Consider the following 144179-nt stretch of genomic DNA (forward strand, 5'->3'; position numbering starts at 1 on the left):
TATTGCTAACCAGCACAGCGTTGGAATGGCATCCGGGACTACTCGTACCGCCCTCTGAGCTGACCTACTTGTTCATGAAATGAAGCTGCAGGCTGGAAGTCTTAGGATGAAATAAATAAATGGCTCTGTACCAGAGCTAGGTGGGCAACAGAAGAGAAACAATGTTTGAAAGGTGTAGCATCCGAACTTAGTTTACGGTAAAAATTTCCCAGGAATCAGACATCTAAAATTGTAAGCAGAAGATTCACCCCTCATCAACACTTGGTAAAGACAGAAATCCACTCTTGTAAGAAGTATACTTGATTTTTCTGCAGAATGTACTATTATAAAATACCATAGAATTTATGTTTTTGTTGGACACGAACCTGTAGCAGTATGATAAACAGTGTATATATGTGTCCATGGGTGAGGTTGTGTTTTACCACTAATAATGAAAATCAAATTTTGATCAATCATGTTGAAGAAAATAATGAATTGTCTTTTTATTCTCTATTTAGAAAATATTACAAAAATTGCTTTCATATAAAAAGATGATCAAAGAGTTTAGAGTAAATATCTTTAAGGAAGAATTATTGTGACATGTATAGAGATTAACTGAGCTAATTGATAAAAATGTTACTTTTATGCATTTTATTATGTTTGTGGTATTTTAATTTATTATGATTTCTTTTCTTATTGTAAATATTCACTTTTATATCTAAGGTTGTATTCATAATTTTGCATCATTTTTCTTCAACAGGGTCCCCTAAATTTTATATGCCATAAAACCTGGGGAATCATCAAGTTATCATATATTGTTAGGGTCAGTACAATTGTTAAGTAGCTAAGAACTCATGCTCTGAAGCTGGATAAACTTGAGTTCAAATCCAGATTCTACAGCTTACCACCTCTGTGTCCCAAAGAGTTTGCCCAAATGCTTACAGCCTTGTTCCATCATCTGTAAAACTAGACTATTTTTGTTGAGGATTAAACTATAGGGTATGTCAAACACTTACTACTCTGCCTAGTATATGGGATGCACTCAGTAAATGTGTTTGAGAGAGAAAGAGACATGTGTATGCAATACACAGACACATATTTCTTAGTGAGATCATCATTAACAAATACACAGAAAGTACCTACCATATGAAGCCATTAAACGGGACCAGAAACCAAAATGTCTAAAACGTAGCCTTGCCCACAGGAAGCATTCTACCTAGGTGATAGTATTAAAGATAGTAACCTACTCCCTGGACCTGAACTATCCTTTTTTTTTTTTTTTTTTTTAAATGCTAAACAAGTAGTAATTCATTGCAGGTCTAGTTTATTTTCCTCCATGTGTACTTACAAGGGTCAGGGTAGGTTGCGCAAGTTGATATATTGTGTTTATTTATTGGCAGGACTACACCAAATAACATGCAAATGATATGCAAAATGACATAGACATTCACATCAACGACTCAGCCACTTATGGTAATAGCACTCCAACCCCGCTCTGCCTCTGATTGCGGCATTATTGTTGTTTCATAAGTATCGATTGCTCTCAACTTCTGCTGATGCAGCCAGACAGTTTGTCAGGACATAGGCCAAAGAGACCCATCCCTTCAGTTTAATCTGTCCTTCATTCACCTCCTACATTTATGCTAGGACTTGCACCTTTGGGTTTGGGGTCCATCTACATTATATCATTGATTGCAGTATGGGTAATACAGATAATTCTTGCTCTCCAATGTAGAGTGTATGCTACGTAGGTTGCCTTTGTTAAATAACAGTTTTATTTGGGACCCCCAAACCTAACAATATAGGCTGTAGGGTATAGCCAGATCATTTCTTATTACCCCCAGGAGGACCTATAATGAACTCATATTCTTGCTGGCATCCGGCAGTCAACAGCAAGTCTTCCCTCTGAGCACTCGTCATGTGAGGTGGCAGTGTTCTCCCGGGAAGTAGATGGGCCCTGATCAGCCTCTCTCTCCATGATAAACATGTCTGGATGTGACAATCATTTCTTTCCCTGGGAATGCAATGATGATGTGATTTCCAAGGCCCTGCTCTGTATGTATGAGTAACAAACCCATGATCCATCATCCACAATAAACTGTCTTCGTGTAGGTATTAATTTAGTCTTATGTAATATATAGAAGTGATTTGTTGGCTGGCAAGCAGAAAGCATGTGTTTAAGCAGGCCAAAGATATTTGGATCTCTCCTGCACATCTCTCTAACTTGATCCTATATACCATGCATATTGATTGCTGCTTCATATTGGAGGCTATTTTCTGAAATGCTTTTTCATGGTCTTCATTACAACACAATGCTATTGTGCAGAAGAAATGGAGGATGGCTATGGCTAAACACACTGGGGTTTTTGGACATCTTAATTCATTAAGCAATCATGAGAATAAAAACAATGCAAATGGAAAGGTTTATTTTTTCTCTTTAATGGTTTTGGAATAGATGCTAATTTTCATGGGCTATTTATTAATCTGAATTTGGGCTCTTAAAGATATTCTCAAATTTTATGAAGGCCAAAGAATTTAATTTGTGCTTTAAGGAAGAAAACTGGAAATAAAACAAATCAGGCTGCTTTTTTAAGTCATAGTACCTTCTAGTCAACTCAAGCCAACAAAAATATAGTAGAGCCATGTATATAATTTTAACTTGTCTAGTAACTTCATTAAAAATATTTTAAAAGATAAAATAAATTTAATAATATTTTATTTAACTAAATATACTAAAAATATTTTATTTCAATATGTAGTCAATATTAAAATGTATTATTTTATTTTTTTGACCATTTCAATTGTGCATTTTGAAATGTATTTTAATGCACATTGATGTAACGAGATAGTTAACATTTTTTATACTAAGTCTAAAAAACCCAGTGTGTGTTTTATTGTGTACATCAAAGCCCAAATCAGATTAGCCACGTTTTAAGTGCTCAATAGCTACCAGTGGCTAGTGGCCGCCATATTGGACAGCTTGGCTCCATATAGCCACAGGTAGGTCCCCTAACCTACACTAACCTAAGGTTTCAACTTCCTCTTTTAATCAGAGAAGGATAAAAGACATACTCTACTGATGCTTTACGGATTTACTAATAAATGTCAGTAAAATTGTTGAAAATAAGTAGAACAATAGTTCTATAGACTATTTGAGTATTTGATGGACTAGATCAATAGGTTCTATTCCTGACCCCATCACTATTTAGACACGTGATAGAATTAAACTCTCTCCTCTATAAAACGGGTCCCTAGTCTAGATAACTTACGAGCTTCCTTACAGATGTAAAATTATATATTTCATTTTTTGAGTTATTAGCCTATCTTATCTTTCAGAGCAAGAACAGAATGGTTCCTCAACCCCATTGTTATGACTGGCTGAGTTTTATTATTTTAAGTGTTGGCTTTCTCACTTCTTCATTGGAGATCCTGTTTCTCAGACTGATTCAAGAACTTTTCCCTATACTGAACTTAATTTATGTTTTCTTTTCCTGCATTTAATTCTTTGATCTCTCATCATGATCTCTTGGACCTCTCTGAGCACTTTTTTCCCTTCCTTGATGATCTCTGTGGGCAATTAATACGTCACTCCCTTTTCAGCCTTCCCCTGTCATGTTCTCAATGTACACTCATTTCCTGTCAGCTCCCCTAATCAGCCAGTTCCTTGCTCATTTTTCATGGCTGTCCTTTGTGTCCCTAGTCAAGGGAGGAGGCACTGAAGTTTGGACCAAAATCTAACCCCCTCCCTACCTTATTTCCCTCATTTTATATTTTATGGGGAGAAGACAGCTTGACTAGTGAAGGAGACTGGACATGAACTATTGTTGGTTCCTGCCTTCTGTTCCCAGGGCCTCCATGGAGAATTGCAATGTTTCTGGATCCTTTTTTATAGACTCTGTCTTTCCCAATCTCACTGTCTTCTAGAGGACCCCTCTGTTTTCATGTCCCATCAAGACTGTGGGGAGGTCTCCCAGATCCTGCTGATGTGGTGTTAAAGGAAGATGCCCTTTCTAGGCCTGTGTTGTCCAATATGGTGGGCCCTAGCCAGAGATAGCTCCTGAGCTCTTGAAATGCGGATAGTGGGACTGAGGAAATGAATTCTCAATTTTAATTAATGTGCATTTAAAAACTGACAGGGGCTTCCCTGGTGGCGCAGTGGTTGGGAGTCCGCCTGCCAATGCAGGGGACATGGGTTCCAGCCCTGGTCCAGGAGGATCCCACATACCGCGGAGCAACTAAGCCCGAATGCCTAGAGCTGGTGTTCCGCAACAGGAGAGACCACTGCAATGCGAAACCCACGCACCGCGGGGAGGAGTGGCCCCTGCTCACGGCAACTAGAGGAGGCCCGCGTGCAAAAACAAAGACCCAACGTGGCCAAAAAATAAATTAATTAATTAAAAAAAACAACCTGACAGTTAATTCAGGTATTGGAAAACATTCAAAAATATCTGTAACAGCTTGGGTATATGAAGCTGCTTTTTCACCTGTAAATTTTATGAAATCTAAATAGAGATCAAGTATTTCTAGTAAAATGTAGCATTCTTACTGAGATGTTTGTAGACATAAAATACTCACAGGATTTCAAATACTTTGTATAAATAAAAGTAAAATATCTCATTGTTTATATGTATTATATGTCAAAATGATTACATTTGGACATGTTTAGTTAAATATTATTGAAATGAATTATACTTGTTTCTTTTAATTTTTTTTTGACTTGGCTACTAGAAAAATTTAAATCATATATATGACTCTTCTATGTTTCTACTGGACATTTGTGCTATAGGCAAAACTTCTCTGTATTCCTGAATATTCTTAATTTAAATTATTAAACATGTTTAATACTCTGAATATGTTATTTCATGTAATCCCCACAACAACTATATTTAAATCAGATGTTATCCACCTTCTACTGATTAGAAAGAGGCTCAGAAGTTTGCCAAAAATTTTTCAAAGTCACATAGTTATACTTAATAAGTGACAGCGTTGGATCTGAATTTAGGCAAGTTTGGTTCACTCTACAGCCCATATTCTTTTCATTTCACTGTGCTGCCTCAGACCCTGACATTCAGATTCTGATACTTGTCTCACTTGAGCCTACCAGATGCCCATATCTGATGCCTGTATCTGAGTGCATCAGATGCCCACTTCTGACAACTATAATGATAACAATCTCTTATTTTTACAGCTTAAAAAGTTTTTCACATTTATAATCTCACTTGGTCTACCTTTATTTTATGGATGAAGAAGCTGGGTGACAGAGTCTAGATCAGAATGCAGGACTCCTTTCGTTTTCCTTTTAATAAGAATTAATGGATAAACATGGCGTACGTAAAGGGAGAGAAGGTTGAACATATCAAGAAAGCCAGATTTAAGGCAGAAGAAGGAAAAGAGAGATTACTAACAGAGTTGGAAAGACTTTCTATCTGGTGTTTCAGAACCCAGAAGTAAGGAGGTAAGAGCATCAATCTTTCCTTGTTTCTCTTCTGATACTTCACAGGTGACTATTGGCAGATATTTTAAATGGACTTTGTATATGCTAGCATTTTCAACCTGCAGGTCAAGACCCATTAATGGGTTGTGAAATCATATCAATGGCTCACAATGAGTATTTTCAAAAGTAAAATTGAATACAATAGCGTCTATCAGAGTGTATCTCATGTAATAAGGGTAAATATTGTTTTATGACATTCTATCTTCATTTATGTGTGTATAAGTGCATGTGTTGCAACAGAAATTGTATTTATTACTCTGAGTGACAGTAAAAATAAAAAGCAAGTTGGAAAACACAGCTGTATGCCACCAGAACCATCACAGCCATACATTATGCTGCACTAACTCTGTACCAGCACTGCCGTAGCTGTTTCTTCCAGTAAACCTTCTGACTCTACTGGATCAATCAAGCTGGCTGTCTCAGCCAGTTTCACAAGGCATAGAATTGTCTCAATTGGTCCAAGAAGATGTCAGTCAGGATGATATACACTCAGTTATATAAGTCCACACCTTAATTTAACATTTCAATATATGGCCTCCTCTACTCCCCCAGATTACTTCATCATCATTATTTTTTACCTTCTGAAACTCAAAAAAATTAAACTCTTATAGCAACAGTTTCCTGTATTGGCCATAGTAGTGGATGAATAGCAAGAAGGATTTTAGATGGCAAAAGATGTGCATGCATTTATTCATCTGGTACTTATTGAGTACTTTCTATGGGTAAAAGTTAACTTGTTATGTTTTGATATGATAAAGAGAAATCAATTGTGCTAGTGTATGCAGAATTCTCACATACACACAGAACTCAACTAAGTACGGAGATGACTTGGTTTCTCTGAGAAAGAGATCTTTAAGCAAAGAGCAGAGGTAACCTTACCAAGAGCCGTGTTACTAAAGAGATAGGACGAAGCTCCAATGGATTGGGTTAAAGAAGTGGGTAAGAAGAGAGAGCATAGACCCAGAGGGTGTAGGCAGCTCTGGAGAAGTTTGGTTTTGAAGAGAAGAAAAGAGAACAGGCAATAGTTAGACAGAGAAGTTTGGTCAAAAGAGAAATTATTTTTTTTTGTTTTGCGTTTTTAGATGGAAAAGACTTGACCTTTTTTAAAGGCTATTGGGAAATCTCTAGAAGAGAGGATATGTCTCCTCATTTTCACTTCTTTAAATTTTACTTATTATTTTAAGGCCTAAGATGCATATCATCTCTTGTGTGAAATCCACTTGCTCCCTCAGCCCTCTCCCACCCTTCCCCTTCCCCAACTGATAATTAATTTGTTCCCCTGAGAGTTCCCAGGTCTTATTTACAGTATTAGAATATTTATTCACTATAGCAGTGATGACTTTCTTGTGTGAGTATTTTCCTCAGCTTATTTTCTGTCTTCTTAATTGGGCTTTGAGTTTCTTGAGAGAAAGGACTGCATCTTGGTCAGCTGTGTCACTCACTATGAGTGAAATATAGTATGCACTCAGTAAATGTTTGTTGATTGACTATGCAGGAAGGATTCTGAAAGCTAAGGAAAATTGCAGAACCAGAAGCAGAGAAGATAAGTGCTATTATCCATTGCACCTCTTGTCCCCCTTGCACTCACAAACATCACTGTCCCTATTCCTTTAATGACCTAAAATCTCTGTCCCAATTCCTTTAAGAACTTTAATGATTAAAATCAACAAAAAACCCCAGAAGCTGTCTGGTGGTCCAGGGGCAATATTAATCCCTCAAAACTATGCTATTTGGCTTGCATAATGATTTCTAAACTTGTGAATTAGTTGTCAACATTTAAATACAGGGGATTTCACCTAAGATTTAGATACCTAGCTTCTTTTGAAAAAATCAGAACACTCAGCAGTACTGGGACCAATTTCCTGGCTGGCAACAACTTGCATAAGCTGATAGGTGCTGCTCATTTTAAACAGTGCCTGATATCTAAACTGGCGACAGCCTTCATCACACTTATTTTACTCCTGTGAGATATTTGCCTGGCCCGTGAAGATTTTTCAGCTTGTGACACTTGAATTCTAACCGACTAATCTACTACCTCTCTTGATTATCATGGGAGGAGTAAGTACCCTATTGGCATTTTTTTTTTTTTTTTTTTTGGCGGTACGCGGGCCTCTCACTGTTGTGGCCTCTCCTGTTGAGGAGCACAGGCTCTGGACGCGCAGGCCAAGCGGCCATGGCTCACGGGCCCAGCCGCTCCGCGGCATGTGGGATCCTCCCGGACCGGGCACGAACCCGTGCCGGCTGCATCGGCAGGCGGGCTCTCAACCACTGCGCCACCAGGGAAGCCCCCTATTGGCATTTTTGAAAAAAATGATTTTTTTATTATGTATGCCTGTCCATTCACTGCAGGACTTTCCACACTCATTTGAAAGACCAAACTCTCTCTATCTAGCTGGATCGTGGTGTCCCAAAATAAGATCGAATCCTAACTAGGAAAACACAAGGGAAGCTCATTTGATATCTGCTACATTAGGTCCTGGCCACTTCTTTCTCCCCATCCCCAACAGACCTGCTGCTAAGGCCCTAGCATGCACAATAGCCAAGTCCTTTCCCAAACCAATGTCAGACCCGCCTGTCACTTTACCCTTCAACATGTCATACGAAGGGAACATATCAGTGCTGGGCAAGGGCAGGGGCTACCCCTGAGGAGAGTAGAGGGAAATACAGGAGAAGATAGAAAGAGCTGTTGACATCACAACTCTTGTATAAGCTGAGAAGGATGCAAAGTTTTGTAGATACTAAAAGATGGAATCTCAGGGGTAGAAGGAGCATCTACTCAGATGTGAGCATTCTCTCTACAGCGATTGTATCCCACCAAGTGACAGTAACCCCGCCAAGTTGTTGTCCAGCCTATGAGGGCCCAATCTCAGGGACAGAGACATCTTATGTGGTAGCTAATGCTATCTGTAGACAGTTATGATGACTGTTTCTTCATCTGGAGCTGAAAGGCCCTTTACTCATTGGAATCATACTCTCATTTTCTTAAGAAGTAGGGGGAAAACAACATAATAATATGAGAACATCAATACTCCAACTACTCCTTATTGAATGCTCACTAAGTGTTCAAAAGGAGCTAAATACTTCACAGACATGATCTCAAAAGAAAAAGAGTAATCCTTGTTCCTTAGCTGTGATAGGCAGAATAATGGCCCCCAAACATGTCCACATTCTTTTTTTTTTTTAACATCTTTATTGGGGTATAATTGCTTTACAATGGTGTGTTAGTTTCTGCTTTATAACAAAGTGAATCAGTTATACATATACATATGTTCTCATATCTCTTCCCTCTTGCGTCTCCCTCCCTCCCACCCTCCCTATCTCACCCCTCCAGGCGGTCACAAAGCACCGAGCCTATATCCCTGTGCCAAAACATGTCCACATTCTAATGCTTAGAACCTGTGAATGCTGTTATATGGCAAGGGGTGGGGGGATTAAGGTAGCCGCACTGCTACTTTAAAATAAGGCCATTACTCTGGATTATCTGGTGGGCTCAATGTAATCACTATACTCCTTAAAATTGGGAAGAGGGAGAAAAGCCAATGTCAGAGTGATGCAGTGTAAGATTCGACTGGCCATTGCTGGCTTTGGCCTTGCAGTTGGAAGGAGGCCATAAGGAAAGGGATTCAGGCAGCCTCTAGAGGCTGGAAAAGGTAAAGAAACAGATTCTCCTCTACAATTTCCAGAAGCAATACAGCCCTGCTAACACCTTGATTTCAGCACAACAATGTCAGACTTTTACAGAGCAATAAGATAATAACTTTGTGTTGTTTTAAACCGCTGAGTTTGTGGTAATTTGTTACAGCACCCATAGGAAACTAATACAACATCGAAATTCCTTGCAAAGGCGAATCATACCTTACTTAGTATTTTGTCCCCAGGCTGAGCATCCCCAGCTCTCACCAGCTAAGCCTGGCTTACACACAAAGTAAAAACAAAGTAATAAAGTTGTTTGGCTTGATTTAGCTTAATTGGTATTAAACATCACATTTGAAATAGGATAACTGTTTTGCAAAATGGCCACTTTAGGAATAATGATATATTCCTCCTTAATTCTGTCATTGTGTTCAGTATTTTGAAACTTGCCTTCAGAGTACTGCAAAAACTGCTATGATTTTACAACTATGCATTTTTGTTGCTTTTTAAAACCTCATTTTGAGACAGAGAAATATTACTTAACAATAATAACTTACTGTCTCACCTTAGTATGTAAAGAATTGTGACTATTTGCAAAAATTAAATAGAGCCCTCAACAGGTTGACCACCAAGACTACACTCAACAACGTGTTCAGAATATTCCGTAGGCAGTGCCCCCCAAAGAGATCTCAAAACACTTTTGAACAAGGGCGGTATCTTTGAATAAGGGTGGCACAGAACCTGCTATCAAAGGGAGAACCTAATGTGCATAGTTCTTTTGTGTTTCTTAAAAACAAAGCATATCAATTTGAAACCAAACACATACACTTCTGTACTAGCCATGGGAACATTTGTTTTTCTTCAATACTTAAAAGAGAAGGGAGACAGAAGAGGCCATTTGTACTCTCATATCTCCTCTTCATTCTATCATGAAGCTAAAGATAAAATCTCTCCCTCATTCCCCAGCCTCCACCCATGCAAGCAAAAAGAAATGGGTCAGTACATTACTTAAACAATCCTGCTGTAATTATATATGGTCTAGGTGTGGCACTGAGAGTCTGGGGAGACAGCTAGAGGACAGCTAGAGGACTCTCACTGCCTGGGTTGCAGTTTTGTTTGTGTGGTTTTTAAAATGTTGATCCCCAAACAGTAACCAGCTTAATAACACTCGACACTCCATCACTAATAAACTTGGTAATGGATTTCTTCTCTCTCTCAACATTTCATAGGTTTTGCCCAAGCTGCCAATGAAAGTGAAATGTGCTCTGTGTTTCTCTCTCTCTCTCTCTTTTTTTTTTTTTTTTACCCTATTCCTTTTTAAGTTATAGTCACTGGAGAGGCTTGGTAAGTTTCTCTCTTATCTCACTGAGACATCTGAGACTGATCCGTAGTAACTGAATAATCAATTAATTCTCCTGCAGAGTTCCATTTACATAATGAAAATGCAACATGCTGATATTTTATACAAGTCGTTTTTGGTCGTTTAGACTGATAATATATTATGTATTGATTGAGAAGGAAAGCCTAATGGATCTTCTGTTGTTAAATTTGCAAAATTACAATTAAAGTAAAATGACAGAAGCAAACATCTATTGGATTTATACCTATACATCTCTCTTTAATATAGGATTCTAAATGTCTGGGCCTGATTAAGGCTTTGCTCTCATTTGAGCAAAAAGGGCATATAATGTGTGGCTGTCCGTGTTCTCATTGCTAGGGCCAAAATCAATATTGTACTGTTTGCAAACATTACCAATGTACAAAGCTGAGTCCTGTGTGCTCTGTCTGATCAGGGCACCTATGACTTAAATCATCCCTTCACTGTTGATTCAGTGGTCTCTTAACCTGGGAAGAGAAGGAATTTGAGTAGAGATTAGATTAAAAAAAATGAAAATTAAGGCTCCTGTGGTCTGTATAGTCCTGTGTGGAAAATGAGACTTGGTTCTTAGTCTCAGTTCTTCTGCCTTGATGTGTTTACAGAATCAGATCATCATCAATAATTTTTATGGCATCTCTAACAGAGAAGGCAGTAAAGTGTAATGGTTAGGCTCATGGGTTCTGAAGCCAGGCTTCTCTGAGTCACAATCCTACCTCCATCACTTAATAACTGTGAGATGCAGTATTAGTTATTTGACTTCTTTGAGCCTCAGTTTTCTCATCTATAATCAGACATAACATTAAAGCTCATTCTACAGTGATGTTGTCAAAATTAAATGAACTCATACTTCTTAGGTCCCCAGAATAAGATCTGTCATATAGCAAATGCTCAATAAAATTAGCTATGATTACTAACGAATCTACAATGAAAAGCATCATGGTCCTGGCCCTCCAGGTCAGGAACTTTTTACTTCATTGGGGAGAATGGATGCAGATGCATACCTGAAAAGGGAATGGAAAAGAATAAAGTTGAAGCACAAGGAATTGGTAGCTATTTATTTAAACATAGGTGGTAGGATTACATTTACTATTTTCCTTCATTTAATTTTCTCTGTATGTTCTAATATTGCCACAATGGACATGAATTACTATCTCTTAAAAAATAAAATCATTTCTACTTTGAAGAGGAGAGGAGCACCATCAACCCAGAAAGAGGCAATAGCATCTGAAGCTCAGATGCTGTAGTTCTCTATTTTGTTCCCACCACATCTTATAGTAGTTCTTTCTGAAATGGTATCCATGTTTACTCTCTGACTTCTCTAAAGAGCAACTCTCACCATATTTTGGGACACCTTCAGAGCAGGAACCCTTTCACAAATCAGGGTTAAGTCTAGCTATTGCATCTTTATTTGTATTCATATATTTTTCATTTGCCCATAGAACCTTTCCCTTCTCATCACAAAACAAAACAAAACAAAACAAATAAAAAAACCAAACCCTCACAGTCTGGAAACAACAAGTGACACATGTTTTAATTTACCATTTTTTATGGGCAAGCCCCAAAGCCATCCCTGAGGTGGGAGGAAGCCCCGAGATGCTAATAAAGATGCTTAAGAATTCATCATCCCCTCTTCGTCCTGTAACAGGACAAGGCATCCTTGGAGCTTATTCAGTCCTGGGAATCCCTTTGAAGAGCAGATATGGAGTAGCACTGACTAGGAAATGAAAACTGAGTTTTCCAGGAAGTTCAACACAGCAACCAACAGCAAAGATAGAAACATCCACCTCCTATAAATCCACTTTAGCATGTGCCTGGACTCAGCTCTGGACTCTGCTTTCAAGAAAGAATTGTTTGACATGTGAAAAGGAAGAGGAAGCTATACAACTTTTGTGTTTTGATGGTTCATTAATTACCCTTTCCGACAATGGAGTATGAACTCAAGTTATTCAGAGTTGAGTTAAAATTAGCATTGATGGCAGGCATAATCGCATTCTCATCCCAAGGAAAGGAATTCTCCCATAAAGCCCAGAATAAACTATATACCTTTACAACTCGGTAAAAATGTACACAGATTCTTAAAACACGCAGGGTAAAGATAAGTTAGAGTCTATTATTTGATATTTACTATTTATTATTGGCTTTGTGCCCTAATTAGTCACCAGGAATAACACTTCATACACATATCCCGTCTTCCTTCTACATGTGGTCTTAATTCTCTAATGTCTTAAGTGTTATAACGTCTCTAGTCTTTATATTAATATCGTGGTGTGAGAAAAAAATAAACAAAATAGACTCATAACTTTTCTTGATTGCCTAACAATGCATCCCAATAAAATCCCTGTGAAGGAAGGATATAATTGTATACAATGGGAAACTGAGATGCAACGAAAGCCAGTGGTAGATTTAGGATTCTAGGTCACCTGAATAATCTTTAGAAGTCAGGATCCAACTCAGAGGCCATGAGGATGAAGGGACCATGTCAGAGGGTCCAGGCTATCTCAAGACACCTTGTATCTGCTCCAGAGTGATGTCCCAGGGAGATGGTCCCAAGAGTAGACATGATGTTTGAATGGATTTAGTTACAGTTCTTCCCAGCATTCAACGAAGACACGTTTTTCCAGAAACCTAAAAAAAAAATTATCTGAGCTTATAGAGATTAAATGTAAAAGAACATTAAATGAGATATTTCCTTTTGCCCTGGAATTAGGGAATAGACTCCAAACCAAGTGGCAAAGAAGTGCTTAATGACCCATTTCTAAAGAAACCTGCCAATAACTGGGATAAACATCACTCCCAGGGCTTCTTAAGAATCAATAATCAGCATCAAAAGTTGTGAGCCTGGTGGGAAGATATATGGCTACTTTTCTGCCCTTTCCTTGAGGAGGGCAAGGAAGGGGTATTTTCCCCTACCAAGATCCGAACGAAGCAGGCTTCAAATATTAGCCATGTGTACAAGAAAGAGGATGTTTGGATGGCTGTGTGCTCAAGCACTGGGTTTGTTAGCTGTGACCTGCTCCTACTTGAACAGAGGGAAAGGGGATTGAGAGAAAGCACGAAGGAGCAGGTATCTCTAGCTTCCCCATGACCAGATGAAGCCCACCAAAGGAACCTGCTGAGTTCTCTTGCCAGCCCCCTACTCAGCAGGCTCATCACCAGTGGAGGGCAGCCCAGAGCTGTGAAGTGTACCACTGTGTGCCATTGTTGAGGGGTTGGAAGAAGTCAGACCAGAGACAGTTCTCTCACCTCAGGGAACTCTGCAGGGGGAGCCCTCTCCGCCTGGGTCCCACCCAAGAGCTCACACAAGAGTTTGTACTCTCACTATTAGGATGCCAGCTCCACAAAAATGCTGTATCTGGTAATCTGGGGGGGAATCAATGACAACCAATAGAGAGGTTTAATCAAAAAATATTTGTCCGTTCCACACTATTCCTCCACTAGGTCCCTAAACCAGAGAAAGTGAGCCATGCTAAGGAAGAGCAAGAAGGGTTCCCAGAAACAGGCAACACACCAAAGTGAGGGAGAAGATGAAGACGTCACAGAGCAGATTGCATGCTGCCTACTTCCTGCCACTCAAGCCCCAAACTGGCTGGTTCTAGGGGCCCAGGAAGGGAAGAAGATGGGATTTAAATTACTGTGAAATGTAAGTGTTTAAATTGACTAAACAGAACTTTTAAAAATCCTAAAAGAGGGGCTTCCCTGGTGGCGCAGTGGTTGAGAGTCCGCCTGCTGATGCAGGAGACATGGGTTCGTGCCCCGGTCCGGGAGGATCCCACATGCCGCGGGGCGGCTGGGCCTGTGAGCCATGGCCGCTGGGTCTGCGCGTCCGGAGCCTGTGCTCCGCAACGGGGGAGGCCACAACAGTGAGAGGCCCACGTACCGCAAAAAAAAAAAAAAAAAAAAAAATCCTAAAACAGATGAAAAAAACTCAATAGGATCTCCCTGAGATAATAAAAGCTTAACATTATAAAGACTATAAAAATGTTCAATAGTTGTACCAGTCATGGGTTAAAACAGCTCAATAAATTGGTTACATAGATGATTTGTACATAGTGCCTTAAATGGAAACTGGGACTTAAACAGACACCATCTGACTTCAAACCTTGAGTGTGTTCTTCTCTAATGAACCGTTTTCTCCCCTCAATACCAAATAATTCATCCCATCTTTTGCAAAGAAAGAAATGAAAAGAGTGGGAAAAAAATTAGTAAACTTTGTAATGCTTTTATTTCCAAAACCTCTTTAAAATCACCACCTCCTCCAACTTGTTTCTTAAATAATCAGATTTTAAACCACGTACTTGCAGGGACTCAATAAGATTACAAACAAATGGAGGTGGGGGTGGAGGCACTATACCATTGTACCTATCAACTTAATAAATGCAGTTATACTCATCACTCAGGCCCAGAGGCCAGCGAGGCACTGCAGTTTGCTGAGTCAGACCCAGCACATTTAATAAAAGGGATTGAAAAATAATGCTTGATGCTGCTCTAGTTCACATGAGTAAATTGTGAGGACACCCCATACATTAAGTGGAACTATTCATTTCCATAATGTGATAGGATCATCTCCATTGATCCCACTGAGCTCTGAGGACAGAAACTTGCTTTGAAAGGCTTATCAGGGGCTCAGAGGAGTTGACAGGAGGCAATACACTAAACCCTGTACCCAAACCCCAACAAATTTTCTGCTAACTTATGTCTCTGAATTTTCTGTTGTTTTTTTTTGTTTGTTTACGTCCATGAGATTAATAGTGATTGAGGGAGATTCCACTCTCTTGTGCACATCATATACTCAGAGTATGTGGTTTCCATTTCTAAATTTCCCTATAGTTCACGGCTCTTCAGTAGTGAGTTCATGCTTACTAGCGAGGTCTAATCCCAGCATAACAGTCTGATGGGTGTAACTGAGTGAACTGACAATGGGTTTTCTTTCCTATGGCTCTTCAAAGTCTTTTCATTCTCCCAAGCATAGTCTCAGTCACTCAGACTAGAAACTATATCCTGTCACCCAATCCTGTATTGTTAGTTGTATATGTTGCCTATTTTTTGCTCCATAGACACTGAGCTATTTCACATTTCACACCTTTGCTTCTCTAACCTAGACTCTTGCTAGAGCCTCCTAACTCATTCTAATTTCATTCAACAACATTCAAGAAATGTACTTGTTGAACATGATAAGCTCTGGACATACTGACGTGACCCAACCCCTGTCCTCAAGTAGCTTTCAATCTAATAGAATAGAGTCAAGGAGAAAAGGTCCTTGGAGGGTCAATTCAAACAAGAAGGTCATTACTTAATTGTTCCCTGATAGTTACTCGAGAGAGAAAAATCAATCTGATTATCAAAGGGAGATAAGATTCTATGCCCAATTCAAAGAACGAGGTAAGAACGGAACTGAAATAAAGGAAAATAAATGAGATTGGTGGCTTCAACAGTTGAGAGCAGAAGTGGTGAGGTGTTTAGATCAGGTGAAAGTGGGTCCCTCAGGATTGATTCCATGGACAGCAAGAATCTATAGCCAGACCATGTGATACCCTCCTGGACCAGGACAGGAACAGGAATAGTGACTTTAAAAAGTATTTCCAGGCTGGACAGTGTTAGCAGGCTATAATCATTAAATTTTTGTGCAGACAAAGTTTTCATAAAGCTTGAAAATGATTAGTAGCCAGCATTATTTTAAAAATAGAACCATTAGAAGGGAATATTTAATAAGCATAACAGTTCTTTTAATTGGGATATCACTTTACCAAGGATTTGGCTATACTTGGTAGATTAAGCACTGAATAATATACTTCAAATAAAGTAATTTTTCTTCATGATTAAGTCAAAAGCTTATTAAGTAGGTATTCTTGTTGTTCTCCCAACATATGTCCTGGTATAAAATCTTGTTGGACAAAGTGAGTTTACATCACTTCCTACCTCAAAGATTTAGAGGATACGCTATACCATGGCTTTTAGAGATTGCTTCACAATTTCTAAAAGCCAAGGTTCGCAGGAGCCAGGCTCATAGGCAGAGCCTCCCCATACAGTGCTACATCTCAGGAGGGAGAGCTCACACACTAGACATCACAGATCTGCATATTTATCATGGCAGCTCTCTGGGGGATGCTGGTAATTCTTCCTGTTCCAACCACAATCAGTATACCTGAACAGGGAAGGGATGCCGATTTCTAACGTACCTAAAGGCCATCTGGACTAGTGGGCCCTGCTCATGGGTCACATTAAATCACAGAGAGATCAAGGTCCCCAATATTTTTTAGCTGAGAACAATGAAACTTAGCTCTGCTTTGCCTGTCACAGTTCACATTCCTCGATGCCATCATGGGTGGTGGTGTTCGTTATTCTTATTGGTAATTGATAAGAAGAACTTTGTCCATGAGAAAATTCATTAGCCCACTGACTGATTGGCATCTAAATTATGTGTTTAATAATGATAGTTAACATTTATTAAACACTTATGTGCCAGACACCATTCAAAACACCTTACAATTATTATCTCATTTTATCTTCACAATAACTCCATGAGGTCAAGTTATATTATCATCCTCAGTTTACAAATGAGGAAACTGAGACTTGGGTAATTAACTTGTTGCAGATCAAAACTCGAGAGCAGCCTATCAAGCATGTGTGGTTGGAGAACATATACAATTGTCACCTGGATGGAATTACAAAACAAGTCAATGGGGCTACCACATAGTTGATTCAATCTCATGTATATTAAGGTTTGAACTAATAGACATTAACAGTTACCAGGGTTATCATATAGTAGAATTAGCGGGAAATTTGAGTTTTGGAGTCTAACCACCCAGGGTTTGACACCTGATTGGGTGGGGTACTCTCATTATCAGGACCAAAATAATTAAACTGCTTCATTTTTTAATCATCTGATTACTTTGTACGTTAATAAAGACAATAAGCAGTGTTAAAAAAACAATGTCTTTGAATAGGACTGATAATATTGTTTTGAGAACTTCTTTGAATATCTTTTTATTCTGTAAAATTGTTTCCTACAGTGAGAAAGATGGGCAGCATCATCAAATATTCACAGCATAAAAACACATCTTGTAACTTTTGTAACTATAAGCCTGTGAAACAGTGTAATATGGTTAAAAAAAATTAAGCAACATTTAGGATCTGGAACTTCGTTGAAAAGATAAGATCAGGGGCTTCCCTGGTGGTACAGTGGTTGAGAGTCCGCCTGCCGATGCAGGGAACACGGGTTCGTGCCCCGATCCGGGAGGATCCCACATGCCGCGGGGTGGCTGGGCCCGTGAGCCATGGCCGCTGGGTCTGCGCGTCCGGAGCCTGTGCTCCACAACGGGAGAGGCCACAACAGTGAGAGGCCCGCGAACTGCAAAAAAATAATAATAATAAAAAAAGATAAGGTCAGTCTAACACTAAAAATCTCTTAGTATTTAAGTAGTTTGCCATATTAATGGACTCCACCATAATCTCAGGTCTGACACTTTCTTGAATCCTGCAGAAGCGTTTAGACGGCAGTTAAGCAGATAGGATAAAGTTCATTGTTTGTTTTAAACCAATGAGAAGGGATTACAGATAGACATTTGCCCAATATATACAAAATGCATACAAATTCATTTTACCTTTTATTCAAGTGTACTCTTCAAAACAGTATTTATGGGCTTTTTTTTTTCTATATAAAATCATTTGTTTTATACCATTTACAAGGTTCTAGCTACCATGTGCAGGGCACCAGAGACTGGAAGTTGAGTAAGATGTGGTGTCTGCCCCTAAGATTTTAATCCAGGGGATGATTCAGAGCTATTGCATCAGCAAATAATGCTGATTGGTAGCTCTTGTGGGGAGCAAAGTTCTGATCCATGCTTTGTCATTCCCCTATTATTTGACCAGAAATAAATCAGTTCAACCACACATCTCAGATCTTTAGATTCCTTGTTTAAAATGAAGGGCTTGATCAAAATCAGTGTTTTGCTTTTACTCTTCACAATGTTTCTTGGGGGGAAAAATCGAACAATATATAAAAGCATAACGAAGAGATAAAACACACTTGAAAAACCACCACTAGTGATAATTTTGGTGACTATCTTTCTATATTACTCTCTGAGTGTATACATGACAGACACGCAGTTTTGCATAAATCATAGTATGTGTTTATAGTACAGACTATTTTTGAAATAGTGTTTTTCCTTTTATCTTCTTTTTCTCCCTGTTTGACCAGACACGCTAATCAACATTAACATAATTAACAACCCTCCGACTTTAACCATGCTCATAGAGCAATATATATACACAATAAAATATATCTCTATGGAGGACTTGCATGACATTGTAAAAGTTTGTGTTGTTAAAATCTACCTGTTCTCATATAAAAACACATCCTGATAATCACTCTAAGCTAACTGGTACAGAGCTACCTTCATCGTTTTAATGGTTGCTTAACCTGTAATCATATGGGTAGGCTACAATTTCATTTCCCAATCGATCGATGGGCATTTATTTGTTTTCAATTTTTAGCAACAGAAAGCACTGTCCAGTAAACATCTTTGTAATATTCTAGTGTTTTTATTTCTGTGGGATAAACCTCCAAGAATGGGATTGCTGCATCAAAGAATAAGTATATTTTTTAACACATATTGTGAGAACTTTCTAGAAATAGGGTAATAATTTATTTCCACCAATATTCAAGAACACTCTGGTAGCTGCCTGGTAGTCTAGCCAACTCATTTAAATTTTTGCCAATGTGAAGCTTATAGAGTTGTTTTAATTAGCATTCCATAGTGAATGCTAATGAACGAGCATTTTTCCCATTGTTTATTGGTTGTTTTAATTTGTTCTCAATAATTATTTTTCCAGTGGAAACACGAGGTCCCTCTGGTTCCTGGAGGCCACCATAGGAAGAAAGAGAGTGACCAAGATACCAGGGCTTCAGGTCCCCTTGTTCTTTTTGACTATCACAGTTTATTTATTGGGCTTCTTATGGGATTTGACATATAAAAATTGTTTGAGAAGTATTAGACCCAATGCTTTTAAATATTCCTTTCCTAAGATTTAAAATAATCTTATTTGTTAATTTTATTTTTGTTATTATCATCATCATTATCATCCCATCTAGATTTTAAGTTAACTATACCCAGAATCTCCTTCTTAAACTCCTTTTCTATCATTGAATCTTACTAAGACTGTAATTCTTACACTTTAATATGAACAAGAATCACCTGGAGAACTTGCTAAAAATGTGGATACTTAAATGACAATGCCAGAGACTGATTCAGAAGGTACTGGGGTAGGGTTTAAGGATCTTTATCTTAACAAAAACTTTAGGAGATTGTTACAGAGATGGTCCAATAAGCATAATTTAAGTGTTGATGAGGGTGTGGAGAAAAGGGAACACTTGTGCGCTGCTGGTGGGATTGTAAACTGGTTCAGCCACTATGGAGAACAGTATGGAGCTTCTTCAAAAGATTAAAATGGAACTACCATATGATCCAGCAATCCCATTTCTGGGTGTATATCCAAAGGAAATAAAAACAGGATATCGAAGAGATATCTTCACTTCCATGTTTATTGCATCATTATTCACAATAGCCAAGATATGGAAACAACCTAAGTGTCTGTCGATGGATGAATGGATAAAGATGATGCCATATGTGTGTGTATGTGTGTGTGTATATATAGCATCCATTGTGTGTGTGTGTGTATATATATATATATATATATACATACAATAGAAAACTAGTCAGCCATGAGGTAAAAGGAAATTCTGCCATTTGTAACAACATAGATGGATGTTGAGGATGTTATGCTAAGTGAGGTAAGCCAGAAAGAGAAAGACAAATGCTGTGCATTATCTCTTATATGTGGAATCTTAAAAAAAAAAAAAAAAGAACTGAACTCATAAAAATAGAGAGTACCAGGGGCTGGCGGGGGGAGGTGAGGAAATGTGAGAGATGTTATTTAAGGGTACCAACTTACAACTAGTAGATAAGCCCTGGAGATCTAATACACAGTTTCCAACACTAGAAGAAATGATAATTATGTGATGAGATAGAGGTGTTAGCTAACACTACCATGACAACCATATTGCAATATATAAATGTATCACATCAATATGTTGTACACCTTAAACTTATACAATGTTGTATGTCAAATATAGCTCAATTTAAAAAAAGAAGATAACCCTGGCATTTGGTACTTAGTGAGTTTTCAACACATATTTGTTGATTAACAGATGCCTCTTAGCTAGCATCAGGGTCTCCTTAAGTCTGTGTGCTTTGGTGAAGCTACATAAGTACAGCACTAAAAAGTTTGTATAAAAGTTTCACAATCCAGTACAATGCGGTCTTTGGAGTCCAGCTAGCCTCTTCAGATATAGGAGAAAATTTTCACTTTTTACAGGCAACTGGGAGGTCAGAGAGAATAAATTCAGGTTCTCCTGGTCTATCAGGAGTTGCCCCAGAGCACCTGTAATGTGGTACTGGTTTCTTCCCAAAAGAATTCCTCATTCTGACCCTATTCTGTACTTGGCCATCATTAGCCAGAGGATGGGCTTATACAAAAAGAATTCAAGTTCCAGGTCCAGAAAGCTAAAATTCATTTCAGTAAAATCATCTCAGAGAAAAAGGAGTCATATAAAGCCTTATTTCTAAAGAGAAGTATATTAAAGAAAGAAACTTTCTCTGATAAGATGGGCCCTGTTCAATCTTGCAGTCTTGCCTCTAATCTTATCTGCATCCCAATCACCCTGATTTACTCTGTCACTGGGTGATGGTACAAAGGGAAAGACTGCAGATCTAATTAGCATAATATGGATAAGCAAATGAGGCCTAATCAATTATGGTTCACACTTGCTTTCATCACTCGTGCCAACAGTCGGCAAATTCACTGACAGTTCAAATGCGACATTTTTAGAAGCCATCAGTAAATCAATAACAAGTGACAGTAATTTAGATGCACACTTCGTTCTGCCTCCATTTCTGTCCAGGAGATGCAGCCTCACAATCCAGAGACACCTGAGCTCAGCAGTCAAAACCTTTCACCATTTAAATCATACATTTGGACCAAGTCTGCATCTTGACTCTTGGCATCACGGCCATCTAGGACAGCTTGCACGAAGCTGATGGTAAATGTGGTGAATGGAAGTTTTTCTTCGGTTTGTATTAAATTTTTGGAAGAAGCCTGATATACGTATTTGTGAGAGGCAATATGGTCTGGTAGTACATGCCACAGGGAAGCTGACCTGTATTCTTGTCCTCAGTCTACCACTCACCACTCGTATAACCTTGGGGAAAATCACTTAATCTGTCTATGTTGCAACTACACCGTCTGTTGAATGGGAGGGAGAGTGGTGCAGGGGGGGCGGGAGGAATGCCACTATGTACCAACCTCACAAGACTGGCTTGGGGATGAAACAAGATGTCAATGATGAACATACTTTTCACAAATATAAATCCATTGGTAGGGCTTCAAGAGAACAGTTTTAGCTTTCAGAGTAAAGAGAGATGATCTGTTCTCTTCTGACATTTATAGTCATTTTACTTTATTCCTATGATATTCATGTCAAAAATTCCCACCTTAATATGACTCTCATAAAAAGGCAGAATGGGAATTTTAAAGTTCAAATTCACTGTAGTGAAATAAAATCTGAGAAAGCCAGAGTTGGAAAGAACCTTAGTTGTCACCATCATCATCACTGTCATCATCACCAACCTCTTATATTTCTCCAGTGTTTACAGTTAACAAAGAGCCCTCACATAAGAATTTATCTCTGGGTTTCATGCTACAGGAAGAACACTGAACAACGGCAAATCAATCAGATTGGATATTTGTTGGGAAGAAAATTGGGGTCATTAATGTTAGTGCTATATATGGAAAAGTCTTGAGTCACTTTCTACAGGAAATAAAGTATAAGTGGAAAGAGGTTTTGCCATGTAGGACCTTATAATCTCATAGTGAATCCGAGAGCATTTCATATAAGGGAGAAATTTTATCTGGCTGTAGAATGAGGAAAGGCTATAAAGGTGTCATCTGAGATGGATTTCAATGAGCAAGTAGGATGTTAACAACCAAATGAAAAAAATAAGAGAATATTCTATGTGGTAGGCACTTCCTGGGAGATGGCACATGAAAAGAAAAGCATGGTTATATCCAGAAAACAATGAGAGGTCCTAGATGTCTGTAGATCAGGTATGCAAATTGTAGTAATTGATTAACAGAGCCAGAAAAGGTTATCTTATGATTCTTAAGGTCTCTATATCAATAGAGATCTCATTCTGCCAGTACATTGTCTATAACCAAATTCCAACCAAAGAAACAACACACACACACACACACACACACACACACATGTGTTTATGGACAAGAGATTTATTTATTACTTACTACCATGGGGCAAGCCTAAATAATGTTCTGGATGTTCCATTAGTTGAACACCTTCTTCAACTTTTTAAAGAAACATTTCATCTGAGACCATCTGCATCTGCCTGAAACATATTTTCCCAGTGTAGTATTTGACTTTAAGCTGACTAGAGATATCAAACTTTCTTTCACAGATTCTTTGACATACTTGAACATTATTGAACAAATGTCAGTTATGTCTATCTCTTGAATTGTGTCAAACTAAATTGAAAATGTGCTGACTTTTTTTTAGCATCATCATTCTCTGTGTTTCTATGCCAGCGGTGCAATTGGACATGACTGGAAATATTGGTCACTTCTATTCCTTGGAATGGTTAAGTTTGTTCTTGCATCTGCATTTCCAAGACTTGACCCTGAAACACAGAATCATACCTGAAAATACGGAGATAATTACAATTCTTTTGTGATTATGTAGATATAGTTGCTGATAGTATTGAGGCTAATAATGTCATTAATAGAATACAGTTTTGTAAGTGAAATGACAACTCTATGGGTTTAATGAAAATAATGTATCTTATTTCTTACAGTATTATTCAAATTCACTAATTCATCTTGGTTGAGGCAAGAGCCCTCTTAATTACTAATAATTAGAATTATAAGATACTTCTGAAAAATATTAAGATTATAATTTTTGAGGTACTATAATTCTTGATTTCTACCAAGTTAGCAAAATGTTTTAAAGTAAAAGATATGCTAAGAAGCAGATAGTAATAAATAAGAATAATATATGCCATTTATTAACTGTTTGCTACTCTTAATGTGCCGGACCAAGTGTTTGTATATATTACCCAATTTAGTACTCATAATTACTTGTGAGGGTGGTACTGTTGTCATTTCTATTTTATAGATGGTAAGACCGAGGCTAGATAGCTAACTTGCTCAAGACCACATAACTGATAAATAGTAAAAGATAAATCTGTTTGACTCGAAGATCCCACTTAGATATAGTCAATAAGGAATTTACTGCCCACTATATGCAAGATACTATTCTAGACTCTGGGAATATTTCAGTGAACAACACAAATAAAAATCCCTGTCCTCAAAGAACTTATTTTCCTCTCTATATTGTTACAAAAGTAGGATAAATACTCAGTATCTCACCATTGAGTTGATTATTTTTCTCTAGTATATTAACATATTAGTCTAATCTTCATAACTACATTATAAATTCTGTATAAGCTGGAATTATATTTTAGAGCTCTTTTTAATTTCCCTATAGCACAGAGTGAAGTGATGATAGATTGTGACATTCAATATGTACTTTTTAATTGATATATATTTTGAGTACCACATCATTAACAAACCCTTGAGAAATCACCCGTTCAGGGCTGTTTTATTGTTTGAAGTTGCTGCTGATTCATTGTAAGGGCAGCAAAGAAGGTGATTAATCCAAGTCCCCAGGGTGTCTATATAACTTTCATTTCCAGATGTTGTGCTGACTTGAATCACTAGTGTCCAAGACCAACATCTAGAGAAAAACTAAAAAAAGGAGGCTCTCTGGACATTTAGCACCATACTGAAACAGTCATTGTGGGGTGTCAACCAAATCCTTTATTCTCCCAGTGCTTGTTTCTCCTTGTATTGCACTTCAGAAGAGGGAGTGTTAGAAAGAAAAAAATAGGATGATACCTGACCTCTTTAACAGGAATTGTCTATTTATTCTTTTTACTATTATTATTATTTTTTATTCCAGGAGCTGCCCCCTCCTGCCTCTCTCCAGCTCCCTGATCTCCAGTTATCTCATTGCCTCTCCCCATGGCTCTTTCTCTGTTTATTATTTGCTCCTCCATCTCTCCTCTTTCATCTCCCCCATGCCCTTGCTCTATCCCTCTGCCTGTATCTATTGTAACTTGTCTCTCTCCATATGGCTGTCTCTGTCCATCTCTGCCTAGATGTGTGTCTCTAAGTTACTCTCTCTGAGTCTTTGTCTCTTTCTGAATTTTACACCCTCTCACAATGGCTTTCTCTCTTTCTTCTTGTGTGTGTGTCTATAACTGTGTCTTTGCATATTTGTGTGTTTTTCTATCCTTCAATCTGTTTCTGTATTTTTCTATTTTTTTCACTCTCTGGGTATTTCTTACTCTGTTGTTTTCTTCCTGTGTGAATCTGCTTTTTCCTCTTTCTTTCCTTCTCTCTCCTTTCTCTTTATACCTATTATCTCATCTCCACACCCCACCATAGCTCACTGCCTGTGTCTCTCGTTTCTTCTATGTGAATGTGAGTATGTGTGTCTATGTGTGTGTGTGTGTGGAAGGGGGTCGTGCACCTGGTGCCTGTGTGTTCATAAAGGCTGTCTTGATGCCTCTGTCTCTATTTTCAGTGAATCAATTAATTTTTCTCTCTCTCTTACCTGATATATATCTACAATGGAATATTACTCAACCATAAGAAAAAAAGTCCTGTCTTTTGCACAACATGTATGGAATTTGAAGGCATTATGTTAAGTGAAATAAGTCAGACAGAGAAAGACAAACACTGTATGTTTTCACTTATATGTGGAATCTCAAAAAGCCTAACTCATAGAAATAGGGAGTAGATTGATGGTTCCCAGGGGCAGGAGTGTGGGGGAAATGAGAAGATGTTGCTCAAAGGATACAAACTTCCAGGTATAAGATGAATAAATTCTAGGAATCTAACGTACAGCATGGTGACTATAATTAACAATAGTGTATTATATACTTGAAAGTTAACAGAGCAGATCTTAAATGCTATCACCACCACCACAACAAAGGTAATTATGTAAGAGAATGAAAGTGTCAACTAACCTTGTGGTAATCATTTTACAATATATATGTGTATCAAATAATGACACTGTGCATGTTAAACTTATATATGTTTATGTCAATAATATTTCAATAAATCTGGAGAAAAATATATGGAGGGAAGTGTCAAAGAAGAAATACAGAGAGAAAAATTAATCGCCCTGTTTATTTTTAACAGATTGTCAAAAGGAGCTGTGCCTTTATTTAATTATTTCATTCCTGGCATTTTGGCAAGCGTAATGAGAAACAAGGGATCCTCTTTGATTTAAAAATTCAGTTCCAACAATTTCTAATTAGAAGATTAAATAATCACTCCTGACCTGGTCCTTATAGAGAGGTTAAAAAGGACAAGTGATGACTTGAATTCCAGCAAGATGGTAGACTAAATATCTGGAGATACCATCTTAGTTCAGAAAATCTTTGGACTGAACACCAATTAAAAAGGCATATGTCAAATTTGGAAAATGCTGGAAGAGCAGGATGTGGAAGGAAATTTAAATTAATGGTTATAATTAAAAAATAAAGACTTAAAACTAATGTGTCAAACAAGAATTTAGAAAAAGAGTACAAACACAAAAAAGAAGAAAGTAGGATAAAAAGATAAGAGCTGAAATTAATGAAATAAGAAGCAAACATACAATAGAAAGGATCAAAAAATCAAAAAAATTGATTCCTTGTAAAGTCTAATAAACTGACAATTTGCAAAAAGTGATTACAGAGAAAGAACATGGGAAAGACAGAGACAGAAAGAGAAGTTCCCAAGCACAATGTTAGGAATAAAAGAGGAATAGGATCAGAGATGAACAAAAGATTAAATAAATATTATGATAATTTTACACCAATAAATTAGCCTAATTGTTAGAAATTATATTATAAAATAGGAATTATCCCCAAAAGTCAATTTAGAAAAATCTTCTTTTAGTAATTCAGCACACATTGTTTTAATGTAATGCATCATATACATTGTTAAATATTGAAACATCTACACCCTAGCTTTTAAAGCTCCTACCTTAATACCCAAGTACTAACTGGACCATTTTTGCTCCTCCCTTAGGTCCGCTTAAACCTCTCTATAATCCATCAACTGAAGGTTAATTCTGGGTCCAGTAGGCCTTCAGATCCAGTTTCAGGGCTATCTGTTGGCATCTATCCTGACTAGTTCAGTGCCTGATCCAAACCACTAGTAAAACATTCTACCTGTCACTCCTATCTATAACCATTAATTAAAATGAATAACTAATTAAAAATCTACTCATCAAAAACATATCTGGTGGTCCAGATGGTTTTATAGATGAGTTCTACTAAATATTTAAGAAATTGGTAAATTCACACAGTTTTTCACACATTCCTTCAAACACTATAAAAAGAGGAAATATTGTCTAATTAATTCCATAGGAATAATCTAGATACAAATTCAAAATGAGACAAGAAAATTATGAATATGTAAAAATCACAGGCCAATTTCATTCACAAATTTTGATGAAAAATTATTGAATACAATATCAGAAAACTAAATTCAGCAATGTATAAAAAGATGACACATCATTAACAAATTAGATTTATTCCAAGAATGCAACACAGTTTCAGTGTAAGAAAATGCACTAATGTGATTCACCATATTCAAAGAATAAAATAAAAAATAGTTATTTCAATAAATACAGAAAACTAATTTGATAAAATTTAGCTGATATTCATGATTTTTAAAAATAGAATCTTAGAAAACTTGGAATAGATGTGATTTCCTTCATCTGGTAAAAGGTATGTGCCAAAAACTATAGCAACTCCACATTTCACAGAGAATATTAAAAGCATTCTCTTTCAAATTATGAATAAGTTTTAAAAAGCCTACTGTCACCACTTCTAGTCAACATAGTATTGGAACCTAGACAGCACAATTTGACTACCAAAAAAAAAAAAAAACATAATAAATACAAGGATTGGAAAAAAGCAGCTGAACTGTCATTATTTTCAGATGATATGAGTGTCTATATGGAAAACCAAAACAAAAAGAAATAGAGGTTAATATTAGAATTAATAAAATAATTTAGCAGTGTTTCCAGCAAGAAGGTCAATCTATAAAAATCAATTGCATGGCTAGAAAGAATATGAAAGCATTAGAAAACATTGTGTGTGTGTATGTGTACTATTCATGATGATTAAAAATACAAGGAGCAAATGCACCAAAAGATATGAAGACCAAACCTTTATGGAGAAAATTACAAAGTATTATTGAAGTACATTAAATAAAGCTTAAGTAAATGGAAAGATACATCTTATCCACTCATGGATGTCAATTCTCTCCCAAATTATTTTTTGCATTCAATTCAGTTCCAAAGAAAATTGTACAGGTTTTTTGTGTCAAACTGATTCTAACATTTATACCTAAGAACAAAAATTCAAGAATAGTCAATACATTAATGCAGAAGAAGGACAAGATTGTGAATCTGGCTGTAAGCAAGAATTATACTAAAGTCTGGTAAAAGCAATGTAGTTTTGGGATAGGGTAAGATAAACAGACAAATGCAATCAAATGGAGATCCACAAACTTAGTATGTGACAGAACTGACTTTGCAAATCAGTGAATAAAGTAAACTCTATAGAATAAGTAATGTGGAGATCACTAGTTAGCCATATGGAAAAAAACAATATTTCCCACTCTTTGCAAATATCAGTTGCAGCTAGAATTATGACCTATATGTAAAAGACAAGACATAACTTTTAGAATAAAATGTAAGGAAAGACTTTTGTGACTTCAAAATAGAAAACATTTCTTAAATTAGACTCAAAAGTAAAAATCATAAAGAAAGAAACTGATAGATTCAACTATATTAAAATTAGAACTTATTTTCAACAAAAGGTACCATAAAGAAAGTTAAAGAGGCAAGACACAAGCTAGGAAAAAATATTCGCAGCACTTATAATAAAGGATTTGTATTCAGAAAAAAAAAGAGAAAAACTCTACATTTCAAAAAGAAAAAAACAAAATCCCAATAGGAAAATTGGCAAAAGTCATGAACATGCATTTTCCAGAAGAGGAAACATCAGTGGTCAATAAACATATGAAAAGTTCCTAATTTTATCAGTAATCAGTGAACTGTAAATTAAAATCCCAGTGATATACAACTACACAGTCAACAGATTAGCAAAAATTGAAATGTTATACAATACCTGAAGTTGGCAAGAATGTGCAATGAGAAGTTTTTTTGTTTTTTGTTTTTTTGCAGTACTCGGGCCTCCCACTGCCGCCGCTTCTCCCGCTGCGGAGCACAGGCCCCGGACGCGCAGGCTCAGCGGCCATGGCTCACGGGCGCAGGCGCTCCGCGGCACACGGGATCGTCCCGGACTGGGGCACGAACCCGCGCCCCCTGCACCGGCAGGCGGACCCCCAACCACCGCGCCACCAGGGAAGCCCAAGAAGTTTTATACTCTGCTAATTGGAGGATAAGTTGATCCAACTACTTTGGAAAATAATTTGGTAATAAACCCCTTGGAAAGTTGAAGATGTGTAGACCCTACCACCCATCAATTCTACTCCAGGAGATATACAAGGATGTTCAGAAAAGCAATGCTCACAATGGCAAAAAACTGAGAACAACACACAGGCTCAACAGTAAAAAGGGTAAACAAATTGTGTTATATGAAAAACAGGGAATACTATGCAGTAAAATGAATGATTATAGCTCTATGTAAAAGTGTAGAGGAGTCTCAAAAATACAGGATTGAGCAAAACATTCAAAACTGCAAAATGTATGCAGTATGATTTCACTTATATAAATAGTCAAAAACAGAAGAAGTAAATAATATATTGTGTAGGGAGACATACATGTGTGAAAGCAACAATAACACGAGTGATTAAGACCAAAACCAGCCCATGGTGAAACCAAGCAGGGAGAGAGGGATTGTTCTCTGGGAACACAAGATGTTAAGAGGTACTGGTATTGTTCTCTTTTGTATGCAGTCTGATGGGTACACATGAGTTCATGTCAATATTTTTCTTTAAATTCTAAATATATGTTATATAGACTCTTCTCTGTGGATGATGTATTTCATAATAAAAAAAATTTAATATCATGGAAATCCCATGTTGAAAATGTTTTAGAAGTCTCAAAAGAAAAGCCCTGTGGATTGCATATCAAGGTATAGTAATTCAGTGTAAAGAATGAACTCAGAGGCAATGTGCAGAAAATACAACTTATACAAAAGAACCCTGTTACACAGACTGGGCAACCAGGCACAGGAGTGAAATGCAATTTTAGAATAGCCTAAATCTTGGAATAAAAAAGGCAAAGAAAAAAATATTGGTTTCAGGCTTCCCTGGTGGTGCAGTGGTTGAGAGTCCGCCTGCCGATGCAGGGGACACGGGTTCGTGCCCCGGTCCAGGAAGATCCCACGTGCTGCGGAGCGGCTGGGCCCATGAGCCATGGCCGCTGAGCCTGCGCATCCGGAGCCTGTGCTCCGCAACGGGAGAGGCCACAACAGTGAGAGGCCCCTGTACCGCAAAAATAAATAAATAAATATTGGTTTCAGAGAGGAAATACAAATTTACATTTGAGTGAGAATCTTTTGTACAGTGAAACCACAAGGATGAAAACATTCATGGATCTGTCGGCAGATACTGGCAACACAACTGTGAACTTCTCCACAGGACTCAGCTCTTGCCCTAGAAGGAGAACTCTGGGACTCCTGGTCTGGGAGACAGGAACATTTGGCAATTAGAAGTCCAAGGGAGTGGGTTAACCCACAGCTGGTGGAAATCAACCAAACAACTAAGAAGACAAAGGAAAGCATAGGGGAGGTGCAGACATAGAGATCAAGAGAGGAAAAGAGCTGACTGAATTAAACCAGACATCCATATAAATTAAGCTTTATTAAAAAGGTGCCATGGTTCTGATTCTTTTAATACTAATTTACTGGTTAGATAGATTCTTATAACTGAGAAGAGTTTGAGGTACAGGAAGGCAGAATGTTCCTTGTGCTCTTGACAGAGAGAATACTGCGAGGCTTCCCCGTATTCTTTTCTTTTTTCCTTCCCGCAGTCCCTCATCCTCCAAGAAAAATCAGCCTGTTTGTCTCCACAGAGCCCCTGAAACCATGCACCCTGAAAAGCAAAGATCTGACACAGTGGCCTTAGAGGTGGAGTATAACCTACACTGATTCAGCTTTTAGGCCTGACCATTAAGAAAACATTTCTTACTGTCAAATGCAAAAGACTAAAATACCTTTTGCTAAAGAGTATATTTTACCACTAAAATTAAGTGGGCCACATTTCTGAAAGATCTATAAAGTTTAGGAGGAATTAAAGGAGGAATATATCAACATTTATGGAAGATTAATGAAAGACTGCAAAATGTAAAATGCAATGTCCTTAAATTAGTCTGGGAAAAGAGAAATGGAACAAAATGTTGAGGGAACTGGGATAAAATTCTGAAAGGAACCTCTTAGACTGGACAACAGAATGACAGACAAGGAGAAATCGACTATGATAAGGGGCTTTCCCAAGGAAAGGCAAGAAGTGGCCCGGAGGAGACAGATCATTCTGGGGGTCCTCTGTCAGGGCTGGGTGAATGAAATGATCTGTTTTGTACTGTATCTTCCATCTTTAATGCCTCATTCCTGTCTGACCAAAACAACTATCTATCTTACACCAGGACATTTCATCAAAGATGTGTCATTCTCAGGGTGAGGAAATTGACCTTAGGATAAAATGAAAATTCCAAAGTTACTTAAACAGCCAAACAGGAACCCCTTTCCCAAGGGGGCCTTCTTCATGCTCCCTGACCAATTCCTAAGTATTTTCTTAGTGGAGTGAGGGGGCAGAGAGGCAAGGTAGAGGATAAATTGTTTTGCTTTAAACAAAGATAAATATCATCTTGGATTTTGATATAACTATATATATATATATATATATTCATGGACTTATAAATTTAGAACCTCTGATAAATCAGAGTGGCCTATGAAGAAAACAAATTTAGAGCAGTTATGTAGGGTCTCCAATTTCTATCTTTATTTTTTTTTCCCAAATGTAGAAAAGAGTAATGCCTCTTAAGGATCTTGAAGAGCAATTGACAAATGGTAAGTGAAAGGGCTTTGTTAGTGTAAACAGTAGAATTTTGATAGTAAAGAACTCCTTTGGAAACCAGACAGCATATACTTTGTCATATCAATAGTTTACACTGTAAACCTCCTTCCTTAAACATGTTCATTGAGGTAATCAGGTTCCCCAGTGATCCAAAACAATACCACCACACGAGGAATGAATGCTTTCCGTATGTTACACAATGTCCTAAGCACTTATTCGTCAGGTGCAAAACCCCCATGGAATAGGCATAATTCCTATCTTCATTTTCCAGAGGAAACACATAAGCTCAGAGAGATTTGCTAATTTGCTCAATGTCAAATAGTGAACATAATGGTGAGGGGATTCCAGCCTAGTCCTGCCACTCAATAACTTTGTGACCTTGGGAAAGTTCCTGGTCAAAATATAATGGCACCCTTCTCTTGGGATGATTGGGGGCGGGCGATAACATGAGATAATAGTCATAGAGAATCTGGCACTAAGTAAATAGACCAAAAAATTGATTTTTATGTTCATTAGTTGTAGAAAACATTGATATCTAGAATTTGGCTCACATCAGTATTACGTATGGATGTTTTAGGAAAATGCATAGCCTTGAGCTCCACTCCAACTTGGTCCTACTGAGGCAGAATCTGCTGGAGTGGGTCTATGAACTAGTTTGTTTTTTTTTTTGGTGGTACGCGGGCCTCTCCCTGCTGTGGCCTCTCCTGTCGTGGAGCACAGGCTCCGGACGCGCAGGCTCAGCGGCCATGGCTCACGGGCCCAGCCGCTCCGCGGCATGTGGGATCCTCCCAGACCGGGGCACGAACCTGTGTCCCCTGCATCGGCAGGTGGACTCTCAACCACTGCGCCACCAGGGAAACCCCATGAACTAGTTTTTGATAAAGCTTCCTCTCAAGGGATTCTGTTGAAGTAGGTGCAGAGCCTGGTTTTAGAAACTGTTGGTATTTGGGCTAAAGAAGGTCAGTGAGAGAGAGACCATGAGGCCGTGGTGGGTGGAATGCACTTCCTGGGGACATAGGACAAATCTGTCCCTTTAAGGTGCATAAGATATAGACAGGTTGAACTGAGTCAACACACACCACCCAGGAACTAGCCACCTGATTATGAGTTCTGGCTCCTCTCACAAGGTTGGAGCCTCATCTGAATGTCCTGGGCAGCATTCAGGAGATAAAGATCTAACACACAGCTTCATCTCCCATGCATGCTGCAGTTGGGTTAGGATTCCTTGGGCTCAGGAAATTATCGTGGACAGGAGGTTGCTGTTACCTAATTCAAAGTGTTCATGGTCCTAAAAGCCCATCTCACCTTAAAACTAAGGTCAGGGCAAGGTGGAAAATCTCTGCTGGCCTCAGTGCTCCCATCCAGGAAATGAGAGGGGTCAAATCAAATGATGCTATGACCTTTCCTGCTCCAACATTCCATGAGTTTAAGACCTATGAACATTACTTAGACTTTCCAAGTATGTGTACACAGAGGGGTGGGGAGAGGCAGAGAGAGTGGGGATTCCTATCTGAAGCTCTTCTTCATGAAGCATCAGCAATGTCAGGAAGTACGGATTCCATCTGTCCAAAACAATTTCCTTTTCCCCTTCCCTGTGGATGCTGGTCCTCCTGCCTTTGTTTCTGGCTGAGACTTCTGTTAAAAACAGCAGGCCTAAATGGAGTCGCTTATGCCAAGCCCCAGGTCATCAAACCAAGACAATTACAGTTTGAGTCTCCCAGAAATAGAATCCTAATCCAGTCAATCAGGAATTGTCTGATAAACACTTAGGTAAACTGCCTAATAGACCCCTGTCATCCCCTAAAGGAAAAAAACTTTGCAATAACCTACCTGCTTTCTCGCCTAGGATAACTTCTTATTCCCGTTCCCTTCTGCCTATAAAAGTCTTTCATTTTGTGAAGCTTCTTGGAGCTCCTTTCTGTCTGCTAGATCAGCTGCTACCCAATTCTAATCGATTTTTGCTCACATGAACTCTTAAAATGTTTAATACGCCTCAGTTTATCTTTCAATACTTCCCATCAGGTCTCCCTCCTCCTTGTTGCCCCTGAATATCATTCAGCAAGGCCTCCTTGAGCACCTCATCTCCACCCTCCCACTGCACATTTTCTCTGCTGTACGTTTATCCTATTTAGAGCTGTGTAATGTTGTGCTTGAAATCTGACCCTCTCTTTTGATCGAAAAATCAGCAGTGCTTCCCCTGATCCATACGTCCATGCTGGTGGTAAATTGGGACTTTTGTTTTCTAGAGTCCTTTGGAGCTATGAGATTTGGAAATCCATTCTGCATCTGCATACGTATGTTAGTGAACATTCAAGCATCTCATCTACATAAGCAAAAGGAGAACATCTGTTTTCCTTTCCTAACTAGTATTGATCATAGATTTTTCAGGAGCTTTATTGCTGGGTGCTCCTTGATATCTGATCCCAGCATGTATTATAGAGCCACCTCCTGGCCAAAAGGAAGGAAGGAAGGAAGGGAGGAGGGAAGGGAGGGGGGAAGGGTGGAAGGAAGAGAGGGAGGGAGGGAAGGAGGGATGGTAGGTTACAGGAAATAAGGGAAGGGACACCTGTGGGAAGACAAGAATATTCCTAGGACTTGTGCAGCTGTAAACATTAACTGAGACTTCAAGGAAGTAGAAAACCCTTTCTTCTGAGGGTCTGGACCTCTGTCTTTAGCAGGAGTACACATCATGGGTTCAGGTGAAAAAGACCTGTTAGAATACATGATTTGGTCCTTAGTGATAAAGCAGTTCAGGGAAGTATGAGTGTCTGTCTTCCCAAAGGTCACAGAGATTATATTATTTTTAACCTCACATCCAGAAACTGTCACCTGCTGCTCTTGTAGGACCAAAATAAATCTTTTCACTCCTTTGTCAATGCATATTAACACATAACTACCCTGCTTGATGCAGAATTGTGAATTGGAGATATAATAATGCAATTGGAATAATTGGAGAGGAGAGATATATAGCTATTTGTAAAAGAATAAGAAAGTATACAGAGTGCACTGGACTAGGACTCTGAACAGTGTGCCCCCTTGCCTGGCTCTATTGCTCCAAAGATGAGGGAGCTTGGAGCCATTCTTCCTCCTCTGGACCTTAGTTTTCTCACACTGATAGTGAGTAATAATATCTCTAAGGTCCCCTCCATATTTTTAATGCTGAGTCCTCTGAGTAGTCAGTCTTCTTCGCCCATTTTTATGTGTTCATCTCATCCAACACACACACACACACACACACACACACACACACACACACACACACACTCCTTCTCAACAGTTCCCAATAATGACAAAATGTTTCCCTTCATTAACATGGGGTCTATGTAGCCAAGGAATTTCTGGCCTCAGTATCCTGTATTCTTCCAGGTAGAAGTGAATGCAAGAGATTTTCATCAAATACAGTAAGCCCCTACATATAAATGAGTTCCGTTCCAAGAGCACATTCGTAAGTCCAACAAAGTTAGCCTAGGTACCCAACTAACACAGTCGGCTATATAGTACTGTAGTGTAATAGATTTATAATACTTTTCACACAAATAATACATAAAAACAAACACAAAAAATAAAGAAAATGTTTTTAATCTTACAGTACAGTACCTTGAAAAGTACAGTAGTACAGGACAGCAGCTGGCATACAGGGGTTGGCATTGAGTGAACAGGCAAGAAGAGTTACTGACTGGAGGAGGGAGAGGGGGTGAGAGATGGTAGAGCTGAAGGCTTGTCAGCAATAGGAGACAGAGGGCAATCTGCAACTTCACTCACACTTGACTTTGCTGGCACATGTTCTGGTTCCTTGCTGGATTCAGGTCCATCAGTTCCATCCCTCTTGAAAAAAACGATCCAGTGATGTCTGGGTAGTAGCTCTTTTTTCTTAACATAGATGACACGGTGGCACTGGATTGCATTCTGAACTGCTGCTGCAACCTTCGTGTACCATTCTACATTCAGGTCCTGTGCCTCAAAAACTAGCAGTGCCTACTCAAATAAAGAAAATCCCCTTGCCATTTCCTGTTTCATGAATCTCTTCAGTTCTCCAGTTACTTCTTCCTCTTGTCTTTCTTCAACCTTTCTCTGGGAGTCCAATTCCATCTCTTCCCCTCAATTCACTCTCTGAATTATTTTCACTTTTGTTTCCATCGTATTGCTTGGTACTTCTTAGCAGTACCAGCTACATCACCACTACTTTTATGCTTCCTTCCGGACATCCTGGGCTTGAAATAAAGATACTGTACTACTGTACTCTATACAGTAAAGTACACAAAAGCACAACCACTTGTAGAGGATGCATACGTGTGACACTGTACACCAGACCCATGAACTAACTTACATGATTGGACATGTGAACATATCTTTAAAAGTCCGCAACTTGAAGGTTCATATGTAGGGGACTTACTGTAAATGAATTCCTGTGATGGGATAAAAATTAACTTCCCAGATCACAACAGATTAAGTCCTTCACTCTTTGAGAAAGCTTTTGAAAACTTAAGCTAAATATTAGACATTTTTGCCAGCAATGGAAGCTCATGTGGAAAATCGTTTTAAGACGGCAGAGGTGCTGCAGGATACATGGTACCACCTACTTGCAGAATTGGCCTAAATGCCATCTCCTATTCACTGTTATTTACAGGTTAGGGGGCTGAGAACCAGATGTGACACCACCAGCCAGAAGCTCATTCAGGACTGGAGGCCGTGTCTTCTAACTTCTGGGCTTTACTAGATAGTTTTTACTCCACACCTTCTCCCTTTGGGAGTCCTCCTGACATGGTGGTCATGTGGGTTCTGAGGTCATTGACCTGAGTTGGAAGGATGCGTCATCCCTTGTGTGATGTGTCCCTTCACCAGGAGCAAAGCACAGGCACAGTACAAACGGGACACGTGTGTAGCAGCCTAGAAAGTCAGGTCTTCTTAGGAGTAAAACTTTGAAACTTAACTACAAGAAAAGTGTCCTTTTAGTGTTTAAATTCCTCCTCTTTTGGTCTCAAGCACAGCACCTGCCACAGAGCAGGTTCAAGGAACACAAGCTGATGGAGCGAAGATAAAATGGAAGCAAGCCGCCTGTTCCTGGGGGGCCAAGCGAAGGCAGATTGTCTCCGTGCATTCTCCAAAAGGGTAGTGGGGCTAGAGCAGAGTTAGGCTGCCCATCATAAATTAATTATTCCTCCTTACATCCTTATTACCCAACTTACTCAGCATGGATTTCATAGTGTGACACCATGATCACTCGCTTTCTGTCAACCTTAAACTCTTTGCCTTTTTTAAAATTGAAGGATGGTTGATTTACAATGTTTGAGGAGTACAACAAAGTGACTCAGTTATAAAATATATATATATATTCTTTTTCAGATTCTTTTCCAGTATAGGTTCTTGCAATATATTGAATACAGTTCCCTGTGCTATACAGTGGGCACTTTTTAATCTATTGTATATAGTAGTGTGTAGTAGTAGTGGTAGATATAGAGTAGTACATATACAGCAGTGTGTATCTGTTAATCCCAAATGCCTAACTTATCCCTCTCCTCCTTTCCCCTTTGGTAACCAGAAGTTTGTTTTCTTTGTCTGTGAGTCTATTTCTATTTGGTAAATATGCTCATTTGTATCATTTTTTTTTAGATTCCACATGTAAGTGATATTATATAATATTTGTCTTTCTCTGTCTGACTTACTTCACTAAGTATGATAAGCTCTAGGTCCACCTATGTTGCTGTAAATGACACTATTTCATTCTTTTTTATGGCTGAATAATATTCCATTTATATATATATATCCCCCACGTCTTCTTTATCCATTAATTTGTCAATGGACATTTAGCTGCTTCCATGTCTCGGCTATTATAAATACTGCTGCAATGAACATTGGGGTGACTGTATTTTTCCTAATTAGAGTTTTCATCTTTTCCAGATATATGCCTAGGAGTGGGATCCTACCATCTAGGATCAGATGGTAACTTTATTTTTAGTTTTTTAAGGAACCTCCATACTGTTCTCCATAGCAGCTGTATCAATTTACATTCCCACCAGAAGTGTAGGAAGGTTCCCTCTTCTCCACACCCTCTCCAGCATTTATTATTTCTAGATGTTTTGATGATGGCCTTTCTAACTGGTGCTAAGTGATACCTCATTGTAGTTTTGATTTGCATTTATCTAATAATTAGTAATGTTGAGCATCTTTTCATGTGCCTGTTGGCCATCTGTATGTCTTCTTTGAAGAAATGCTTATTTAGTATGGGTTTACTTCTGCCCATTTTTTTTGATTGAGGTTTTTTTTTTTTAATATTGAGCTGTACAAGCTGTTGTATATTTTAGAAATTAATCCCTTATCAGTCACATCATTTGCAAATATTTTCTACCATTCCATAGGTTGTCTTTTCATTTTGTTTATGGTTTTCTCTGCTGCGCAAAAGCTTTTAAGTTTAATTAGGTTCCAATTGTTTATTTTTCCTTTTATTTCCATTACTCTAGGAGACAGATCTAAAGAAAAAATATACCTTAATAAACCTTAACATCATGGTTTAATATCACCTATCTGAGGAAAGAAAAACAAACTCTCCTTGACCCTGACTTCCCCAGCAGCTTTCATCTCATTTTTTTGCTCCTATTCATAACAAAATACCTCAAAAGAGTTGTACATACCTACTGACTCTTTTTCCTCAAATTCTATCTCCTTCTCAACCACTCCCATTGTGCTTTTGTCCCATCTCTGAGTCCTGAAATAGGACTCTTCAAGGTCACCAATAACTTCCATCTTACCAGAACACAATAGTCAGTTTGCTGTGCTCATCTCATTCAAATTCTCTCCAGCATTTGACTCAATTGATCACACCCTCCTTCTTGTAATACCTTCTTCTCTAAACATCCAAGGAAATGGCATTCATCCAATTTTCTCCTGACCTTCTCCTCAATCCCTTAATTGGCATCTCTTTCTCTGCAACATCCTTAAATGTTGTAGCACTCCAAGGATCTGAAGGATCTGCCCTTGGCCTTCTACACTTTCTCCTCAGATGATCTTCCTGAGTGCTGTGAATATTATATATATTATATGTATAATTATACATTATAATTATAAATATATATAATTATAAATTATATTATATATGTGTATATATATATGTGTGTGTGTGTATATATATATATATATATATATATAAAATTTAAGATTCCCAAAACCATATCTCCAGCCTGGACCTCTATGTTGAGTTTGTAAATCCAAATGCTTATAGTAAGTCCCTTACATACAAACCTTCAAGTTGGGAACTTTCAAAGAGGCAAATGTGCGTTGAAGACCTGATGATAGAATTGGAGGCCCAGAGAAAGGATGAAGAAAAACAAGAGGAAGAAGAAGTAACTGAAGAACTGAAGAGATTCATGACACTGGAAATGGCAAGAAGATTTTCTTTATTTGAGTAGGCACTGCTAGTGTTTGAGGCACAGGGCCTGAACATAGAACGGTACATGAAGTTTGCAGCAGCCATTCAGAATGCAATCCAGTGCCACCGTGTTACCTATGATGAGAAGAAAAGATCTACTACCCAGACATCACTGGATCATTTTTTCAAGAGGGTAGATAGAATTGAATCCAGCAAGGAACCAGAACCTGTGCATGCCATCGTCAGGTGTGAGTGAAACTGCAGCTTACCCTCCATGATCCTTCAGCTCTACCATCTCCCACCTCCTCTCCCTCTTCCAGTCAGTAACTCTTCTTGCCTGTTCACTCGATGCCAGTCCCTGTATGCCAGCTGTTGTATTGTACTACTATACTTTTCAAGGTACTGTAAGATTAAAAATATTTTATTTTTTGTTTGTTTTCTATGTATTATTTGTGTGAAAATTATTATAAATCTTTTACAGTACGGTACTATATAGCCGATTGTGTTAGTTGGGTACCTAGGCGAACTTTCTTGGACTTAACCAACAAATCGGACTTAAGAATGCACTCTCGGAATGGAACTCATTCATATATGTAGGCGACTTAACTGTATTTGTCATCTCCTCTTGGATGACTAATAGGTATCTGAAACATAACATAGTCAAAACACAGCTCTTGCTTTCCTATCAGCCTCATCTTACTAATCTACTCCTCATCTAGTGTTCCTCATCTTAGTAAATGACAGCATTTTCTACTCATTTCGTTAGGCACAAAACCCAGTCATTATCCTTGATTGCTCTTTTCCCTTCATACTCTACATTTAATTCTTCAGGATGTCATGTCAAAAATAAATATGTCCCAAATATATCCAGGACCAAGCCACTTCCCACTACTTTCCTTATAACAACTTTATTCCAAAATAAATGAATGAATGAATAATGTGATGGTACCTACAGAGAAAATGGTGCTAGGGATAATATTTTTCATTGTTCCTGTGATGTAATATCAGATCAGCATGAAGAGAAAGTTTATGAGATGTGAGCTCTGATATCTACATACATTTACTACTGCCATAATTCACTGGCACTTTGGCTGAAAGCAAATTAAAAATGGAATCCAGGCAAGTTTACAAAGAAATTTTTCAGAAGTTTAGCACCCCATTCTGTTTAACTTTCTGTTTCTATGTACTACAGAAATCCAGTTTCTTATAAGGATTAACTTTCTTTCCTGACTTTTAGTTAAGATAGCACAGTGAGATTTCTGCTTTCAGACAACTTGAAGTTACAGGGACTAAGTTTAGCCTTCTCCTTGAAACGTATAAAATAACATGCAAAATAAATGAAACAACGATTTTCAAATCATTTGCTATCAAGCAAGAAAGGACAGGGGAATTTCAGAGACAGGAAACAATCTGAATCAGCCTCTATGATAGTCTCAGTCTGCTGAAATGGAATCCTAGTGATCTTTTCCAAAAATAACAACTCACATTTTTATGATACTTACTATATGCCTAGCACTGCTCTAAGTATTTGATGTATATATTAGCTCAGTAAACCCACAGAGTAACCATTTGAGGTAGGTGTACTATTATTGTCTTCATTTTCCAGAAGAGAATTTGAGACAAAAATGTTTTAAACCTTACTCAAGGTTACACAAATATTTTATAGTCGAGCTATGGTTGCGCCTAGACAGTCTGCATCTAGAGTTTATGCTCATAACTACTACGCTAAACAACCAATTCAGTAAGATTTCTTGGCAGAGAGAAGGAATCAGGAGAACTAAGAAAAGTGTAGGAGAGGGTGGGGCAGAATTTTCAAGTCTGCAGCAATGTGAGGCATTCAGAATGTGTATTAACAACCAGCTCACTGGGAAGAAGGCCATGTGAAGACAGAGGCAGAGATTGGAGTTATGTTGCCACAAGCCAATGAATGTCATGACCTACCAGGAGCTAGAAGAGACAAGGAAGAACTTCAGAGGGAGCATGGCCTTCCTAACACCTTCATTTTGGACTTCTAACCTCCAGAACTATGAGAGAATAAATTTCTGTTTGTAGTAATTACCAAGTTTGTAGTGGTCGATTACAGCAGCCCTATGAGACTAGTAAACATTTTGGTTTTCAGTTCCTGGAGCTAAATCAGTTTTGACTGATGGCTTTTCAAGCCATGTATCTCTGAGTGCTCCAGACTAGACCACATTGTCTGTCACTGTGGTTTTTCTAGTACTCAAGAGCTATACAGTGGAGCTGCGTAGTTCATGGGTTCTCAGAGCTTCCTAAGAGGGCCAGAGGAGCAATACAATCTTGTGAAAAAGAACTTTGGCATGGCTAAGGGTTGACCTTAGTAATTGGATTAGATAGTTCAACAGTTGACTCAGTTCTCACCAGAGACCACATTCCAAAGTAGGAAGAGACTATACAGTTCCTTGAGTCCCCTTACTCTTCTTCCATGGATCTGTGCCTTTCTCAAGTCTATGATCTTTAACACCTGGCTTCAGTGTTTATGTTTCAATTCAACAGTTTTCAGCATATTCAATATCTCCCTGACATCTGGTCAAGATAGCATTGTGAGAATTATTATTCTAGACAAACAGGGATTGGATTTACCCTCTCCTTGAAACAAATACCACACAAAATATATAAAACAAAGTATTTTAAGAAATTAGCTATGAGTCAACAAAAGACAAGAAAACCTCAGAAACAGGAACCAAACGATATAAGCCCTATGATCTTCCCAGATTACTGCCTGGAAAGAGTATCCAGAGCACAGAACAGGGGAGGGAACCCAGACAAAACCGGCCGCCTATCTGAGTTGAGAAAATGGAACTGGAAGTACAGTTAGGTTAAGGCAGTGAGAGTTTTCAGGGAAGAATCTTGAAGAAGAGAGAGCTATATAGGGACAGAACACCTGAAATCTGCAGACAGCCCTCCTTGAATCTTTAGCTTAGTACAGATGAGCAATTATGTTTAAGGAAAGTAGCAGAGGCCAGAGAAAGAACCACCTGAAGGATTAGAAGGACCAATTACTTAACTTTAAACAGAGCCAAGAATATTTCCTGTTCTCACCAGCTAAATTAGAAAATCTCATAACTGATGGGCCATCAGGTAGAGTACTCATAAGAGTTTACCTTTGTGAAGGGACAAAGTTAGGCTAAACACGTTTTGATCCCACCAAAGAAAGCTTAAAAGCAAAGTCCAAAAGAATTAAATAATTTCCAAGTAATATAACTGCTTTGCAAAACAAAGTTCAAGAAGACTTTTAGGAGCACAAAAACATCTGTCACACAAAAAGTAACATTCCAGCTTCCCTGGTGGCGCAGTGGTTGAGAGTCTGCCTGCCGATGCAGGGGACACGGGTTCATGCCCTGGTCCGGGAAGATCCCACATGCCACGGAGTGGCTGCGCCCGTGAGCCATGGCCTCTGAGCCTGAGTGTCCGGAGCCTGTGCTCCGCAACGGGAGAGGCCACAACAGTGAGAGGCCCGCGTACCACAAAAAAAAAAAAAAAAAAAAAGTAACATTCACAATGTCTGGCATCCAATCAAAAGTTACCTGACATGCAAAGAAGCAGGGAAATATAACCCATAATGCGGATAAATAAATCCATTTGAAACTGACCAAGAAGTGATACAGATGATGTAATGAGTAGACAAGTCATAAAACAAATTTTATATGTTCTGGTTTTTTACATGTTCAAGAAACTAGAGAGATATTGAAAATTTAGATTAAGACATGGAATATGGTTTAAAAAAAACATAAATTGAACTTCCAGAAACAAAAACTATAGTATCTGAAATGAAAACTAATTGGATGGGATTAACAACAGAATACATATTGCAGGAGAAAAGACTAAAGAACTTGGAGAAATAGCAACAGAAATAAAATTCCAAAATGAGATTCAGAGAGAAAATATAACCATAAAAAGATAAATAGAAGACTTCTGTTTCCAGACAAGATGGAATAAAAGGAACTGGATTTACCGCCCCGCCACATGAAGTAATTTTTAGAAAAGAGAAAATATTTAAAATAGGACATTGAACATCAAGCAACAAAGGACAGTGATCCCATCCTGAGAAATGAAAACCAAATTAGGTGAACACTAGAACTGCCCCAGATAACCACCTTGAGAGAGTTTCCAATCTGCAGTGTAAGGAGGGTGTGATGGTTAATTTTAGGTATTACTTGGCTAGGCCACGGTGTCCAAATATTTGGTCAAACATTATTGTGGATGTTCTCTGAGGGTGTTTTTTGGATAAGACAAACATTTAAATTGGTAGACTCTGAGTGAAGCAGATTGTTCTCTATAATATGGGAAAGAATTGTCCAATCAGTTGAAGGTCTTAATGGAACAAAAACGGATTTCCCTCAATCAAGAGGGATTCTACCAGTACATGGCCTCTGGACTTGAACTCCAATCTTGACTCTTCCCTGGGTCTTCAGCCTGTCAGCCTACCCTGCTGATTTTGGACTTGCCCGCCTCCCTAATCAGATGAGTCAATTCCTTAAAATAAATCTCTCTTTAATATATATATATATATATATATATATATATATATATATATATATATATACACACATATATCCTATTGGTTCTGTTTTTCCTGGAGAACCCTGAATAATACAGAGGAAGAATCCAGACAGAGAGAGCCTGGGAGACTGTCTGATATGAGAAGACAGAATTAAGAGACTAGAAGGAGAAAGGAGACTAGGGTCCATAAGACAGACTACTAGAGAAGAGGGAGCTACAAAGAAAAAGAACTTCAACGGTCTACAGAGGGTACATCTTAAGATTTCATCAAGTACTGATTAGCATATGCCTTGAGGTAACTACCTGAGACTAGGGAAAGAATTTCTACAAAGAATTAGATGTAATAGTGCATGGTACATATGCAGGACTGTTTCTACCAGTCAAACTGGAAACCTCATAAATAATGGGGCATCAGGTAGTGTAGTCAGAAGACCTTGCCTTAATAAGCTCAAGAACATTTACAAGAATACAAAAACATCTAGCACTCAACAGGTAAAATTATCAATGTGTGGCATCCAAGAAACTATTACCATGCATGCATAGTAGTAGCAGGAAAATACTACACACAATGAAGAGAAAAATCACTCAGTGAAAATCAACCTAGAACTGATACAGATGTTAGAATTAGCAAACAAGGACAATAAGACAATTATTATGCCTGTGTTCCATATGTTCAAATCATTATATAGAGACATGGATGGTGTTAAAATAATGCAAATAAAACTTCTAGATATGTAAACTATACTGTGTGAAATAAAAATCTACACTGGTTGGCATGAATGGCAGATCAGAAAATTTCACAGATAATGTTAGTGAACTTGAATACAAAGCAATAGTAAGTATTCAAAGTGAAAAAGAAAGAAAAAAAGAGAAAAGGGTATCAATCACTTGTGGGGCTATTTCAAGGGGCCTAATATATGTATAATTACAAGCCCTGAAGGAGATGCAAAGAGAAGAAACAGAAAAATAATCTGAAGAGCTAATGGCCAAATTTTTTCTAAATTTGATGAAAAACATAAACTCAGAGATGGAAGGTGCTCAACAAATCTGAAACTCAAACAAACAAACAAAAAAAAATGAAGAAAACTACTACACAAAGTTTCATCATAATCAAACTGTTCAAAACAAGTTATGAAGAAAAAATCTTAAAAGTAGCTGAAGAAAAATGACATATTACATGCCAGTAACATACAAACAGGAACAAAGATAAGGATGACAACAGACTTCTTTTCAGAAATAATGCAAGTGAGGGAAGAACAAAATGACATCTTTAAAGTATTGAGAGAAAAAAATCTGTCAACCTAGAATTCTATACCCAGTGAAAGTATCTTTCAAGAAGGAAGGTGAATTGAAGGATTTTCAGACATAAAAAACAGAGAATTGATGACTAAAAGATTCACACTACAAGAAATTCAAAAAGAAGCCTTTGGCAGAAGGAAAATGACACCAGATGGAAGTATGGATTTATATAAAGGAATGAAGAGCATTGGAAATGGTAACTATATGGGTAAATATATAAGGGCTTTTTCTTGTTATTTAAATATTGTTAAAGGATAACCGCTTAAGTAAAACCCCAGGGAAAGAACACCTAAAGGATTAGAAGGACCAATTACATAACTTTGTTAATTTAACTTTGTTAATTTAATTTAATTTGTTAATTTAATCACCTGTTGATGGAAATTTGTCTTGTTTTGAGTTCTTGGCTCTTACAAATTAAACTTCCCCAAACATTGGCATACAAGTCTTATGCTTTCATTTCCCTTGAATATTTACCTAGGAGTGGAATGATTAGATCATGTGATAGATATATCTTTAACTTTTTAAGAACCCCCCTAAAAGTTTTCCAAAGTGTCATTTTAGTTTGCCAGAGGAGTTTGTTAGAGTTCTGGTTCTTCCACATCCTTGCAAACGCATGACATGGTCAGTATTTTAAATTTTAACCAGTTTACTAGGTTTGAAGTTGCATTTTCTGTGGTTTTATTTGCATTTCTCTAATCACTAATGATGCTGAGCATCTTTTTATGTGCTTATTTACCATCCATATATCCTCTATGGTGAAGTATCTGTTCACATCTTCTCCCCATTTTATTATTGGGTTTTTGTTTTCTTACTGTATTTTAAGTGTTCATTATGTATGCTGATACAAGTTCTTTAACAGTTATATATATACTTAAAAATGTTTCTTCCAGTTGGGATTGTTTTTTCATTCTCTTAATGATGAGCAGAACTTTTCGTTTTTTTAAAAGCTTCTAAATATATATATTTTTTGGCAGTGCCACATGGCTTGTGGGATCTCAGTTTCCTGACCAAGGATTAAACCTGGGCCCTCAGCAATGAAAGTACAGAGTCCTAACCACTGGACCACCAGGGAATTCCCAGAAGTTTTAATTTTTGATAAAATTGAATTTATTGATTTTTCTTTTATGAACCATGCTTTGGGTGTCATATTTAAAAAACCTTTGCCACACACATGGTCACAAAATTTTTATCCTTTTAGAAGTTTTATAATTTTAAATAGTACCTTTAGGCATATGATTTGTCTTGAATTAATTTTTGAGTTTGGCATGAAATAAAGATATAAGTTTACCTTTTTATGTGTGGGTATCCACTTGCTACGACCTTTGTTTGTTACAAAGACTATCTTTTCTACACTGAATTGCCTTTGCACCTTTGTCAAATATCAATTGACCACATAGGGTGGTTCTATTTCTGGACTGTCTAGTCTATTACATTCATTTGTTTGTGTTTACACTAATGCCACATTGTCTTGATTAATGTAACTTTATAATAAGTATTAAAGTCAGGTTGTGTAAGTCCTCCAACTTTATTCTTTTTTCATGGTTATTTGAAATATTCTAGGTCCTTTGTATTTCCAAATGAATTTAAAATTAACTTTCACAAAAACTTGCTAGGATTTTTATTGGAATTGTGTTAGGTTATTCATCAATATTGGGACAATTGACATCTTAACAATGTTGAGCCTTCTAATCCATGAGCGAAGTATATAGCTCTTGTTTGATTACTAGCTATATCTCTTTATTCTGTATTTTTAGTGATTGTTTTAGAGTTTATACTATTGTTAATTTATCAGTCTACCTTCAAGTAATATTATTGTACTTCACGTGTAATATTCCAACCTTACATCAGTATGCTTCCATTTCTCCTCTCCTGACCTTTATATTATTGTCATATATTTTATGAAACACACACCAACATGGATGATTTTCAAGATAATCATTGTGTGTGAAAGAATCCAGACCAACGAGAAAGAGTAAATATTGTTTGGTACAATTAATATAAAATTTGAGAAAGTGCCAACTAATCTATATAAAACACATCAGTGGTTGCATGAGGATGGGTGTAGGGTGTGAGTAGCTGTGTTAGGTAGGAAATGAGAAAATGTTTGGAAGTGTTGGGTGTGTTCATTATCTTGATTTTGGTGACAGTTTCAAGGGTGTATACATGGACAAAAATTTATCAAATTATACACTCTCTGTATGTACCATTTTTTGTAGCTGCTTACAACTCACTAAAGCAGTTTTTAAAAATAGCATGAGGAGTTCATGTTTTCAGGGCAATTTCCATCTCCACATATATTTCAATGCTCTAAAATAAAATAAATATCTCCGTGGAACAGAACTGGAATAGAAGCCCAAGAAAGTAAATGGTGCTAAATCTGCAGATCTTCTAAACTCAGCTCCCAAAAGAGGCAAAGGCAATGAAAAGCTACAACTTTGTTGAGTAATGGGGACTGAAATGTGCCCTTCGTGAAGAATGAAACCAGAACCAATCTTACAATTAAAAACCAACTATGAGGTGAGTGTCTCCTACTTGTTAAGAGGGTCAAACACTCTCTATGTTTGAATTATATAAAACTGCTTACTTGGAGAGGAAGGAGGAAACAGACACAGTTTCTTAGCCAAACCTGAGTCAGGCCACCCAGATTGGTGACTAGATCTGCAATATCTAGAATATAAAAATGTAGTAGGAGCTTTTAACCCTAAGACGACTCTTGATAAGGGTGATTAAAACCACACTTAAAACTACTATGGAGGGAAGAGTAAGATAAAAATGATGTAAAGTGGGATTTCCACAGAAGATGAGTAGGTAAAACAAAAAGCTAAAAAAGTATAAGGAAAAAAAATGTTAAGAAAGCCATCAAAATCAACAATTAGGAAATTAACTCATAGAGATTAAATAAAATCAATAGAGCCAATTAAAATGACTTTAAAATAACAGTTAACATCCTCACATAAAGGAAGAAATCCTATTCTTTGCAATAAAAATAAAACATTGTGAAACAACAAGAGAGAGTTTTTGTTTTAAAGAAAGGCAATAAAAAAATCCTGGGTGGGCTTCCCTGGTGGTGCAGTGGTTGAGGGTCTGCCTGCCGATGCAGGGGATGCGGGTTTGTGCCCCGGTCCGGGAAGATCCCACATGCTGCGGAGTGACTGGACCCGTGAGCCATGGCCGCTGAGCCTGCACGTCCGGAGCCTGTGCTCCGCAACGGGAGAGGCCACAGCAGTGAGAGGCCCGCGTACCGCAAAAAAAAAAAAAAAAAAATCCTGGAAATGAAAAATATACAGCTAACTACTAGATTTGATACAAAGAGTAGTGGAATACTTATTAATACTGAAGAATTCATCCAAAACACAGCACAAAGAAATATTTTATTTTTTTAAATTTTAATTTTATATTAGAGTATAGTTGCTTTATAATGTTGTATTAGTTTCAGGTGTACAGAAAAGAGATTCAGTTATACATATACATGTAACTATTCTTTTTCAAATTCTTTTCCCATTTAGGTTAGTCAAGAGTACTGAGCAGATTTCCCTGTGCTACACAGTAGGTCCTTGCTGGTCATCTATTTTAAATATAGCAGTGTATACATGTCAATAACAAACTCCCAGTCTATCCCTCCCCCTCCCCTTCCCCCCTGGTAATCATAAGTTTGTTCTCTAAGTCTGTGAATCTGTTTCTGTTTTGTAAATAAGTTCATTTGTAGCATCTTTTTGGATTCCACATATAAGCGATATCATATGATATTTGTCTTTCTCTGTCTGACTTCATTTAGTATGATAATCTCCAGGTCCATCCATGTTGCTGCAAATGGCATTATTTCATTACTTTTAATGGCTGAGTAATATTCCATTGTATATAAATATCACATCTTCTTTATCCATTCATCTGTTGATGGACATTTAAGTTGCTTCCATGTCTTGGCTATTGTAAACAGCACTGCAATGAACATTGAGGTGCACGTACCCTTTCAAACCGTTTTCCTCCAGATATATGCTTGGGAGTGGGATTGCTGGATCATATGGTAGCTCTATTTTTAGTTTTTAAGGACCCTCCATACTGTTCTCCATAGTGGCTCTACAAAAAGAAATATTTCAGGGCTTCCTTGGTGGCACAGTGGTTGAGAGTTCGCCTGCCAATGCAGGGGACGCGGGTTCATGCCCCAGTCTGGGAAGATCCCACATGCCACGGAGTGGCTGGACGCGTGAGCCATGGCTGCTGAGCCTGTGCATCTGGAGCCTGTGCTCTGTAATGAGAGAGGCCACAACAGTGAGAGGCCCGCGTACCACAAAACAAAAAAAAGAAAGAAAGAAAGAAATATTTCAAATGAAAGAAAAGTATAATTTTGAAAGGCAGCATTACTGTACCTAAACAACACTAATCTTTCATTAGTATTTTTGACTGATTATCCCACTTTTCACCTTATTTAGTTTGGCAGTATAGTTCTATTAAAACAGAGATTGAATTTTTTTTTAATGGAAGAGAAGTCAAAAGGCATGGAGGATAAACTGATAGACTCCAACATAGATCTCAGAAGAGTAAAGAAGGAATGGTAAAAAAGCACATTTAAAGAGCTAATATCTGATAATTTTTCAGATTTGAGAAAAGCCGTGAGTCCTCAGATTAAACATGCAAGAGTGTAAACCAAGATAAAATAAATTAATACTAAAACCTTTCATACACTTCTAGGGAGTTCTTCAGGATGCTAATAACTAGATTCTTGACTGCCCTTGAAAATGTCCTCAAAACAAGACAACACAGTAATTGAAGATCTTGTCTTTTCATTTCACGTGTGATTTTATTTGATTAACAGAAGATAATAATTTAACATAGCCAAGTTTATCAACATTTTCTTTTATGGTAAGCACTTTTCTCATCTTGTAAGAGAAAAATTTTAAACCCCTTCAGATATATTTTGCTTCCTTAGTCTGTAGATGTGTGTTTTTCATCAGTTTTAGAAAATTCACAGCCATCATCTCTTTAAATATTGTCTCTTTCCTATTATCACTATGGTGTTTTCCAAAACTCCAGAAAATGACTTTCTCATTCTATTTTTCATATATTTATTTTCTTTTATTTCTTTTTTTTAAACTATTTCACCCTTCAACTTTGTCTTATCTGCTGTTTGTTTATCTCATAAGATATTTTAAATTTTAGATATTAAACTTCTTTTAATATTTAGAAGTTTCATTTGTTTCTTTTTTAAATCATTTTTTTAAATTCCTGATAGTTTTTTGTTTGTTTGTTTTAAGCTCATAGAGAATTCTTATATATCCTCTACCTCACAACTTCAGCATCTTCACTCCTTGGTGGTCAAAATCAGTTTTTTTGGTTTTTGGTTTGTTTGTTTTTCTGCTCTCACACATAGTAGCTTGCCTTCTTGTTTGTTTGGCAATCTGTGAGAGACCTAAAGGCCTAAAATGGGGATAGTTTTCCTCTCTTTATACTAATAAGTCAGAAGACATCTATTTAGGACCATGTTAGCCAATTTGGAGGGTTTTATCTCATAGCTCACTTCCTCATCTAATTGCCACTCCAAGTTTTAGTAATCCTTTAGTATTGCTAAATGAATCTAGCCTCAGCTTCTTAATTTCAGTTGACCAAATCTTGGCTCCAGACCACTGAGGATCCAGCTCCAAACTGCCAAGGTCCTGGAAGCTCCAAGCCAAGCTCATTTGTATCTTTTCTCATTTATTTATTTTCTTTGGGGTGAGAAGTCCTTGACGACCTCTTCTATCTTTTATTAGATGACTACTGACTCAAAGAGTGTGTTTTGTTTTGATATCACTAGTGGTGGAATGGGATGATACTAAAATCAGAACTCTCTGCATGTCTTTAAATAAACGATAATAACATTCTGAAGGACAGACATACAGAGGGAAAGACTGTAATTAGAGAAACCAATTAGATCATTGTTTATTGAGTACACATCATGACAGGCATTATTTTAAGAATTTTTCATATGTAATCTCACTTATTCCCTTATCCCCTCTGTGATATAGATAGGCAGGTGTCTTTAACCACATTTCATACACGAATTAATAGAAGACTTAGGAGGTCTGATTACTCGACCAAGTTTGTACAACAAATGAGTGGCAGTCAGGATTTGAACCCAGGTATGTCTGTCCCAGAAAAGTATCATCTGAGTAAAAGCATATGCCTGTGAAGGCAGATAGATCTCCTTTTGAGTCCTTGCTTATAAGGCTTAATATGACTATTAATTATATCATAACCTGTCTGATCCTTCATTACTCAATTGTTTAATGGGCTTAATTCTTACCTTATAGGGTTGATGTGAGAAATAAGATGTTAAATTAATACAGTGCTTGACACATAAAAAGGGCTAAATAATTTATTAGTTGTTTTTATTATTTTCTGCCCTATATCTTATTTTCTCTCAACAATGTACACTGGAGCCTAAACTGTGTTCATCATAGGAATTAGAAATAGCAAATAAATGTCTTTAGCACAAAGCTTTTTCCAAACTTCAAGGATCATATTCAACTACCTATTTTTACACCTGCCCCTCAGTGTCAGCCTAACCTCAATCTTCCCCCAGATAAACTCCTCCTCCTTTCTTCTCAGTGAAAATTATCACCCACCTTATTTGCCAAGCCAGAGACCTAGAAGCCCAACCCCACTGACACTCCTCCGTTCAAACCATTATTTCTCTTCAGCATTCTATAACTGCCTTCAACATGATTCCTTGTCCCCTGCCATGACTTGAGCCAGTTCATTTTCTGTACTGTCCCAGGGTCATTTTTCTAAAACTTACACCTAATTCTGTAATTCTCTTACTTAGAATATTTTACTGGACTCCCATATTTTCAGGGTAATCTCTAAATTCCATAACATATATACAAGATCTCTCTTGGACTGATATTAACCTATCTTTCCAGGTTCATCCTCCACAATTCCCTTCTTCACTCAGTATGAGTCTGTGCAGTAGGTAGGATAAGTATTGTTTTTCTTATTTTACTATATCTGTATATAGAATTGTGGCTTATAGCAGATGAAAACTGAATTTAACAGGGCACACCATCTCCCCTTCTGGATTTTTGTTCCCTCATCTGTGCTGTAAAGAAGTTGGACTCAATATTTTTTCCATCTGTAGCATGGCATGCTTCCCTATAATTCACAGCTATATGTATCTTAAATTATACTTAATGGAAAATTTTCTGCTGGTTGCAATCTCCAGAGAGGGAAACGGCTCACCGAAGAAGGATGCAACTGTTTCTCTTAAATAATAGAAGAGACTTATCTGTGTAGAATGGTTTAGAGGCTGTGCTCTGTATCTGCACATAGTAAGTGTTCAACAAATGTTTGTCCAGCAAATAAAGTCTATGTGCTCTTTCTATCTTTCTGGCTCCCAAAGCACTTTCTCATGCATTACCTCATTTGATTCCACACTATACTTACAAAGTGGCTAGAGCTGGTATTCTTGACCCTGTTTTCTAGACCCCCAAAAAGTGAGCCTCAGAGCATCTAAGTGATTATGCCAAGGTCACAAAGCTAGTAAATGGCAGAGCCAGGTCTCAAACTGAGAGCTTTTAGCTCTAAATCTTGTGTTCTTTCCATGGCATTATGCAAGCCTCGTAATTCTAAGATCCAGTCCTAAAATAACACAAAAGACTCAGCCAGCCTCCTGCTTTGTTCCCTTGACCTCATTAAAGCCTTAAATGGAACTTGTCCTCACAAACTTAGGGTGCAACATCAAATCCATCTGAGTTTCTAGGGCACGTAGCAACAGCTTGCTTTAATCTAATAATTGGCTGAAGTAGAACCACAGAAAGGATGTAAGAAAAAAAAGGCAAATTGTTATTTTTCAAAACCAAGGCATTCCCCTGCCTAAAAGGTTCACAGCTTTTCCCTTTTCCAAGAAAATATTTATCCCTCTAAAAGATTTCTTCCCATTAACAATATTTTTACAGCCTTTGTGATACTTTTAGAGAATTTCAGATACAACCTATATACTATATATTTCAAGAATGAAACCATTACATTAAGAACGCTGCATATGTTTAAAAGTGTTTTTATGAGGTTTATTAAAAGAAGCCATAAATTTCTGAGAAAGGTTTAAGCCATGTTACATTGATCTTACTTTTCATTTAAACAAAATGTAAACTTTAAGTAAAACCTTGATGTAGAATGTAAACGCACTCATCTACCCTGAGCTTACTCATTCGCATGTGCTACCTCTAAAATATTAAATCATCTATGAAGCACTCCATTTCTTTGAGTGTTTTCCAATCACAACAAATAGCTTTCTGGTGATTGCTTGTACCTGTTGAATTTCTTGGATTCATTCACAGTAAGTGAAGAATGGGTGGTGCCAGCTGGATACAAAGCAGGGTTTTTAAATCGTTCTCGGCTCTGCACACCAAGGGCAATCTGCAGCCCAGCTTAGCTCTTGAGGTGTCCACTCAAAATGAACTCACATACAAAAGGCAGGTAGTGTTATTATTCCCATTTTATAGATGGAGATACTGAGACACAGGGAGGGGTTGAACAGCTTTCCAAGGTCACACGGTTAATAAGGAATAGAATCAACCTGCAAACCCAGGCAGTCTGGCTCCAGATGGCCAAAGCCCAAACTCTACAGTTTACCCTGCACCATCTTGCTTTCTTAATAGGATTATTGTGATAATGAGATAATACACATAAAGCATTTGGTACAGAGCTTGACAGACAGCACTCAACAAGATTAGCCATTATTATTATCATGATTATTATTATCTGGTACATGTTAAGGCTGATTGTTTTTACCAAGGCTGTCCTTCGCAAAGTCAAAGGCAAATTGTGCTGTGAGCCCCAAATTACCCTTCTAGCCCAGGCCCTTGGGAAACGAAGTGAGCACGAATTGCCTGGCAAGGAAACAAGTTGTAGACTCAACCATGTAGGAAAGAAGGGCGGCTCCAACTCTGCAGTATTTTAAGATTCCATTTGTAAAGTTTTGGGGCCTTTTTAACACTATAGTACAGTCTCCTTGAATTAGAGGGTGACACCTCATCTGTCTACCCAAGTACCCACACTCTCAATTCAGAGCAATTGCCAGTAATTTTGCCCTTAAGTTTTTATACTTGTGTATGCATTGGTTCTTCTATCTGGAATGCTTTTCTCTCATTTCTCCACATGACAAACTCCTATTCATCCTTCCAAAAAATGTCCATTTCCCTTTTATTATAGACTTTGTTTACACTTCTCAAATAATATTTAATCGTTTATGTTAGAGTTATTGTTTCCATGCTCTTCCACTCCTGTCTAGACTTGAGGAAAAGAAAGGAACCAGGACTTATTTATCTCTGTATCCCTTCACCTAATACAAAGTCTGGCCCAAAAGAGATTTTCTGTAAAACTCTGATAAGTAAATGAGTATATGATGACCCCTGTTGTCTCAGCCTACCCATTTGACCTCAAGGGCTGGTCATGTCAGAATTAAGAACCAGAAAGAATTCATTCACCCAGTGCTATGCCTAAGCTGAGATATATATAGGTCATGGGGCAAAACCTGGATCTCTGAACTTTGACCTTCCCTCGCCCATAGAAAATAAAGCTTTAGGCTCAAATCCAGTTGCCATAAAGCCAGTCCCAGTGAAGTTGCCTCTTGCTACCTCACAAAGTTTCTTCCCATGTCACCATGTCCCATTCCCCATTCCGAGTTCCTTTTAAAGTTAGGTTTCAATGCTTAACTTGCCAATCATTATTCCATTCCTTCTCAGAAACGGCTTGAAAAACTTGGAAATGAGCAGATGCTTCCTGACAAAGCCTAAGTTGAAGGAATCACATCCAAGATTTCTAGGAAGCAGGGAAAAAATTGCTTCCCCCAGAGAGCCGCTACAGAAAACATTAAAAACTGTGAGGTAGATCTAAAGACTTAGAACTTTTTTATAAAAGGTGATCGTCACCCCCTCAACCCTGTACATTTCACATCCTACTCTCTGCCGTATTTTGTATTTTGAGGAGGAGGCCATTGATGTAGCCCTTTTCTGAAGGGATTATTAAGTGGTAGACTTGAACTCAGATAGTATCTCACCTAACTCGCTATGTAGCAGTGACATCTACTGGGGAACAATGTCACTTCAGGGCTCCTACTTTTGTGCTGTACTCAATGAGTTTAAAAGGTGAACTCATTTAACCACAACTCTGTGAGATTGTTAATATTATGATCTGCTTTTGTGAGATGAGGAAACTGAGACCCCAGGAAAAGAAAGAGTTGACCTCATGTCACAGAGCTAATACATGGCAGAGCTGGGGTCTTAACCCAGAGCAGCACAACTCAAGGGTCTGTGTTCTTAATCATGAAGACCTACTGCCTCTTCTGCCGTTCATCTTCTGCACTTTGAATATATCCACTATATTGCATTTTGCCTACTGCTTTGAAACTATGAATTGCTATGTCTATTTCCCCAGGAAACGCTGCCTTCCCTTTGCTTCATTCATATTTGTAATGTTGGTACCCAGCACCACTCCTAACACATAATAGGTGCTCAATAAATACCTGTTGAATACATGTTGCATACGTGACCGAACAAGCAAAAGCCCGTCTTAGCATATGTGGGTGGTAGACACAGGATGCAGAGAGGGCGTTGGTAGGGAAAGAATAGCTTCTCTCTTTGCAGCCATCCTACTTTACAATGTGGCTTTCAGAAATGAACATAAACATAAGTGCACATAAAGCGGTGTCTATAATTCAAGTCTGGTAATCTTTGAGATCTTCAGAGGTTCCTCATAGCTTTCAGAATTGAGTCCACATTTCTCAGCTGGGACTAGAAGACCCTTTGTGATCTGGCTCCTACCTACCTCTTCAGCTTCTGCACCAGCAACAATGGCTTGTACCCCTCGCTCCAGTGACCTTGAGCAACTGGGGATCCTCTGAACAAGCCCGCCCTCTCATATCTCCAGGTTTTGACATGACCTCTGCCTGGAAGACCCCTTTTACCCTGCAAGCCTCTTCCCCCTTTGCCTGAGAAACCTGTATTCATGTTTCAAGATTCAGTTATCATCTCCTCTAGGAAGCTTTCCCAGAGGTGTCAGTCAGGGCTGAGACCGTCTCCAGTAAAACAACTGTGTCAAGAGTCAGGGAAGTGTTTGCATGGCCCAGCCAAGTGGCTGATTGAATCCCAGCCTGGCCATTCACTAGATAGGTGACCTTAGGCAAGTTACTTAATTGTTCTGTCCCTCAGTCTCCCCCGTTTTCAAAATGGGATAATGAAAATAGCATCATAGTGTTGTAAGTATTGAAGAAGTAAATAAACTGCTTCAAACAGTGAATAGTAAAGGGAATTTAAGTGTTTGCGATGATTATTGCTATTATTGTCTATTTCCTCATCTCCCTTCTCACCAGTCAGAGAGCTCCTTCGCCAAGGCTATTTCTGCAGTGTCTTTGTGTCCACGGGGCCTAGAAAAGTGTGTGTTAGGAGATAATAAATACCTGGGAGGGAGAGGGAGAAGGACCAAGACAGAAAGAAATGTGCTTGGCTTTCAGGCGTTGTTATGGCGTCCATCCCACAGATAGAATCGGGCCTCCTGAGGCAGCACTGAACAAGAAGGCAGACAAGGCTGCAGCAGAGACACGTATTTTATTGTGGCTTCTGCTTCCTCTTCCCTATGCTTTGTTCTGTGCACAAAGTTCATCTCTGGTTGCCTCGTCTGCCCAGACCCCACCCTCCTCCCCAAACCCATCCCCCAGCAAGCCATCTTTTGAAAGTTACAACCACTTCCACACATGGAAAACACATTGAAGCCATTCTGGATGGTCATTACAAAGAGACAGAAACCAGAGCGATATGATCTTTCTGGGGCTAGGCCTCATAAGCTGGGTAGGGAGCCATCTCTGTACCATGCAAACAGGTACCATGCAAACAGCTCTGAAATGCACTCAGCTCCCTATCATTCTTCCTCAGGGGCTGTAAGTCCCAGCATTAGAACCATTGCTTGGTTTAGGTCACTGTATTTCCAGAAAGACCCCATTCAAAAATACAAAGGTACAAAAATACAAACGTACTCAAGAAGGCTAATCTCATTTGCACACAAGAAAGGATTTGTTTTTCCCATGGAAAGAAGAGACTTAGAAAGTCGTAAGTAATGAGCTCGTTCAAGTGGTGGGGGAAAAATAATATCTGCCATTTATTGACTACTTTCTACGTGCTGTTGGGCTTTATGGTAAATGTCTTTTTAAGCATTTAACTTTTAAGTGCTATATGAGAAAGATGGGCCTGGATGGTTTGCCCTGATAGGCAGCCCTGTATTTAGAGGAGGTGAAGAGCTTCTGAGGAGGAAGGGCAGTTCAAAAAGAAGAGAGGTGCAAACAGTGGGCCAAATATCTCCAAAGTCAAGTTCACATTGGACAGTTCTGTGGTCTTGACAGGTAAGGAGAGGCTGCTAGTTGGAGGAGACAATGGCATAGCCATTCAGGGATCATTCCTACCCCTCACTGTGTGGCCACAAATCAATGTATTTTATTAACCACACTCTCTTTCTCTTCCTCTCTTTTCGATCAAAACCCATGTAGAACCGAGTGGATAAGCTCTTTCCCGTGAGGTCATGAGTTGCTGTTCACTCATTTTCTGGGTAAGTGTGGACTTCATGACAACTCCCCTCCAGGCAGAGGAGGGCACTGGGGACAGAGAATCCAGCTAGACTCAACCCTGCTCTCAGGTTCACAGAACCCTGGGAGAGACCTTCCACTAAACCTGGTGTGTCAAGTCCTTGAAATTCCACCCCTCTTAAATGGACCCCACCTCTCCCTCATTGCAACCATTTCCCTTGTCGGCCCTCATCATCTCTCCCCTGGAACCTGGCAGGATCATCCTCAAGGGTCTGCCTTAGGTCACTTACCTTTACAAAGTGTGTTAGAAGCTTGTGATTCAGCCCTGTCTGCTTCCAGAGCCCCCCCCCCCACTCCTACTTCCCACACTTCACCCCAGCCCAGATGAGCCTGCGGAGATTTCCCCCGGCACCACGTGTGCACGCTCACCTGGGAACCTTTGCACTTGTTTTACTCGTTCTCATTCCTTGGCCACTGTTCACTTAATAACATTCTTCCCACCCTTCACAGTCTGCCTCCTCTGAAGCCTACACCAGTCTTCTCAGGAAGTTTCCTCCTCCCCTCTGTGCTCTCAGAACCTTGTCCAATGACAACAGTCACCTTGCTCTAATCATTTGCTTACCCATATGTTTGCTTCCTGAGGCTGTGAGCTCTGGGAGGGCCAAGGAATGTCTCCTAGTAATCTCTGTATCCACCATCTGCAGTACAAATCATATATGAATGAATAACTGAAAAGGCACAAATCATACATGAATGAATGAATGAATATTTTTAAATGAATAAAAGTACAGTAAAGTTGTGTAAAAGGACTATGAGAACACATAGCAGGAGTCACTTATTCTGCCTAGAGGAATTAGGGAGAGGGAATTTCCATTAGGTGTTGAAGGATAATTAGGGATCGTTCTTCCCTACTCTTGGTAGAGGTACATTAAACAAGAGCAGAGAGAGTGCCTTAGGGGCCGGTAAAAATCCCCTAACAGAGATGAGTTAGATTTTCATTACCTTATCAGGAGCTCCTGAGTTCACATCATTAAACACTTGCCTGTCTGTATATCTCAACTTTCCTATGCAGGCTTTTGCTGTCCTGGGGAAACCCAGAAAACTGTCCTTCTTTTGGAAGGCTGTTAAAAACTTCCAATAACTCAGAGCACAGAAGGGCTAACCAGGTCCTGATGTGTCTCCTTTCCCAACATTCCTGATGTCACTCCTCCTGCTTAGAGCTCCCCCCTGCATGCAGGCCTGCTCTCATTTGCAGACTGAGATCTTCTCATCATCATAGGTCCAAATTTCTGAGATATATCTGGAAAAGAGAGCGCAGGGCTAGTTTTTCATGGCCCCATGTTCTCACAATCCCACATGAATGCTCTGGGCTTCCAAAAGCTGTAATGACTCTCCTGGATTTCCTTCTCATTCTTACTGCCAACTTAAGCTTGGGGATGGAAGAGGGAAGATAATAAAGTCAGGAGGAAGTCCACCAGATTTTTTTCCCTCCATGGCCAGCTTGTTGGAAAAGACTAGCTTTTAATTGCCCATTAACAGTAATCAGTTGCTGAATGGTTTAAAGGCAGAACAACTAAAATATTTGTATGCATAGATATTGCCTCAAGATGTGAAAGCTGTTTGTGAATGTAAGTCTCTCCACACGTGGCGATTCTCCTGTGCATTACGTGAGGGCCGTGACTCAGGCACAGGCTTACCCATTGCCACACCTGCCCCCTTTCCCTGACTCTGGAGAAACACTAGCCCTTGAAACTAATCACCTCCAACTCTACCCTCCCTTATCTTATTTCATGAAAAACTGAAAAACACTGCTCTCTTAACTCTCACTCAAGCAGCTATGGTACATATGTGTTTATCCTCCCCAAATCTTGAGGAATCTTAAGATTCAAAACACCATTTATAGTTTTGGTAAAACAAATCTTATCCGAGTATGCATACTACCTGTTTTAAAAGTCAACTTTGGGGCTTCCCTGGTGGCGCAGAGGTTGAGAGTTCGCCTGCCGATGCAGGGGACACGGGTTCATGCCCCGGTCCGGGAAGATCCCACATGCCGCGGAGCGGCTGGGCCCGTGAGCCATGGCCACTGGGTCTGCGCGTCCGGAGCCTGTGCTCCGCAACGGGAAAGGCCACAACAGTGAGAGGCCCGTGTACCGCAAAAAAAAAAAAAAAAAAAAAAAAAAAAAAAAATTAAAGTCAATTTTGAAGATCTCTCTTGCAGAGATAGGTTTTAAATATTGGAGTGGAATTATAATTGCCACAATAAACAGAAACAATGCCTATAAAAGTCAAAAAACCCTGAACAGTGGTTCCCCCTGAAAATACATGTAAGCAGGCAGAACATACTCCTCTTCATTAAAGGAAAGTAAAACTTCATGTGAAAAGGGAACATGAACAATCATGGAGAATTTTATGACAAGACATAAAGAAGCCCTGAATTACTAAGTGGATAGAGCAAAACAGAAGGGAAAAAAAAAAAAGTCTTTCTCAAAGGCGAAGGAAGGCTAAGAGGAGGAAGAAGAGGAAGGAGGGAGGGAGGGAGAGAGAGGAGGAGAAGAAACGAAGTGTCAGGGAGGAAGACACCTTCCTCTACTTTCCTAGGTTCTTCTGGCTGGTCTAAGAATTAAATTGACCTGAGACAGATTAACTGGAGAAAATCAAACAAAAGTTTAAAAGCATGTAAACAGGGGGCTTCCCTGGTGGCGTGGTGGTTGAGAGTCCGCCTGCCGACGCAGGGGACACGGGTTCGTGCCCCGGTCCGGGAGGATCCCACATGCCGCGGAGCAGCTGGGCCCGTGAGCCATGGCCGCTGAGCCTGCGCGTCCGGAGCCTGTGCTCCACAACGGCCACAACAGTGAGAGGCCCACGTACCGCAAAAACAAACAAATAAACATGTAAACAGGAGGTAGACCCAGGAAAAATGAGTAACTCACCAAAATGGCCAAAGCCCTCACCTTAAACACCGTCTTCAGCTAAAGATGAAAGAGGATGTTGGGGGTAGTTGTTTGGGACTTCAAAGAGGAGGAAGGCAATTCACATGAAGATGGGAAAGCAAAGATTTGGTAAATAAATACTTGTTGGCCCTGTCAGAGACATGGGACACAGAGTGGACTCCGATCTCTAGGCCCTGCCTGGTTCCTTACCACCCCAGTCCATATTCTTTGCAGGTATCTCTGGTGATAGCTCTATTGGGGAACAGGCTCTCTATCTATATTCTTTTAAACAGTCAGGGAAAGGTCAAAGTTGCTTCCTAAGTCTTCTGGGCCTTAAAAATAATCAACCTAGGGAATTCCCTGGAGGTCCAGTGGTCAGGACTACACGTTTTCACTGCTGAAGACAAGGGTTTGATCCCTGGTCAGGGCATTAAGATTCCACAAGCCGTGTGGCACAGCCAAAAAAAAAAAAAAATTATAAAAAAACAAAAATTTAAAAAAACATAAAAGTAATCAGACTAAATTAATCCTCATTTACTGCATCAGAAGCATTTGGAGGAGCTAAAGTGGAGAACAAGCAGATAGAATTTCTTCCTTCAGGAAGCTCAGGGGATCTGTATGGACAAGGCTGCCACCCAGTCAGTGTCGATAAGCCAAGAAACAGTGTTTCTCCAGCTGAAACAGGAAATCTGCAAACTACCAGAAAGCTGTAGACGAGCATTTTTTTTTTAGACAATGAGCTGAGCTGAAACCCCCAAACTACATGCTGGCCTGTGAAGCCTTTTGGTTTTAAGGGAAGGAGGAGAAAGAGAGGCAGAGAGAGCTTGAGAAAGAGAAAAAGAACCTTATCAATTCTTGGGGAAGATCACCTTTGTTTTAAGCAATGTTAGATAATAATTAGGATTAATGGAAAAAATCCAAATTGTACCCATATTTACAGTGGATGCTTATTAAATATTAGTCGAACATGAATTTACATTTTAGTTATTGACAGGAAGCCACAAAATACAGACATAGTAGCAGATGTACAGGCTTTACAGCCAGGCAGCCTGAATTCTAGTATGTCATTGTTATATAACCCCAGACAAAAAAGTTAAACATCTTTAAACTGAAGACACTGAAGCTGTATAAAAAAGTATTATGAGGATTAAATAAAATTGTATACATAAAGTCATATAGTAAGTGCTCAGTAAATGTTTATTCCCTGTCTGTTCTTCTCTTTATCTTCTTTTAAATGTATGCTTTTAACATTCAGTGTTGGGTTTTATTAGAAAATTCGAGTTTTTTAAATAGAATCTTGAAAAGTTATTCTTACAATGGGTTAGAATAGAAAGCCCAGGTCTCACAGAAACCATGTTTCCTGAAGTGCAAACAATGAGACTGTGCATTCAAGGCTGTTGCTACCACCACCTGGTGGCAGCATACTGTATAATATTTTTGAGTTGACTGTAAAGTCCATATGTGTGTCCTTAGAGTCACACATACTTGGAAGAGTTGAGAAAACAAACTTTTTACAACATATTTTCCTAACCAATATGTGGTGAGACTGTGGTATGCTGTGAAAGTGCTTGCAGCAGAAATCTGGGTTTTCTAAACTCACTGGTATCAATCTTTAATACCATCCACTCCAGTACCACTCTCCCTCAATGTTCCTGTTGCAGCCAGAATCCAAACGTTTAGGAGTTCCTCTGAAGAGTCATGTAAAAATAAAGCAGGTCATGACACCAAAAGTACAAGCCAAAAAAAAAAAGGATAAATTAGACTTTATCAAAATTAAAAACCCTATGCTTCAAAGGACACTATCAAGAAAGGGAAAAGAATGGAGACAATTTTGAAAATCATATATCTGTTAAGAGATGCATACCTAGGACATATAAAGGACTCCCACAACTCAATAATAAAAAGGCAAATAATACAACCAGAAAATGGACAAAAGATTTGAGTAGATATTTCTCTAAAAATTTAAAAAGGCAAAAATAAAAATGCTCAGCATCATCAGGGAAATGGAAGTCAAAACCATAATGAGATACTACTTTATATACACTAGAACGGTTATAACCCAAAAGACAGTTAATAACAAAGATGTGGAGAAACTGGAACCCTCACACCCTATTAATGGAAATGTAAAATGGTGCAGCTTCTTTGGAAAAGAGTCTAGTAGTTTGTCAAAACATTCAACAAACATATCATATGATCCCAGCAATTTCATTCCTAGATTTATATCTAAGAGAAGTGAACACATGTCCACACAAAAACTTGTACATGACTGTTCATAGGAGCGTTATTCATAATAGCCAAAAGGTAGAAACAACACCAAATGCCCATCAAACTGATCATCACAACAGAATATTATCCACCAGTGAAAAGAGTGAAGTACCAATACATGTAACAACGCGGCTGAACCTTGAAAATATCATACGAAGTGAAAGAAGCCAGTCACAAAGCCACATATGAGGCGATTCCATTTACATAAAATATTCGGACTAGACAATTCCATAGAAACAGAAAATAGATCCTGCTTCCCTAGGTGGCTGGAAGGTAAACAGCCGAGGGAGATAGGCTTTCTTTCTGGGAGCGATAAAATGTTCTAAACATGATCGTGGTGAGAGTCGTACAAATCTGTGAATATATAAAAAGCCATTGAATTATACATGCCAAATGGGTGAAGTGCATGGTATTTTAACTATATCGCAGTAAAGCTGTTAAAAAACAAAAACAAAACATGTCTGAAATGATGGTGAAGAAGTGGTCCCCCAACTCTTCCCCATGCAAACAAAAGCTTCTACGTATTCTAGAAAAAAAGAGAACTAAAATTTTCAAGCCGATAGTGGAAGCTAATTTTTAATAAAAACGAATATCTTTGTCATAACTCATTTGGAGGTTTGGAAACTTTTTTGCCCTACTTAATTTTCCCATAAAAGACCAGGCTCTCTTCCCCGTTTCAGTAGTGCTCATCAAAATAGGAAAATAATATAATTTCACATTTAACTGTAACAAGATTCTGTTTAGGTATCCGGAGCAGAGCTAATCTCACCATCAGAAGTCATTTATGCTGCTACTGTATTACTCTTTTAATGGTCTGAACCATACCTGCTTTCCATAACACACATGCACACACACAAGCCTACATTCATTTGTTACATGGAACGGTTTGGGGACCCTCACCTGCAATACCAAGGTAGGTCCTGGCTAGGCTGGCATATGCAACTGTTTAATGTTGGGTGCTTATTATATTTCTAAAAACAGCATTTCTGGAACTTTATAGCTCCAGATTGAAGCAAATCACAGAATCTAAGCATTGTAAAGCACTTTACCAGCAGCTAAGTCTTAGAAAGGCCTTCAAGTGTGAATGAAACCAGCCTAATCTTTCATTCCTATCTGATTCTGCTATAGTCATAGAGGTGCCGTGCAAAGGATAAAAGAGCCATTTTTCATGACCTTCCTCGTGTCTCTGAACAAAGCCCAGTGTCAAAATCTTTGAAAAGCACATATTATAGTAAAGAAGAAGATTCAAAAAAATATTTGGAAGCATTCATGATACAGGAAAATAATTTCCTCTCTCTCTCCCATCCCCAAATAAAAAACAACCTTATGACATGTTAGATTGAAATGTTTAAATATTGAACCAGTGCCAAAAAATGATGTGTAAGCCTCAATAAATTTCATGAAATTTAAAAATGATATTATTATCCCATCTGACAGAGTGTCTTTCAGGACTTGAAGCTGTGTGGTTCAGATTAGGGGCCTTCTAATGAAAAATAAATGTGGAACACATTTGACTTACAAATATAGTGACATATATAATATTCAAAAGACATATATTCAATGAGGTCCATTTGCAATTGCTAGTTACTAGTATCAGTTTTGCTTCCTATGCAAAGCAATGGAGTCTTTTCTTGAGTATTAAATGCTGATAGTTACAACAAAAATCTTCTTTCTGGAAAGAAAACAAAGCAGGCACATAGGAAAGGCAACACAATGCCTATACACAATGAATGGAATCTCCACATTTTTGATATTTTAGAAAGATGGACAACTGAGTCTCTGTGAGAGGGGTGTCATATTCACATGTATTATATGAAACACATTTGTATACTGTAGATGTTTGTAACATAAACAATGTTAGCTGTGTTAGCAGTCATTTCTGCTGTCTCAGTTCTGCCCATTCCCTTTCTAATGATGAAATATATTCCCTAAAGCCAGTAACATAGGAGAAAGGGCCCTTTTAGTCTATCCTTCGTCTCTTTACCGGGAACACTTCATGCGTATAGCATCTCTTCTTTTGCCACCTCCTGCTGTGTTACAAAGCCCGGGAGAGGAGGCAAAGGAAGCCAGTGAGAGATGGTTACAAAGAGGGGGCGGGGTGGAGAAGGGGCCTTGTTCACTCGGAGGCTCTGAGCTCAGAGCCGGCACAAGATTGATGACACTCCCTGGATGTACGGGAAGATCTCCTCCTTATGAAAGACTGCTCATGAGGCCTGATAGACTTGTCATCTCTTAATAAACATCATGGATATGTCAGGAGGAGAGAATCAGAGAAGGAGCCAGGCACACCCCAGCAGAGGGCCTGACGATTTACTCAGCGCGTCCTGCTGATGGTGCTGCAGTGGAGTGCGTCTGCTTCCCCAGCTCAGAAATCCCCTGGGAGACTTCATTCCCTCTGGGGACCCCAAGAGGCACATTTGGGATCCAGCTCCTCCTTCCTTTGAGACTTTCCTAATTCAGTGGAGTCCTGAAAAAAGGAGAGGCCCAGATTTTCAGGACTCTCTTCTCTAGAAATGCAGGGCATCCACATACTATGATTTTTCTTAGTCCCTGGGGAGTTTTTCTCTACATTTTTTGAGTACTAGAAACAGAGCAGCTAATCAACTTTTATAAACCCCCAGAATGGCAGGGGCAACATCAACAGAGAGTCCGTCCTGGCTCTGTTATACAATGTTCTTCACCTCTGCCACCTCTCTTCCCATCGCTTCTCTTTCCACCCATCCTGTAAATCATTCCTGAAACCCAACCTTCCTCACAAGCATGTCCCTGATCACCTTGCTAGGCAAGGCTTGTTGCCCTTTTCTCGTGGACCACAGAGGAAATTCTCAGTTTCTTCTATACTCAACCCCCAGAATTTCACCTCTGTTTCCCCTCCAGGTCTCACTTTAGGAGCTGACACCAAGCACATGTGTCACTAACATTTGAGACCAGAAGGATGTGTATATGGATGAATTCTATGTTCATCCTTTTCCCTTCCCAACCTAAAACCAAACTTATTTTTAGCTTGTAAATAAACTTATAATCACTTTAATGTTCATTTTGATGTTCATTTTGATGTTTAGTTTTACTTCCCAATGCATGATCACATTTTCTCTCATATATCTGCATTAGAACCTTCTAGAAGACAGGGGTGCAGGGCAGTCTCTGGGCAGCCCCAGGGCCCCTTTTGAGGAAGTAAGAAGTCTTTCCTGACAGATGTTGCCAATGATGGTGTTGAAGGTATTCACTGACACCTGCTCCAGTTCTGCAGACAGTTTTCATTGTGTTGAACCAGCCAGGCAGGCAACTTGGCCAGCACAAGACAGAGATCTAACCATTAGAATAACAGACAAACCCAAAGATACAAATGGAGCCGTAGCTTGGTGATTGTCGTAGGGCCCTGTGGCCCCAGCTTTGGTATCTAAGCCGTGTTCCATGCTCCATTTCCCCCAGAGGAAATTGCTCTTCTGATATTTTGAAGCCTTTTATGTGTAACATGTGTGTGTGGCCAAACAGCAAGCTTACATTTTCATCTTGAAATCATTGCGATTAATAAATTACAATGAAGCTGCAGTACAAGCTTCATTCCCAGGGGAACCTGTTGATGTTTATATTCCTACAAGTCAGCCAGAGCCTGAAGTCAAAAAGTTCAGCCTCCGCTGGAATTCAAGGAGGTTTGTAGATGTGTGTTGGGGGTGGGCGGTGAGGAAGGGGATGCAGTTGACTTTTACAACACTCTTCCGGAATCCTTTTCTGTTCTCTGCGGCAGGCCTGCACCCACGGTGACTGCTCTTTGTTATCCTCCTACTCATCTATCTTACCATCGGACCCAGCATCAGCGGACTACACGTGCCACAGCATCACTCTTCTTCTTTGTTCCCTATGTTTCAAGGGAAAGAGCCTAGTAGGAAGCCATTCACTCTGCAGGTCTGCTTGCTGGGCAAACTGGGCAAACTGGGAAAGCAGCTATTTTGTGATGGTGTGGATGGAGTTAGCTGTTTAGCTTTGTCAGAGAACCATTTTTTAAGTTCTTTTAGAAATATCCATTATTTTTGTGGAAATACTAGAATTCACTATATAAAAGCCCTTCACCTAGGCAGTACAGCAAAGAGGTAGGAAGCTCTGCTCCTGAGTAAGACCAGCTTTTCTTTGATTCCAGGCTCTGCCACTTTAACCGGCTTTACCAATTTTTATAATCCCCCCAACCATCTTGTTTTCTCATCTGTAGGTCTCATCCATAGATAACATCTTACACACAATCATCACTCAAAATTCATAGCTATTAGTGTTATCATAGCTATCATCATCCTAATCATCACTATTATTACCAGGATTGATTGAAATCCCCTTATTAATTTACCATTTATTGATCATGATCTCTGTGCTACGTGTGGTCAAAGATGAAGGAAAATATGGAGCCTGAAATGAATGTACTTTATCTCCCTTCAACATAAGTGCAAAAATATTCACAGAAACAAGCAATTCCCAGACTATTTCAGGTTGGGGATAAAAAGAACATGATCATAATAACAAAAGCACCTATTTTGGCTTTGCCTCCACCACTTCTTTCCCAATTAAATCTTGGGGTTCTTGAGTGGTTTCTTGAGGGCTCATGAAATAGTTCCCTCAACTAAGAGATATTCCCCATATTCTTTAGCTTCAATTTACCCTGCTGCTGTCTCCTTTTTTTAAAAAAAAAAAAGATAATTATTATACTTCTGCTTTTCCTCATCATTTCCTATACAGTTTTTTTAAATTAATTAATTTATTTATTTTTGGCTGTGTTTGGTCTTCGTTTCTGTGCGAAGGCTTTCTCTGGTTGTGGTGAGCGGGGGCCACTCTTCATCGCGGTGCGCGAGCCTCTCCCTGTCGCGGGCTCTCTTGTTGCGGAGCACAGGCTCCAAGCGCGCAGGCTCAGCGGCCATGGCTCACGAGCCCAGTTGCTCCGCGGCATGTGGGATCTTCCCAGACCAGGGCTCGAACCCGTGTCCCCTGCATTGGCAGGCGGACTCTCAATCACTGCGCCACCAGGGAAGCCCTGCTGTCTCCTTTTGCTGCCATCCTCAGTAAAGCAAATTTGCATCTGTCTTTGGATGACCCTAGGTCCAAGTTTTTTTGGGGGGCAAAGATTTTTTAAATGTTGGCTTGATCCTCTAAGCCAGCTTGTCCTCCCTAGTTTGACAGACTCCACCACTTTGAATTAATTGTCTTACAACTGTCACTTCACATTTCACACATATTTATGTTTCTTGCCAGGACACTGCAAGGTTTTTTTGCCAATACCCCTTCCCATAAGTTCACTAATTCCAAAAGCTAGTGATGCACACCAGGGCATCCAAACTGCTGCCAAACCTAGGAGGCCACACCAGCATGATGCTTTGTCCTGCTTCTTCTCCATTCCAGCTGTCTTTGGCACGTAGGAGGTGCTTCACGGAATACGCTGAGGGACTGCTCAGCCTGATGTGTCCATTTCTTATTGCTACCTACTCCTAACCATAGCTCCAAGAGGAGGAAGTACTTTATGCTACATCTGATGATTTAGGCTACAAAATAGGCAGCCCTGTCATCTCAACATATCAGGGAGATCTTAGGGAAACAGCATTTTATTTTTCCTTTCTCTGTATTGCTTCTTCCTCCCCCAAGTAAGTCTTAGGAGAGCTGGAGAAAACAATAAGCAAACATCCTATTACTCTCAAAATAATCTAGGTGTATGTGCATATTTGTTTTTACTTCCTACTTATTCCAGGGAGAAAGACACTGGGTGTTCAGAGAACTCTATTAGTCAGTGATATGATACATTCAGCTGCAAGTAACAGAAAATCCCTCAGAGCGTGACTTGCACAAAGAAATGCTGCAGTTGCTGCGTGGAACAAGAAGTGCAGGTGTAGGCAGTCTAGGGCTGGACAGTGGTTCAAGGACCGCTGGACCCTCCTATTCTTCAAGCTCTGCCATCCTTACTGTGTGGTCTCACCTGTAAGGTCACAAGATGGCAGAAGCACTTCCAAGCATCATGACTACAATCGAGACCAAAAGAAGAGAAAAAGAGCAAAAAGATGTGTGAATGACTCTGTCCTTTTTAAAAGCTTTCCCAGAAACCTCATCTAGCAACTGCCACTTAACATCTCACTGAGCAGAACAGGGTCTTGTGTTAATCTCCAATTTCAAGGAAATCTGAAGAAGATGAATCTTTTTTAATCAGGCTTCCTACAACCCAAATAAAGGCAGAGTTTTGTCATCAAAGAAGGAGAAACTGGATATCAGATAGGTAATTAGCAGTGTCTGCCAAAAGTATAAGGTTTGATGTAGTCAAAAAATGTCATTGAAGACATTTGTAAAAGAAAATTTCAAGGTCTAATTTATAAGAAGAATCTTTGTTCTAGGTTGATGGCACTCTAGAAAAGCATACCAGGATGTTAACGAAGGACGTTTTCTTCAGCTGCAGCCCCCTAAGGCCAAGAGTGAAATGGTAGGTGTCAAGTACATCTTCATGGCCAGATGAGATTAGGGGCATTCTGTGCAGAACTGGAAGAGCCATGAACTGGTCCTCCATGCTTTAGCTGAACACACACCTCCAGCTGACACAAAAGGGCTCACCTCAAGTCAAATGAAAGACCTATGAGAGAATCACCTGGGGGCTTGACTTGTGTCTCATGGAGGTCAAGACACACAGGGACTGGTACCTGATTCTCCCCTGGGAATGACCCAAGACAAGAAACCATGTTCAGTCACAGCCTTAGGGCAGAGTAAAAAGAGGTAGCTGCCTCCAGAGTGAGATGCACTTCTCCCAAGAGCTGGGCAAAAGTGAATGTTTTTCAGGAACTAGGTGTAGAAAAGAAATACCCTGGGTTTCTTTGAAAATGGATTTCAACTAAGAAGAGCAGGGGTTCGTCCTATACTGTTGTCTTTCTTTATCTCTGCAGCAGTTGAGTCTTTATGAGTAGGGTGACCTTGCATCCTGATTGGCCTAGGACAATCCCATGGGACCAGTGCTGTCCCAGCATCCCAGCAATTCTACTGATAACTCCTCCTGTTCTCAAAAGTGTCTCACACTGGATGATAAATAATTTCTTGAAACTAGCTTTCTTCACATTGTTGATAAAAATTTTGATCAGGACAGTGCTACTGGGTGTTACTCACAATTCCTTTGATATTGTGATAATTCATTAATATCATCTTTTGGACATGGTCATTCATGAAGTTTCTCACTCAGTGAGTTTCTCAACTCAAGCTCAACACGCGCCCCCCAAAAAGACACACCCCTATCCAACCACAAAATCTGTCCTCTGTGATTAAAGTATATGTTAAAGTCTCGAGAATTAAAATTAATTAGTTAAAACCATGTATTAACAGACAGGAAGATTAATGAAAACTGAATGGAAGCTTCAAAATATGGTATAAGGATACACTGGACAAGTTCTTATTTCTCCTTGTCCACAGAGTATGATGAAAGAGTTTTTATTACATGCTATCTTAGTCCATTTGGGCTGCTATAATAGAATACTATAGAATGAGTGGCTTATAAAAAACAAAAATTGGGGCTTCCCTGGTGGCACAGTGGTTGAGAGTCCGCCTGCCTGATGCAGGGGACACGGGTTCGTGCCCTGGTCCGGGAGGATCCCACATGCCGCGGAGCGGCTGGGCCAGTGAGCCATGGCCGCTGAGCCTGTGCGTCCGGAGCCTGTGCTCCACCACGGGAGAGGCCACAACAATGAGAGGCCTGCGTACCGCACACACACAAAAAAAAAGAAAATTAATTTCTCACAGTCGCCGAAGCTGGGTAGTCCAAGATCAAGAAGCTGGGAGATTCATTGTCTGGTGAGGGGCAGCTTCCTGGTTCATAGACATCTTCTGGCTGTGTCCTCACCTGGTGGAAGTGAGGAGGGAGCTTTCTGGAGTCTCATTTAAGAGGGTACTTATCCCATTCATGAGGGCTCTACCCTCATGATCTCATCACCTCCCAGAGGCCCCACTTCTAAATACCATCACACTGGGGGGGGGTTAGGATTTCAACATATGATTGGGGAGACACAAACATTCAGTCCATAACACCCACCCTGCTGAAATCCAGCTAGACTAGGTTAACCCCATTTCCCTAACGTTGTCATCTAATCATACTGTTAAAGAAATAAATGGGGCTGGTCTTGATCAGCAGGTTCTTTGTGAACCCAAGAGAGACTGAGACCTTAGTTGTTACTACTACCACTTCTAAATGTCTACAAATTGTAGCATCTTGTTAAGGAACAGTGCCAGCCTTGTCAGGATTTATGAAATTCATCCTCTCTTTCTGTTTGGGAATCAAAATAGCATTTGCCCATTTAAACTTCTGGCATCTCTCTGATTTACCGTGATTCTGCAAAGATCACACATTTCAATAAAACTTGACAGATATAAATGCTTACTAGATGTCAATCAGTGTGGTGAGATCTCTTACATACATTGTCTCCTATATGTAAAAATTAATGGACCCAGCCTAATTGTAACATGTGTGAACAAGAAATGCTAATTTTTAACATTTTTAAACCAACATCATAGAATTTGTTCTCTATTTTTCTACAAAACTCAGTTGTCCTCAAGTTCTCTTGTCTGCCTAGTCACATTACACCTGTAATATCCTAAAGGTCATCATCCAAGTCCCTGTTCCAGCTGACCTCTGGAAGCCCTGTGCGTTTTGCAAGTCCTGAGGATTCCAAGGGGAGTTTACTTAATCCTGTTGTCATTTGTCACCACTGAGAACAGTTTTTCTGGGCTTTTCAAGATGCTTCTCACTTCTACACTCCATGGTTTGAGCAAATCCTCTCTTTATTCCCCAAACAGAGCTGACACTAGGCTATTTTAGTCAACAAACTGGATTCAGCCTTTGAGATGACACAATCCCTGGGCCACCTCACCACTGTGAAATACGATGGGTATAGTAGGGTGTAAGGTGAAGAGAAGGAAATCCTTTTATTTCAAATCCCTCTGTTTTTGCCCCCAGACCCTGTTGTGGGAGACCCCAAACCACACAGCCACCCTGGTCTCCCATTTTGTTTTTTGTGGGTACCAGAGCCCTGCATCTGAAAAGGGAAATTGGGACAAGATGAGATGGCATGGATTGATGACCAAGAATAAGAGCAATGCAGGATATAAGAGGATGTTTCAAGCCGCACAAATGAGTTGTATATTGATTCCACAGATACTGCCGTTTTTTGAAGCATCTGTTGTGTTCCCTCTTTGGAGTTGTTTATTTAGAAACTAAATATCTTCAGTGGAGCAAACTCCCATGCCTTCATGGTGATTTTAATTTCTGAAAACAGGCAAAAGGTGTTTGGAACTAAGTCTGACAATTAAGGTGAGTAATGTGTTTCTGGGTCAAAAACCAGATGTGACAATGTTGCAATGATACTGATGTTTTCTGTACCTGGGGAAATAGCTGTTAAGGATATTCCCAGAGAGGCGTTTACAAAGATGTTTGAGCAATTGCAGTGTGAGTATTTTGAAGCCCGACACGCACCGGGGAAATGTGGTATCGTGACTAGAACCTAGCCTTTGTTGGTTAAATCTAGGGCTAAAGCTACACTCTGCCACTTACTCTGTCAATTTGGAAACACTGTTTGGCCATTTTCCATTTCATATCCCTCAGCTGCAATAAGTGAATAGCATCTGCCTTGAAAGAATTGTTGTGAGGGTTCTTATGCCAGATGAGCGGGCCATGGAGCTCAGGAAATAATATTCCTATTTTCACTCTTTCAGTGGGCAAAGCTAAGGCACTTGAAAGCCCTTGCCTGTTTCCAATCTCCAGGTGTATATTTTAGAACCAGTGAAAAAGATCATGTCTCTGTTAAAACATTCTGGCCCTCAATTTGCTGCCTCCATGTTTCAACGTATACAGGAGTCAATTTTGAGTGTGCAGGAGGCAAATATATTGCATGGATAAAGTATAATTTTATACAATCCGAATACTCATAAATGGTGACTCTGTTGGGATAATCCTTCCTACTCAAGGTCCAGTAAAATGGCATATACTGTTCACCACTTTGCTGCCTTCATTGCTGAGGAGTCCAGGCTGAGCTGGCATAGTAACAGAATGCAGAGCAAACTATATAAATATTTACTGAGCTGAAATTTTCTTTTATTGAATATATTTGTATATACACACACACACACACACACACACACACACACACACACACACACTACATGGAGAAAGAGAAAGTGACAAAACTGGGAGAGACATCCAGTCTGGAAATCCTAGTTTGGGACAATGGGAATAATAATGAAGAGATATATAGAAACACAGTTTCCCATGGTAACAGCCTTTATTGGAGAAATTTTGTCAGCAACTGGGTATACTTATTATTAAAACTGATTTAAATAACGATAGCAATATTTATGAAGCTGCTTAGCACTGTACTAAATGCTATAGCCACATGATCACAGTTGCTTTGGTTTAGTATAAAAGTCAGTATCCACTAGTCACATATTTGAGAATGAATTTTTACGGATGTAAATACAGATTATATAGAGGTATCAATTTGCAAGTAAAAGACATCAGCTTTCCAAAAATGTGCAGGTAGTGTGGATTTCTTGGCACATCCCCTGGAGTGGGGAATAGGCCAGGCCAACACGGTGGAGACTGTTAGATCCCAGGGGGAGCAAGAGAGGTCGTGAGGGCAAGGAGACAGCCTACTATTCTAAAGCAAATCATTTATTGTTCAATTGCTGGTGATTTTACAGAAGAGATGAGCCCTGCAGCAAGGGTGGCCACGTTTCACCAGCAGGCAGAGTTATGGGGTCAGTCTGAATTCCATAAAGCTTCTGAGGCTTGTGAAAGGCACTACATGGGCCTCAATAAACAACAATGATCAGGTTAACCTCTTGCTTCGGAGATGCTCCTAACTTTCTGTTTATGGCAGGACCTGATTCTGAGCGTGGCGAAGAGCATCCCGCGCTGATGCTGCCCTTTACAAAGCAAATGCATTGTGACAAAAGGACAGAAGATAATCTCAAAATCTAAGTCCACTTGATGAGTATGAATACTGAACTTCAGTGTGAAGGTATTTTACATTACCGCCATCCTCTTTAAGCCAAACCAAGAGAAAGCAGTCCTCGGCAGAGCTTTTATTTTGTTTAAAGTTCCTCTGATGGGCTTCTGCTCTCAGTAGTTATAGAACAAAGTGGTGGCATGATGGGAGTTGAACATACCTGTGTTTGCAGCCATAATGAGAGCTTGGAGGTAACAAGGGGGGTGATTTGGATAATAATTAATAACCTGAGTTCCAGGTGACACTGGAGCAGCATGCAAATTCTACGACCCTGCAGTGGTACCTCTTGAAGAAGAAGGTGCTTTATTGCCCCTGTCAGGCGTTCCCTTCTCAGCCGTGATTCCTCCCAGCCTTGGTGGTTTGCATACTGCAGCTAAACATTAGGTAGTAATGAATGACAACCCAGCCACTCTGAACACCGCAGTGAGAAGCTGCCGTAATTGGTTCCCCCATCACCAACATCCCGTACCCCTCTGCAGAGGAGAGGAGGCTGTTGATGCCCTTTGACAAAATGCGAAGGGCAGGGCTTCCCTGGTGGCGCAGTGGTTGAGAGTCCGCCTGCCTGATGCAGGGGACACGGGTTCGTGCCGTGGTCCGGGAGGATCCCACGTGCCGCGGGGCGGCTGGGCCCGTGAGCCATGGCCGCTGAGCCTGCGCGTCCGGAGCCTGTGCTCCGCAACGGGAGAGGCCACAAGAGTGAGAGGCCCGCGTACCGCAAAATAAAAAAAAAAAAATTGCGAAGGTCATGGGGACCCACCACAATACTCTGAGGGCCCAGAGGTGATTGTGCCAACCCCACATTTACACTCTTCCTAAAGATACAAAGACCACCGGCCCGACCTAGGAAATATATAGCTCTTCCCGTCACACTCTGGGAAATGCCTGACTCTAAGGGGACGACATAAGCGCTGGAATTCTTGATATGTGTGCCTGCTTTCTGGGCCTCTTCCCCCTACTGTCTCTGGGTTCAGATTGCAAAAATGTAGGAATGAGAAGATCCACAAGAAAGATCGAAGGAATTGAACATTAATTTGGATTTTGTTTTCTCTGAGCTAATCTAAGGTTTTCGTTGTTATTGTTGTTTTCAATGTCAGTCTGAGTGTCCAGACCTCAGCTCTAATTTAACTTTGCCACTAAATCTATGACCCTGAACAGGCTAGATAACCATTCTGAATTGCAAATAGCAATGATATGAGCCATAAGTACTGAAAATGAAACAAAAAAGTACTTTTTTGTTTTCTAGAAAACACTTGGTGCTTACAGATATAACACATAGTTATGTTGCTCATCTTTTAATTGTAGGTACTGGAAATTTGGCTGAGATTATCACTGGGTATCCAATTGTTCCATATAGCTGTTTGAATCACATATAGAATAGTTATTTAACTTGGTAATTCATAAGTATAATGATTTGAGAATGAATAAATTAATATCATGAGATAAGAACAATATACAGTTTACTGGATGGTGAGCTGTTCAGCCAGATCATTAAAAGCAAAAGCTTTTAATGAAAGACTATAAGGCACAATGATTTCTATGGTGGAGATTAACAGGAAAATCATAATTTAGACAATGGTCACAAAAGATCATGCAGCCGAGTTGTGAAAAGCAGAGAAAGAGGTTGTATCATAGGGTTGGAGAATGAGCCAGGGTTAAAATCATTTAGGACTTGTGGTAGAGACTGGTAGTAGTCTCTTCCCTTATAGGACAAGCTAGGTTGTTTTTTTGTTTTTTGGGGTTTTTTTTGGAGGTTGGAAATATACTCAGATAAAATATCATCTTTCTTAGCCTCCTCTGACTATAGATATAGACATGTGATTAGGTTCTGCCCAAGGAGACATAGCAGAACTTGGCTGAGAACCTCCAGAAAAGTTCCTTCAAAGAGGGGATAAAGAACTGGAGGGGGCGCTTTTGCATCTTTTCTTTTTGTTTCTTCCCATTTGAAAAATAAATAGCTGTAAGTTCTGTTATGTTATGATCATGGGGCCACATTGAAGATGGAAGCCAAGGCTAAGAATGGCAGACTAACACCATCAAATGACCCAGGGTACCTCATGACTTTGTGGAACCACCAAACCAACACTAGATGAATGTTTTTCATAGTTCTTCCACATGAAAGAATAAACCTTTGATTTGTTTAAATACCTTAGTTGGATATCTATTTTAGAAGCTGAACACTATACCTGAGAGACACAGACATCAGAAAAAAGGGGGGCTTTTATTTTATTTTATTTTGTAATGAGAAGTCAAGAGGGATTTTTAAACACATGAATGACAAAATCCAATTCACATATTTAAAAAGCAAATTGACCATTATGTGGAGAATGAATTGAAGGGGAAGAAACAAGGAAAAACAAAGAGGTCAGTTAGAAATGTTTGGCTTTAGTTCAAGTGAGAAATCAATACAGCTTTGAGTTTTGTGGTGCCAAGAGAAATGGGGAGAATAAACATTTTGGAGGTTGGAACTATAGCGGGTAATGAAAGACTTGATGAGAGGTGAGAAAGAAGCAGGTATTACCAATAAATCTCAGGTTTTTTTTCTTTTTTTCATCTGTTGTTTAAAACTACAGGAATGGATAAAACCACTTTAGTTGAGAATGCGGAAAAAGAAAAGGAGAAAAGAGTTATGCAAAACTCTAACATTTGGAGGTAAAGTAAAAAAAGCCATCAGTGAAAACTGAGATAGAGATGTCTGAGAGGTAAGAGAAAAAAGGAGTGTGGGGTTATAGAACTCAAGAGAGAAGAAGGTTTCAAGGTAGAACGAATAATCAGTGGTGCCAAATGCTACTGAGGATTCAAGTAAGATGAGACTCAAGAAAATATTAATCAATATGGAAACATGGTGGCCAACATGATGTTAACAAGGCAGCTAAATGGTAGATAAGGAAACCAGATTGAATCAGTTGAAGAGTGAAGGAGAGGAAATGCCAAAACAATTCTGATAAACTCTCTCACTAAAAACAACTAGAAAAACTGCAATACACTCACACAGATACACATATTTATGTGCTTGAGTTATTATAAACATAACAAGGTTCCAGCTAATTATGGGGCCAAGGTCCAGAAGAACGCAAGCCAAAGAGTTGAGCAAAGCATTTGAGGACATTTTCCCTTAGCAGCATCTCCTGTTCCCAGAAGAGGCAACTGAAAGAGGACAGGAAGACAAAATCAGAGTCCTGGGACTACCAGTAAGGAGTACCCTAATCACTATCCCTCCCTCTGGGCTCAAACATCAAAAAGCTACAAAGTAGGAGTAACAGTGATTCAGAATTCAGTAGGTTTTTGTTCAAATCTGCAATTGCTATGCCCCTAGTAGACTATGATACAAACTAAATCCCCTGAAAGAAAAACGTCACTCTATTCTCAAATTATTTCTATAAATTGTGACAAAATAATGCCTGCCTGGCACTTAAAAAAATATTCAGGTCCATATGATGGAAAACCAAAATACATAATAAACGACAGTATACTTTAGGGCAAGAAGCAATACTGCAAATTGAGGACTTTTTAAGACAATGAAAGTGTAAATTCACCAGGAAGATAAAACAATTTAAACCTCTTTACAGCTAGTAATAATAACCCAAAATAGATACAAAATTTTGAAATATTGATAGACTGAAGAATTATATAAGATTCCCAATCATTATGCAAGATTCAATGTTTTATCTCAACAACTAATAGGGCAAACAAGCATTTTAAAAAAAATCAGAGGCTATAGAAAATTCAAACATGTTCGAATAAAACAATTAGTTTTATCTAATTGACTTTATCTAATTGACATACACAGTGTACTGGGCCAATCACTTCAGAATACAAATTCTCAAACACACAGAAATATTTACCAAAATTGACCATAAAGTAAATATCAGCAAACTCAAAAATATTTAAACCATGTTGTTTGTTTTCTATTGTAGTACCTAAAGCTAGAAATCAATAATGAAAAGATGACTATAAAATCCCCATATTCCAAGTGTTTGTAAATTAATCAATATACTATTTGTTTTTCTGAATTTTAATTTTACATTTGAATGTATCATATATTTTAAAAGTTAGTACATATTTCTTAATTCTGTTCATTGAAGAGGCCCAGAAACACTGACCAACCAAAAAGGAATAAGCACCACTAGAGTCCATGTTATGGTCTCTAAATATCATTTCTCATTAAAGAAACTAGTGATCCTTGGCTTCAAGCATACAATCAATATACTTTTAAATAACATGAATCAAAGAAGAAATCTCAATGGAAATTGGAGATTGTATTAAACTGAATGATAATGAAAATATATCATATAACAATTTGCAAGATGTGGCTAAGGCTTTGTATATATATATGTGTGTCTATATATATATATACACACATATATGTGTATATGTATATATGTATAAAGTAAAAAGTTTAAAATGAAGGAACTAGTAATATATTCCAAAAGTTAGAAGAATCTGGTATAGAACAATTGTTGATAATATATTGCTAGATGAAAAGAAAGAGTGGAAGAACAGTATTACACAGTATGATTTAATTTCTATAAAAGTAAATAAATAATTTACAAATGTTAGTATACCCACAGAAGAAAATTTGGAGGAACATAGAATATAAGAAATGTTGGGCTGGAAGTTAAGTGTCTGAAATTGATAGTTTCTGGTGATGGCAAGACTTGGGTTGTGACCCTGGGAGAGGGTGGCTTAAGGGCGGTGGAGGAAGAGGTCAACAGAGATGAAATCAAAGAAACAGAAACTCATGCTTTATCCTACACTGGTCTGCAGTGGAAATGTTGCTTCCTTACATTAGAGCATTTGAACCACCATCAAGGAATGCTGATCTCTGAAATTGCTCAAATTCAGTACATAAATACTGAGCTTCATCTACTGCCGTTTTATAGTTATCACAATTTTAGTTTTTACTGCACAGAACTTAAGCAATTTCCCTAGGAATTTAGCCTTTCCAGGTTTTGATGAGGAAAAAGCAACTTTCAGAATAGGTCCAAAATGAAAAATTTTTCTCATTCAGAAAAAGTTGTCTCAACTAGAGTTTCTCTAAATTAATGTCAGATGCTTCCTTCTAATGGCAACATCTTTAAAGTTTTCTTTTTAACCATCTTCTATCCTCAACTTCAACTTTGTGATAACCTATTCCTCAATGACCTTATAAATTAAGCTTTTCATTTCTCAAGGGGTTGAATATGCATATTATGGTAGTTTCCACTCCTCTCTGGCCTAGGCTAGGGGGCTAAACATGTCCCAGTCTGTTTCTGAGGTACAGGTACCCCAGATCCTGACTCCTAAGAGTCCCCTTGGAGTTTAGTGTTGAGGAACCTGCTAGAACACTTGCAAGTTAGGCTTAGGCTTGTCTGGGTAAAAGACTAGAGCAGTGCTGTCCTATTAAACTTTCTGTGATGATGGGAAAGTTCTGTATCCAATATGGTAGCCACTAGCTAGGCATGCCCATTAAAATAAAAGTAATTCAAATTAAATAAAGTTTAATTGAGGAACTAAAATTTAGTTCCTCAGTCATCTAACTACATTTTAAGGATCCCACTCCAGAGAAAGAGAGTGGCCAGCATTTCCAAGCACAGAAAATGTTCCCACCCACTGCAAGAGTTGATGTTTAAGATCCCAGTGCTTAGTTAAGGTACCAGCCAAATTAAGTCTCACTGACCCATCATAGGCTCCCTGTGCAAGTTTCCCCAGCCATGTCTGAGGTCCATCTTCTGGTCCTGGGCACTTCCCAGGCACTCAGGGTAAGACCTCTCCAGGTCTGCAGGCCCTGGAACTTTCAGACTTTGGGTCAGTGAAAGGGCCACACTCAGGCAAAGGGCCCAGGGATCTGAATGCCAGGCCCATTTCTTGTCTGTCTGTCTGTCTGTATCTTGCCTCTATCCCCTTATCTATCCAGTTCCCTGTCTCTGCTCTTGTTAGGCCCTCAGACACAAAAGACCCCTTTGGGGGCTTCCCTGGTGGCACAGTGATTGAGAGTCCGCCTGCCGGTGCAGGGGACATGGGTTCGTGCCCCGGTCTGGGAAGATCCCACAGACCCCTTTGGCTTTTATAAACCTAGAATAGTATTAGATGAAACAGTGAAAACAATTCACAAACAGACCCTTACAAAATAGACTACTTTATCCTCCTTAGGAGTTTTTTTTATAAAGCCGAATACTTGAAACAATATGACCCAATTCCAGGGTCCAGCAGTTAAAGGAAAATCTTCACTCCTTTCTAAAAGACAAAATTGAACAAAACAACTGAAAGCAAAGCCAAAGGACTAGGAAAATACTTATCCACAAGCATAATGTGAATTTCTCTACCTTGTTACATCAGCAACAATATTACAATGTATGGAGATGCCCATTAAAAGTTAAATCTAATACCCCATCCCCCTATATGACAAAGGATATTACCTGAATCAGTGATGAAAAGAAAAAATATAGGTTATTAATAAACTAATCTCTTCTGGAAATGCCCAGAGCACACCTGCATGGATAGTTCAAGCCTTAGCATTCCTACTTCCAAGCAACCCTGGTCTGTTTCTTCCAGCTTTATTGAGATATAATTGACATATAACATTGTGTAAGTTTAAGAGGTACAACACGTTAATTTGATACACTTACATATTGCAAAATGATTACCATCATAAAGTTAGCTAACACCTCCACCATGTCACATAATTGCCAATACTCTTTTGTGGTAAGAACATCTAAGGTCTACTTTGTTAGAAACTTTCAAGTATTATATAATTCAGTATTATTCCCCAGAACTTATTCATCTTATAACTGGAAGTTTGTATTCTTTGACCAACATCTCCCCTTTTCACCCACTGCTCAGCCCCAGGTACCATAAATCTAGTTTCTGTTTCTGGGTTCAGCTTCTTTAGATTCCCCATATAAGTGATATCGATATTATATATATTTGTCTTTCTCTGTCATTTCACTCAGCATAATGCCCTCGAGTTCCACCCTTGTTTTCACAAGTGACAGGATTTCCTTCTTTCTTATGGCTGAATAATATTCCATTGTGTGTGTGTGTGTATGTGTGTGTGTATATCTCACATCTTTTTTATCCGTTCATCCACTATCAAATTATGAATTTTGGTTTGGTGAATGATATTTCTGAAGTTCTCACATTCAACGCATGAATATGGTTCAAGATCCCCAAACATCTAGTAAAACATCTTGTCCTCATTTTCTTAAGAACTTTTAGATAAAAGAAAAATAATATAAACTTCTTTTAGATTGTAATTCCTCTTATGTACTGTTAATGCACAGTTTTGGGCTATGCTTTAAGAGAGAGACATTTTAATTTTAATTTTATGTGCTCACTGACTTTTGAGTTATGATATCAGGCAAAATATACTATATAATGCATAGTGCCTATTCCCCAGAGGGGTTTCACCCAGGAATAAGTCAAATAGAAAAGTCTGCATTCAGAAACCAACTTTGCCTTCTCTTAAGTATGCACAATCCTCCCTCCATTACTTAAGTTCATAAAAAGAAAAGAAAAATTAGTGTACTTGGTTTTCCTTGACTCTGAGACTTCCCTTGATTTCAAATGGGAAATAGATTTTTGTATATCTCATTTCTGGGATAAGAGCTATGGGCAATTATATGAGGTATGAATACTACTGCATTTTCGTCCTCCCTATGTTTTGAATCACATAAGATCACTTAAGACTTCAAGTCTAATTTTTGCACAAGGGATATTTTTTATTGATTCCTGTAACTTATAGGAACTGCCTAGGCAAGCACATTTGGCTGCATGGGATGAGATTAATCAAACTCTCTCTTTTCAACTCTATTAAAATCATTTCAGTAGTAGACACAAAGAGTATCTCAGGGCTGGCAAAAAAGCTTTATACCTCTTCTATTTTATGATATCCATCAGTAACTCCCAAACCTAGTCTAAAAATTACTTGATCTAAGTGTTAAGCATGCTTTCTAGACAAATCCAGCTCCAAGCCAAGTCTCCTTAGCACTCTCCCACCCCATCTCACTTTGTCTCAATGATCCTACCTATATAGAAATTTTCGACCTTCCTCTGCACTACCAAAATTCAAGGCACTGTGAGGGGGTCTGGCAGAACATCTGTAATAATATCGATTAGCAGATTTGACTTCATTCTCTAGTCTGCTGGGAAGAGGAAAGTGCTTCTTCCTTTACTAAATTCCCCATGTTTGTCTTTCTCAAAGCTAGAGGAGGAGAGCTCTTTGGTCAAGGATTCATATATGACCAAGACCCAATCACAACCAGCTCCAATGGATCTACAGCTTAGTAGAGAAATAGTGAAGTGTCAGTAGTATTTCTCCAGTTACAGAAGACAGGGGAGGACATTCCAGCAACAGCATGAAGGTTAGCAAGTGGCCATATTCAGCAATGAGTACCCAGTTTTCTAGATGGGTTGCAATAGTTTCCATGTACAGCAATAGCAACAGATGTAAAGATGTAAATAAAAGTTGTTGCCATATTTATTGTATAGACTAACTTTCTTCTCATGTTTTCATTGGATATCCCACATGATCACCTGTATACAGAGGTCTGTGATCTCTTCCACAAATGCCTACTGGTAATTTCATCTCAATTTCCTGGATGGAAAAGAAGGACGCCCAGAATTCAGGATTTTATATAGAATTTATGAGTCACACCATTACCAGAGAGACCAGGCTGGCCTGAATGGGTACTAGGCATGTATGTTGTAAGGATCGTACTATATTCAATATTTCAAATTATATGTAATGATGAATCCAGGAAGTGGATGAGTGACCAGGTCCAGGTCTATAAAGAAAATCCAAGATATATTTACAAGGAAAAACACATTCAGATACCAAGTCTTAGGAGTTAGAAGATAAGGATCAAAATGGGTGAAAGAACCAAGAATTCACATGCATCCAGATTGCAAACTGAACAAGCATCATCAAGGTAGGGAGTGGGCAAATTTGGTACTAGTTGAATGTCATAAACACCAGTTGTGGCAAACCTTTAGGTGATAAGTGTATGTTGCAGAAGTGGGGTATGTTGATCTAAAGGACAAGAGCCAAGTAGACATCTCTCCTGGTCCCATCCTAGAAAATTACTCCCTTTACCCTAGGTATATTGATATACACACCTAATATTCCAATGGGTGGGTTGAAGATTGTTCCATCTCCTTGTGAGCAAATTTTCAACACACAAAAATCTTTAGCAAGTAGTCTTAAAGTAATACAATTAAATCTCTAAAATCAGGGCTTTTATAATTAATCTTGATAAACTGCACTATAAAACATCTTACTAGCCTCTGTGTTAGTTTTCTATTGCTGTGTTTAAAAAAAGTCACTACAAATTTAAAAGCTTAAAAGAACACTTATTTACTAGTTCATAATTCTGTAGGTCAGAAGTTTGACAGAACATGGCTGGGTTCCCAGCTAAGGTTGAAATCAAGATGTCAGCAGGCTGAGAATGAGTCCCATTCTTGTAGTTATAGGACTGAGGTCCCCATGAACTTGCTGGTGTCAGCCAGGAACAGATCTCGACTCTAAGAGCTGCTCTTTGCCCAGGTCCAGCTCCATTATAAAACCAGCAACAGAGAACCTCCCTCATGGAAAATCCCTCTCACATTTTCTTTTTTTAAATCTCTCTGATTTCTTCTTCTGTAACCACTCAGAGAAAACTTTCTGCCTTTAAAGGGCTCATGTGATTAGGTCACCTGGTTTATCTCTGTATTTTGTGGTCAACTGATTTGAGACTGGTGTTACATCTGAAAAGTCCCTTCACAAACAGTACCTAGAGAAATGTTTGTAGGCTACAGTGAATCAGGCTTTTTAGGCCACATCTCCAATTCTTTCCTCCTCTTCAAATAGTTCTCTCCAGTGACCCAAACAGCCCATTATTGTTTGAACACAGAATTTTGCCCCTCACTGCCTTTGCTTATTATTTGCTTTTTTCCTGGGCTGCTCATTCACTCCATTTCCACTATTTAAAAAATCATACTTCATTTCTACTTCTGCCAATAAAAAAGTAATTTCTATGGGACATTACCTCCCTCCATAAACTGGATAATATGTCTGAAACTATTATCTTCAGGCAATGAAAAAAAAAAAGGCAGCAGAGGGCTTTGTTTCTTAAGAGAAGGAAAACAACTGAAGTGAACCCTATAATTACCCTGGATTTCTACCAGGAAGAAATTTCTGGACTGTATAATGTAGGAAGAAGAAATCTAGACAAAGCCTGGCAGTCAGAGAATTAAGGAGACAGAGAGTGGAGTTCAGAAATACTAATGTGGCTAGCCTTTGTAGGGTAGAGTACCAAAGAAGAGGGAACTACATAGGGAAAGTTCTCCAGAAATCAGCATGGGTCCCTAAGGTCTTTGGCTGATCTGTGCATACATAAGTAAACTCCCCAGGTCATGCCCAGGAAAGAGCAAATAATGAGGAACTATAAGCCAAACAATTCTCAGAGCTTCACACAAGTTGTAAATCCTTTGGGTTCCTACCAGCCAGAAAGGAAAGACTGCGTCAAATACATAGGACATTCATTAGAACACTATGAGGTTCATACATTACTCGTGTGAAGAGTAAAGGCTACTGTACTTCTGCCTTAACAGAAGTTTAAAAACATACCTCAGAAGAATCACCTAATCCACAAGAAATTACACTGCCTGATAGAACAAATCCCAATACTATTTAAAAGAATACAACAGAATCCGGCAAGAATTATGGAATATTCAAAATGTCCAGTATTAAATAAAAAATTACTGATATTTAAAAGCAAGAAAATGTGTCCTATAATCAGGTGAAAAAAATCATTCAATAGAAACATACTCAGAAAGGAAAGAAAACCTTAAATTAGTAAGACTTTAGAACAGCTATTTTAAATATTAAAATATGCTCAAAGATTAAAATGCACACATAGACTTAATGTGGAAAGAAATAAAAGGTGTTAAAAAAAACAAAATAGAATTTCTAGAGATGAAAATGTATCTGAACTGAAAATTACATAGTTGGGACTTAAAACAGATTAAATACTGAAGAAAAAAAGGTCATTGAACTTAAAGTCATAGTAATAGAAAATATCCAAACTGAAACACAGAAAAAACATGCAAAAACAAAATGATCAATGACTCAGTGGCTTGTGGGAAAATAAGTATAAATTTTAGCCACAGAAAGGAGAATAGAAAAAATATTTGAAAATATAATGGTTGAAAATTGTCTAATTTGATGATGGTCATAAACCCATTGATCCATTACTCTCAACAAAGCCCGAGCTGAATAAACATATAGAAAATTACACCAAGAATATCATAATCAAATTGCTATATATCAATTCTAAAGAAAAACAGCTTATGAGCAGAGAAGGCCAAAAAGGTCAGTAGAGGGTGTTGTCAAATTTGGAATCTTATCTACAAAATGAATACAAGTAGAGAAAAACAAAACCACAATCACACAAAACTACTGCAAAATGTCAGAATTTGCAAACAGATTTTTCTACTCATGAGTCTCTGAAAAAAAATGCAATGAACCACAAAGTTGATGATAATAACACAGAAATTTAAGCAAGCACACGAGGATATTAGCAAACAGCTTGAATAAGAAATACAAAAGTTAAAAAAGGAAAAACTATTTTTAAAGGGAGGGGACTGTATTCCTCCAAAATATCATAAAAGTCAAAGAATGACTATAGAAATGATCCAGATTAATGGAAGCTAAAGATACATGACAACTATTGAGTTGGCCATAAAGTTCGTAACATCTTATGGAAAAACCCGAACAAACTTTTTGGCCAACCCAATAAATACAATGCATGATACCAGACTGAATCCTCTAGGGAACAGAGAAAAATTTGTGATAAAGGACAATGTTAGATCAACTGACAAAATTAGAATATGAATGATCGATTAGATAAAAACATTGAATCAATGTAAATATATGAAGTTGATAACTGGACTATGATTATGTAAAATAATATCCTTATTTTTAGAAAACACACACTGAAGTATTTAGTGTCAAATGGTCATGATGTATATAAGTTACTCTCAAAAGGTCGAGAAAAATTATGAGAGAGACAGATAGATAGACAACAGAACAAATAATTATGCAAATGAGGTAAAATGTTAGCAAGAGGTAAATTTGAGTAAAAGACATGAGTTTTTCTGGAATTTCTTTTGCAATTCTTTTTGTAAATTTGAAAACATTTCCAAATAAAACATTTCCAAATACTCTTATAGAGGAATATTAAAAACAACTTCCTGCCTATAAAGTTGACAATTTATATAAAATGTATGAATTCCTTGAAAAACATTTCCAAAATTTCCTTAAATACAAAAGCTGAATACTCTTGAATCTATTAAAGGAATTAAATTTTTTATTAGAAACATTCCCACAAAGAAAACTCCAAGTCCAGGTGGCTTCATTCTGAGTTCCATCAAACAATTAAGAAATAAATATTACTAAACTTATGCAAACAATTTCGGGAAATAGAGAAGGGGATATGCTTCCCAAACCACTGTTTGAGGCCAACATTAAACTGATTCCAAAAAGACATTACAATAAAGTAAACCACAGAAAAACTACAAGGTTGTGTCTCACGCAGAAAGAGCACTTGACCACCATAATGAGATATCACTACACACCCTCTATAGTGGCTAAAGTTTAAAACCTGACATATCAACTGCTGATGAAGATGTAGAGCAACTGGAATTCTCCTATATTGCTGACTGGGATGTAAAAATTTACAACCACTTTGTGAAACAATGTGTCAGTTTCTTATGAAGTTACACTTACCATATGACACAGAAATTCCTCTGTTAGGTGTATAGCCAAGAAAAATAAAAATATGTGTCCACAGAAAGACTTGATCATGAATATTTATAAGCTGCTTTATTCACAGTAGCTACAAACTGGAAACAACCCAAATGTCCATCAACAGGCAAATGGATAAACAAATTGTGGTATACAATGGAATACTACTCACCATTAAAAGAAACAACTGCTTAAATATGCAACCACATGCATGAATAGAAAAAAAAATATGCTGCACATAAGAACGCATATCTATGATCTCATTTATATGGAATTACAGACCAGAAAAAAATTAATCTGCAGTGACTGAAAGAAAAGCAGGAGTTGACTGGCGCTGGGAGTAGAGTAAGTATTGACTGCATTTGGGCATGACAGGATATTTTGGGATGATGGAAATGTTCTATATATTGACTGAGGTTGTCATGAGTACAAATATTTGTCAAACTCTTTGAACTGCAGACTTAAATGGGCACATTTTAAAAATGGGCACATTTTATTATATGTAAACTATGCTTCAATAACATGGATTAAAAATCCTGCCTATCCTTAAAAAGCCATGCTGAAATACTACCTTTTCAAAGAAGCCTTCACCAATCTCCAAACTCACAGGAAATGCTTCTCCCTGCTCCGCCCACAGCCCATCAATACCTGTATTATAACTCTCCGCAGGTCTGCTTTACGCTACAGATGATGATGCGTGTGTCCCTCTCTCCCATTTGAGTTTACATTCCCTCCTTATCCCATTGAAATCTGTCTTCCCTGTGAACCCTTCCACTGAAATGATTATCGCTAACGTCGGTAATTACCCACTAATTGCCAAGTCCAACAGCCACTGAACGGTTCTTATCATAGTTAATTTCTTCTTGACATCTGATTCTTTTGAGCACTTCTTTTCCCTCAAATTATCCAACTTACTTGTGTGTTATCACCTTCTCCTTAGTTTCATATTCAGGTTTCTTTTTCAACTTACCTTTAAACAATGATGTTCCCTAGGCTTTTACTCTTGATCTTTTCTCACTGAAAATCTTCCTGGGCAACACTTTCCAGCCCAACAACTTCTACCACCTCTATACTGATAACTTCAAAATATATCTTTTACTTTCAGTTCTTTTACATGAATCCAAAACTCATTTACCTGCATTCTGAATATTAAATTCATTCAAATTATACTTGTCCAGAAATGACCTCATTTTTTTAACTGCTGAATGCATTCTTCCTTTTATATTCCCTCTCCTGTTAGGAAACCACACAACTCAGGTCACTTAAAGCTAAATCTTGAGATTATCCTAGACTTGTGGCTACCCCTGCATATTCGATTGATCATTAAGTCCTTCTGGCTCTATTTCTCAATAGTTTTAAAATCATTTAGTTGTTCTCTTTTCTGACTTAATTCAAAATAACATGAATATATGATGAAGTTTATATTCCATCCCAGGTTTAAGAATAGGAATATAATAAATTCAGTGTGGGGCCTGTTGATTTTTAAGACAAATGAGCAACAATCAACAATAAATTTTCATTGGGGAGTGGGATTCATGAGTTCCAATATCAGTGAAGAGAACAAGCTGGAGATGAAAGTAGAGATTTGGGAGTGCTTAGAATATAAGTGGTAGTTAATTTCACAAGGGTATGAGCATCCAGCAGTGGGCTAGTTAGAAGCCTAATGCCCTCTATTTCCTTCTGGGAAGAAGGCTGGCTGTGGAGGCAGGGAATTTGCAAGGAAAAGTGAAGCCTTGAAAGAACTGCTTTGGAAGGTGAGAAGAGAAGTAGACAAGGAATGCGTGGCATGGTACTTGAGCAGCCCTGAGAGAAGGGGGCAGGAAAACAAGGGAGTGAGGGATGTCCACCGTCCCCACCAAAAGATTCCATGATGTACTAGGATGGTGACTATCCTAGATTGTGAGTGAGGAGAAGTCAGGCAGGGGTGGGCGTCCTGACGGACTTGGAGAACAGGAGGAGTCAAAGAATTGGAGATCACAGTTAGAGCAGAGCACAGATGTGTAGTGTAAATAACAGAGACAACCATAAGGAAGACAAAGTTTAGGTCAGAATATAGAATATTACAGGGGTGCTGGAGGGGAGGAGACCGAAGAACGATTAGAATCAAACATGGCAAGGAACTGTAATTTGGGGGCATTGGCTGTGATGTCAACAAAGACACCAAATCTCCCCAATTTTTTTTTTTTTTTTTTTTTTGTGATACACAGGCCTCTCACTGTTGTGGCCTCTCCCGTTGCGGAGCACAGGCTCCGGACGCACAGGCTCAGCGGCCATGGCTCACGGGCCCAGCCGCTCCGCGGCATGTGGGATCCTCCCGGAACGGGGCACGAACCCGTGTCCCCTGCATCGGCAGGTGGACTCTCAACCACTGTGCCACCAGGGAAGCCCGTCTCCCCAATATTTTAGATGTCTTTTGGAGAGACCAAGAAGGCTTTAGCCAGATATCAAAGCCCTCTTTGAAGATGATAAAATGACAGGAAGTCTACAGTCACCCACTATACCTTGAGAAAAAGCAAAGAATGCCAGTTTAAGTGAATTATAATTTTTAGGAAATCCGATGTGGCTAGAGGCCCAGAAACTTCGCTCTGGAGTCTGGGCTGGGAAAGGGGATGGGGGCATGGGGTAGGATGAAACTATACCAGTTCTTATTGCCTTGAATTAATGGAGAGAAAAACTCTAGGGTTAAAAAAAAAAAAAAAAAGGTTTGTATCTGTGTGCTTAGGCATTGAAAGACCTCTAAATATTTTTTTCAAATTAGCTCTGATTTTAAGCCCTGGAAATTTAGAAACTGTTTTACTTATGGAGGATGGAGGAATAGGGAGGGAGGATACTTTTTCTCTTTCTCTTGAAAATGAAATACTTCTCGGTAGGAAGCCTCTGAAGAAACAGCTGACTCACAGCTCCGCTTGTGACAACCCTACCGTGGTGACGCCTCTTGGGTCACAGAGGGCTTGAACTTCCTGCCAGCCACACAGGTCATCACACATCTCCCATCCTGAAAGATCCTTTGGCTCATCCTGGAAGACACCTTTGTTTTTGTCACCTTTTTCAGCGTTTAGTTTTAGATTTCTTATGGAAGCTAAAGGAAAATGCATTTGGGCTGCATCTTTGGGTAAACTTATTTTAGCTGAGTTTTACTCTCCCCAATATTTTTTTTTCCTTTTGATCCTAAGTGGAGGTCATGGAAAGAGATAGTACCTTTAAGGACTATCACTATGAAACTAAAAAAATAATAAATAAGTAAAAGGCATATATGTTTGTGAGGTGAGTAGAGGATGCAAAATATAGAGAGAAAACAAAAGTCAGAGAGAGAGGGAGACTACAAAGAGAGCTTCTAGAAATCATAAAGTCAAAAATGTTCTCCCAAAAATCCACAGAAATTTAAAAATAACAGCTATTCCCATTTAAAAAATGAAACTGTCAGTCCAAATTAATTATACACATTCAGTGACAAAGCCTAAAATATAAAGAACCAGTGGAAGAAGAAACTTAGAGATGAGATTTGCCCACTTTTCCAATAGTAATTTTCCCTTCCAGAGAGAGACAGATGGTTCACAAACCCTCGAAAGGGAGGTCCCATCACTCCTTTGCTGACTGTCTAGTTAAGATGGTGGGAGAGATGCGTCTAGTTCTTCTCAACAGCCCAAGAGAAGAGTTACTGACCTCAATTCTAATCATACCAAAAAAAAAAAAAGTCAGTGTAGTTGAGCAGAAGGATTTGGGAGGAGAAATACCATCTCTATCCCAAGATTTTCTAGGCAAACCCTGAGATCTCTGACCTCAGACAGGGTATTTTCCCTCACTTGTAAGCTTGGCTGAAGATCATGCTGGTGACCATCACACACAGTAGAGAGTTGCTTTTCTTCTGCCTCATAATTAGTGCCTTAAGTTTCAAAAACTCTATCATTGATAACTGGGTCAGGTGCTGTGCTGCATGTTACACAGACACAAACATTCAGTAAACCCTATGAATTTTTACCCATAATTTATCGGGGGTATGGCACTGCACCCAACAGCCAACTAGCTACTGTTGGTGGTACCAAAGAACATAAATGTGATCCCTTACATTCTAAGACAGGAGAAAAGACATATGTAAATGAGAAGATTAAAAGAGGACAACAAACACAGGCCAAGTCACATGAGAGATGCTTACAGTAAGTAAAGGAGGATAAAGACGACAGTGAGCTCAAGCACTCAGAGAAAACTTCTTTCATGAGGTCACATCAGCGAGGAACAGTGCATAGGTTTTGAAGGGTGAAGTGTCACTGCCGGGTGTTTGTTTAGAATAATATTCCAGCAACATTATTAAGGATGGATTTGAGGAGAAAAGAGAACAAGGAGACTACTGTTACATCAACAGTGATACAATTTAATGTTGGTAGAAGTGAGGATGGAGAGAATTATAGATGCATTTAAATCATATTAAATAGATCTCTTGTCAGAACTTAGTGATTGATTGGAAGAGAAGGTTGCCAAACAAGAGGAGTTTAGAATGACACCCAAGATTTTTGTCTAAAGAAACTGCTTAGATGTTTTTCCCATTCACTGAGATGGGAGTGCATTTGAAGAGACAGATTTCTGTGCTAGGTATAATCTGAAATGCATAAATAGTATAAAACGTTGTCCTTGCCTGGGTCCTACTTCTCTTTTCTCTTTCTTTCCTCCTTTATTTCAGGGGTCTTGAAGAGTTTCATTTCCCAAATTTATTTAAATATTTTTGTGGCCTAATTTGCTGTCCTGTTACCTTTGCTTCAGCACTTCTGAAAGGCTTATGGAAGTTAATCTGAAGTATAAACAGTCCAAAACAAAGAGATTCTAAAGTTTATTTTATGGAGATCTCTCTAGTCTCCCATTCCTACCTCTCCCAACTTTTCTAATTAAAAGGATAAAAAGAGATTGAGACAGACTTTCAGATGTCTCCACAAACTCGTCAGGTTTGTAAAAATGCTTTTGGACTTACCTAATATTCCCATCTTTACTTGTTTCTAAGGGGTATTGTACAAGAGGGCCACGAAGGCCACAGTATACAGGCCAGGACTGAGGTTTTGAATTGCATTTTCTGTTTAACTATTTTTTCTATAAAGATTCCAATTTTCTGAAAATTTGAGCTCTCAGCTAGAAATCTCTTAGGCCTCTGATTCAGGCCCGAGCCTGTGAGATGTGAACACATTTATATGGCTGCATTAAGCAGATCATTTCTAGCCTCATTTGGCCTAGACAAGAATCCAGTTTTCCCCAAATTGCAGGTTCTCCCAGGAAAAGTCTTCACCACCCCTGTCTATTCTACTTTGTCTCTGGAATGGATGGAGCAATAGATGTTTCATGCAAGAGAGAAAGGGGAATTTGCACACGTCAACATCATGTTGGCAGCAAGATGCCACCCCTTGTACGTGTCTAGAGGCCCAGCAGCATAAGTGTGTATCTGCCAAGATAAGAATCGATGGAGAGAAGCCAGGTCCCAGGTAAACGTCCCAACCAAAGTACTGCTAGTCAGTAATAATAGACCCAAGGCCCAGATACGTCACTCAGAGCCCCGTCTCTCTGTTTTCCTGTGGCTTTCAACTGAAGACAGTTTGTATATGTTGGTTTTTCCCCACAACAAGGAAGTAACTCATGTCCCAGTCAAAAGTATTCTGCGTTGAGAAGTATTTTCCACTAAGTGGTGGCTGTGAAGTTCAAACACGTATGTCTATAGTCACCTCCGCTGGTAAAGTTTTTCTTTTGGAATCCTTGGACCTTGACTCCTTGCCATTAGGGTTTGAGCAGTTATTCTTATATTTCCCGATCTGGGGCCCCAAAGAATGAAGCCAATGGGACGATTCTGTAAAACAGAGCCACCCTAAAACAAGTTGGTAACAGCAGCGGCAACAGTGGCAGCAGCAAGCGGGAGTTGAATTCCATTTAAATAAAATGCCAAAAGGCAGTCAGTGAAAGTGACATTTATGGTGTTACTACAAATGCATTCAGTGGGAAAGCTCAGTAGCAGAAGCAAGGGGGAAAAAAACAAGCTGTAGTGAAAACTGCCATCTGTATATTGTGCCCCGTTTTTAATATTCTGTATTCTCATAAAAAGTGTTGTTTCTGTCACTATTCAATCTCACAAACTCACACAGAACACTGTTAAAAGTCAGCAGTGTGTGAAATGGTATTTTAAAATAAATGAAACCCGCTCGCAGAGCTGCGGAGGAATATTGCAATGCTGAGCGCTGACAGACAGGCACTGAAAAGTAACAACCGTTATCATCTTAAAGCAAAGCGGATTAAATAAAAACCCACAGCCAGTGGTGCATTACCAAGTCTGATATTGACACAGCTGCTGTGGTGGTTATTTTTCATTGTCTCATCAAGACAAAGCATCATGGGATATCAATCTTCCCTCTGTCAGGCCATGCCTGGTATAAAGTTTTTCGTTTACATTTTCATTATATCCCTTTTATCTCCGGTGCCAGCATTTTTTTCTTAACTGTGGGGTCGAATGACCTGTGGGGCGATGTTGCGCTATTAGCTTCTGGGCAGGAAGAACTCCCTCCTGGGGCAGAGGGTAGTTGGTCCCTCTTCCCCTCCCCCCATCACCTTTGAGCATCTCCAAATGTCTAAGATGGCCATGATTCTCGTGTGCTGGTGGATGATTAGAAACCCGAATGCATATGTGTTTGTGTGTGGGAGAGAAAAATACAGAACAATCGGGAAAAAGGTAATGACTATGACAATTAGAAGAGCATTTGAGGGTATTATTTAATCTCTTTCCCTTTTCACTGGGAAGAGGGGGTTAGTTGGAAAATACACAACTCTTGAGAACACTTCAACTGAAAAACCAGATTATAGCTTAACTTTTCTACACCACTGTTTTATTTTCTGAACTGACTCAATCTTCCTTGAATTGACTATCAATTGAGAAGTTGACTTCTCTGTGGAAAAACAAATCTTAATTTGACTGACAAAAAAACAGTATCTTTAAGAAAGATCAGTCTTCTTTTGGGGTGGGGGCGAGTTGATAGTTTTCTCTACATTTCTTCCCCCTACTCTTGTGTCATCTGCTTTGAAGTTTATTACTGTGATTTCTTTAGGAGAGAAAATTCAGTTATGAAATACAGAATTTTGATCTCTTCTGTGTAAATCATAGGCCGCAATGGCAGGGAAACATGACGGCTAAGTTCCTTTAGCACACGTTAGAAACATGTGATTTTATAAGATTGAGGGGGGTATAACAAGGGAGTAGGTCTCAGAGTCCCAAGGGGGTTCTGCCTCTTTGATCATATTCTATGTACCCCACAGGAGGGTTGGAAATGAGAGGCAGTCAAATCATTATACTCTACACCTTAAACTTATACAGTGCTGTATGCTAATTATATCTCGATAAAACTGAAAGAAAAAAAAAGAGTGAAAGGATGGGCTGAGGTTTTGTGACATATTCACAGAAAGGACTGCTCCCCCTAGGTGCCTTCCATGTCAGCAAAAAGTGAGTCAGATCAAAGGATTCTGCATAAGTTAGGGTAATGCTCACTGGCTGCTGAAAAAATAGCCTCAATACTCAGCATCTCAGTGGCTTAACAGAGTAGAAGTTTATTTCTTCCTCATGTCACAGCCGATGTGGGTTGCATTGCCCTCCTACACCTTCTGAAACATGGCCTCCAAGATCACTGCTGAAAGAAAAGAGAGTATCCAAGTGTCACATAGGAAGGTTTTAGGGCTAGGCATGCAAGAAGGGAGCATGTTTATATCACTCTGGCCTCAACCTAACTTCAAGAGAGACAGAGAATCTTCTAGGAGTCTACCTATGTGCTCCGAAAAGAGGTGCAAGGAACACATGTGTACTTTTTTTTTCATAGAAGCAGGGCAGGAAGGGAAGGGGAAGGTAGAAGGGACAGTGTAAAATTAGCGAGTAGAAAGACAGGAACTATTGCTGCAGTAAGGGGCAACTTCCACCTGATCCTGTTTCACCATCCCATCAAACTCAGGGACGATACTTCTCACTACCACCACTGCCTGTACCCCCTCCCCTCCAACAGGAAGCAGAGACTCCATAGAAATGGTCATTAAATTGTGTTTTGGTTATCTATTGCCAAGCGATGACTTCCCCAAAAGAATGGCTTAAAGAAGTACAACTATTAATTTTGCTAATGAATCTAGGAATTGACTGGGCTCAGTGAGTGTCATAGATTGAATGTTTGTATCCCCCAGAAAATTCATATGTTGAAAATCTGGGAACTCCCTGGCTGTTCAGTGGTTAGGACTCCACGCTTCCACTGCCTGGGGTCTGGGTGCAATCCTTGGTTGGGGAACTAAGATCCTGCAAGCCATGTGGTGAGGCCAAAAAAAAAAGGGAAAAAAAGAAAATCTAGTGCCCAACGTGATAATATTAGGAGGTGAGACGACCTTTGGAAGGTGATTGGGTTATGAGGGTGGGGCCCCATCAATGGAATTAATGCCCTTATAAAAGAGGTCCAAGAAAGTTCCTTTGCTCCTTCCATCACATCATGTGAGGTTACAGTGAGAAGATGCCTATCTATGAGGAAGCAGGGTTCTCACCAGACACTGAATCTGCTGGCACCATAATCTTGGACTTTTCAGCCTCTAGAACTGTGACAAACAAATTTGTGTTGTTTGTAGGCTAAGCAGTTGATGGTACTTTTGTGAAAGCAGCTCAAACGGACTAAGACAGTGAGGCAGTTCTTGCTCAACATCTTTAAAGAGGTTGCAGTGGAATAGTGACTTAAGTGGATCCAAATATTTCTTTATTTACTTCTCTGGTGCTTGGACTGGGAAGACTCAAAACAGTTGCGACTGGAACAGCTGGGGCTCACTGGGCATCTCTCTGTGCATATAATCATTCATTCCATGTTCTCTCTCTACATGCTGGTCTCAGAGTGGCTGGGCTTCTTACATGGCAGCCAAAGGCTCTTAGAGAGAATTTCCCAAAAGAAACCAGCAGAAGTTGTGTGGCCTTTTCTAACAAGCCTCAGAAGACAAGAGGTGTGACTTCTGCCACAATCTGATCACCAACACAGTTACAGATTTCCCTTCTCTCCCACCTTCAATGGGAAGAGATAAAGGCTTCACGCACAGCTTTAAAATCATGACAGGGCTTCCCTGGTGGCGCAGTGGTTGAGAGTCCGCCTGCCGATGCAGGGGACACGGGTTCGCTCCCCGGTCTGGGAAGATCCCACATGCCGCGGAGCGGCTGGGCCCATGAGCCATGGCCGCTGAGCCTGCGAATCCGGAGCCTGTGCTCCGCAACGGGAGAGGCCACAACAGTGAGAGGCCCGCGTACCACAAAAAAAAAAAAAAAAAAAGACAAAATTGAAAGTTTTAAACTACCTATCTTAATGAAGATCAACGTTCAGATTAAATGCCTATCTTTGCAAATTCTTAAATGAAAATTTTAAAAGTCAGCCTATCGTGGGAAAAGACCTAAAATGTTAGTTGTAAGATAGAAACAAAAATATGAGTAGCTATGAGGCACTGATTTATTTTTCATTTTACCCATCTGATTTGATTAAATGTATTCTGTTTTTACATTTGCAACAACAAAATCCTTCATAAGCTGCTCTAACTATAGCATTATCTCATATCCAACCATCCCTTCTGTAACATCTCTAAAGGTTCAGGATGGATTCATTCAGTCAAAACTTATAATTAGGAAAAGTTCTTTTGAAGAACCCCAAAATGTGACAGTGTCTATAATGACCTGGCTGGCTGCCTACCTCACATTCTTTCTCTATGAGAGAACTTTATCAGAACAGAAAGTTGGTAGGCAGCAGAATAACAATGGAAACATGTCAGTGTCATCCTTACAACCAAAGCCCTGCTTGCCTGTAGGTATAAAGATCTTCAGCCTGTAGACTCATCCTCCAAATGTAGGAGGAAATCTAATATTTCCTAGTAAGTGAAATCAGCATAATTTCCTGAAGACGGGCATCTTTGGTGTCCAAAGATAGCCTGGACACCCTCATGTCTTCTAAGCTTCAGCCTTTTCCTCTAACTTCTCCCATCTTGACCCCCTTTTAGAGTCAGGCTTCTGCTCTGATGTACTGATTGCACCACAGTTCCTCTTTGAGGCAAACACCTGGCCCTGAATTCCTGTGCAGCTTCCTGCGGGCTCTGAACCTCTGCTGGACTCTGAGTCCCAGCTGTCCACACCACAAATTTTGGCTGACATTCTTCTCCATGTAATCACAATACAACTAACCACCCCAAACAGTCTTTTAAGTGAGATTTCTGCTGCCATTTAAAGAATTGGACCTCTTTATGGAGCAGTGTTATGGCCACTTGGATATTGAGATTTGGATTAATGACCACCTCAGTCAGATCCGTTCTCCTGGTCCTGGCCCCTTAAGTCACTAGCTTACATTCTTCTCCTTCCAGTGTCATTGAGTTCTCAAGAGGCTTAAAAATGAGGCTGCATGGATAATGATAGATAGGTAATAGATGGATAAATGTGAATTGTCCATTATCTATTCCAGCTCCCTGCAGCATCTCTCTTCTCCCTTCATATCCCAAGTCTCACCTTGTGGAAGGCATTGAACCCAAATTTTGTAACCCCAGGAATGTGATCCAATTTGAATTTTCACCAATCCATGACATCACTAGATCAGTAAGATAGTAACTTCTATTCAGCATAGGGAAGGAAAGCATTCTCATTAATCAGGTGTTCTGACAATCAGAAACTCACAATTGAAATAATCTACCTATTATAAGATATATAGAACATAACAAAATATTTGGGGCATAAAATTTATTCTGAACATAATTCATCACACCTTGATGATTCAGAATTGGCTTTAGAATCATATTATGAGGCCAATGCATCATCTATATGAGCCTCAGTTAACATGGAGTTATTTCTAAGAGTGGGGAGTGTTTTGTCAACAGACGCTGTCCAGGTAATGGGATGCTGGATAGTAAAGGGCATGGGAGGCACTCCAGAAAGCATTGACAACGTAATAATCAGAGTGTTCCATCCATTTGTGGTTGCCATAGGTCTCATTGGGATTTAAATGAGAAGGAAATCCCAAAAAGAGGGGATATATGTATACATACAGCTGATTCACTTTGCTGTACAGTATAAACTAGCACATATTGTAAAGCAGCTATATTCCAATAAATTTTTTTTTTAATGTCAAAGAGCAGCACTGATCCTCCTTCACCATATACTACCTCCTTCCCAAAACAGGTGATAGCTCACTTCCCACACTTTTCTCCTTGCATAGAAAAAAAGGCTCAAAATCAGGTAATCATTTAAACCCTGGTTTTCCTTTTCAGAAAACCTCCTAATATATTTGCCAATTTACATCCAGATTAAATGACTCGGCATCAGTCAGTACCCTACAATGTTATGATCATTCCATAGACATTTCAAATTTAATGAACACTTACCTATACCACGCTACCAACCCTTTTGAGGTTTAGAGAGTATTGCTATATCTAATTCTAAACAAATGACCACGCTCAGTTTCCAGCTGAGTTCCCACCTGAACATGGCCCCTCATTTGTATCCCTCTAACCGGGGGCTGTTGGATCATATGTTGAATTTGTGTGCTTCTCATATCTGTCAATCATATTTGAAGGTTCCTAGGGACTAATTTTATTTAATAAAGTTGATGATTCCTTTTGCTTATTTAGAACTTAAAACTCTGTGAGTTCCTCAAATTGATTCTTAAAACAATGATCTGAGATAGGCAAAGTCGATACTACTAATCCTACATCAAAAATAAGGAAACCAAGGCACCAAAAAGGCTTTCCTAGGATCCCCACAAAAGAGCAAGTTGAAACCTCAAATGTTTTAAATTATTTACTCAGGGTTATGAAGCCAAAGGGTCAACTGAGTCCTGATCTGATGCCCTTGTGTCTCTCTCAGCCCTTGCTTTTTCAGATTAAAGATGTGCATGTAACACAAGCCCCGCCCTCAGTGTTCTTGTTCATCATGCCAGTCTTTCATGAATCTTTGCTCTTAGGTCATTTTTACATTTTAAAGATTAGCCCTGCATGCGCTATTCGAGTTGCAGCTGTGGTCACCTTTGTATCACCTGTCAAACTTCATAGTACGTCATGAACATGGAGGGGCCTCAAAACATATGTGATGAATGAATACTTTTTTAATAATACTCAGGTCCAGCACACCTTCTTCCTGAAGAGGCCCACTGGCAACTCAGCAATCTCTGACATATCTTTAGGAACCCACCATTCACACATGTCAGCAGAAGGAAACAGGAATATCACTATTCATTTATCTAATCAACATCATTTTGTTTTGCATACTGGAAAGATAATGGGCTATGGGTCAGATAGATCTGGATTTAAATCTCAGCTCTGCCACTTACTAGCTCTGTAAACTTAGACAAATTACCTAACCTTCCTATTTCCTAGTTTCCTCATGTATAAAATGAAATAAGAACCTGTTTGTAGGGTAATCTGAAGGACTAATATAATGTAAGTAAAACTACAGGTACATAGCAGTCTCCCAATCAACTGTAAAAATGGTGACCTCAGCATCACCTCTTCTTAATGTCTTTTTGTCCAAAAGAGAAGCCCTTCCAGTCTCCATGATTTTCAAAGACTGTTTAATAAATCTATAGGCCTTTTCTCTATGGCAACTCCTTAAATATCATATTTTCAATAACAGTACTCAAAAGTCTCTTGGTGATTCCATGCTTATATACATTGTGCTTTCTTATATATAATACATTTTACATTATGGAATATATAAAATACATTTTCCATTATAGATCTCTATGAAGCACCTATAGTCACAAAAATGATATGCGTTATTTATATTTATCATCTATGCATCCAACTGACAGAAAGTGACAGTGGGTTATAATTTCCTAAAAGTTTTAGTTACTTACACAGATACTTTGCCAGGAGACTTTTCCCCGTTGGTAATGGGTGTCACAATTCTTCGCTCATGATCAGGGTGAGTAATAAATTTTTCCTTAGCTAGTGCCTAAAGTCATCATACAGGCCTTTGATTTCTAGCTAGAGAAAGTTGTGTGATGCTTCTGATTCCTCTCCAAAAGTCCAAGGGGTCACTTTAAAGAAAAGAGGGCAGGCAGCTCCCCACCCTCAAGGACGCTGTGCTTTATCAGGCCACAGGATCTTCAGAAACACCTCAAAGAGAACGCAAGTGTCTGAACTCTGATCTTCCCTTTACATTTTTCCATCAAAATGACCAGCATTTATACATGAATTGCATGCCCTGATTTATCCACATAAAATTCCTAACACAATCTAGATAACTGAAACCATACCTTGGCTTTACAACAGCTCCTGGAACATCTGCAATTATATTTCGGCTCTCTGAAGTGAGTGGCTTCTCAGGGCAAATCTTTTTATCATGATCGAACGTCTTATTTCTTATTCCTCTTCATTTACAAAATTATTTAAATAAATATTAAGCAGCTTATTTACCAACATTCAATTTCACAGTGATTATGTGGAACATTTCTTTAACATGATTAACCACAGAGCAACGTCACTTCTCATTAGTGAAACTTGTTTTTAATGTACTCAGTAAGAGTTCCAAAAAGCAGTCTGGCTTCTTCAGACACCACCTCCTATAGATACATTTCCATGGCCCTCATCTAAGGTCTTTTTTAGCATCAGCATCAAACAGAGTTTGAACCCAAGCCTTTTCAACGTAATATCTAAATATTGTTTTCAGATATCAGTTTGTCAATTTGCCCTGACTCAGGTGGGCTATGTTACATCGATGATTAATTCCCAGTAATTTAGGTAGATATTTCATGCTTCTAATATCTAAATATTAACACTGATCAGAATAAATCTCTCTATTCCTTCATCATTGTGCTGTGATAAAAGTCTTGTTACTTCTGACTGCAGTTACTTCAACTCAATCAGTAAACTAGACAATCAAATAAATGGGTACCTAAGCCATCATATATCCCAGAAAGTTAGGGAGGGGCCACTAAACAGACTTTCTATTCTTTCGCTTGTCTCTTAAAACTCTGCCAAAGTCCAGTTTAGTATTGCTTATATTTGTACAAGACAGAGAGGATTTTCTAGATGTCTGTCTGAATAATGGCCCATTTTTTAATTCTTCCCTTAAGAGGTCAATATTGGCCTAGCCACCCATTGGACATTGGATTTTAGTGGGCTGGGACAGTGCAGGGATAACTATATTAAACTACATTGAAAACTGAAAGTCAAAGGGTTAAACTCACCCGAAATCTAAAGAAAAAAACTGAAGTCCAAATGTCAGAAAAATTGCATATGAACCCTAAACACATAGAGGCAGAGTGCAAATAGAGGATATGTTACCAGAAGAGGAGGGGGAATTATGGAATGGTTATGCATCAGAAGGCCAGAAGTTCAGTCTTTCAGAAATGAATTCAGTGTAACACAGGACACATAGGACAGTGGTCAAGTGTCCTGAGTAGAAACAGAGAGCCCTGGCTGGCTAATGCAGCTTACTATTACAATAAGTTTGTAGATGGGGCAGGCTTGTTTATAGGCCAGAAGCAGGTTAGCTATTGCCTAGCAGCCAGAAATTTTAAACAGCAGTATTGAGATTTTGACACCCATCTACAATGGCATCATGACATATATACACAGGACTCATCTGACAGGTCATCAAGCATCACCTATACCCACTGATCTGATTGTAGGAATAAGTCATAAAGGAAGATTTGGGGTTTTATGAATACATTTATTCTCTCTGTCTCTCTCTCTATCTCTCCCCTAACCCCTTTTCTCTCTTGCACCTTATTTCATTAGAAAATCCTTTACAAATTTGGTTACTAAATTAGCAGTCATCTCTAGATGACTAGAACAGTAGACTGGGTTGAAACTTAACATATCCTGGAGAAAGACTGACAGTCAGTTGATAAGCTGATTTTATGCACAACCTGTTTGGCAAGTGGTATTACCAAATGGTTATCTTCAGTTCTCATGGTACTCTTTAAATAATCATTTTGATCCTTTTTTTATTTTAATGACTTTGATCCTTAGCACATGTTGGCAGGTTTCAGCTGAACCACAGTATCCTAAAAGGTAGGCATAAAGGCGCTTGGTCTCCCACATATTCTATCCGATTTGATAGCACGGCTTACTCTGGTCATTTGACCTATTGGCAGTACTCTTACCAACCCACTTCTAACCGTGGGACTCAGTTACTAAATCTTTCACCCATTCCTTTTTTTCTCCCTTTTTTTTGACAGCCAAACTTTATGTTTTATAGAGCAATGTTTTCTCCATTACAGAATTCCATTATTTTAAAAAGAGTTGGTGACACAGAGACCCCAGGAGATATTTGAATCCTAAAATGTGTTGTTCACAGGAGTGATTCCAGATGCAGATTCGTATTTTTAAAGCTTAGAGTCTCTTTGAGGAGTTCTTTCACACACTTGGAGCATTCAAGACGGTGTCCTGGTTTTGAGAAATGTCAAAGGGAAACAGTTACTGTCAGCAGATTGACGCTGCGACTGAATTTGCAGTATCTTCGTTCACAGTCTTACACTGTGAACAGTTAAAACTCCATCTGCCCAGGGCCTAGTATAAAATATGTAGGATTTTATATGTTAAAATAATTGGATGAAAGAAACATTACATCTCTTTAGTTTCCCCTAAAGAGTGTGCTTCCTTCAATGGTAAGGTGATCAGTGCAAACATCTGTGGATACTTACCGTAGTGTACTGGGCACTGTTCATAAGTCTTCAGTGTGTTGGTTCATTTATTCCACTTAACAATCCTAAAATGTAATGGGCATTATTTTACTTATCTATTACTTAGTTTCCTAGATTACAAAAGAGGCAGAAAGGCTAAGTCACTTGTCCAAGGTCACAGAGCTGGAATTCAAACACAGGATGTCCAGCTCAAAAAGATACAGTTAACCAATACACTGATTCCCCAAACTGCCCCTCAAAATGACATCTAGAGTTTTATTATTTCTCTAGTCAGTTGTTCTCCACCAGATTCTTATCTATGCTTCTAAAATAACTAGATGACGTTTCTTATTGGAGCACAGCCAATTTGGAGTTGAATCGCTACATCTTTCATCGTGTGCCAAGGATAACGTGTGGATGTTCTTCTAAGGTAAATTTTAGAATCCAGTGACACTCTAGAATCACTCTTAATTTTCAGGTAATACGCATTCAAATGACCACTCCCTTTTAGTGTGTCTAAGTTTATAAGAGGGCCCCAAACTACTTATGTAAGTATACTCACATTATTCTCTCTTTTCTGTTACTTGGGATTGTATCACCTTTCCACTAGCTCTCTTGGACTTGTCAATTCCCACTTTCCCACACATGTTAGACTCTCCTCTGCAGGTAGTCTGACCTTGGTTCCTCTTTGGTTCTTGACTCAGAACCATAAAGTCATGGCAAACCCATATAGAAAAAAAGAGATTGGTGGTTGGGAGGTAGGAGGGAGAAAATTGGGAGTGATGATTAATGGGTACAGGGTTTCTTTGGGAGGGACTATCTGGGATTAGAGAGTGGTGATGACTTCACACCATTGGGAATATACTAAAAGCCACTGGACTATACACTTTAACATGGTGAAAAAGCTGAATTTTGTGTAATGTGAATTTTACCTCAGTTAAAACAAAGAGGGCTTCCCTGGTGGTGCAGTGGTTGAGAGTCCACCTGCCGATGCAGGGAACGCGGGTTCGTGCCCTGGTCCGGGAAGATCCCACATGCCGCGGAGCGGCTGGGCCCGTGAGCCGTGGCCACTGAGCCTGCGCGTCCGGAGCCTGTGCTCCGCAACGGGAGAGGCCACAGCAGTGAGAGGCCCGCGTACCGCAAAAAAAAAAAAGAAAAAAAAAAAAAAAAAAAAAAGCAAAGAAAACCAAGGCTAGCCTTGTTCACCATCTCACCCAGCCCTGAATCCATAGGCCCCAGTGGGAATTCTATAGTCATCTAGATGAGGAGGTTTTGCTAGAATAAAGATTTTTCAGCCTTGCCTTCCTCCCAGGCTTCACAGAAGTCAAGTCTGTGCTTTGCTATTGTTTTGCCTTATTCTGTATTGTGTTTTCTTCAGACAAGGCTCTCAGCAACCCTGAGACTGAGGACTCCTTAACCATCTGCTTATGAAAGCAAGCCATTCTACTAAAATACCACCTAAGCTTTTATCGTGGTTTTAAAACATGTCGACAAATTTTTCGACATTCCTCCCTGCAGAAGATGGAAACTAATTCTCCTCTGCTTAAGCGTGGGCTGGACTTAGTGATTTGAGTGTAATGAATAGAATATGGCAGAAGTTACGGAGTGTAACTAGGTTATAAAAGGCACGGCATCTCTTTCCCGTTCTCTGTCTTGGCTCACTCACTCTGGGCAAAGCCAGCTGCCATGTGGTGAGGACACTCAAGCAGCAAATGGAGAGGTCTGCTTCGTGGGGAACTGAGACCTGCTGCCGGCATCCATGTGAGGTGAGCCATTTTGGAAGCAGATTCTCTGGCCTCAGGCAAGACTTCAAATGATTGCATCCCTGGGACTTCCCTAATGGTCCAGTGGTTAAGACTTCACCTTCCAAGGCAGTGGGTGAGGGTTCAATCCCTGGTTGGGGAGCTAGGATCCCATATGCCTCAAGGACAAAAATCAAAACATAAAACAGAAGCAATATTGTAACAAATTCAATAAAGACTTTAAAAAAATGGTCCACATAAAAAAAATCTAAAAAAAAGAAAGAAAGAAATGACTGCAGCCCTGAACACATCCTGTCTGCAACCTCATGAAAGACCGTGGGACAGAACCACCCAGCTAAGCCATTCCTGTATTCCTGACACAGAAACAATGGGATAGTAAATATGTGGTGTTTCTTTTTTTTTTTAATTGTTTTATTTTTAATTTATATTTTTATACAGCAGCTTCTTATTAATTATCTATATTATACATATTAGTGTATACATGTCAATCCCAATCTCCCAATTCATCACACCACCACCCCCACCCCGCTGCTTTCCCCACTTGGTGTCCATACATTTGTTCTCTACATCTGTGTCTCAATTTCTGCCCTGCAAACCGGTTCATCTGTCCCATTTTTCTAGGTTCCACATATATGCGTTAATATACGATATTTGTTTTTGTCTTTCTCACTTACTTCACTTTGTATGGCAGTCTCTAGGTCCATCCACATCTCTACAAATGACCCAATTCTGTTCCTTTTACTGGCTGAGTAATATTCCATTGTATATATGTACCATATCTCCTTTATCCATTCATCTGTCAATGGGCATTTAGGTTGCTTCCATGACCTGGCTATTGTAAATAGCAATGAACATTGGAATGCATGTGTCTTTTGGAATTATGGTTTTCTCTGGGTATATGCCCAGTAGTGGGATTGCTGGATCATATGGTAATTCTATTTTTAGTTGTTTAAGGAACCTCCATACTGTTTGCCATAGTGGCTGTATCAATTTACATTCCCACCAACAGTGCAAGAAGGTTCCCTTTTCTCCACACCCTCTCCAGCATTTGTTGTTTATGGATTTTCTGATGATGCCCATTCTAACTGGTGTGAGGTGATACCTCATTGTAGCTTTGATTTAGATTTCTCTAATAGTGATGTTGAGCAGCTTTTCATGTGCTTCTTGGCCATCTGTATGTCTTCTCTGGAGAATTGTCTATTTAGGTCTTCTGCCCATTTTTGGATTGGATAGTTTGTTTTTTTAATATTGAGCTGCATGAGCTGTTTATATATTTTGGAGATTAATTCTTTGTCAGTTGCTTCATTTGCAAATATTTTCTCCCATTCTAAGGGTTATCTTTTCATCTTGTTTATAGTTTCCTTTGCTGTGCAAAGCTTTTAAGTTTCATTAGGTCCCATTTGTTTATTTTTGTTTTTATTTCCATTACTCTAGGAGGTGGGTCAACAAAGATCTTGCTGTGATTTATGTCAAAGAGTTTTCTTCCTATGTTTTCCTCTAAGCGTTTTATAGTGTCCAGTCTTACATTTAGGTCTTTAACCGTTTTTTTTTTTTTTGTTTTTGTTTTTTGCGGTACGCGGGCCTCTCACTGCTGTGGCCTCTCCCGTTGCGGAGCACAGGCTCCGGATGTGCAGGCTCAGCGGCCATGGCTCATGGGCCCAACCGCTCTGTGGCACGTGGGATCTTCCTGGACCGGGGCACGAACCTGTGTCCCCTGCATCGGCAGGCGGACTCTCAACCACTATGCCACCAGGGAAGCCCTATTTTAAATCTATGTTATCTGAGATGAGTATTGCTACTCCAACTTTCTTTGAATTTCCATTTGCATGTAATATCTTTTCCCATCTCCTCACTTTCAGTCTGTATGTGTCCCTCGTCTGAAGTGGGTCTCTTGCAGACAGTACACATATGGGTCTTGTTTTTGTATCCATTCGGCTAGCTTGTGTCTTTTGGTTGGAGCATTTAATCCATTCACATTTAAGGTAATTATCTATATGTATGTTCCTATTACCATTTTCTTAATTGTTTTGGGTTTTTGTAAGTCCTTTTCTTCTCTTGTGTTTCCCACTTGGAAAAGTTCCTTTAGCATTTGTTGTAGAGCTGGTTTAGTGGTGCTGAATTCTCTTAGCTTTTGCTTGTCTGTAAAGCTTTTGATTTCTCTGTCGAATCTGAATGAGATCCTTGCTGGGTAGAGTAATCTTGGTTGTAGGTTCTTCCCTTTCACTTTAAATATATTGTGTCACTCCCTTCTGGTTTGTAGAGTTTCTGCTGAGAAATCAGCTGTTAACCTTATGGGAGTTCCCTTGTATGTTATTTGTCATTTTTCCCTAGTTGCTTTTAATAATTTTTCTTTGTCTTTAATTTCTGTCAATTTGAATACGATGCATCTCAGCATGTTTCTCCTTGGGTTTATCCTGCCTTCAGCTCTCTGCACTTCCTGGACTTGGGTGGCTACTTCCTTTCCCATGCTAGGGAAGTTTTTGACTATAATTTCTTCAAATATTTTCTTGGGTCCTTTCTCTCTCTCTTCTTCTGGGACCCCTATAATGTGAATGTTGGTGCATTTAATGTTGTCCCAGAAGTCTCTTAGGCTATCTTCATTTCTTTTCTTTTTTTTTTTTAATTCTGTTCTGCAGCAGTGAATTCCACTGTTCTGTCTTCCAATGTCTTCCACCATTCTGTCTTATCCATTTTTCTGCCTCAGTTATTCTGCTATCAATTCCTTCTAGTGTATTTTTCATTTCAGTTATTGTATTGTTCATCTCTGTTTGTTTGTTCTTTAATTCTTCTAGGTGTTTGTTCTTTAATTCTTCTAGGTCTTTGTTAAACATTTCTTGCATCTTCTTGATCTTTGCCTCCATTCTTTTTCCGAGGTCCTGGAACATCTTCACTATCATTATTCTGAATTCTTTTTCTGGAAGGTTGCCTATCTCCACTTCATTTAGTTGTTTTTCTGGGGTTTTATCTTGTTCCTTCATCTGGTACATAGTCCTCTGCCTTTTCATTTTTTCTATCTTTCTGTGAATGTAGTTTTCCTTCCACAGGCTTCAGGATTGTAGTTCTTCTTGCTTCTGCTCTCTGCTTTCTGATGGATGAGGTTAACTAAGAGGTTTGTGCAAGCTTCCTGATGGGAGGGACTGGTAGTGGGTAGAGCTGGGTGTTGCTCTGGTGGGCCAATCTCAGTAAAACTTTAATCTGCTTTTCTGCTGATGAGTGGGGCTGAGTTCCCTCTCTGTTGGTTGTTTGGCTTGAGGCAACCCAGCATTAGAGCCTACAGGCTCTTTGGTGGGGTTAATGCCGGACTCTGGGAGGGCTCATGCCAAGGAGTACTTCCCAGAACTTCTGCTGCCATTGTCCTTGTCCCCATGGTGACACACAGCCACCCCCTGCGTCTGCAGGAGACCCTCCAACATTAGCTGGTAGGTCTGGTTCAGTATCCTATTGTATCACTGCTCCTTCCCCCTGGGTCCTGATGCACACACTACTTTGTGTGTGCCCTCCAAGAGTGGAGCCTCTGTTTCCCTCTGTCCTGTCAAAGTCCTGCAATCAAATCCTGCTAACCTTCAACGTCTGATTCTCTGGGAATTCCTCCTCCTCTTGCCGGACCCCCAGGTTGGGAAGCCTGCCATGGGGTTCAGAAGCTTCACTCCAGTGGATGGACTTCTGCCGTATTATTATTCTCCAGTTTGTGAGTCACCCACCCAGTGGTTATGGGATTTGATTTTAATGTGATTGAGCCTCTCCTAACATCTCATTGCAGCTTCTCCTGTGTCTTTGGATGTGGGGTATCTTTTTTGGTGAGTTCCAGTGTCTTCCTGTCGATGATAGTTCAGCAGTTAGTTGTGATTCTGGTGCTTTCACAAGAAGGACTGAGTACACATCCTTCTACTCTGCCATCTTGAGCCAGTCTCTGTGTGGTGTTTTAAACCCATAAGTTTTCCAGTAATTTTTATGCAGCAATAAATAACTAATACAATTATACCTCATTATCTTCCTTCTGTCCACATCCCTGTTTTCCTTCTTTACCCCATCACTCTCTTAACTCCTAGAGTTAGTACTACATCAATAGCTTTTAATTGTTTACTGATTATTTCATGAAATAAATACAAAAATTTCAAACATAGCAAAAGTGAATTTTATAGTGAATACCTATACACCACCACCTAAGTTTTAATATTTGCTGTTCTTACTTTTCATCTATCTATCCCTCTCCATCCATCAGTCTATCCTATTTTTGATGTATTTCTAAGTAAATTGCAGACATCAGTACCCTTCACCCCAAATATATCAGCATGCAAGTATGCATAGTGGTGAATAGGTTTCAATATTTATGTACAGTGTTTTTCTTATGAAGTAAAAGTTAAATGCAATGAAATGCACAATCTTAAGTGCACATGTACTGATTTTGACAAATGCACCTGTGTGTATGCCAAGCACTTATGAAGATATAGAACATTCATGGGTGTAAATTTATACTTACTGACAGTCCATAAGACAATTATAATTCTGTGCCTGTCTCATAACATCCGATCACATAGTAGGTGCTCAACCAGTACCTTTTAATCTATTAGTGGGTGTCACCTGGACTCTTAAAAGAAGGCAAATAAATATTCCTAACCATTGTGGCCCTGACAGGCTGAAAAACAAAGACATTTTGTAGTCTCGAGAAGCCAGAGAAAGGACAGAGAAGCTGCTGTCTATTCTTTGTCTGTACGAAACCCCTTAAGGAATAGTTTGTCCACCCAAATTAACATGGTGTAGCAATAGTAAAACTGCTTATGAAAGGCAATTTGTTTTCCATGGTATTCACCAGATGGCCCAGACTGTTAAGTATTACTTAAATCTCCACTTGGGAAAACCTGTAATCTCCCTTCCTTATAATAACCTCTTGGTCTGAATATTATGACCTGTACACAGACCAACTGAAAAGCTTTGCTACAAACATTTTAATGGCTTTGGAGAGCATGTGAAACAAAGATAGCTTATAAGGAAAAAAATAAAGAGCAATCTCCCAGTTTTAGCATGCAGTAGATAAAGAAAAAAGGGAAAAAATAAAGACCAATCTTCTGGTTTTAGCATGCAGTAGATAAGGAAAGGAGAGCTTCTGCCTCTGTCATTCTAAGGGCTCAGCTCCATCCACCGGACCTACCTGTGTGCCTGAACCCTGTTCTCACCTCTGCCTTCTCACTCTCCCTTCCTTACTTCCTGGTTGACAGCAGAGAGCTCTGAGCAGTCCCCTTGAAACTGCACACTGAAACAGGCCTGAATTTGCAGTGGAGTGTCTGCATTTGTTGTTCTTTTTTGGCTTTCGCCTGTCTTCTTTCTTCTGACCCTTTCTCTTTAGCTCTCATCTTTGTCTATTGATCTCCTCCCAACACATTTTTTCTTGCTCTTTCAATTTATTTTTCCTCTCACAGTCTAACTTGCTCGTATTAGCTCTCATATCATTTTTATCTCTACCTTCTTGCACTTTCTTTTTCTCTCTCACATCTGTTTTTTTTTTCTCTTTAGTTTTCTTTTTTGACTTTCACACTTCCAATCCCACACCCAACACCCGTTTTCCCTGTTCAGTCTCCTTTTCTGCCTTCCTCTAAGCTGAGACAGCATATTGCCCATTTTAAAAGCTTCATGAACTGATGCTACTCCTCTTTCTTACCTACACTAGACTCAGTCTTTTGTAGCAAAGTGAAGAGACCCGATTTTCAACCATGAATGTTGTCCAGAGCTGTCTAATTTGTCAGTCTTGTTCCACCTGCCATATGCACAGCCTGAAGCCCCATGACAGCCTTCATTTTCTAAGCTGAACTTCAACCTTTGCTCTCTGACCCTTTTGTTCACATTCTGTTATTGCAAAGGGACAGAAACACAACCCACTGGTGCCTTATTATGGTTTTAATTTCCCGAGTAGTTCCACCATCTCATTGTCACCTTCACCATCTCTCTTCTCAGTTGCTCCCCTTTGCTCTCGGTGAAACATAATCCTCAGAATCACATTTGTGTTTCTTCTGTAATTGAGGTCAATGTTAAGGTGAGATTTCTTTGAATGTTTTTTGAGTCCTCTGCCCTTCTCTGATTCTAAATAAATATATTGATTATCATTCAGCCCTTCCTCTTTTCACATCCAATATAAAACATAGAACTATTTAAAGAATTTGTTTTTAATTTTCTGAGATCTTGTTGACATTATTGTTGTTACTTCTGCTACTGCTGCTTCTGTCCTGAAACTCAGCAATAGAGTTTTGTGTTCTTAAACCTAGACTTTCAATACAGGAAAGCATCGCCCATGGTCAGTTCATTTTGTTTTGAAATTATGGTTAAAATGAATATGCAGGGCTTCCCTGGTGGCACAGTGGTTGAGAGTCCGCCTGCTGATGCAGGGGACACGTGTTTGTGCCCTGATCCGGGAAGATCCCACATGCCGCGGAGCGGCTGGGCCCGTGAGCCATGGCCGCTGAGCCTGCATGTCCGGAGCCTGTGCTCCGCAATGGGAGAGGCCACAACAGTGAGAGGCCCGCGTACCGCAAAAAAAAAAAAAAAGAATATCCAGTTTAGATATACATTTTGTCATCATTATGGCCCCTCATTAATCTTAAAGAACTAATTTATCTTGAAACTTTTAAACCAACAATTAGAGAATTCAATGAATAATCTTAACTTAAAAGTACTTAACCGAAAAATACTTCAGCAACATGAGTGCATAATTGCATTTAAAACATCTCCATGAGGCACTAAGTGGTAAACAGTCTCCCAGAGCACCCAGCAAGGTACCTGACACATTATAGACTAGACTTAGAGCTATTATATACAGGAAATCATGTCCTTTCTCTTTGTATTTCCAGCAGTTAGCAAGGTAGCTGACGCTTAATATCTACTCAATAGTATCATGCAAGTAATTACTCTGATTTCACTAATATGTCTGATCATTAGTCAGTATTATCGTTTTGCATTTTAGATTTTCCAAAAGGAAAAGTCTTGATGGAATCTTTGAATGTCTGCATAGCATGCTCAGAAGAAAATAATGTCGCTTCTTCTCCCTATAACTCAGTTTCTTTATCTATAATGTAAAAAAAAGTCAAATCGATAATGTCTTAGGTCTCAAACATTTCCAGTATTATAAAATGATAATCCTGATTTAGCCCCATGTGAACACAACCTATGCACACAATGGGGGAGAAGCCAAGATTTAACAGAATTGACAAGAAACTCAGTTGTATTGAGCATGACAGTGCATGTATGGTAGGTATAAAGATGTCTCAATGTACTCTATCTTCTCCAAACATTCACATTCTAATGAGAAAAACAAAATTTAAACTGAAATTATCTATAAAAAGTAGTCTGATGGTAGCTATCATTCTGGTTTTCTTTAAAAAGAGTATGTATATAGTCTTCTCTCTCTTTCTCTTTCCCGCTTTTTCCTAAAAGACTTCCCAGCCAATTACATTCCCTTTCCATTTTCAGAGCACCATTTTTTTCACAATAGTTAAAAACAATTGACCTCTGAATATCTAACATTCAACCCAGGATATTAATAATGAGAACAAACAGGGAAACTCTACTTTAACTATGAAAGTCCTTGGAACTACAAGCAGAGGATCAGGAAGGACATGATAGATTAAGGCTCAACCAGATCAAATCAAGGAGGGCAACATAAAATGAATGCCTGTCATGCATCAAGATCTGTGCTTGACACTTTGACAAAGGCAGGAAGGGAATCACATAATGATGAACAAGATATTGTTTCTATCCTCAAATAACTTATTATCTAATGGGGAAGAGGCATGGATGGAGACTTCTATTATGAAAGCAGGGCTATAAGCAATGTTTATTGGGAATCACTGACAAAACACTGACAAGATGCCAACTGGAAGAATTGCAAAATACTTTGTTTTGTGGTGATTGTGGCATTTAAGCTAACATTTGAAAAAAATGAATGAAAACCTAAATGGTAAAGATGGGGGTGGGGATAGATGAGTAGTGCGTGGAGCGTGAAAGAAGACATCCCAGATTAGTCTGGAAAAGTAGACCTGGAATAGATGGTAATGGTCCTGCAAAGTAGATCTAAAGATTTGGGACTTGATTCAGAAGGTAAGGAGAAGCTGTGGAAGTTTATAGGAAGAGGAATTTTCCATTTTAGGAAGGTTACTATGGTAGAAGTATGTAGAGTAGGTTGATGAAGGGAGAAACGGGAAACCAGTGGGCTCTCAGAGATGCTATGAGAAGTTTATCCGGTAATCTTCATTCTATTCACTATATATTACAGTTCTGCTCCCTTCTAGCACATGTAGGATTGTACTTCCCTACTACCATGAAGCTGAGCATGGCCACATGGCTTGCTTTGACCAATAAAATTGAACACAAAAGACACGCGTTGCTTCAGGACCGAATCATTTTATTCCCAGTGCAAACCCTGCACATTGTCTCCCTTCATTTCCCTCAGTATCCAGTAATCTCTAGAGGACAGGAGCTTCTTCAGTCTGCATCTCTGACTGGGGATGATGTGAAACAGAATCCCTATGTTGCCAATGTAGCAACAAGAGAAATAAACCTTTATTATTTGGGGCCACTGAGATTTGAAGCTTGCAAACATATTACCTAACCTATTCTCAATGATAACTTGCTCTAATATAGTTTCACTTTGACCAGTTAACACTTTTTTCTCATGTCTCTTGTTATATTTTATCTTTTTTTCTGTAAGAAAAACTACTCTGTAGCCATATCTGCATAACCAGGAAAAGTACGTCTTGTTTGGGTCTAAAGCACTTTACCACTTACAATAACCAAGGTCTCCAAATCATCATCCTATCACCCTCCCTTTTGGGTGTGGAGGAACTGCATGGACTTGACCACAGGATGGATGAAATGAAAGACTAAAAATTGCTTTTGGGGAATTCCCTGGCGGTCCATTGGTTAGGACTCGGTGTTTTACCGCCGAGGACCCGGGTTCAAACCCTGGTCAGGAAACTAAGATCACACAAAAGCCTCGTGGTGCGGGCAAAAATAAAAAATTGCTTCGATGTAAACTTAATAACAGTACATTCCACCCTTGGTTTTCTTATTTTAAAACTTCATGACACCTGTTTCTAGTGTTTCCCACAATTGTCAGTTTCCAGTTCTCCTCCACTACCTAATGTCCTTACTCCAAGTAGATTGCTCAGACTCCTCCCTTGTAGAAAAGATGATGCTTAGCTCCTTTAACTATCAAAAGTCAGATGGAGCTTTGGACTTGGAGGCAGAGATTGGCTCAAACGTTCCCCATCTCCTTTGGGACACCTCCCTTGATACCAGTATTCTCCCTACCTCTTACCCATGACTGCCACTCATAATTGCGAAGGTTGAGAGGAGGAGGGTGGCAGCTGGAGAAAATCTAGGTCAAAGTCAATGTGACAAGCCCTGTGCCTTGACTGAGTGTTGCCTTGGCCTGAAAGAAAAGGCACCTTTGTCTAATTTTCTCAATCACATATTGTGTTCTATCTACGTTGCTCTGATGCCACCAAGACCCCTATCACAATCGCACAGCTTTACTCCCTCCCCCAGGCAAGAGGCTCATCCCTGTACTTCCACATCAACCTTTGTAAGGCCCTCTCCTGCCCTGTATAACACTGTATTTGAATTATTTTCAGACTTCATCCACTTGTCCCACAATGCTAGGAGTTCCTTGAGGACAAGTTCTGAGCTTATTCATTTTGGTAACCCTGAATCTTGGCCCTAATTGCTCAATAAATATTTGATTAATTAATAGCCAATAACCAGCAGATGAATAAACCAGATTCTGCTAACTAGTGGTGTGACTTTGAGAACTGCTGGCCCCCTCTGAGTTTCTGTTTCACCATTTGAAACAAGACGTTTGGATTAGGTGATCCCTAGTGTCCTTCTATCTCTAAAACCCCTCTGACAATAAGTCTAACTTAGCTGCTTCCCCTTTTAGATCCCTCTGTATTTTCTCATTCTCATGCTCTCCTTCCCTCCCTGTCAGAGTTACAAGGTGTCCCTCTTTTCCAAACATTTTCTCCCTGCTCTTGTGTGAATATCTTCCCTGTAGAGCCTTAAGACATCTGGCTGGTTCTTCTACTCTTCACCTTGTTATCACCTGCCCACTTCCCAATCAACCCCTCATATTGACTGAAGACTTTGGTCTTGGTTGAGTCAACTGCTCTAATTGAGATTTCATAATCATCCTCGGTGGCTTCAGTTTTCCTGTAAAGAGGATGATCCATCAACTTTGTCTCAGTTCCCTCCTTCTTCAATGTCAGTCATTGTTAACTCCTTTGGAATCATTCAGACAAATGGCCACACCCTGGACCTTGATGTCACAGGGAACTACTCTACTTTGTAACCCTTAATTTAAAGAATGCCAGCACATTACACTTACATCAATCAAGACCTCTTAATCTTCTAACTCCCCCATTCCCCAATGTGTATAATATCTGTTGTTCAAATTTCATCCAGAGAACCATTTTTTTGATCCTGATTTTCTCCCAAATTTATTTGCCTCTGGTTGATTTTATTTCCTTACTTATCTGGCCCATAAAACATGGTTTACATCATCAGCCTCTCTTCTTGTTAACATCCTCAACCAACTTGCCTTTTGTTTTTCCTCTGTGCTCAATTGGCCAATGCTGAACTCAATGCAACTATTTTCCTTCTCTGATCTTAAACCTAGACCTTCAACCTCTACTGGAGAAAATTCCAAATCACTTGAATTGGTTCTATAGATTCTTCGTTTCTGACTTCATCTTCCCAACCCCCATCCATGGTTCCTGGAAATTTTTCCATATGTCCCTGGATAGCAATCTCTCCCATCCCCTTCAAGAACTATTTCATAGATGAACCTAGAGATGATCATACTACGTGAAGTAAGTCAGACAGAGAAAGACAAATATCATACATCACTTATATGTGGAATCTAAAAAAATGATACAAATGAACTTATTTACAGAACAGAAACAGACTCACAGACTTAGAAAACAAACTTATCGTTACCAAAGGGGAAACGGAGTGGGGAGGGATAAATTAGGAGTTTGGGATTAGCAGATACAAACTACTATATATAAAATAGGTAAACAACAAGGTCCTACTGTATGCATGGAGAACTATATTCAATATCCTGTAAAAAACCATAATGGAAAAGAATATGAATATATATAATATATATGTTCTATATATGAATATATATATATGAATAACATTGCTGTATATCTGAAACTAACACAACATTGTAAACCAACTATACTTCAATTTAAAAAAAAAACTTTTAAAACAAGAGCGATTTCAAACAGTCCTCAAGTTTCCCAGCCCAGTACTTCTGCTTATGATTTTACCTCCTAATTCTACGTGGAAATAGAGGCAACCAGGCTAGGACTCTTGACTTCTTGCTCTACTGTCAGATCATCCCCACCTCTGAGAGGTTAAGTGACCCACTCTCAGTTTCTGATTCAATTAACCTGGGTGGACCCAGGTATGGTTTTTCTTTTTTAACTCACCAGGTAGTTTTAATGTGAAGCTAGCTTATAATTTTCAAACCTCTGTTGAAACGTTTTACCTGGGTATTCTATTGTTACTCTCAAGTTTAACATGTCTAAATCTGAATTCAACATTGGTACCAGTTGTATTAATTAGACAGCATTGAGTTCAATTTCTTTTTTCTTTTTTTCATTTTTCTTTTTCATCAACAAGAAGTCCAGAAGTAGGAAAGCGCTGGCTTTAGTTTGGCAAATCAAGGATACCAGGGCTGTGATCTCCGAAATACTCTTGGATTTTCCTCTATGCTCCAGGGACACTAACTATAGTTCTAGCAATCATATCTGCTTTTCAGGCAGAAGAAAGGCCAGATGGTGGAAATGGTGGCACTCTCTCAGTAACAGACTTCCACTTATGTTTCATTGGTCACTGCCCTGTCACATGGCCACCTCATCACATGACCACTGTCTCACACAGCACAGGAATCTGAGGAGGTGAGATCCTAGCTTTCTATCTATGATGACAGAGAAAAGAGGAAAAGGGATGGAAATAGATGCTGAGTGTAGTATCTGCCATGAAATTTGTCTCAGGAGTTTTCTTTTTTATTGTTTTTTGGGGATTTTTTGGGGGGGGTTGTTTTTGTTTTTTAATTTGTTTGTTTGTTTGTTGTTAATTGAGTAATTGTTTTCCTAGTCAACCAGTTTTAAAAACCTGGTGTCACTCTCAGCTTTCTCTCACCTCCTACATTCAATACACTTCCACATGAGCTTTTAATGCTAAAATAAATTTATGCCTTTCCAACTCTATTGTCATCATCCTAACTCAGACCCCTTGTATGTTTGTCCTGGACAGGACAATTGCCACGTTGCCTTTAGTCTCTCTGTACTCTGCCCAAGCCATCCTGCACAACACCACCAAGAGTGGTCTTACCAAAAGAATCAGAAGCCTTTCACGGGCTCCCTGTTGCCAAATAAAGGCCAGACTCCTAGGCCTTGACCTCAAAGCCCTTCACTGCCTACTCCTGCAGATTGGGCTGCTCACTGGATATATCCCAGGCCTTTCTACCTCTGTGCTGTCACTCACATCCTACTATCTGTTCAGTTTGCCTGCTTTCTCTCTTTCCTTTCTCCACCTTTACCAGCTTCTCCCGATGTGATGGTTACATCAGGATCTAGGGCAAGGATTTTTTTACTGAGCCACAATGCTGAAGTCAAGGAACTCACTGTGATAAATCAGCATGTTTCAACATTCAGCCCACCAAGGGCTGTGTTCATTCAGGTTTTATTCTCTCACATTGGGAAGCAGACTGAGGCTGTTGCTTGGAAAGACATGAGACACATAGGATAGGCAAGCACTGAATAGAGAAATACTGCCCACTTACTCTCCTTTAGAGAACAATTTTATGGACTTGCTTTCTCTCATTGACGAGGTAAGCATTGCAGTTCTAGGACAAAAGAAAAGTTGTTTCAGCTTGCCTTGAGTCAAGGTAAAAGGAGGCTTTCTGGTGGCCAGCCCAGTTCACAAGATGGTTACTTTGGAACTGGACATTTCCAGTAACCTATCACTGTTAATATTTTGCTATACCTAGATATAGATAGATAGATATAGCAAGATATAGATTTTGCTATATCTATCATCTATCTATCTATCTATTTATCTCATGATGTGCATAAAGTAAAAAAGGCTTTGTGGCCATGGTGTCCTGGTCAATGTTTAACAATCAGCTATTAGGAAAGAAAACTTTCCTTGTTATGTTTGCCAGGTTCTATAGTGTAAATACTCCCACCATGACCAGTTTCAAGCTACCAACATGATACCACTGAACACAGAGTTGAGAAGACACGCACACAATTAGCCCTTGCAAGCACACTACTGTGGGCTATTCATTACTGAATGAATCTTTATTAAGTGCTTACTGCATCCTAGGCTGTGTGATCTACATAATGCAGGAAACAAGATAGACATAATCCCTGCTCTCATGACGTTTACAACCTAATGGGAGGACTAAAGCTAATTCTTCAGGAATCCAGGCTTCTGTCATCTTTTCCACCTTTAATCCAATTTACTTTTAATGTATGCCATATGAATTATTATTTTTATAATTTATGTGCATAAATTTTTATGTAGATATATTTTACCCTGTATTATAAGCTCCCTCAGAATTTATATCCCCTCAAATGATAGTCCTTTGTTTTGACCCCACCATATCTAGTCAGCATCCTGTACACAGTAGACCTCTGTATATATTTATTAAAGAAACGAGTAAGTGTAGGAATGGCTGATGGGAGTTTTTTGTATAATTGGGTGGCAGTTGGGACAGGGGTTGAAGTGGAGAGAATATCCATTAACAAAACCTCTTCCCTTCTAGTTCCTTCCACTCCCAGGTGACTGAGTTCATAATGAGTTCATTATGTAAGTCAAGCTTTGAGTGATTTCATCTATGCCCTCCTCCTCCACTCAGTTCCAAATAAAACTGAGTTACACAGAACCCACCAGCAGTACTTTACAGGTGCTAGCAATTGCTACCGTGCATCCTTAATAGCAGCGTAATCAAAAGTTATGATGCATTTTTCTGTAATCACAAGAAATGATACCCACTTAAGTGCTAAGTAAAGCAAATTCTCACCAAAAAAAAAAAAAAAAAGGCAAAAGCATTCCAATTTTCATTTTGAAACGAGTGAGTCAGAATCAATCTGGTAAAGTAGTTAACAGCAACTGTGTGCCTCTTTCCAGTTCTTAACAGGTACAATTTTCTTTTAACAAACAGCCACACAGAGGTCTCTGATGCTGGATTAACATGGTGTGTTCGAACCGTCTCACTATTGTGTATTTAAATTGGGTAATAGAGGCCATCAGAGAAGCACCAACATGAATCTTAAGAAGCAGACCAATTTGCCAGCATCAAGAACATTTCCTTAGCAAAAAAATAAATATAAATAAACTGGTAAGGAGTTTTTTCATGGGGATTTCAGAACACTATAGCCTAAAAGTGTATCCCAAGTGTCTTTGTGTGAGCTATCAGCGGTGCCAAAACCAATTTAGAGAAGGAAGGAAATATCTTTATTTTGTAAAGAACATCTTTGCATTGTATTTCCTCACTCTTTCCCCTAAAATGAGGATGTCAGCTAAAAAGAGACAAGTGTTAAATTTTAATTGGGTTGAGAAGACCAACATTCTCCCATTTCTTATACATACGCGCACACACACACACACACACACACACACACAGTCTTCTCTAGGAACTGTAAAGACAGTTGACAAAATATATGTGTCTAGTGTAATCATGTGTCCTAAGAAACTGATTTGCAAAAAAAAAAAAAAAAATTGTAACCTTAAATTATCACCATGGCACATTTTTTCCTATACCTTCATTATTTCTCTGTCCTTCTGTATCTCTGTCTTTAATTTTTAGGAAACCATATTGTAAATATGTGTGTGTATTTGTACACAAATGCTTGTTTTTTTTAATTTAGCAGCAGGATTTAATAAGAATTATTGAAGCACAATGAAAAATGCATGTTCTCTGAAGCAATTGGCATTTTTGTTTTTCTGCAATTTTTCACAATTTATTTATTCAATTTAAAATTTAAACTAGAAAACCACATTGCAGTTGTTAAGATAAAATCTCTAATATAAAGGATACTGAGGTTACTATCCAAAGATACTACAGTAATCCAACAGATTTCCTGGTACTATCTTTTTAAGAGCTACAAGTAATGAGAGCAGACTGCACATATGTAATTATTAAAACATAAACTTCTAGAAATGAAGTCACTTCAATGATGCAATGTCCCGTTTTCTTATTTTTTAGACTTCAAATAAGTGCTTCCCAAATTTTCATTGAAGCAGCTCTTGAAATCAATAATGTAGGATTCTAATCATAAGACTCGATTTAATATGATGCAGGCAAAACCTGGGTATTGATCCAGCTGTTGTGAAATAAAAGTCTATGAGTGCACTGGTAGCCAAAGCACCAGTGGAGGAAGATTAACAAGGATCTTATTTTTATTTGCATGAGTGGGTTATGCTTCCTTATTTGCGCCCTAGCCCCAGGGATCCAGTCCAGCTTGGAGATAACAGATCTTGGTTCATGAAGTTGGAGGGATTACTGTGCCATTTTTTTAAAGCATGGACCGTACTTTGGATTCAGTATGGTGGATATAGATCACAGGTCTGAAATTATAGTAAAATTTGCTGAAAATACTTATGAAGAAGAATAGCTTGTTCTTTTATAATATTCCATTTTGAAAACTATTCTGGGTTTCTTTTTTATCTGGGAGAAACCTTCTGAGACGAAACTGAATTTAAAAAGACAGGTATTTCTGTTAGAAAATATTTTAAAGATGATTTCTATACACAGATTTAAATATAAGAAAGTTGAGAAGAGTATATGCCAAAATATTGACAGTGGTAGGTTATCTCATATAATTAAGATTAGAGGTGATTTTTATCTTTTTTTATGTCTACGGTATATATTTTCTGATTTTTTTGTGATTTCTACAAATTACTTGTAAAATGAAAACAAGTACACGAACATCTCCAATTTCATTGGAGATGCTTTTAATACCAATGAAACAGACAAAAGGAACATGACCCAAAGGACAGAACTCAGTGGAATCCAACAAAAAGTGTGAAGGTCAAGGTCAAGAGACAGCAAAACTGGAAAAAATTACCTGAAATGTCCTGGTCAGGAGAGGGGACAGAGGAGAGCTGCAGCCTTGGACTTAGTAGGAAAAATGAAACCATTAAACAATTAAGGATTCAGTCTATTGTTACCTCCTCTCTTCCTTTGGAACTGTTGCAGAGTAGTGAACAGGCCAGCCTCGCCCAAGAGCCAGCATATATGCTTGGGCTGTACCCTGCACAAGAATCTGCAATGGAGCATGTGGGAGCTGAAATCCAGCCCACTCCACTTGCCATGTCTAATTTCCTGGCATGGGGCAGAACCTCCCAGAGAAATAATCACCTTTTCGTAATCACTGAACAGCACTGGACAGGTCAGTACAATGTGAACTAGTGAGGTCCATTATAAGATTAGCTATTTTAAAACCCAGACCTGGTTTTCTATCAAAATTCTTAGTATTTAAATACAGCTGAACTTAGTCATGAGGATATTTTCAGGGATGCACCCCTTCCGATGCCCCATCTCTTCCTTCCTCTGCCAAATCCACATTTGGGCAATTGAGCACAGTAGTTAAGCAGTCCCAAGGTGCAAATTTGCAAATTGTTAAAGCATTTGAAATAAGAGTTTATAATGAGATACAATTTTGAAGCAATTCTATTATTTGACACTAAGAATGTTCCCTCCTTTATATGAACTAAAGAAGGAATTTCTACCTTAAAAGATGGTTTTAAAGAAAGAGATTTGCTACTAACTGTGGAAAAAGTGACAATTGAGAAAGAAAACTAAGTATATTTAACCATTTGGCAAATCTTGTTTGTGTGAATGCCCGTGATGGGTACATCTCACCTTGCTTTTCACAAGGATTTACAAAGGTTATAATATATGTCTAGCCAGTGGCTAAACATAGTCTTAAAAGGGACTAGAGTCACCCAGCAACTTGACTGACATCCTGTAGGCCTATCTATGGTTATAGTTCCCTTGGATAGGCCCAAAGGGAAGAAAAATTTGGAAGAGGAGGGAAAGGCAACATTATTGAGGTGAAGCAGCATGCCAAGTCCTTTTCATATAATATCTCATTTATTCACAATCTCATTAATTGATAATTGATTATTCTTCAACATATAATGCCAACATTAGATCTTGGCCAGGCTCAGCATTCAAGAAAGTAAGAAAGAAGTTATCACATTCCCCTGGCCTTGTAACCTCGGCCAGTTGCCCGTAGGAACCAGGATGTGAGTGACCCAAGGCCGGCCAGCCTATTCACCAAGGACTGGAAATCTGTAGTTGGGAAGCAGAGACTGAGTAGGACAGTGAAGGAAGGAGAGTTTTATCAATTTTTCTAAGTCAAACTCATCACAATGTGTAGTAGCCCCAGGCAAGTCTGGAGTCACAAATCCAGCTAGAGCCTTGGGCATGAAGAACAGAACGGAGATGAGAGGGGAGGGATAGGGATGTGTGAGGCAAACGGTTCCTTCTTATTCTCTTTTCTTCTGCTTACTAAGTCCATCTCCATTGATTTTTTTTTTAATATACTTGAATAAAATACAAAAGGGGCAGAAGATTGTGAAATGTAGGATAGGGACATATTAGAATCAGAATCATAGAGTTTTTATAGCTGGAAGGAAAGATCAAGATCCCCTAGGCAATTTTTCACAGTATGTTCTGTGGAGTTCCTGTTCTAGGGTACCTCGGGGCTTTAGTGGCTGGAGGGGAGACCAGTGAGGGGCTTGGCTGGTACAGGGGAGAGGGAATAAGAGAGGCTAATTTTACTTTCCTTTCTATATTAGGATTCTATACAAGATTTCCTTTAGAGAAAAAAATGAATTCTATTTTGTTAAAAAATAAAAAAAGGTGTTGGGGAGGGAATCAACCAACAAATAAACTCTTTGGTGTTGGACTCGAGATAAGGTGACTTGCCCAGGCATCCACAGGTTGCTGGCAGTACCTCCAGCCCTCTGACTCTCATCACTACACCAGGCTACCTCTCATTATGCAGCCTAATAATTCCCTAGGAGATGGTTTAATTAAAACTGTGGCCACTTTGATTTCCATCTTGAGATTCTAATTATTTTATGTTAAATATCTTGGTAGCTAATAGAAACAAATTAAATGTATAAATACAACATTAAGTTTAAGTAATATTTTAAACCGTGTTTGAATCCTCTATCCCTCTGTCCTCCTGGACTTTAATCTATTACTTCCTCTGCCGATAAAACTGCCTGCCATTTCTGAAAGTAAATGCCAAATAACCTCTTTCTTCAAGGTCAAGGTATTATTTTTTTATGAGGAAAATTGTTCTCTTAAACCAACCACATATAATTACCAAGTATTTTTTATCCTGCAAGAATCTACATAGAAGTGTTAAAGCAACAATAGAGCTCTAATCTCTTCCCAACCAACTCTGGTTCTGCCATAAACCTCCAGAAAAAAGTCTAAAACTCCAGGAATCCAACACTGCATTTACCACCTCAGGTTTTATGCTGTTAGTCACAGACCTAAAAGATTAAGATCTGGAGCAAGGAGACACACAGGGTCCCATATCTCTCCTGGCCTAGCCAGATATCCTTCTATAGATAACAAATAATAATAATGATAATAATAAGTATATATATATATATTCTTTTATGTCCAGCATTGTTAAAGTGCTTTACATGTATTATCTCACTGAACCCTCACAAGGACACTATGCAGTGGACACTTCTTAAACAAGAAGAAATAAAAGCACAAAGAAAAAAACACTTTGCCCGCAGTCAGGAAGGATTCAACCCAGGAGCCCCTACTCCAGAGCCCAGAAAGTGGGACCCCTTGAGAGGACATGCAGTTGTAGTTTAGCTGAGGGACTCAGAAATCAGACCCAAGAAAGCAAAAATAGTCACTGTAATAAAGTCTGCATTAGAGAGAGCCCCAAAATGGAAGGACATGGACCTTTCCTTTGGGGAAGGTTTGACCTTCCCAAAAGGAATCAGGAAGGAGAGATGAGGGAAGCCTAATTCCCAACAGAAGAGGTGAGGACAGGGTCGGTGCCATAGATCAAGATGCTCCAATCTGTCGATCCACATTCTAATCTAAGAACAGATTCCAGAAACAAAGAAGCCAAAGGAGTCCAAGTGTAGGGAGGAAGGAATAATTGAGACTATCTGGGGGGCGGAGCTGGAACTGGGGGAACTTGGGAAGGAGGAGAGACGCAGGCACCACAGAATTGAAAGAAGCAGAGAGGGCAGTGGAGGTGGACAGTGAAGCCAGCCGAGAATAAGCCCAACTGGGCCAGGGAGAGGCAGAGCATGAGACGTGAGGAATGGGAGCCAGGTGAGCCTGGGGTGGGTGGCGGCACCTTTATTTATACTCTTGCCCCCCAAAGAGCACAGAACACTTCATTCACAATTCCTCCACCTTGACGGTCTTCTTAAAGGCAATGGCTACGTCTAGTGGATCTCGAGTCCTTCATGTACACTACATTTTTTCAAAGATCCAAGCAGGGCAAAAAGTAAACTACATGGGGTATTTAAAATGAGTACAATCCTGGCTGGACATAGAGTTGTCCATCTAACAGTGTTTTACACATGCTAGCGACGCACCCTCGGTATCATTACGAACTGAACAGGATTGAGCTGAATTGATTGGCGACTCGCTTGCTGGAAGTTTCAGGCACAAGGTAGAGATATTGATGAGTGAGCAGATTTTTCTCTACTTCTAAAATCACCCCCGGCTTAGACAATGACAGTGACATTCTCTGAGAAAGCAGGCTTTCAAGCTGAGGGGACATCTTCCCTTAGGGTTCTCTCCTTCACAAAACCATTCTCAGGAAAAAGCAGGAAGAGCCTGGATGGTAAGGAGAGATGAACAGACGCTGGAGGAGAGCCGTCTCCCCGCTCATCACATGGGGAAAATTACTGAGGGAAGGGTTGCCTAATAGAGAAACTTGTGGGGAATGAGGGAACCCCCAAAACGAAAACCACCATTCTACTGTTCTGCTTAATGCTAGCTCTACCCATATGCATCTGTTTTCATTTGAAACAAATGAAAACCTCCCTTTTCTCTTGTTGACATCAAAGCCAGTGACCGGGCCTTGACTTGTTGTCATAGCTGCTATCATTAATAATACTTATGACCATGATCACAGTACCATCTACTCGAGGTGCTGTGGAGAGAGAAGCATAGGCAGCAGACAATAGGAACCAGATCCTGTGGGATGCAAGGAATATTTCCACTATCCCAGCCTCACACCGGATTTCAGGCAGAGCCCCAGTGAGGTGATTCTGGAACTCGGCCACTTTGGGAGGATTGAAACAGCCAGCTAGGGTAGGACTAGTGGTTACTGCTCCAAGGCTTGCTTCACGTCTATTTTCACTTTTTCCAGTGTGAATGCAACGTCAGACCCATCTATCTCCTTCCCTCTTTGCTTTTTTTTTTAATCACTCTGCCTGAATCTGAGTGACAAACAATGGTCTCACCTGTTTCAAAAATACATAGATTTGTAAGGATGTAACTGACCCAAACACACCATACAAATTAGCCCACATCCTGCAGGACCTCCAAAAACAAAACAAAAAATCAGAAGGAGGACTTAAATGAAAAATAATCAATGCTGCCTCTCCTTTCTTTATAGGAACAGGGGATGGGGTGGGGAGGATTTCTGATAGCAGAGAGCTGCCTTGTGCATGTTGGCTCTGCTTGAAACACCCAGAAGAATGGAATTGGGTTATACTTAGCTCAGAGTGGAACAAAATGACAACAGCATTGCAAATGTTTAAACTTATAAAAATAGACATCGGGCTTTACTTATTCCCTCCCTGCACCGGGTTTGGCACATACTTGGCACTCAAATATTGGTGGAATGAATAAAGATTATATGCAAAATTGTACTAGAATGCAATGTTTTCTGTATTTTCCCTGCCCGTGGCTGACTGTGCCCTCTTCTCTTTCTTACCCACCCTAGCGCTTTAAGCTCCCATGGCAGTGAGCTGCCTGTTACTCTACAAAGCCACCAGGCATCTGCTCACTCAGTACCTTTCTCCATTGTCCATCTGAAAACTCCACGCATCTTTGCAAACTTTGCTCTGGTACCATGGAGGCTGATGGGGAGTTTATTTCTCTCCTTCTGCCTGGTCTGTGTCTTCTCCACGCTTCCATTACACTTAGCACAGTGTCTTGCCAAGTATCTGTCCACATTTCAGCTGTCTTCACTGACCACACTGAGTTCCATCTGGCAAGGGTTGAGATTTCAGTGATTAGCACAGTGATGGGAATGTAATCTGCTCTTGAAGGAAGTTTGATGAATGAATAAGTAATCTTCAATGGATTTAAATCAAAGTGGGTGGTAGGGTGAGGCTTTCCATGATGCAAACTATGTCCAAACTCCACTAATCAGTTGCACAAATATTCACACTTGATAATAAAGAAAGCAAAGAGAAAACAACCACAAATCCATTCTCACCCTTAAAAAAAAAAAAAAAACTGGAGACAAGAACTACTCATGATGAAATATTAGCAGTGATTCAGTTTCATACATGCAGGAAGGGGAAAGTGTGCTGATTTGAGATTTAGCAGCTTAAGGTACACCCATTTCTCAGGGCACTATACCTTCCACTGTTTTTCACTGGAGGACAGGTCCGTATTGAATTCTGGGAGGCTATTTGACATAAAAATTATTTCACTGAACCATGACTCCATATAATAGCCTTGAAATCATCACTACATCTTCAACAAAAACAACATTTATCTATTTTGCACTCAAGGCTCTTGTTATTAGAATCTACACAGTAGAGTCTATCCAGAATTTGGTGCTGTCCTTAAAAATGAATATGCATTGTCTTTAGAGACAGTGAAAATAAATTCCACTTGTTCTTGTACTTCCAGTAGCTCAAAATTATACCGAGTGTTCAGTTATATTAATACCTTATCCTTAATTACTAACTGTAATAACAATTTCCTTTTCCCACGTATTTTCTGACCTTTTCCTAGTATTCATTTTAGCTACCCTGTATACACGTGTATGCGTGTGTGTTTGTATTGTAGCTATCTTAAATCCATTTAGCATATAGGCAGATTATAAATCATATATTAGATAAAAAGAAATATAGAAGAGTAATTGTTAACTGGGAACAAAGTTCCAACTCAGGGAATCTTATAAGACTGAGGACCCACACAAATTTAATCTATTGGTTTGAACCATATGAAATTGCCAACATTCTATAATTTTGACCTACAAAAACGGCAATGTTTTTTAGACTGATTTCTGTTTCTCAGGTTAATTTCAAAAACTTGGGGATTTCCAGTACTTCCCGGTTTTGTGGACTATGACCTGCTTTTCACTCTGCCACAGTGGTTTTCAAGCTCAGCTAAATATTGGAATCATTTCTGGAGCTTTTATTTATTTATTTATTATTATTTTTTTGTGGTACATGGGCCTCTCACTGTTGTGGCCTCTCCCATTGCGGAGCACAGGCTCCGGACGCGCAGGCTCAGTGGCCACGGCTCACGGGCCCAGCCACTCCACGGCACGTGGGATCTTCCCGGACCGGGGCACGAACCCGTGTGCCCTGCATCGGCAGGCGGACTCTCAACCACTGCGCCACCAGGGAAGCCCATGGAGCTTTTAAATATCTTGACCCTGGACCTTCCCGCAAACCAATTAAACCAATATCTTTATATATATATATATATATATATATATATATATATATATATATATATATATATATATATATATATATATATATATATATATATTTATTTATATATACATTTAGGATTGGACACAGGTGTCAATATTTTTTAAAGCTGTCCATGAGATTCTACTATACTGCTATAACTGAGAACCACTGTTCTATAGAAACTACTCTTTATGTTTCAAACGCACTGCCATCTAAAGATCGGGGAGTACATCCTGCTCAGCTTTGCCAAGATCATCCAGTTACCAAGAGGACCCCAGAGACACCCTTATAGACCCAGCTGTCCTTATAGAACAAAAGATTGACCTACAACCTGATTCTCTCGTTTAGACTCCCAAGCCTATTGTCACAAGGTTACCTAGGGATAAACTAAGAATGCTATGCCCTACCTCTCCACTCCCTTTGGCACTATCAGATCACAAATTTTCCCTTTACTAATTGACCAAACACAAAAATAGTCTATTACAAGACAAAATCTCTAAGAATTGTCTCCACCTCTGGTTAGGAAACACTGTATGTTGATGAAGGCTCTTCTTCCACCAACCACTCATTTTTCCAAAGCAGAAAAGCAACTGTTCTCATCCCAGTTTCCCCAGCTCTGCTTTCATGATGATGACTCAGCCTACAGAACTATCTGTAAACAGGTACCTCTTTGGATTCTAAACATCCAGCAATGGTTTGCCTTGCCTTCAGAGACCTCGACATTATCACCTTGGCCCAGCACCCTGAAAAGCCAGTGATGTAAGCCAGATGCTGAGAGCTCCAGGCTGAGTCTGACATCATCCCCTTGTCAGGGTTCTGCCATCGCCCGCCAGTGACCGCTGCTGTGTGCGCCAGAGTTAAAGGTGGGCACTTGGCACATGTATTACATACGGGGCTTATTAGATAACTGGGCTCTGTTGTGATAAATTGGCTGTGTGCTTCATTTGGACTCTCAATGCTCTGCAGGTTTTTCTAATTTAGTTTTGCCATGGCTCAGCCGAGACGGGATTCAGAGGAAGAAGAAGGGAAGGGGGAAAAAAAAGAAAAAAGCTTGTGTTGTATATCAAATCCTTGCTTTGCCTCTCGCTGGCTCTGAAATGAAGGGTCTTTTAAGCTGCCTACCTCAACAGCATCCACAGAGCTGCCTTCCTCGGGGAGGTTTGTTTTTCTTAAAGTGCCCCAGCTCTTTCATGATGACTCCACCATTCATTATGAATACTTGCTGCTTTGGTCCAAAGCTGTCACTTTTTTTTTTCTTTTTTCCCTTCCTTTTAAGTTTGGATTTAAATGTGCACACATGACACTCACACGTACCTCCTCAGTACCACCAGTAAACCGCAGGCTGGCGGGAGGGAGGGAGGTGGAAGAAGGAGGTGGGAGAGGGCTATTGGCTGTATCCTGTGTGAATTGCTCTGTACCTGCAGCCTTTGAGGGGCTTCAGATCTCTCTTCCTCCAAGCGAACACCGGGGCATTGAAGGCTGCTTTGAAATGTGGCAGGCTTTGAGTGCATATGTGCATGCTGGTGCGATGAAACACAAAAATCTATTTCCCTATCAGAGTGGCTGACATTTCTTTCCTCCTTAGTGCCGGCCTTGATCTTTTCCCGACTGAGTTTTCTGATTCCCTCCAGCTTGCCTTATCAGTAGGTGAACACTCATCAGAGGACACAGAAGTCACCTGATCCTCGATGCCAGAGCTGGCATAGCCTATTAGGGCCACTGACCACATCTCAAGGGCAACACCTGGGATGCAGATGCCAGCTCAGTGGCCCTGAATGAAGAAATCCCAAGATACCAACCGCCTCTAAAGTCTACCCCTTGCTTCTTCTACCTTTCTGTAATGTCACAGAGGTAATTTACTGCAGAGATGGCTCTTCTAGACCCCCACCAACCCTATTCCATATCATCCCCCTGATTTGACTCCAACTGCTCTTTTAATCAAGATGAGATTGCATAGAGTAGCAGCAGAGTTGAACAGAGAAGCTCTTGACGTCTGAGTCAGACAGAGCTGGGTATCCCCAGCTGTACTCCTTATTTGTATTTGTGGGAGTTATTTAACCTTTCCATCTCTCAGTGTCCCCATCACTAAAGTAGGTAGAATGACTGTGCCCCCCTCACAGGATTGCACGTAAAGCTCGTGGAACGGGACCTGGCTCATAAGAGCTCAATAATTGTGCACCATTATGATTATGATGACTTCTTAGCCATTTTGAAAATATCAAAGCGCATGCCAGCCCTTCTTGCATCCCTCGTCTCCTTTTCTTTGAGAAGACATTCCAGGTCCTATTTCAAGAAGGGAAGGGCTGAGATAGTGGTAACCCAGTGGCAGCAGCCAAGGAAGAGAAAGAAGAGGAGAAGGAGAAGTAGTGGGCAGAACAGGAGAAGCTGAGCACCACTGCCACTGCCTCTAGCGTGACAGGGACCCAAGAACTCAGGATATATGGGTCTTATTATTCAAGTCTCTCCATTCTGAGCTGGACACTTTTTCTACATTCGAACATTCCTGAAATTAAGATGTATTTTCAGTTATTATGTATGTTGAATCCCAAAGCATTTTTTTCTCATAAGGAAAATACTCTTTGGATACTACCTCCTAGAATTGGTGACATCTTTAGAATCCAGACAATTTCAGAAGGAACGATGGCTTGTCAGCCCTACTCTGTGCACCAAGTACCAGTCTGGTGTAGAACAGCCAAGAGGGCAGCTGGCCATTGTCATCTAGACCCTAGTATTTAAGCATTATTCTGTTAAGAAATGAAGGGAAAGGGTCCAGACCTGCTGGTGTTCCTGGAAACCTCCCTAGGAACCTAATGGCATTATGAGAATTTCTCATTTAGATCTGACCCTGGCCATGGTTCAAAATCACAATGTGATAATGACTACACCAATATCTAAGCTACTTTCAGAGAGTGAAGCCCGCATGTAAAGGCCCATGCTGTGAGTCTCAGAGCCCTGAAGAGTAAGTATGCTTCTTATGTATTCTTTCCTCAGTATTTAGTAGTTGGTTGCCTCAAACATTGACATTTACTGAGTGCCCACCACATGCCAAGTACTGTTAAGTGCTTGAGATACAAAGGTGAAAATGCCCTCAAGTAATTTATAATCTGAACAAGGAGACAGATAAGAAAATTGTGCTTCTTAATTGTATTATAAAGCCAGGTGTTACATTCTCTTGAAACCTCACAATTCTGCAGGTTGGGATTTCTTATTCACAATTTACAGATGAGGAACTGATAATTGAATTGGTTAAGAGACTTGCTCAAGGCCAAATAAAACCTTTAAGGGATACAATTAATATTTAAACCTTATTTAATACTGCAACCTGCCCCCCACCTCAGCATCCCTGATCCTCTTACCCTGCTCTGCTTTCTGTTTTTTGCTTGTCTGCTTGTTTTCTCCATGTCTCTTATCACTCTCTAATGTATTTTATTGTTTGTGTATTATTTAGCGGGTTTCTTAAATTTTCTGTTTCAGTCTACTGGAATGTAAATGCCGTGATGATTCTGTTTTGTTCATTGACTGCACATAATAAGTGTTTGATAAATAGTTGTTGAATAAATGAGTTATTAGATGGTTCTGAAGGCTTAACTCTTTCTTTTGATCCTATTGTAACGTCAGTTCATAATAAAGAGTATAAGCTTAAATAAAATGCTATGAGAGCTCAGAGAAAGAGTTAAAAATATTGACTAAACCTGGGTTCATAAATCTGGAAAAGTGTGAAAGCAACGTTTATCAAAGTATGGCTCACTGATGAGCTGTTTCAGAATTATACCAGGGCATACTAAAAATGCAGGTTCCTGGATTCTACCACAGATGTACTGCATTACATTTTCTGAGCCTAGGAATGTGTATTTTAATGCACTTCCCAGGTGGTTGGTATGTACCTCCAAAGTCTGAGAGTCAGTGAAGGGTTAGAGATGGAGACCAAACTTGGAAAAGAGGTGGAGGAAGGTCAACGGCAGTAGTAAATGCTTTTATAGAAGAATTGAGGACCAGGTGAGTTTAGTCACTTGTCCCAAATCACAGAGCCAGTTAAGTCAGAATTTGGGATCAAGCCTCTTTCTAGTACATTATTGACTTTGGGGATCATCTTTTACATCTTTACATCCCTACAATGTAATACTTTATCAATAGTCACTCAAGAAATATGTATTAAACAAGCTGATACCTTATACTCTGGAAGTAGCTTGAGTAATTGCTCTAACCTTCACAACTATTGGCAGTGGGGAATCCTCATTTATATGAATCTCCCAGTCAATCCCTCACATCCCAGACTTTAAAACCCAGGGCCTTGAGTAGGCCAAAAGCAGACAGACTGCAACTACTCTGCTCGTGTCAGCATCTCTCCCCTGTCCGGCATGAAGGGAGTTAGTGGCGGGTGAGGGGAAACCTCAGAGTGGGAAGTAGGTAGGGAAAAAGTGGTTGAGAGAAGCATTCCAGTCTGGCTGGACCACTCTGTACTTTTAAAGTGTGTCACAGTTCTCAACCATCTCAAGGTTGACAACACACACACATACTCTAACAAAGGGTTTCCATGGAGCAGCCTCCTCAAGTTTGGCCTGGCCTTCTGCCACATCCCTGCACATCATCTCCAATTCCAGGGAACCCATCAGTCCTTTGCCAACCAAAGGCTTCATTCGAACAACAACAGGAAAAACAGGAAGACTGTCATTAAGTTTTATTTTTACCACAAGTTTCCAGGGGATAAAAATGAGAAAAAGAAAAACACACTCTGAAAACATCCCGTGTCCCATCACATCCCATTTTTACAGTATAGTTGTAGGCTGTGTGATCCGCAGCCAGAAATAAAACAGGACTAGAAGAGTCAGCCATCTGTCTGGAAGTGCACACAGTCCCAGATGGTACTTCCTTTCTGGTTTTCTGGTAACAATCTCCTCTGTCTAACGAAATGAGGCAGAAATTGCCCAATGAGTTAGTGAGGGTGATGAACTCCCCGCCCTCCCAGCACTGGCATTAGGATTTGAAATCCCCCAGCAATGCTCAATTTATCTGTACATATTATCTTGCCCTTGCTATTGTCATGCAGCAGACTTGTTCCTCCATGTTTTCAAAATGTGTGTGTGTGTGTGTGTGTGTGTGTGTGTGTGTGTGTGTGTGTATTTTTCAAGGGCAGGAACTGTTTCCTCCTCTTCTCATGCACCCAGTCCTAGGCCACCCAAATGGCAATATGCATTTTGTACCCTGCACTTAGTGGTGATTGGTGATAAATACTTGTTAACCGACTAACTGTCTCTACTAAGAGTTCAAGTACCTTGCTGGAGGAGGGGACAGGATTCCTCATAAGGCCCGGTTACCACAATGTGCCTTTGCTCCCTATCAGCTTCCCAGAGTCAGTTCTTTGAAGTCAATTCTACATTTACCCAAGTACATACAATTTTTAAGTCAGGAACTAGAAGGAGAAGAGAGGGCAAGAGATGGCTAATCAATATGATGTTACTTAAAGACCCCTGGATGGGCCTTCAGAAGACTGTCTTAACTCTACTACTCACTAGTAGTGAGACCACTGGCAAGTGAGGTATTTCATCTTGAGGAACCTGAGATTTCTCATTTTACAGAATAAATTCTGAGCTTTTTAGACATGAGAACTTTAGAATGTATCTAATTCATCACTGTCTTTACTCCATTGTCTAACATTGTGGTTCTCAAACGGGAGCTGCATCAGAGTCACCTGGAGGGCTTGGTAAAACACAGATTGCTGGGCCCACCCCCAGAGTTTCTGATTCAGTAGGTCCGGTGTAAGGTCCAAGACTTTGTTCTAACAAATTTTCAAGTAATTCTAATGCTGCAGGTCCAGGAGCCACACTCCGAGAACCTTGGGCTAGCATATGCCATACACACAGCAAGAATTCAGGAAATGTTTGTTTATGTGAATGAATGCATAAGTGAATCTGCAAAATGACTTGAGAAATATGTAATTTTGGACACGAAGCTAGGAACTGCAAACAATGTGACCACCTCCTTTGAATTTCGTAGTCATTGTTTTGTGACTATTTATGGGGTTCAGCATGACGCATCAATATACAAACAAGAAACTAGTACTCCTTCAGGCCAGAAGCCTCTCCAGTTTACAGAACTTCAGCAAGCTGAGAAGACAACCAAAAAGTTTTCATGGGAAGATAACCCTAATAGTGTTTGCAGTGAAGTAACAGTTTTCTCGGTAGTAAGGATATTTTAACCCCAGGAAGACAGAAAGATAAGTAAAGAAAATTAAAGAAAGTCAAATACATATTATTAATATATTTCTTTTATGCATTTATATATATATATACATATATATGTGCCTTTTTTCTTAAAGATTAAAAACACTCACGTATAACAGGAAAACAGGAAACTTCAGTTTCATCTTTTGGCTTATAACAATTGTTTAGCACTCACAGGGGCCAACCGCACCTACCCTTAACTTGCTAAATAAATGAATTGGTTTTACTTCTAACTAGAGGCTAATGTTGTTAAGCCAATGAGGAACTTACTAATCAAGCGTTGCTTGACTAAGGGGATCTATAATTAGGTAAACTAAAATTTGGGATGGAGCTTCATCTGAAATGAAGAACTTCCTGTGAACTTTCCAGAATCTAAAATAAGAACATAAGTCTAGAAGGAAAAGACTAGTGTGCTCACATCTTTCAACCCTAGCACCTAAACCTTTCCTATAAACTACTCATTAGAAGCCCATTCTGCACTCCTTTGCAAAAACTGATTTAAAAGAGAGGGAGCCAAATTCACAATTATAATAGAGATTTTTAACACTCCTCTCTCAATAATTGTTAAAATATGTAGACCCAAAACCCCATTGCTTAGGTCAAAATTCTGTGACATCAAATAACATTTAGTAAAGGGCCCTCATCTTTGTCCATTGGCTCCAGACATGTCCCCATACACCCTGGGAATCTCACCTTTTTATGGAACCCCAAGGCTTGTTGAAATCATGGCTATAACTTCCAGGAGATGGGATGGACCCTCAGAACGTGAACCACTTCTCCTACGGTGAGGATTTAGGTGAGTTAATCTGGAGCTGAAGGAGAGGCAGTTCAGTTTGAAACTTTGCTTTTCTAATAGCAACTGACATTAAACACCACAGCGGGGCACCGTCAAGGCTCTGCCTCAAGTTCACAGATGCCTTTCCCCTAACGGAGAAGGTTCTGGTTAGAGAAAACAATAATTGAACAGAATATCTTCATGGGTATGAAAAATTATAGTCACTTATTTCCCTCCTCCTCCTTCAGTGGAGAGGAACCTAGACCTACTCGTCCTGTGATTAAAGAGTGGTGGGGTGGCCGGGGTGTGTGTGTGTGATGAACGGGGAGTTGGGATTGACATATATACACTAATATGTATAAAATGGATAACCAGTAAGAACCTGCTGAATAAAAAAATAAATAAAATAAAATTCAAAAAAATAAAAGAGGGCTTCCATTAACCATTTCCATACTTTCATCCTGGAGTATAGGGATAATTTTTCCTTTTCTCCATTCTTTTTTTCTACCCACCCCATCCATAGATTACCACTTTTTTCATTCTTATAAAATCTTATCATTTACTAAAGAAAATCCAGTTATTTTTGTGATACATTCACAAACCTGTCCTCCTAAGATAACCTCATCTAGCCACTCTCTTCTACCTACCAAACCATGCAGCGTGCAAAGCAAAACTACCCTCAGCCCTCGGTGCACTTGCATTTGCCAGTCCTCTCCACTTAACAAGCCTCTCTTCATTCTCTAGACCTTTGTCATTTTACTTCCTCCATGAAGCATCTGGGACGGTCTCTTTCTGGTTCCCGTGGCCTCCTGGACGTGCCCCCTCTGTTGCTATAATCACCCTGTATTACCACCCTGTACTCATAGATCAGTAGTACCCTGAAGACAGAAACAGTGCCTTACAGTGGAAATTAAGCGTGTCTTCAAGATTGTTGAATAACCACACTAACAAGAGCAGAACAAAACCCTTAATTTACCTGTGTAGGGTCTTAGCTGGGCTGCCATGTCCACCGAGCTATACCCAAAGCTCCCTGTGGCCCACAGGTCACTATATGTTCTGGGACAGCCACATGAAGAGAGAGAGGGTGACTCATTGCAGAAGCAGAATGTAAGCTCTTAGGATCTTGGAATCCTAACCATGTATGACTTTATCTTTGTCACTCGATGACTCCTCGGGCTTCACTCAAACGGTAAAATCTATCCCATTTACATGAGGTGTAAATGTGTTTTCACACTTCTGCCTGGTGAAGTACTTTCTGTAATGCTGATGGTTAATTACCTGACACTGAATCCCCTCTCCTGAGAGGCGGAACAGTGCTTCCAGTGATGGAAGGACAGAGGAGACCATTTGGATCACACTCCGTCACAGAGCAAGCTGAAGAGACATGTGCTATTCCTTGGGAAATGTTTTCTCCAGAGCTACCCAGTCCTGTCCCCACCCCCTCCCATACCTTCACTTCTTACTCATTTTCTCCCTCTGTTTCCGCTGTCAAATCACAAAGAACACCAAGTAACCTTCTGGGTTTTTAGGCAATTTCATTGTACTGGGTAATGTATGATTGATAAACATAAATAAAATAAATAGGATTCTGAGGGAATAAATTCTAAGTGGAATATCAATAAATCTCTTCCCTCCAATGATGTCTCCATGGTTTTCTCCTTCTTCCCTTCTCCCCACCTCCTCTCCCAGACTGGGAGAGTGGTCCATTCTTTCCATCAGAAGAAATTACGGGGAGGGAAAGGCAAGTAGGGAGAAGGGGGAGAGGTTGTATGAGAAATGTAGCACAAGACTGCATTGAAATGTAAATTCCTTCAAATTATTGAACACCAGAGAGCAGCTCTTACCAGCCCTTTGTTCCTCAGCGTCAGAATGTGTAATCTAGAAGAATAAATATACAGCCAGATATCAGCCACAAAAAGAAACCTGGGCCATACATATTCAGAGCCCCAAGTCCCAGGGATACCACTCTTCCTTATCAGGGAGGTTCTGGTCACAGCCACCAATCACTGGTCTAAACACCTCTAAATGGGGGTCAGGATTACAGTCGTTTTCTGCCTGCCCCACCTCCCACCAGGACCTCACTCCCATCAGCTGTCGGGAAGCCTAGACCTCCTTGTAAAGGCTTTAAACACAGGACCATCTCGTTTGTTCCTTCTTTCAGGCTAGCACTGAAGATGCATCGGCTGGGGCTTTCTTTTTCGGTGGAGGATACTTTCTCAATGTTTTTGCCCAGAGTTGCACTCCTCACAGCTTGAGATAAATGACTCTGTAGTCTAATTTACATTTTTAATTCCCTCTTAGCTTCAGGAACCCACAGATCTTCCAAGTAGGAGAGCAGACTATTATCAGTCCTCTCTTCACCCTTCTTCCCATTTTCAAACAAGACATTCAGCTCCAAACCCAGAAGGGTGGTCATAGCACATTTTACAGGCGTGCGCAGTCAGCGAGAGCACAAATGCTGCCTCTGTAGCTTAGACCCCTCGACCTAGTCTCTGTCTCTCAGGCATCTGCTTCTTTTGGATCATGGTCAGACTCTGGGGCATTTATTCTTTGCCTTCCTTCCACTGCTCATCCTTCCCATCACCTGCCTCCACATACTAGGCACTCAGAAAACTGCCTGGCAGATTTTGTAAACCCGCATGATAGACTAAGAGAGCTGCGTGTGTGTGTGTGTGTGTGTGTGTGTGTGTGTGTGTGTGTGTGTGTGGCAGAGGCAACCAGCAAGGGTAGCAGCCATTGGGAAGGAATTACATCTGTTTCCACGTTCAGTGAATACTGCCTTTTCTTAAGTCTTGACCTTTCTTTCAAAATGGGTTTTGCCAGAGTAATGGTTATTGTGAAAGCAGGGTCATTTGATCTTTACCTGTCAACCAGAAGCCTGTGCTTTCCTCAGAAATAACACATTTCTTTGTTATCACCTAGTACTTGGTCATGTGTGTCACTTTTGTTTCAACACTGATCGTAGTCTGACTTAATTCTTGTAGGGTTTCTGGTTCTCCTCCTATATTATAGCCTCTTTAAGAACATGGCTCATACAGGAGTCATTTTGTTATGTCATTTTGTTATAAGTGTCAAAGGGTGACATATATGTCATTTTGTTATAAGTGTGGTCTTCAAACAGGGAAGAACTCAATAAATGCCTGTTGATTGGAGTTCAAATGAATCACCCCCTCATTCTTCTTATCACCAGGTGTCCTTTATCAAAAATTCTTATTCTTTCCCAGGGACCCAGGGATCTTCAGGCTCTGGGATGGGTTTCTGCTTCAACCAGAGGCCTTGCTGTACTGGCACTCAGAATGTTCTATTGCCCAAGTCTCCCTTCTGTTCCTGACTATCCTTTCATCTACCTTCCTTCCTTCTCCCTTGGGATTTATGTCTCTTAGAACTCTGCCAAATGTAAACCCCACTGTGACATTAGATGTATTGCATAGTTCAGCCTTATCTTTCCTGCTTGCTTTTCTACCAGCTACTTTGCTACATGAACGATCCTGAGCATGACCTGCCATTGGTACAGGTGCCAAGAGGCCCGGCTGGCCAAGACCCTCTTCAGTTTCAGCCTGTGATATAGACTTATAATAAGAAATATGTATTTGGTTTTCATCCTCATTTCTGGCACAGAGTTCCTAAAACGCTTACAGTCTCGTAAATGTTGAGAGCTAAAGATGTCTTTTGTTATGTTCATGAGGTGACTTTTGGACTGCACGTAAGGATGCAGCCTGGTCACCAGTGGAGCAAAATTTGTGATTAGAGGTTTGGAACTTGCAGGCCCATTCCATCCACTCCACTCACACCCCAACCTCTGAGGAAGGGAGAGGGGCTGGAGATTAAGTTCTATCACCACTGGCCAATGATTTCATCCACTGTGCCTACATAATGAAGCCACTCTAAAAACCCTCTGTAATAAACTGGTAATTTAGTGAGTAAACAAGTTTCCTGAGTTCTGTGAGTCACTCTAGCAAATTAATCGAACCCAAGGAAGGGGTCATGGGAACCTCTGATTTATAGCCAGTCCATCAGAAGTACAGGTAAAAACATGGGCTCGCAGTTGGCATCCTGAGTTGGAGGGGGACGTTGGAACCTCCAGTCTGGATGCAGACATGCTTTACATGGAGTCCTATGTGGATGGTGGGGGCCGGCAGTACGCTGGTGGAGACAGCTGGGAAGGCAGGTGTATGGCTCTCAAGGATAAATGGGGTGACAGTGACGATGGGAAAAGAAAGAAAAAGAAATAAAACCAGAAATAAACTTTTCAGAAAAGAAAAAAGAGAAAAAAAATCAAAAAGAAAGGACAGCAACAGGAAAAAATAAAAAGAGTTTAGAAGAACCTAAAGCTCTAATACCAGAGAACAATTAAAAGATAAACCGGGGCTAGGCTAAACAAATGACAGGAAGAGTCAGACCTCAAATTAGCCAAAGAAACATTTGGTGTTAATAAATAGAGCTTAAAGAATCCATGCTCTGAGCCCATTTTCAAGAGATGACTTCAATTGTTTTGAAAAGTTACTAAAAGATAAAATTACACAATATGAAATGCCACTATACCATGCAGGTTTTAGGAATCCTTCGATACAGAGGTGTGTTTTTCTTTGGAAATTGATGACTTGAAAAAGATGACTAATTCGTTGACCGTGCCTTGCAATGACAAACAGAAGCAAGAGGAGGAGAAAGAAGCAAAATGTGGTTCCTGGAGAGGGATTCAAGCCAGCCTGGCGAGTACCATGATGATGTGATGAAGGATGCGTACAGGGCTCCGAAGCCCTCACGTGACGTTTTCATCTTCTCCTGGTGTCTTCTTGTGTTTTGCGCCATCCCTTCAATGTGTAACACAACTTCCTTTCCTTTCAGTTCTGCCACATGCTGCAATCGGAAGGGCAGTATGGTACAGTACCATACTAGCTAGCTAGCTATTTAACCCTTTGACAAGTAGGGGCCAGTGTGAGAATGAGGAAGTTGGATCTTGCTGCCAAGGAGTTAAAATCTGGAAGCTCGGTTGCTTCTAAATCCCAGTTTAAAAATAAATCCTAATGTAGTTGTCATTGTCGCTATCTGACTCCACAGCAGCAGGATCACTAAATTGGAAACAAAGGTTGCAATACGACCAATGATTGTGTAGTATTTACTACCACCGTTCTGCCTTAACCATGCCTCCTTGAACTTCTTCATAGCTTGTGAAGAAAAGCAGTTTTCAGAAAGGTCATGTGGTGTGCGCCTAGTATTAAAATTGAGCTTGACGATGTAAAAAATCACATTGTGAAGAAGACAGCTTATTTCAGAGTGAAGATGCTGCTGCTGAAAAAAACACAAGTTTGATACTTAAAAATTAAATAACAAAAATCCTCCGACTTCAGAGCTAAAGAAGGTGAAGCATTACTGCATTACCAGATGTGGAATCTCTTGAGTGTCACTAGGTCTTGACTGTCTCATTTTTATTTATCAGAATATTTCTACTGATGGAGCACTTCAGCTGGAGGAGAGAAACTCTGTATCTCTTTTTTTGCCTGATTGAAGTGTCTGGAAAACAGCATCTCCTTTGTTCTGCTAGGCTGTGATGGGATTACTTTACTCAGTTTGGGCATTTCCTTTCCCATATAAAATGAGCTCAGTGAACTGTACCCATTAAATAGAGTCTGGTGAATTATGTTAACAATTATGACATCTGCAATGCTTTATAAAGTAACTATCTTAATGAAATCACTATTGTGAAGACTTACAAAGAACACTTTGAAACAAAAAGTTTAAAATATATATGTTTGATTTTTTTTTTCTGAAAACTAGACACGTGGTAATGAAACCAAAGGGATTTGTGGTTTTGAATATCATATGAGCCGTCTACCACTCGTGAAGTTCTTTAAGTGTAGGTAGCCAAATAAAGTCGATTCCCTCATGCCAACCTTCACATAGTGTCACATAACAACAACAGCAATGATGATGATAATAATAATAAAAGGACCTTGAAAAGCAATGGTTTTAAGATTCTTAAAGAAGCCCCAAAGGGACAATTCCACTATGTGCTTCTCGACCAGCATCCTGAAGATTCTCTTCACTCATTTTTCTCTTCTTTGCATCCAGCAGGGCTGTTATCTAGGGCAACTTATTCTGCTACTGCTACCCACCCTCTAATTTTTCTCTTAAATTTCCCCCCAAACTTCCTCGCACTATTCCAGCCCTCCCATACTAATTCTATTTTCTTCCCTCTTTCTTTTCTCTGATTTAGTGTTTTATGAGGGAAAGAATTTTAACCTCCAGGCTTTTAAAGATTCTTCCTTTGACCAACTGCCCTGATCAGCACAATAGATCTTAGACTGTAAATATAAGTTAATACGGACTCTGCTATAAAAGGCTGTGAATACGAAAGCAGCCCGCACGTTATCCACATCACCAGCTGGATACTGATTTTTCATTTGAGTTCTTCAGGACGTAGTTTATTTTCTACTCTAAGCACTCAGTTCCTCCTCTTCCTCTGTCTCCTGACAATTCTCAAGGGTCTTGGTTGGTTTTGTGTCTTCGTTTCATATCTTTCCTTTACAGACTTGAGGCAGCCTAGTAACTGGTAAGTTGTGCCTTTGCATCAGCTGTTAGTTGTCCAAATAGCTGACCTGGAAGTATCAAAGGCACTCTGTATCCTTGTCATGGCAATTCCATTCATTAGTAGACAACTTAAGAGGAAAACGAGCACAAACGAGGATAAAGAATTGTATGTGTTCCCAATGGAAAGAACACAATTGATGCACAATTGCCCTGAGGCTTATGGATATTTTCCCTGTGGGCTCCAACATCCTCTCCAAATTGGCCTCCAATCCTCATTCCATAGAGTGGTGAGGTGCAGACGGTTCCCTTCTGCTCACAACCATGGAATGTTAGTGGCGAAGCAGTAGAAGAGTGGAGTGAGGTATCTTTGCCCAGAAGTTTGGGGTCTTTTATTAATTCCCACGCCAGGGCAGGGGGATTTTGGAGGCAGATGAAGGGAAGGAAGGATGAGTTGGAAAGGAGGGGATGTGGGTGTGAGAAGATCATTACTGTAGGGACAGCCACCCGGTCTCCCAGGAGCAAAGAAGAGGAGGGCACAGCCCAGGTCCCATAGGACAGCCCATTGCCTGAGACAAGGTCTGCTGTCTTCTCCAGCTGGTGGCTTAACCACATGCTTTGCTGGGGCGGTGCCAGGAATCATGAAATGGAACCTAAGGTCTCTGCTGGGAAAACCTAACCTAGCTCTAGCTATAAAGAGCTGATGCAATCACCTTCTCAGTTTATAGGTCTTGTTTTTCTTCCCGCTACGTTATAGATAGACTTGTGTCTCCCTGTGCTCTATGTGGTTCCCCTCACCCCACACAGAGCTGCCTTTTCTCCCCCGCCCCACATCCATTTAGCAACAACTTAAGCATCTGGGACCTGCAGAGACAGTGGTAGTAGAAGGGTCAGACTGGTTCATTCACACAGAATTTTGAAAGACCTCTGAGATGAAAAATGGAAATAGAGGCCAAGAGAAAGTACATGGCATATGATCTCTGAACTTTTAATCCAAAAGCTCTAAATTCAAAACACATTTCCCCCACTTACGAGTCCCCAATTTAACTATTCTGAAATGTGCTTTCTCATGTATAAAATAAAGAAAATAATGTGCTCCAAGCAAGACCTATTAGCCCCCTCACTCCTTTTCCCCTCTTACCTCTGGTAGCAAGTTATACCCTCAGAGATAGTAATATTAGCAGAAGAAAGTTTTGTTCTTGGCTTTTGGTTTTGGTTTTACAACTACTCCATGCTGAGGACTTGCAAGTCCCAAGCTCAGTCCTACAGAGGACAGAAGGATCTAAAGGTTTAAACTCGCTATTGTCACCCTTGTGGTTGATGTGAGACATGATGACACCATAGTTCTGACCACAGGGTGCTCAGCCGGAATGAGGCTGCAACGTGGTAGGGATGGGAAAGGAGGGTGATCAAAATCTGAAGAGGATTTTGGGGTAGGGAAAAAGAGGGAAGGAAAACCGAGAGAAAGCAATGAATTTGTTTTTTGTTTTTTTGTTTTTCTTGGCTGCATTGGGTCTTCATTGCTGCATGCGGGCTTTCTCTAGTTGTGGCGAGCAGGGGCTACTCTTCGTTGCAGTGCATGGGCCTCTCATTGCAGTGGCTTCTCTTGTTTCAGAGCCCAGGCTCTAGGCTCGCGGGCTTCAGTAGTAGTGGCACGTGGGCTCAGTAGTTATGGTTCATGGGCTCTAGCGTGCAGGCTCAGTAGTTGTGGCGCATGGGCTTCGTTGCTCCACAGCATGTGGGATCTTCCTGGTCCAGGGATCAAACCCCTGTCCTCTGCATTGGCAGGCAGATTCTTAACCACTGAACTACCAGGGAAGTCCCAGAAATGAACGTTGTAAGGCAAATGGAGGGGCTTCTAATATCTGTCACATATTTTTCCAAGAGGAAAAATTGTCAATATGTATTTATGGGTACATTATATACATATGCATATACATATATATATATATATATATACACACATATATATATAGTGTACGAGAGAGAGGGCACTCAGCAAAACATAGTCACTAAATGAATGGCTACTGTTATTTCATCATTATTACTGCAATGACAGTTAATATGTACAAGTGCCAAGTGTTCTTGGAGATGGCCTAGTCCACGTTGGTTTTATCATTGACTTTCCCCCCACCCTCCCTGACTTCCCTCCCTCATAGTTAATCTGCACTAGAGAATGTATGATCTACATCTCATATATTCTGAACCTGAAATAAGACAGGAAGCTTTATACCTCTGCCTCTGGGACTTTTCTTATGCAAAATGATTTTTCTTGGGATGTCCTACCTGAGGCACCCATATTATATTATTCAGTCCAGACAGATAGTTAACTCTTATTAATGTTCTGCCTACCTTTCAGTTTGGGGTTTCCATGATTGAAACACAGTCAAACCCACAGTGAGTCCTCAGGCCATCAAACTGTCAACAACGCCTCCACAAGAGCTGGGAACATAGAAAATATTGTGCCAATGCTGGTATGTATAGAGGAGGGCCCTCCTTTATTAGTAACATCTGGTGCAGTTTGTTAGAACACTCTGGCCATGTGGCCATGTGCGTACTACTCTGTTAAATGAAGGCCAGCATGGATGTGGGCACACACGGGGGCTCACCACTCCCCACGGAAACCATTCCAGCCTTCCATCCAGTAGCTTTCCTCATAAGTTTGTCTTTTTTCTCTAATTTCAACAACATGTCTTTCTAGGTTTAGAGCTACCTATTTCCCCGCAAAACCTACATTTTGGCAAAACCCCAAGGCCTTGAAAGGTAAGGGAATTCAGGATTCTGCTTCGCTCCTATGAGCATTGTTCTCCTTCCCACCCTCATTTTCTTGTCTCACACACCCAAATGCCCACAGACCTTGGACCTGCCCCCCTTCCACTACTTCCTCATGGGGATTAGCTGACAGCGAGAAAGATACAGACAGCAGGGTCTGTATTGTCTCTGTCCATCACACTGCTAACCAGAGTGCCAAGCAAGATACCCCACAAGCCCTCAAAATTTAAAATAAATAACGTACAAATGAGTAACATTCGCTCTAATGTCTGCGTGTGTTAATCATCTTAAGAAAACAAATTGCTCCCACTAGTTCCCAAATCCCATACACTGGCTAAATTGTATCATTTGGAGATTGAAGATGGGCCCCCAGTATTGGGCACAGTATTGAGAGAAGAGCAGACAAGGAAAAAGTGAGATACCAAGCCTTGAAAAAAGAATTCTTTATATTACTTTGTATTCCTTCATATTCTTTATATATACTCTATAGTACTTTATATTACTTTAGAAACTGCTGATTCTTTTTTGTAATTGCCCTTAATTCCTCTCTCATAACCCATTGTCAACTTTTCAAGATCACCCTCCCTTCACTAGAATGGCCACTCACAGCCCCAGAGAAAAACACGAGTCTTAGAGATTGCAGCCGTTGGTTAATATTATTGCTTTGCTTACAGAAGAACAGCAAATATTTATTGAGCACCGTCTTTGTGGCAGACACTGATTCTAGGAAAGGATTCAGCAGTGAAAAAAAAGCAGACAACAATTTCACTCTTATGAGATTTAGTATCTAGTGATGAGCAAACAGACAGGAAATATTGACTACATAAAATATGTAGCATGGAGCTTCCCTGGTGGCGCAGTGGTTAAGAATCTGCCTGCCACGTAGAGAATGGACTTGAGGACATGGGGAGGGGGAAGGGTAAGCCGGGACGAAGTGAGAGAGTGGCATGTACATACATACACTACCAGATGTAAAATAGATAGCTAGTGGGAAGCAGCCGCATAGCACAGGGAGGTCAGCTCGGTGCTTTATGATCACCTAGAGGGGTGGGATAGGGAGGGTGGGAGGGAGATGCAAGAGGGAGGAGATAGGGGGATATATGTATATGTATAGCTGATTCACTTGGTTATAAAGCAGAAACTAACACACCATTGTAAAGCAATTATACTCCAATAAAGATGTTAAACAAACAAACAAACAAAAAGAATCTTCCTGCCAATGCAGGGGACACAGATTCAAGCCCTCGTCTGGGAAGATCCCACATGGCATGGAGCAACTAAGCTCATATGCCACAACTACTGATCCTGCATGCTGCAACTCCTGAAGCCCGCGTGCCTAGAGCCCGTGATCCGCAACAAGAGAAGC

This window comes from Grampus griseus, assembly GCF_964374135.1.
Source record: "Grampus griseus genome assembly, chromosome: 1".
NCBI classification, from domain to species: domain Eukaryota; kingdom Metazoa; phylum Chordata; class Mammalia; order Artiodactyla; family Delphinidae; genus Grampus; species Grampus griseus.